The sequence below is a fragment of the Conger conger genome, chromosome 5 (genome assembly GCF_963514075.1).
Source record: "Conger conger chromosome 5, fConCon1.1, whole genome shotgun sequence".
In the NCBI taxonomy this organism is placed as follows: domain Eukaryota; kingdom Metazoa; phylum Chordata; class Actinopteri; order Anguilliformes; family Congridae; genus Conger; species Conger conger.
In genome coordinates, this window is record NC_083764.1 from 8214406 (window position 1) to 8358584 (window position 144179).

At 48.9% G+C, this 144179-nt stretch overlaps 4 protein-coding genes across 6 annotated transcripts in view; 1 reads left to right on the plus strand and 3 right to left on the minus strand.

Moving 5' to 3' along the window:
- Window positions 1-10605: 10605 nt before the first annotated feature.
- Window positions 10606-71662, minus strand: foxo3b (forkhead box O3b). Its single transcript, XM_061241495.1, has 3 exons — window positions 69995-71662; window positions 15815-17295; window positions 10606-11788 (listed from the first exon to the last, which is right to left on the minus strand). Exons 1-2 carry the CDS (start codon window positions 70559-70561, stop codon window positions 15859-15861), a joined length of 2004 nt encoding a protein of 667 aa, XP_061097479.1. The 5' UTR covers window positions 70562-71662; the 3' UTR covers window positions 10606-11788; window positions 15815-15858.
- Window positions 71663-80931: 9269 nt separating this feature from the next.
- afg1lb (AFG1 like ATPase b) lies at window positions 80932-120045 on the minus strand. 3 transcript variants are annotated; one of them, XM_061242552.1, is made up of 13 exons: window positions 119928-120045; window positions 117896-118185; window positions 115151-115202; window positions 113901-114002; window positions 113147-113277; window positions 106474-106573; window positions 102198-102256; window positions 91092-91174; window positions 88485-88555; window positions 88092-88192; window positions 82707-82847; window positions 81732-81845; window positions 80932-81104 (listed from the first exon to the last, which is right to left on the minus strand). In XM_061242552.1, exons 1-13 carry the CDS (start codon window positions 120037-120039, stop codon window positions 80976-80978), a joined length of 1485 nt encoding a protein of 494 aa, XP_061098536.1. In that variant the 5' UTR covers window positions 120040-120045; the 3' UTR covers window positions 80932-80975. The 3 variants fall into 3 exon arrangements, with proteins under 3 accessions (XP_061098536.1, XP_061098538.1, XP_061098537.1); XM_061242554.1 differs by lacking the exon at window positions 119928-120045 and adding an exon at window positions 116836-116997 and having other exon boundaries at window positions 117896-118012; XM_061242553.1 differs by having other exon boundaries at window positions 80989-81169.
- Window positions 120046-120444: 399 nt separating this feature from the next.
- On the plus strand, window positions 120445-140073 carry snx3 (sorting nexin 3). The gene is made up of 4 exons (XM_061242109.1): window positions 120445-120696; window positions 136056-136151; window positions 136484-136608; window positions 139245-140073. Exons 1-4 carry the CDS (start codon window positions 120535-120537, stop codon window positions 139348-139350), a joined length of 489 nt encoding a protein of 162 aa, XP_061098093.1. The 5' UTR covers window positions 120445-120534; the 3' UTR covers window positions 139351-140073.
- A 2531-nt stretch (window positions 140074-142604) lies between these two features.
- nr2e1 (nuclear receptor subfamily 2, group E, member 1) overlaps window positions 142605-144179 on the minus strand; it is an 8736-nt gene continuing 7161 nt past the window's right edge. The window contains exons 8-9 of the mRNA XM_061243614.1: window positions 144007-144112; window positions 142605-143705 (exon numbers count right to left, since the gene is read on the minus strand). Of these exons, the coding sequence (XP_061099598.1) occupies window positions 143543-143705; window positions 144007-144112 (269 nt within the window). The 3' untranslated portion in view covers window positions 142605-143542. The remainder of the gene's footprint in view (window positions 143706-144006; window positions 144113-144179) is intronic.

Below are 144179 nucleotides of genomic sequence, written 5' to 3' on the forward strand. Positions count from 1 at the left end.
ATTGGAAGCTGCAGTGACTGGCCTGTAGCCACTCCACGTTTCTCAGAGCGTTCCTGCACACGTCCCAGCGCAGAAAGTCTTTTAAAACAACCACTTCCTGGGAAGAGTTAACACAACTTTAACATTCTGCCTGTTACCCTTTGATTTGGTTGGGTTTTGTTTGTCCTGCGAACAATTTGCATTCATTATAGACAACACGGCGTTACCGCAATCGGAACAACATGAGCAAACAAAGGAGGGATTCTGCCAAGGATTGTTCCCCCCACCACCACTTCACATGTGACAGCAGCACAAAGCCTGCTTCCACTTACCAAAAAGCAGAAATAGTTTCATTTTGACATCTTCAAATATGATATCTACAAGATGATATTTATTTTAATGTCAAAACATGTCGCCATTCTTAGTCTCTTACGAAACATGTCCATCGGGGTAATGTTGATTAATGTGATTTACGGTGAATATTCCATCCATCCATCCATTATCTGAACCCGCTTATCCTGATCAGGGTCGCAGGGGGGCTGGAGCCTATCCCAGCATACATTGGGCGAAAGGCAGGAATACACCCTGGACAGGTCGCCAGTCCATCGCAGGGCACACACACCATTCACTCACACACTCATGCCTACGGGCAATTTAGATTCTCCAATCAGCCTAACCTGCATGTCTTTGGACTGTGGGAGGAAACCGGAGTACCCGGAGGAAACCCACGCAGACACGGGGAGAACATGCAAACTCCGCACAGAGAGGCCCCGGCCGACAGGGATTCGAACCCAGGACCTCCTTGCTGTGAGGCGGCAGTGCTACCCACTGCACCATCCGTGCCACCACGGTGAATATTGCGGACTGTCGTTTTTTCATTAAGTTATGAAATGTTTCAGAGATATGAAAGCGGCAACCGAGATATGAAGGTTGGTTTTAAATTAAAAAATAAATAAATAAATTAAAATAAATTAATACATCCCCTGCATTATTTGCATATGGATCTTTTTTCTCATAAAGGTAATATGTGTATGTGTGCATATGGACCACAGGATAAAGAATGTCAAGTGGGGGGGGTGTCTCGGTGGCGCAGCCTGTAGAGCACTGACCGCATGCTCATTGCGAGCCGCGACGTCGGCAGGTTCGAATCCGACCGTCCGACATTTGTCGCATGTCTTCCCCTCTCTCTCGCTCCCATTCTTCCTGTCTCTCTATACTATATATACTGTCCAATAAAGCTGAAAAAGGCCTAAAAAATATCTTTAAAAAAAGAATGTCAAGTGGAATAAAGGTTAACTTGGCAGTGTAACAGCACCCGAGTGAATGGAGTCATAGACTCAGAGTAAAATCAAAACATGGCAGAGTACATTTAACTCTGCTGGTGTTGAATTACCAATTAAGATTTTCTTATGCAGGTCAGGAGTCGAAGACGGTGAAACGCCTCCATGACTGAGCTCACTGCATTGTAACATGCCGACACAACAACCGAGGAACTACAAGCCGAGGTTCACTTGCATTCGTTTACACATGAGAATTGTGTAGGATCGCAGATCAGCGCGTGTATACCCTGCGCTGGCCCACTAAATAGCATTTCTGCTGTCCCTCAGAAGGTCAAAAATAACCAGGGCGCATCGCAGAAACCGAAGCGGAAACCAAACCGGAGGATCGTGTCGCTGAGTGGGAGACATCATTGACTGCATGGGAAATGTGACTCCGTTTATTGGTTTAAATGTTTTAAAGCACACGGCGAAACTCTCACCTTGGAGTAGGAGACACGAAAGCGTAGAGAAGTACAGGAACCTCGTGAAGGACACCTATATCGACGATTTAACTGTACTGCACTGAAAAATATTCAATACGCAAATATGTAATCAGTCAATCATGTGGTAGCAACTAAATGCATAAAAGCATGCAGACATCGTCAAGAGGTTCCGCTATTTTTCGGGCCAAATGTCAGAATGGGGAAGCAATCTGATCTAAGATACTTGTTTCTGCCATCCTGGGTGGTTTTAATATCTCAGAAATTGCTGATGACCCGGGATTTTCATGCACAATAGTCTCAAGAGTTTGCAGAATATGGTGTGAAAAACTAAAAAAACATTCACAAGTTCTGAAGACAAAAATGTGTTGTTAATAAGAGAGGTCTGTGGAGAAGGACCAGACCGGTCAAAGCTGACAGGAAGGAGACAGTGACACAAATAACCACACATTACAACAGTGGTATGCAGATGAGCGTCTCTGAACACAGAACACGAGGCCTTTTCTTTAAAGCTTAAAAAAAAAGGGCACGTGTGAGAGTAGCTTCTGACGGATTTACGGCAACGGGTACGTGACGTGTCATTTCCTGCCCCCGAGCACAGATCACACTCTCCGTCCTAACAGAGCGGATGTTGGCGGATGTTGGGAAGCAGGTGGGCAGTAAGGTTTATTGACGTCCACAGTCACCTGCCACCACAGTGAAGGTGACCTGCATTGAGATAGTGTGCTGATGCTGTTTGTTAATCAATGTGTAATGTTTTTTTTTGGGTACATTTCACGTGGAGAGCCTGCATGAGTGGCTGTGTTTCAGGGCTTCTTGGGGTGATGACATCACTGTTCCTGCATACAGAGGGGGTGTCTGTTATGGTCTTCCAAGCCCTCGAGCTTTGCAGAACAGATCCTGTCTAGTGGTAGCACTTTCGTGGGAAATGGCGTTAAGTGTGACGTCGTCTGAGACGGGACCAGACTTCGCGGCTTGCGCTGAATTTTGAAAAAGATGCAAAAAGGGCAGCCATCTTCAACAACCCAAGCACAAATCTATCTTTTTTACCCCCCAATGCACTGACGACATAGAGGCTCCAGCCCAACGGCTGCACTTGTTTTCACGTGGTACGCCTGTAGATGGAGGAATTTACTGTAACCTGTGATTATGGCTAATGTTGTGACAAGAAGGGCCGTCAGGACACGGCAATCAAGAAATTCCGCGGAAATTACAGCGTCCGGGCGAGGCCGAAAAAGCCAACGGGAACGACAGACTAACGGGAATGACAGACTAATGGGAATGACAGACTAACGGGAACGACAGACTAACGGGAATGACAGACTAACGGGAATGACACACTTCCTTTTTCACGGAAAAATCACAATCGAGTTTCCGCTGTGTTCCTAGGTCACAGAAACCAAAAATAAACAATGCAGGCCATGACAATCACTTCCTCTCTTCACCCATCAGTCGAGCCGCACGCTGGAAAGTCCCGCAACCCCAAAGGTAAGTGACCGGGGGCCAAAGGGTCTGTCCAGACACGGCTGACCTTTTAATGAGCTGAGGCTGGGTCTGGGGCTCGGGGCCCCGGGCCCCCGGGGGACCACTGATGCGGGAGCCGGGGGCTGACCTCTCCCGACCCACAATCCCCTCTGATACAATCCCCACCGCTGGGCTCTGGGCCAGCTCGATAAACGCACTCGAGATTGGGAAGCAGCCTCGTAGCAAAGGCCCTGCCTTGCTTTGACCACACCACTGCTTCGGGGGGAAAGTACAATCAAAGCAAGCAGGAAGGGGGAGACTGGACCCAGAGAACCAAAGGAGCCAAACCTGGAGCGACTTTGACTTCGACACTGACTGTCACAGATAAATGTGGCATTAACTAGACTTGATAAATACTGTGTGTGTTTTTTGCATACGTGTGCAAGCGTATGTGGGCATGTATGTGCATGTGTATGTGCATGTGTATGTGCGTGTGTCGGCATATGTGTGCCTGTGTATGCATGTGAATGTGTGCATGTGCGTGTGATCACTCTTTGCTCTCTCTTGCTCAGGTCTGGGGGTTTGTGATTGGCTATGTGATGTACGCACCCCAGGCCTTGTTTTGCCTTTCACACACATTTCTCAGCGAATGAAAGCCCTTTCCTCCCGAGGTCTTAGTGTTCTCAGTCTGATAGGGCCACAGACCTGCGTTTCACTCGCAGGGTAAACAAACACTACAGCCCTCTGGGAACATCCCCACACAGCCGGGGAGACCCAGCACTGCAGAATAGCACTGCCTCTGTGTGTGTGTGTGTGTGTGTGTTTCTGTTTCTGTGTGTGTGTGTGTGTGTGTGTCTGTGTGTCTGTGTGTGTGACAGGGGAGCACGGAGATGTACCCATGTAGAGCATCCAATCAGCAGCTAGCTAAATGTGTGTCAGAGTGGGCTTTGACTCCGGGGCCAGTGAAGAGAGAGGGAGAGAGGAGAGAGAGGGAGATGGGGGGGAGGAGGGAAGGAGAGAGAGAGGGAGAGGGAGAGGGAGAGAGCCAGCACATCACATACTGTACAGTAACAGGGCAGAAATAAGTTGGACTGACTGTAGTCGCTGTGCTTAATTTCTGATGCTGTGCAAATGAGTGCGCTCAGCTGTGACTGAGGTGTACAGCGAGGAGAGATAACATGTGCGAGCATGCAGACAGACACACAGGTGCAAACACACGCATACGCACCAGTGCAACCATGCAGACAGACACACAGGTGCATACACGCACGCACACACACAAACACAAGTGACTCACACACATGCACGCATATGCGTACGCACACACGGGCACACAAACAGGTGCACACACATGCACACGCCCACACTAGGTGCATGCATTTTAACCGCTGAACACTGCCACCATTTTATCCAAGGAAGTCACAATATTAGGTCTGTTGTCTATTCCTCTCACTTTTAAGACGGCAACAGCAGCAGAGTCTGTGTCAGTGCCTGTGTATTTTGTAGTGTAATTTTTTTTTATTCCGTGCCTGGTCAAAACAATCACAGATGAATTGTGGTGACGCACGCCCCTGGTTTGTCTTTGCTTTCATTGCAATGTGTGGAGCATGTGGCCCCATGTGTCAGTCTTTCTACACTGCGAATGACTCACCAGTACCCAGAAGATATTTTGATCGAGTGTGTGTGTGTGTGTGTGTGTGTGTGTGTGTGTGTTGTGTGTGTGTCAGCGTCTGGGTGTGTTTGTGTGTGAGTTTGTGGGTGTGTCTGTGTGCATGTGTGTGTCTACTTTTGCATGTGTTTGCGTGTGTGTGTGTGTGTGTGTGTATGAATGCGCGTCTCCCTTCATTGTGGTGAATTAGGCCCATATTTCTCGGCAAGGCCGAGCTGTCCGTCTTCATAAGCAGAGGCGCGAGCCGTGAGGTCATCAGCTGGGGCTCAGCGATGCGTAGGGGATCCATGCCGCGTAAGACCTACGGAGTTATCGGTAAAGAGCTTTAGAGCGGATTATTCTCCTCACCGGGAGACCGCATAGTCGGGAACAGTGCCGTTTAATGCTACGGCTATTTAAACACGCGCTATTTAAACACACGCCGTTTAAACGCGCAGGGCTGCAGTACGGGTTAACCGCTCGGCGAAGTCGGGAGCAGCGGGAGAGAAACGCGTTCGGTATCCGACGCGCTGGATCAGCTGCAGGGTCGCGCTAGGACATCCAACAGAAAACCGCCCGGAGGAGAGCGCCTCGGCTTAGCGCACTGGACCACTGAATCTGGGGCAACGCTGAAGCTCTCTCGTCTACGCTGCGTTTCCCAGCAATGTTGTTTTCGCAACCAGAGCGCTCGAAAGCGGTCAAATACCCCCTGACATCTACATTCGGATTTCAGATCTCACGTTTTTCATAATTCATATTCCCTTTTGTCTTGTTGCTTTAAGGTTTTACATTTATTAGGAAAAGTCAGTCAGTTTATTCAGAGGATTTGAAAAGACGAGGCCAGAAAGAATGTTCTGTGACCTGTTCGGAGGCCATTACAATAGTTTGACTTTCATTATTATATACATGTATTATTATATGTATTATATACAAAAGCCTTTGACTTTGACGACACAAGTAGCTCACTGAAAATGTGACTGCACAGATTAATCCGTAAAGTCTTCATAATCCGATGACACGCAGTAAAAAGAGGAACAGAGAGGAGAGATTGTGAGTAGATTAGCTTGTGTCAGGTGTCTCTTGAGGTGAGTGACTCATTTCCAGACTTACCAACGACGTTAAAAAGTCCCACTTGTCAAACAAACAGTAACTTGTTAGTAGCAAACAAATATTTTCTGCTTGAAATAAACAAGATATTAAGTCTCGTTACAAGCCGAAAACATTGCTAAAACAGTGTTTTTTTGTTTTTTTTAGCAGTGTACTTTCCTCTTTTTTTCTTTTTTTTTTTTGCATTGTCAGCACGTTTAGACCTCAGAAAAGCGTCATTAACCCTTAACCAAGTTGGCCAACCTGTTACAACATCACTTCAAGCTTCTTCAAGATCATATTCATTCTGCTCCTGAAAAGATTATTATTTTTTAGTAACTCACTTTTTAAATAAACTTCCATCAACTTTAGTTTCACTTCATCCTTCACCAATACCAAGGCAGGACAGGATGGGATGGAATCCAATGAAAAAAAATTGGATATAAAAGAATATTGGATATAAAAGAATATTGGATATAAAAGCCTTAAAATATGTATATTATAGCTAGGCATTACAAATCACATTACATAATAAGTTATATTTATTTAAGTGACTTCATACAGCAAGAATATTTTAGCATAGCACAGCAACAGATTCATTATAGGTAAATGGGGTTTGCTGTTTGTCACTCCCGTAGAAATTATTTTGATGTCTGTGTTTATTCCTGACTGACTGCAAACAGCCGCCGCAGAGGGTGCTGGGTAAATAGCCTGCCCTAACGGCGAGACATTTTGAAAGCGCTTAACGGAAGATCTAGCTCAGGAGATGTACGTGGACGTGGCGAGCGAATTATTGTCCAATTGCAGCGCATCATACACACCTCTCTGTTCCTGCTCTGGGGGATGACCCGCTACTGTGTGTGCGACGCTGTTTATAAACGAAGGTAAAGGTCACAGTGAACTTTGTGCGGTTCAAAACATTGCAGCGAGTAAATAAAGTATTGGGTACACGATCGTGATGACCGAGGCTGACCCTGTCAATTCTGTTCAGCTCGCTAACGATCTCCCATGCCCGGCTATCTTTAGTATCGCAAACAACACACGCGTTAATGATCGGTAACTAGAAAACTTTCGTCTTTTTTCCAGCTTGCCTCCGTTTCCAAGGAATATGTTATTGGCTTCGAGGGAAAAGGGCCAGCACTGGTTTTTAAGATAAGATAATTTAGACACTCTTGCTCAAGCTTGCATGTACCCACGGTATTGAACTTGTTCGTGGATGGTTTTTTAGCATTACCTAACACACTCGACCTTTATAGCAGTCACGGTCAGGGTGGAGATTGGACTGAATGGCAGACGTGACTGGAAGCAGCTACTGTTTTGATTGCAGGAGGAAACGTTTGGGCTGCTAGTAGGGTCAGGACCAGCCCAAAGAGAACCACCTCAAGGCGTGGGACAGGAACGTGGCCCCTTAATAGACATGAGATGTACTGCAATTTAATGTACATATGAGCACGTCTTATATTTCAATTTGTTGAAATGAAGCCACAAAGTCATCCAATGGTTTAACTGTCCAAACATTTAAAAAAAGGGTCACATTTTACAATAAGGTATGTGAATTGGCATTACCTAATGTTGTTGCTAGCGAGTTAGTTGATGTACAAATGCATTCATTTGGCATGAACTTTTCTATGGTTAATGTATTTAACAACTAACGAATGTATTAATTAAATTAATATGTATACATTAGCAAACTATAAGATAAACGTATTAGTTAACCATTAACAAATACATGAACAGTTTTTTTCCATTCCAGTATGAACTGGCATGAACTAATGTAGTTCCTAACATGATGCAAGTGACCTTATTGTAAAGTGTTACCAAAGCAAATATTATTCGATATAACTATACATTGACCAGAAAACAAAGTAAAAACGTAGAGAAGAACTGAGGCAGAGTCTGACAGTAGAGCTTCACTGAGCTTTATGTACATGCTCACCAGTTCTTATACAAACTAGATTACAATTCATAGTGGAGTACACAGGAAAGTACATACTAACATTGAGTAGAGAAGCAAGTACTACAGGAGATTAAAGAGAGTGGGGGGGGTGGGGTTGGGGTGGGCTGGGCTAGGGTTTTAGATCTAAAGTTCAACAGACAGTCCCTTTATTAAGGTAGTAGCATATTCTTTGATTTTCGTGCGAGTGCGTGACGTCTGGTAGCACCACCGGGCAATGACTTTTAAACCCGTAATGTACAGTAACGAGTGGTTCGGCTGTTGAGCACCAGGGTCGAGGCGTAGTTTTGCACCCAGAGCTCCGATTCTGAGCGGCGAACGTACGACTACAGGGGGGCGGGTCTGAATCAATCCGGCCGTGTGATTGACGCGTAAACGGCCCAATGGGAAGCTTCCGATAAGACTGGCCCCGCCTCCTTTCAGCAAGACGCTTTCTTTTTTTTTTTTTTTTGTTGGTTAAGATATCTGGCTTCTGCGAGTTGCAGTATGACACCCACACACACACACACACACACACACACACAAGTGGCTAGACCGCTTGCCCACACTTTCTGTTTGTACCTCAGATACGTTTATCGCGCCGCAATAAGAATCTGAAGATGTTTATCGTTTTTTTCCCTGTGATCGATTCTGCATCGACGGGGGCCCACGATTGAAGAGCCAGGGCTTTCCAGGGGCATCAGCGGAATCAATGGCACTTCACAGAGGGGCTCTGGAGACGCTTTAACTCGGCCATTAAAGAAAAAAGAACGGAAGAGGGAGATGTTCTCTGACGATTACGTGACGCGAGTTATGTCGCCGGCCTCTTCTGTGAACTGAAAAAGAGAAAGGAGGGTAGAGAGAGAGAGAGAGTGAGAGAGAGAGAAAGGGAGAGAGAGAGCTAGAGAAAGGAGGAGAAAGCCGTGTATGGCGCTGTGCCTGCTGAATGCAGTCTTGTAGTGCGCTTATCAGGCAGCGGTCCAGGGATGCTGCTCCCTCACTGGCCAGATTCGGGGGCGCTGTCCTGGGGCGGGCGGGGCGGGAGAGGGGGGGGGGGGGTTGTATTTCACTCCTGGCCTGTGCCAAATCGAATCGCCCCTCTCTGCGCCTGCTTTGAGGCTGCCCAGAAAACTTTCATTTCGGACAATAAATAAGAGCTTGCATCACCCCCCCCCCCCCGCCCCCTGCAACCATAGTTTCCCCTTCAGCGCCGATTCAGCAGTAATTTAAGGAGGCACCGCGCAATGTCAAAGCGTTTCTCAGTCATTCCCAGTTTCCCCAGTGTCTGTACAAGAGGAATTTCTGTATAGTACTACCTTAATAAGAGACGAGGACCAAAAAAAAAAAAAAAAGGGAAAAAGGTATTCACCATTGTAATGCCTTAAACAGTTGAAATGCTATTATTTCTACCCACACACTTTTCACAAAGAGAAACACATTCAGTCAGTGAATGGCATTCTGAGAACGGGGAGAAATAGCATTGGTTTGAGAGTTTGAGGTGGTGAGGGGCAGGGTGGGAACTTGCACTTAAAAGTAGAACAGGTGGTCAAGGTTACAACAGCTCTCTACGGAAGATCTGACACACTTGTATATGCTGCTCCAAAGCTGTTGACTCCGGGGTGTGGACAAAGTGTGTGTGTGTGTGTGTGTGTGTGTGTGTGGCCAGACTGCAGAAGGATCATGCATTGAGCTTCAGGTCGCACTGCTGGATGCATTAAACCTACCAGCCATGCATAATAACGTCTTCCTCCGCTCCATGTTAAAAGTACACAATGCATCGCACTATCTTACAAAACGGGAAAACCTCCACTATCTTCGCCCCCCAGAGGAAAACTCGAGTTGAAACTGCTCAGATTACAGATACAGCCGTTCTTACGGCCGAAGAGGCTAAGCAGCCAGTTTGAATCGGCTTTCCCAGTCCTCAGCTTTCCCACTGTAGTCTTTAGTTACTGCGCAGTGCCGTCATCACAGATGAAGGATAAGCACTATATGAATGCACAAGGAAGGACGTGTGTGTGTGTGTGTGTGTGAGTATATATACATATATATATTCAAGCAATGCATTGGCTTGTATGCATAAATGCATGTATACGTACAGTACAGGAACATGTAGGTGCTACGGAGAACGACAGTCGATATTAACGTACGTACATTTGGAGAGAAAAACATGAGGAGGAGCATCGGGCTTAGCGCTTCTGCGCGTGCTAACGAGATCGGCGGTCAAAAACGCCCAAGGTAAAAGCAAAAAAAAAAAAAAAAAACTCATAAAAATCACAAAAAGCCGATTCATGTACTCTTCTCCTCAAAGACCGCGGCTGAGTTAACACCAGTGTCTTACAGGTACAAAATAAAAAACGCCAGGTTTGTGAAATATAATCCACCTCTGATGTCACGCGGGGCCTTCTCGAACCCTGAACAGTGGTCAGTTGCATATATGAAATTCCCTCATTTCCAGCCACTGCAAACAGCCTGAGCTAAGCTAATTTCCCTGTTTACGTTGTACGTTTTTTGTTTTCTTTTCTTTCTTTTTTTTTTTGGCTGCCAGCATCTCTCACATGTTCAAGTAGTTTGGCAATGTACAAGATAGCTTATTGTTTTCTCAATAAAATGGCGTTCAGGTGGGCAACCCACCTGGAGTCCTGCCATATCTCCGTTACTGTACTATTAATGTTATTTATTTTTTTAAATCACAAACTACTTTTCTCTGTTAACTGGAAAACGCAAGAAGCCTGCAAAGACAGACCGAACACTGTTTAATTAGCACCCGTTATGGCGTAGAAGTGTACACAACGCTAAAACATATTTTGGCTACATATACTTTAGTCCTCATAAACCTTTGCCACGGGGACCGTTCCTCAGCACTTCATGTTTACCACATAGAGCCTTGACAGATGTTTATTATTTTTTCTTCTTTTTTTTTTCTTCCATTTTACAGTTACGTAATACACAAACAGTTACAAGCTCTCCTATAATTGTAGATTGGATTATGCTTCTTTTTTTTGTGGGGTGGGGGGGGTGGGGGGCAATAATACGATTTTAAAATTGGATGTGGGGGGTAAAAGCAAGAAATTGAAAAAAAAAAAAAAAAAAAGTATGTAAGGCTATGGAAAAGAGCTAACAACAAACAGAAGTGCACCAAATTACATACAATTTATACCCCTGGCCTTGGGTTCCAGCCTAGAGACTGGAGAAGCGGTATCTCACTGGTTACTCCGAACCGAGGCTATTCTGCTTTCTCTACTCTCATCCGGCTGCTGGCAAGAAACAACAAAACTGTGGCAGCAGGATGGTAGTGGGGCCGGGGGCAGGGGCAGGGGCAGGGCCGGGCGGGGGGGTAAGTAATAAGTTCAAAGGTCAAAGGTTAAACAGTGACAACTTACAGGAACATTAAAACATTAAAAGCGTGGAGGAAAAAAGAGGAAGATATTCGAATGAAAACATCCCAGAAAGCACTGAATGAGAGAAGACCACATCACTTCTTACAGAAACTACTGCACTGTAAAAGGCTACACTATACTCACAAGCTCTTTTTTTTTTTTTTCCTCTTATTTTTTTTTTTTTTAAAGAACACTATATCTTTCTATGCATGGTTTATTACATGTTATTTCTCGGAAAACAAGATTGCATAATTTTACTTTTTTTTTTTTTTTTAAAACAAGTTCATCCTTTCTCTTGTCTTTTTTATTTGTTTATTTTTTTTTAAATGTTTTGTTTTGCTGCTGCTGTTGTAGGGAACTCCACGAAAAAAGCTGAAGCGACTGTTCTTGAATCTGTGCCGGTTGGGGTTTTTTGTGTGCGGCGTGGTGGGTGGTTTTCCGGGAGGATTCCTGCTGTAAACGGGGCCTTTCGTCCGCCCGTCATGCTGCTCGCTGGTTTGGCAAAAGGGTGGTTGTGGTGGGTCTTGCATCACGGTCGGGATCTGTAAAGTCGAGAAGAAAAGACATAACAAATCTATTCGGAGACGCTTTCAAAAACGTTTTCCAGATCCGCCGTGGGACTAGGTCCAGAGTCGGCTGAAGAGATGTGCTGTCTGTGTTCCTGCCTGGTCGGACTGCTGCTCCCGTAACAGGATTCAAACAATTTTCGGTTTATGAACAATTGAGGGCAATTTCAACCTAAGGTACAGACAGTCTACCATCTTCCTTAACACTGCTGTGTGTATGTGTATGAATGTATGTATGTATGTATGTATGTATGTATGTATGTATATATAAATATATGAGAATATTCAAATAGGTGTGTATATGTAGGTATAAATAAATTATATATAGCTATCATAATATATAGTAAGCATACAGCGCATTTGGAATTGATTATTGAAATTATGATTAATGAAATAAGGGGGTAGGAGTAAATAAGTCTTTACTTCTTCCTACTCCTTTTTGGACACAGGGGATGAGAAATGATCGCACTTTTATTTATTTTGTTTTTTTTATTTTTTATTTTTCATTAAATATAGTTTGTGGCCTTCATTATGTTTTATTTTGTTTTAATATATGTAAGTTCAAAATAAAGATTATCAAATCAAATTAAAAAAAAACACTGCTATGCCTCTGATAAAATTGAGCTGGTCAAGCTGGTCATATGCTGGTGTAGCTGGGTATGAGCTGGTCAACCAGCATGTCTAAGCTGGTCATGAAGCTGGTCTGAACTGGTCAACCAGTTACCAGCTAGTCAAACCTAACTTGAGCTGTTTTCTTTTTTTTCTTTTCAGCAGGGGTATGACCACAAATATGTGATTACAATGTTCTGGACTGAACATTCTAATGCTGATGTCACAATCACTACCGGTGACTGAAAGCAATGGAGTTCCAGAACACTGACTTGGAATTTTGAAAAAGCATTCCAAAAAAGGGTTTAAAGAAGCATCATCTTTGATTCTGCTAGGCATGCAGGTACAAGGCAAAACCTGAGAGTGGGAGTCTAATCTTCACGCACGGCTCTAACTAATTTGCGGGTGTTATAATTGGGCGTGTTCATGCCGACAGGAGACGTGACCCAACGCCCTTTCCACGCAGCTGTTCACACATCCGGTGTTGTCACGCTAACACAATCGGACAGGTGTGGCGTACATTCAGGATTTATTAAGGATATTCAACCCCCCCCCCCCATACGAAAGGTCACCTTCCTGCTTTTCTCAGCCACTGCGGGTGTTTGTGTCTAAAGGTGGGCTCGCACGAAGGCGCCATACCTCAAGCACAGTGTGCCCGTCTTCAGACCTGTGTTCATAAAGGCCAATGAGGGTCATTAACCCTCTAAGGTGTGAGATGACAAATCTGTGCTGCTTAGAATGTTCTTGAATGAACATTCTACTGCTGATGTCACAATGACGACTGGTGACTGAATGGAGCAATGGAGTTTGAAAAACATTCCAAAAAAGATCTACTCTTCAAAGGGTTAAAGCACGGCTCACGTCCTATAAAACCTGCTCTGAAGACACAACTGCCAGTGCTCCGCCAAATGATAGCGTGTCGTGGCATCGGAATGCATGTAAATTGCGTGTAAAAGAGGACCTGAATCATGGTAATGACATGCAAATGGCGACTAAGCTCCGTCGGACCCTATAACTGCAATGCTCAGTCCGGGTTCAGTTTCCCAGGAGACATCCAATAAGGTTCAGCAAAAAAACAAAAAAGGGGGGAAAATGGCGATTCGTTTATAACTGTAAAAACTACACACTTTACCTGACGATATCAAATACAACTCAGATATATTCAGCAATGGTCCTTAACTTTGAATAAATGAAGTCAGGGTATGGAATGTCAGTTTTGGGGGCTTGCTGAACTCAAACTCCTTGCTGTAAATAAATAAATACATGAAAAGGTTGCTTTTTAAAATGTGACTCCAGTACACAAATAATTAGTACTGGTACTAATGATAACAGTAATAAGTAATAAAAGTACTCGTGATAATAATAATAATAATAATAATAATAATAATAATGTCAGCACTGTGAGTGTTCACCCTTCAGCTCATTGACCTCTGACCTCAGGAAGTAGATGTGTTTGCATTGTGGGTTGGGTGAGCTGTCACTGCCTCGGCCCCCTCAGTCACCCGCTGCCCGCGGCCCGCGTCGGCGGTTGTTGACAAAACTCCGCCAACTTTGTCAAAGCTTCCTGAGGCTTCCCACTCTGCACCGGTACCAGGTTAAATGAAAATGAGTGTACACTGTGTGTGTGTGTGTGTGTGTGTGTGTGTGTGTGTCTTTACTCCCTCTATCTGAGTTGAGAGTGATGAGGCACACTGGCAGCTTCGCCAGCACTTAGCAATGCTGCACAGCTTAGTCGGTAGGTTAAGCACAGGCAACTAATATTACAGGTATATAAGATGTCCAGAAAACACAATTGATAAATACATACGAAACATTTTAGTCTGACGTCATATATTCATACGTAGGTAAGACATAATTATGCGATGAATCTTTTCATTCATATCTCTTTAAAGTAACAATTTTCATTTGTCGTCCACCTGAATGACGTGAATTTGGATGTTTATATAAGCATCGGTGGCTTATGAAGACAAAAACGCGTTTGAAACTTTCCAGCGCCTCAGCATTTAAATTTGAGGTGTTCTGCGGATGATCTTATGGGCAGCAGGTTACAGAGTTTGCATGTCCCTGTTTTGCATACAATCCATTTATAGAGCAGGATATTTTACTGAGCCCATTCGGATTGAGGACCTGTGCTCGAGGGCACAACGGCGGGCCCCACCTGGGACCCGAAACTACGAGTTACGAGCTATTACCCAACTGCCTGAAGTTCAACTCATCTTCTATGCTAACGCCCTATACGTATTCTCTTTATCTGTAGCCCCTCTGTGATGGTGCTTCCTTAGCATTGCCCTAGCTCACCGGTGTCAAACTCCAGTCCTGGAGGGCTGCAGTGTCCGCTGGTTTTCGTTGTTACTCTGCACTTAACTATAATCAACTGCTCTAATTGATTAATTAACTCACGTCATCTGATTACCGGGGTCTCAACAGGGTGCTGATTTTAAGATGAAAACCAAAAACCAGCAGACCCAGTAGCTCTCCAGGACCAGGGCTGGAGACCCTTGGGCTAAAGTATCCACATACCTTGTTCTCAAGGCCTTCATTGACAGCTGACTGGAAGGAAACCCCAAAAAGCCCCCTGGGAATTCAATTTGACACCCCCCTGCCCTAGTTCATACTGTGTGCTTTGCGGGTTGCGTAAGATAAACTTCATTCAATTTTGTCCTTTTTGCAATTGACCGATCCTAGTTACTTAGGAGCTGTAGGGGGCCACAGTGCGGAGCCCAGGGTCCAACTGCAGGTCTGAGGCCAGTGCCTCGGTCAAGGGCAGCGTCAGGACAGGTGTATACCTCACCTGGCGTGCGTGTCTTTTGTGTTCAGCCAGGCTGCTGCGCTTGACCTGGGCCGCTAACCCCTGGCATTTAAAAAAGGCCCGGTCCAAACACCCGGCTGTGTGGGTGAGCGGTGGCCATAGCAACGAGCTCTAGAGGTCAACATTTACCTGCAGGTCTTATAGACTGGATACCGTGCCAAAGGTGTCTTTGCCTGAGGCCAAATGGCATTCCTTAGGCCCGGTTAAAAATTAATTTACACATGACACAGAGACCCCCCCCCAAAACACACACATACAAAGTGTGCTGGTTTACCTTGCAGAGTGTATGATAGTGCTATTTTTTTGTTCAGGCTTGCTCTTTACACACGCACGCACGCCCGTAGAATAAGAAACGCGGATGAAAAAATCGGTACATAAATGTTGTATTATCTTACAATATGCGAGACTCTTGCTAGCAAGCGTGAAATGACCACAGTGCTTTTGACGCAGTACCTATGCAGTATTCTTCATTAAAACTCTTGAGCTTTAAGACCTGGAACACTCCCAGGCTCCTGTCCTTGAATCGCATGCAAATGAGTTTTCCGTTTTTAGAAGAACCGCTGTGAAAGGTGCTCGAGCCTCACCTGCCTCGCCCCTCCCGCTCCGTGCGCCCCCTCCCCGTCCCCGCTCAGCCGGGCACCCAGCTCTGGGAGGCCTGCTTGGCGCTGGCGAAGCTGCCCACGTTGAGGTTGACCACGTTCTGCGCGGAGACGAGGGAGTCGAAGTTGAAGTCCAGCCCGTCGGCGTCCATGAGCTCGTTGCGTATGATGGAGTCCATGTCGCATTCCAGGCTCCCGTTGAACATGTCCAGGTCCAGGTCGGCGGGGAACCGGTCCTGGCTCCCGTTGAGGCCCGGGTACAGCGAGGAGTCCGAGGAGCTGACCTGCATGCCCGAGTTCCCGCCGGTCGAGTGCAGCTGGCTCTTGACGGAGACCAGGTTGTTGGTGTCGTTGGCCAGGCCCACGGCCCCGTTGATGGACGTCGAGAGTCCGGTCCTCCCCCCGGACAGCAGGGAGTTCTGGGACTGCGCCAGGAGCAGGCTCCCGTGGCCGGGGCTGCCCTGGTTGGACTGGGCGGCGGTGAAGGACATCATGGGGTCGTTGCGGAGGATGAGGTTCCGCCGGGAGTTCTGGGACGAGACGGAGGCGCTGGCCTGCGACATGAGTGGGTCCGACTGCGTCATCATGACGTCGGCGTGGCTGGGCGCCTCCGAGTTGAGCAGGTCCTGCAGGGTCTGGTTGCCGAAGTGGGAGATGCAGGAGAAGGTGGCCTGCTTGTTCTCCTGGATGGTCTGCATGGGCGACTGGCGCATGCCGGTCAGCGACGGCGGCCCGAAGATGGAGTTACTGTAGCTGCTGGAGTTGGAGCCCAGCCCCCCGGACTTGGAGCCGAAAGTGAAGCTGGAGCTCCTCTGCATGGGGCCCCCGGCCGCCCCGGCCGCGGCCCCGGCCCCGGCCCCGGCGCCCCCCCCAGGGGACGGTTGCGGGGGGGACGGCGTCAGGTTGATGTTGTCGAGCAGGTCGTCCATGAGGTTGTCAGAGAGCCCGTCGTTGAGGTTCATGGTGCCGGCGAGGTCGGCCAGGCGGGGCAGCTCGGGGGGGCAGGGCTTGCCCCCCGAGGGCGACAGGCTGTTGGGGCTGGAGTAGAGCATGGGGGAGAGGGGCGGCTCGTCGTCCGGCACCTCGTCCAGCTCCGGGTTGGCCAGGATGGGCGAGAGGCGGCTGCTGATGGTGCTGGCGTTGGAGTTGGTGCGCGAGCGGAAGTCGGTCCAGGCGTCGAGCTCGTCGCTGCTGCGGGACGTGGGGCTCCCGGGCCACTTCGACAGGCCCGACGGGCTCTCCGCGCCCCCCTCCTGGGCGGCCTGCAGGGCGGCCTTCTTCTTGGCCGCCCGGCCCCGGCTCTTGGCGTACTTGTTGCTGTTGTCCATGGAGACGGCCCGTCGCCGAGGGGCCTTCCCGCCCTTACCGCCGTCGGGGTTGATCATCCACCAGGAGCTCTTCCCCGTTCCCTCGTTCTGCACGCGGATGAACCGGCTGTGGAGGGAGAGGTTGTGCCGGATGGAGTTCTGCAAAAAGACAGAAAGGAGAAAAAGAGGTGTTACATCTCGCGTATACATTTCCCACCGGTCGGAGGAGGATGTACAGCAGCTGCTACACTCAATCAGTGACATCGTCTAACTGTATACACTGGCGGAATAATTTTTTGGTCTCGCACGTCCTTTTCTGAAGCGTTTACGTAACCAGGGGAGGTGCGCCGAGAACACGGACGCCCTGGGAGAAATGCCAGAGAGGACAGTCGCAAGTGGGGAGAGCGAGGGAGTTAAAACCCTGGAGTGCTTCTTCCTTTTTTTCCATTTAGGGACCCCGACTTCATTTCTCCTGACGCAGTTCAACGCCCGAATGTGCCGGCGGGGCTCCAACCAGCGACGCCCACTGCCGCCAGTCAAGCAACATCCCGCGAGGCTAACCTTGCCTTCCCCTCTCGATCCCTTCACAAACGCCCACATCCCCCGTGAAATTCGATGCGTTCGTGTTTTCACCCACTTCGAGCCAAGATGGCTGACATGCAGGGAGGGAGGCGGACTTTGGTTACATTACAACGAGCCCCTTGTTACCAAGGTTACCCAGCAGAGTTATTACGGTTCGTATAAAAACTAATGTCATAATGGAGCGTATTAATGATGGGAAATGAAAAGTGAACACCCTGCGCCGGGTTACATAACTCTGACAATGGGGAATCCTTTTTTTCAATTGGTGTCACGGAAACGAGGTGGGTTTCCGTGTCTCCAGATAAATATCACCCATTGTTTATACAAGTACCGGTGAAGAGCTCCATACGTTATGAACAAAAAAAATAATAGGTCTATGAAAGTTGGAAACACACGCTGTCTCCAACCAACCTCTTTTCTGTTACTAGGTTCAAAACGGCATGATATGGAATCCACAGTTCCGTATGTAATCATCTGATGTGATCCTTTAGCAATACCAGTGCCTATCTACAAATGGCAAATACTTTAGCTGGTCCAGATATCGTACATTCACAAGAAAGCAAAGTACTTTTAATTCACTATCTGGAATACAGATCTTATTGCTAGGTCTAGCCAGGGTTTGAGCAGTGCTAACCAACCCTGTTCCAGGAGGTTTTCACTCCAACCCTAACAATGCGCACCTCATTCAACATATAGAGATCTCCTTGATTAGTAGAGTCAAATTTGGGTTGAAATGAAAACCTGCAGAATGGTAGACCTGCAGGATCAGGGCTGGTTACCACTGGTCTGGCAGCAATAACTGTCCTTTCCAATTATTATTTGTCATCAAAAAGCATTAAAACATGAATTATTTTGATGACTTGATGTGAAAGTGCTGATATGACCAGGGGAGGCCCCTTCTCATCCATGCACGGACTCATTTCTCTGAACAGCCATTGTTTATTAGTGATCATTTTGCTGAGAGATCAGAATATTTATGACGACTGCCTGCTGGAACTATAGCCATTGGACATCCATCTTGTAGCGTGTTTAAGTAAAAAAAAAGAAGGTTTTAGAGCCTTTAAATTACCGGCAGAGCGTTGGGAAAACACAACGTACGCCCCCCTTGCGGGTGTGAAAAAGTTAAAATAATAATAGCAGAGGGAACATTTCTTGGACAGTGCGGTGGATTTTAGAGGAGCGGGAGCTGTTGAATCGAGTGTTTTTTTTTTTTTTTTACGAGCGGAGCGCTAGGGTGATCCGTGCGCTAACGGCACTGCTGAAGCTAACGCCAAGGTCTGATTCAGACCGACCACTTCGGCCCACTGCGAGAGTCGCGTGACAGTGGAGTAGAGGCCTGTTTGTTGCTGAGGTCATTCTTGAATGTTGATTAAGTGAAGGGGGGGGGGGGGGTAAAAACCAAACAAACCAGATCAAGAAGCCAGAAACTGTTCCTTTTCTTTTCTAAGAATCAAGTCTTTTTATTTTTTTATTTCATTTTAACTGAACTGAATATCTCATTTCCTGTTAAATGAAAACAAATGAGTAAAATGTTCACACCTAACTGCACATAAACACATTACATCCATTTTTTTATTATAGAATTGATGAGCTGTTAATCTTGGCACATTTGGCCGCAGCTGTTGACCAGAGAACTCATCTCCGTCACAACAGGACTCCCCCATGATGTCAAACGAGTCCTTGCTTATGCTTACTGTAACACATTTTATCCGTGGACCTGTTATCAGTCATTCACCTCTCCTTAGCTGCTATGCTAACTCATTTGGGGATGAAGCCACTGGGACAAGGAAACAAACTAGCCACAGTGGCTGAAGCATCCTAAATTCACCAGCCAGTTTCACCGTTCTACCAGAACGGGACCTCCCAGTGACGGGGGCTGGAACACTAGATAACATTTTCCAGCCTTTGGTTAGTGGCTGATGTTAATTTCCCACCCTAGAAAACCGTGAAAATCAGCTTCCAGGTCTTTGTGTAACGTTGTATAAGCCGCGCAGCCCGTGGCAGAAAGGAACACTGCGCCGAACGGGGGCTATTGAATCATCCCGTTATGTGGGACGAAGCATTAGAATATTGCGGCCCACAGTTTTACCGCCATTAATTACAGCCGCTCGTCTCCCGACAGGAATGACATCATCATGCGCGCACGCCGCGCGCACGGCCATCTGCAGGCTCGAGACTCAGCACTCAGACGGTCCCGTTAGCATCGTCCTAGTTACGGGACGGGACGGGACGGGACGGGGGGGGGGATCCGGCGTGCCAGAAACAGAGCCGGCTGATTCAGATTAAAGACCAGAGCAATAAAAGCAATATTAAAACCGTAGCGGTTCAAGACGAGGGCGGGTTCCCGACGCTCGCGTGGGCCCTGGCTTTGTGAACGCACCCGGGACGGTCCTTTTAGGCTCAAACTGGTGCGGTATCCTCTGTGAGGTTTTTTTTCGGGAACCCCACCCCCAACCCCCCCCTCCTCATTTTGGCCTGAAATTGCTTCGAGGTTCCTCTGCATTGGGGTTGCCTTTGAAGGAAAACTCTTTAAGACGGAGGGCTTTAGACGGCATTTTCCAACGGGACGCACATTTCTTCCCGCCCACATCACATCTTCATAAACAAAAGAAACAAGGGGGAAAAAAACGAAGCATTCTTCGATTTCGAGCATGAACACATTCTCACCCATTCATTTATTACCTGTCTCACCCATTAATTTATTACCCCCAGCCCCCCCCCGCCCCCCCCCCCCCCCCCTCCCTTCCAGCGATCGACGTCGAGCCGAGCAGCCGGCGTTTAGCGCTTCTGTGCGGACCGCACGCGCGTGTCCTGAACACTTTGTACAGAACGTCTACTGTACACGCGTTTTCTCGAACACAGTGGTTTTTCTGCTGCGCGGGGAGAGGAGGAGTGAGTCACGGCACGGCAAGCCAGCGCCGAACGCCCTCGCGGGCGGAAAGTTAATGGCTCTCCAGTAAGAACAGAACAGAACATAACGTTTAAGAAAAAAAAACAAACAAACCACACAACAGAAGAGCCGAAGGAAGGAACAGCGCTTCCCGTCCTTTGCGTCCCGGTTGTAGTGTACACACAGGGGGCACGAGACCGGACCCAGGCCTGAAAAAAGGGCCCATATCATCAAGGGCCCTGACATCTGTGCGGAGTAGGAGGTAGAGCGGGTGTTGCGGCAGAATTGGGGTCATGACCCCCATGTGGGGGTCACCTGATTTACAGATGTGGTTTGAGGTTCATTTGAGGGGATTTTTTTTTTTTTTAAGTTTCAGTTTTTAAAAAATCAGTTTGGATTTTAAAAACATTGTCTCTCCATATCACGTGACTATATCGAACATTTGCATATGATGTGTAACTGCGTTGCAATGTTTCTGGGTTTATGCTCACATGCTATCGCATCGCTATATCAAACATTTGCATACAGTATCTGACTATGTTGCAGTGTTTCGGGGGTTTGCAGTATGTTCCAAGTTCCTCCGTTAAACTGCATCCAGAGGAGAGTATGTGCTTCTGTAACGCGTGCCTGAATGTGGCCGAATATACGTGCAGGAAGTAGGCAGTCCAGTCCACCCATGCCTTCAGTGCATTGTGTTTATCTCTGGTTTGTGCACATGAGTATGACAGGGGTGGTTTGCCACAAAAGTGTGAGGACCCCTGAGGTAGAGGTACAAGTGTGGCCCTTTGCACAGAACAATGGCCCAGTTTCATTCCTGATATTGCATCATCAAAATATGTCCAGCTTCATTAAAATGTAAAATCAACTATGGTACATTGAGTACATTTTACTTCATTGAGTACATTCCCCTCAGAAGCTCTGTCAGCCTTAAAATAACACAAGGTTTGTACTGTGTACACACTGGAACAATACACACAACTGTCTCTTTTGATTTACTGCGCCGTTCAACCAGTGACATTTCTAGTTGTTCTTGTTTTCTTTTTCTTTTTTTCTCCCCAAAAACACTGTGTTCTGTTCAATCGCCACCTAAATGTTCCGCTGTTTTCAGACAAGAGGGCCGGACCGGAGAAACGCGACACCGTTTCGAAGAAGGAGGAGGAGGTGGAGGAGGAGGGGGAGGCGGGCTCCTGCGGTCGCTAACGCGGACGCCAGCCCCCCGGGACACCTCCTGTGACCTCCCGTGACCTCCGGCGCACGTGTACCGCACGTTCCGCACGATAGCGGAGCGCGACGTCGAGGGGAACCGCCGTTTACACGAGCGGGCGTCTCTCGAGGAATGACGTCGGGCATTTTATGGACGACTGTGACAAACACCGCTCGAAAAAACACACTTAAGTGTTCCCAGCTGCCGCTGTTGTTTTTTCCCGAAAAATAAACAACGCCGCTAATGCTACGGGCCTGCGTCCAGTTTATCGGCGCGCTCTAAGGCACAAGTGCAGGGCAGACTGATGTGTTCGCGAAAACGGTTGAAAACACTCGAGCAGACGACGAATATCGTATCAGCAGGGCCTGAAGCCTCCCTCCAACGGCCGTGATGAATTGCGCACCTGTGCACTAGCGTACGTGTGAAAAACGCCTGCGCGTACGTGAAAAAAAGCCCCAGCATGCAGCGCGGGGTATATTTACTGTGCTGGCTCCTCTCCTGCATATTCTCCAGCCCATTAAGAAAAAAAAACCCAGCAGGCCTGAGCCAGGAGCTCTGATTCATAAACCCTGCATTTCTCCGTACAGCTACCGCCCCATCCCCCTCCTGCCCTGGGATCGCAAAATCGTTATTCCTCTTCCCCTGGCCAGCAGCTGATGTGCTAACTGACAGGCCTTTCACTGCGCTTGCCTATTTAGTCTTTTTCTTTTTACTTTGCGTGCTATTGACTCTGCTCGTGTATCAAGACACCAAAACACTTTTTTAACCTCAGTCTCTCTCTCTCTCTCTCTGCTCTCTCTCTACCTCTCTCTTTCTCTGCTCTCTCGCTCTCTCTCTCCCTGCTCTCTCTCTCTCACCATTAGGCAGGAACACCAGCTGCAAACGGCCTACACAAGAATACAGAGCTCTTTCTGTCTGACAGCAACATGTGGTAACAATTAATCACTGTCAGCTACGCTAGCAGGAATCCACTGGCTTTCTTTTCCTTTCCTTTTTTTGGGATGGGGGGGTGAGGGGTGGGAAGGCAGGGGGGCAGGGGGGTGGGGGGTGGCGGAGGTGAGGGGCGGGGGGGGGCAGAGTTGTGTAACTGGACGCTACATTGCGGCCCTCGGACGGCTCTTGGATTTGGCAGGACAGGCAGCAGCTGCCTCTCTCAGCCAACATCCTCCACCAAAAAAACCCCCCCCTCAAAAAAACCAACTTTGAAAGAATCGGCTCTTCCTTTCAGAAAGCCCACTCCTCCCACCAGCACCCAGAGGACCAATCAGCTGAAAAGGAGGCCCCCCCCCCCCCCCAACACTCTACCAGGCAGCTTCAGGGACCTCCGCAGTGCCAGAACGGCCTTCTGCCCACAGTGAGCCACTCACACCTGTCAAAAACCTCCTTCCGATTCCACTCCTTTATTGCCTCTGTAGTCGCAGATCAAGGCCTCCGTATTCCCGGTCCGGAGCGCACGGATCGATATTTGGCGGCGTCGGTATTGCGTTGACGTGCGAGTTCAGCGGAGGGTCAGAACTCATATCTTCCTTCGCATTAAAAATGGAGAGAAAGGAGCCCACGACCCGCCACCAGGGGGTGGCCTAGCCCGTCCACGGCGCCCCCCCGCCCGGCGCCCTGCCCTCTGCGCTGCACCTGTGCGAAGCGGCCCGGACTCTGGGGGCATTCCTGAGGCCCTAAAAGCGGCCCACCGGTTATGCAACCGTAAACACGGAGCCCTCCCCCCTCACGCCGGGGGAAGGGCGGGGCGGGGGTGAGGAGGGCGTGAGGGGGGTAGGGGATTCGGGGTGGGTGGCGGAACGACGGGTCAAAACAAGCCTCGGGTCGTTTGTCTTCCTCTCTCTCTCACTCTCTCTCTCTCTCTCAGACTGGTTGAGAAAAGGGTGTCACTTTCACCCCCCACCACCCCCCCCGGGGGAAGCTCCACTGGCTGAATTCTCTCGCTCCGCAGTCAAAATGGCCGCCAGTTGCACCTGCATGGGGAGCTAAATCTGGAGTAGGGAGAATCCGCCATAATCCCAGACCTCGTATTATGATGCTTCCACTCTATTTCGTCGACTACAGGTTGAGACTGTTTCAATGTTTTCATTTATTTTCCCAGAATGCACATGGGGCCCTCACCTGCCAGAGAGAAGGGACCCCTAAGCTACAGCATAAAATCGATATGGCCGCTTTATCTACAAAGTTCCCCTCCTGCTCCCTGCACAAAAATCACATTTCTGCAGCTCGCCGAATGCAAACATTTCATTACATAACATCAATCCTCCATAACCTGTGTGTAAAATATCAATATTTACTGCTTGCAGGGAAGCACGTCTCCTGATTTCCTTTTCAACTAAATGTCTAAATATAAACCCAATCTTGTTCTCAGTAAATAAGACAGAAGAGTAAACAGGAGCTCACCAAACAGACTTCTAGAGATACAGTACAGTTCATGGACTGGATCCTGGTTGTTTAAGTATCATTCTTTGCTTAATTGATTCAATAACTTCCAGTATATCAGGGATTTGCTTTTGTACTTTTTTTACTGTAACAGCTGAAGAATATTTTGGAGACTTCTGCAGTTGCAGTAAATGTATGCGCTAATTAATTGACTCAACTAATTAAAGGGAACAGAGAAAAACAGGGAATTGTTTGAACAATTTAATTCGCTAATTGGCACACACAGAGAAACACACGCACCTGCAGACACACACACACACACACACACACACACACACAAATGTTTTACACCTGCATAGCAGATTCTGAATTTGAGTGCCTATCAAGAGCTGAGAGGCGGGGCTGGATTGTTTGTTGCCAAGTGACACCAACAAAGCATTACATCATGCTGCTTGAGTGACATCACAGAGGCAGACACGCCAACACCCCCCCCCCCCCACCACCACCCTCACCACCCCAATCCAAACCAGCCCCCTGGCTTCCTACAATGGCCTTCAACAGACACAGAGAGCCACAGATCCACTTCTTCGACTCGGGATAAAAAAACGCTAGCTAGCTTCGCTGGGGTCCAGTAGAACCAGCAGCTGCCCTCCCTCCCGTCTCCATTAGCTACGGCTCAGCGGTGCTAACCGCCCGTTAGCCGCGCACCGCGCCGTCTTACGCAGATGGAAAAGTACAGGTCTCTGTGCGGCCGAGACAGCCCCGCGGGAGCAGACACGGGGAGATTCCTCTCGTCGCCGTCGAGAAAACAGGCCTATTTACAAACAGGGCCGCTCCGTGTAGCGAGAGCAGGAGGGCAAACGAAAGAGGGAAGCGGCACGCCGGCTCGTCTGCGAGCGTTTAAAGACCGTGTGCGCGCACGCCACCAAAGGCCTTGGTTTAGAGAGAGAGAGAGAGAGAGAGAGAGAGAGAGGGAGAGATAGAGAGAGAGAGAGAGAGAGCGAAAAGAGGAAGTTATGACCGCAGTAAACTGAAAAAGCCTTTTCTGGAACTTTTTAAGGAATGGTTTCTGTGCGTGAAGTTCGTCAGGCAGGCCCCAGTGAGGAAAAAGGAGGGGGGGGGGAAACTAAATCTGATGACGGGAAGCAGTCTCGAGCTTTAATCGGACCAGGGTTTTTTTGTTATTTTTTTACAAGCGAAAGGAGCCAACGTTCACCTCGCAGGGCTGGATGCGGCTCAACCTGACGTACGGTCCGTACCTGTGCGCAGGGCCCCGGACGCGGGGGGGTATAGATATTTAAAGAAACGCTTTGGGACACAGAGCAGGCCGCCCCGGCGTGACGCGGGGTGTATAAATAGCCGCGGAGGGAGGCGGCGGGGGCGAGGGGGCGGCGCGAGGGGGCGAGGTTATTTTTACGCCCGCCCGGCGCTCCCTCCTCATTCCCAGCTGTTGCGACTTTTGGAGCGGCGGAGAGAACATTCCATTCCCTGCAACCGAAATGCGCCTTTCCGGCCGAGGGCCGGGCGTCAGTCCGCCATTCCCGCGCGGGGACCGGGGAGGAGGGGAGGGGAATTGGGCACTCTTGGCCATGGCCTTCTCCCAGGAATCCACCACAACCCCCCCCCCAGCTGACCCACACGTGGGAATGTTACTCTCTGCTGCATTCCACTGCTGTGCTTGTTGACAAACACAGACACACACAAACACACACGCGCTCAGACATAGACAGACAGACACACTCACTCACTCACACACATACAGACACACACTCACTCACTCACTCACACACTAACTCACACACGCACACACACACACACACACAGAGGCACACAGACAGACAGACACACTCACTCACTCACTCACACACATACAGACACACACACACTCACACACTCACTCACTCACACACACACACACACACAGACACACACACACACACACAGACAGAGGCACACAGACAGACACACACACACACACACAGACAGAGGCACACAGACAGACACACACACACAGACATACACACACACAGCCAGAGACACACACACACAGGCCTGGAGATCCAGTAAACCAGCCCCAGACGCAGGCACTGACAGCAGTAAGCCCTCCTCGTTGATGCTAATGCCCCCCGTGGAGAAAGTAGAGAGCAGTTATCCCGCGCTGTCCTCACCGCTAACGTGGAAAAACCTTTCACCGCTCTCAACGCCCTCACACTTTCGCTCCCCACCTTACGGGAAACGCTCCGGCTCGTAATCCAACACACACACACACACACACACGCGTGTGCAGTTATTTACCCAACGCCTGACACCTGTTTATCTCCTGGACTTGGCGCGGGGCAGTGCAGAAACGCGGCGGGGAGTGGCGAAACGCCACGCAGCCAGCCGTGGGCGAGAGGAACACGCCGTACGGGACGGCTTAATCCCGCTGCTCCGGGCCGGAATGTCCGCGCTCCGCCTGACGCCAACCGACGCTCCCCGCCCCGAAACTAAACCCAACGCTCACTTTCATTTTAAAGGAAAAAAAGCTTGTTTTTTGGTCAAACGAGAACTATAATGGTTTTGGCACATCCATTTATAGCCTTAGACTGACATTATGAGAACTCCTGGTGACTGGTCAGCATTTATATAGCGCCTTTATCCAAAGCGCTGTACAATTCACCCATTCATACACACTGACACCAACAGCAGTTGGCTGCCATGCAAGGCACCAACCAGCTCGTCAGGAGCTTTTGGTGGTTAAGAGACTTGCTCAGGGACACTTCGACACACCCAGGGCAGAATCAAACCTGCAACCCTCTGACTGCCAGATGACTGCTCTTACCGCCTGAGCCAATGTCACCCCCAAACTATTTTCATAAATATTCCCTGTGTCATTGTGTAGCCACACAACCCCTCAAAGACCCAGCATATTTAATATGGAGGCCCTAGATATTATCTTACACACGGGAAAACACAGCCTTCACGCTAAGACAGCCGAGGAAGGTTCTCCAGTGTGTGTGTGTGTGTGTGTGTGTAGAGCAGGGCCTTGGCCTGTGTGTCCTGGCCCACAATGCACTGCTTTACGCCTTGCTCTGCCCACGTTTCACTCATAAATCTACAGCAAACATTTCAGCCTTCAGTCCGGCTGCATGACAAAGAGTTCTCTCTCATAGTGGGGGATTCCACTCTCAGCTACAGGAGGGGGGCGGCAGGGCCCACATCACTGCCATGCAGCATATTTCACACATCTTACTGATGTACATTATTATTATTAATGTTATAATTATTATGAATAGTAGCATTAGTATCCATTCATATCCTCAGCACACTGTATCCCCAGTAAGCATAAATAAGCTACCATGGACAGAAAGTACACAGGCATATGCATTATTATTATTATTATTATGAATTGTACTTTTAGGATCAATTTGTATCCTCAGCACACAGTATTCACAGTAAGCAGAAATAAGCTGCTATGGACAATAAGTACACCAACATATACATTATTATTATTAATAATAATAATACCACTACTACTACTACTACTATTACTACTACTACTACTACTACTACTACTACTACTACTACTACTACTAATAATAATAATAATAATAATAATAATAACCACATTAACGTTGTCAGTGTTTGCTGGCGATAACAGCTCATTTCTGCGCTGTGGAATAATGTCATGCACACAGCTTAAGTCTCTCCCTCGCTCTGCGCCGCAGAGAGTAAAAAACGCAAAAACAACGGCGGTGACCTACATTCCATCACATCAAATATTAATTTCGCACTCGCGGGTGGGTTTGTCAGACCTTTCCCCCACGCGCGTTAGGAGCCGCGGGCAGGCTGCGAGAGTGCGCGCGCTCCGTCAGACGCGTTTCAATAGACGCGCTAGCATAGACGCGCTCCGACGCACGCGTTCGGTTACGCGCACAGAACAGAACAACTTATACGGGTACTTTCTCCCAACGTCGCGATCCTGGGGGCAGCACGAAAACTGGCCATATGTGCAATAAAACAAATGCATATCTAATATGAAGCTGACCCTGAAAGTAAATTTGTATTCGATTTCATTCCTGCTTTATTTACCTTTTTACATTAGACTATTACTCAGAGAATATTAACTGTAACAGTAAAAACTTACTATCACAGGACAGGATATTGCTAAAAACCCACCCACACAATGCAGCACAGAGAATACATTTCACATTTTCCAGAGTGGGCTTCCTGTATACGGTAACTAGTGAATGATTATTTAGGGTGTTTTTCACACTCGTAAAATTACTCATCCTTCAGATAGTGTAAACTGCAGCGTTATTTTAATTTCTCTTGTGAGTATGAAGCAGATAGCGTATGGTAAACACATTTTTTAAATGTAACAGAAAAAAGTTACTTGTACTGCTGGTTACTTGCTACGGCGTTTATTACATTTGATTCTCCCCCTGCTCCTCCAAAACAAACATCACATTACAGTTATTTAGCTGACGCTTTTATCCAAAGAGACTTACAGTTGATTAGACTAAGCAGGGGGGGCAATCCCTCCTGAAGCAATGTGGGGTCAAGGGTCCAAAGGCTGTGCAGATCTTATTGTGGCTACAGCGGGGATCAAACCACCGACCTTGCTTGGTCCCAGTCATGTACCGTAACCGCTACGCTACAGGCCGCCGGTTTATCAGAACAGATCTGAATACCATAAGACTGTTCGAACCCTTCACACTGATAGAGCACTCGACCGCGAGACCCGCACCGCCTTCTGGAGCGAAGCTTAAATTGCGCTTTAAAACACGAGACGCCGCCGCACGGATCTTATCGCGGCCCCGCCGGGGGCTTGAACCACCGATGTCACGGCTCCCAATCGCGCACGTTAGCCACGAGGCTACGTGCTGCCCCCCCCCCCCCCCCCCCCAACTGAAGGAAGTCCTGCAGCAGCACGGCGCGGTCCGTAAACCTGTCCCCCAGAACGAAAGCCGAAAGCCTGGGCCTCAGCTCCAGGAAGGGGAGACGTCAGACGAATCTGCTGACTCAGCCGGACGCGTCAGCTGCAGGAACATCGGCGTTCCGTGGAACTTTTTCTATAAGCAGGGTGGCGGAGACATGGGGGGTAGGGGTGCTGAGTAAGGCTGGGACATTTTCCTCTCTGAAGCAGCGTTTTCCACGGCCGGCAGCGCACCTCCGCCGGCCCTTTCTGATGTGTCACCGGCCTGAGAAGTCATGCAGGTCCCCAACTGCGCTAAATATACCAGTCTCTGGATATGCTTATCTCTGGATATCTTGTTATTGTTGCAACTTAGGGGGAAATGTTGCACATGCACACACACTTATAAACACACACACTCACACACACACACAAACTCTCTCTCTCACACACACACTCTCACACACACACACACTCACACACACACACACACACACACAAACTCTCTCACACACACACTCTCACACACACACACACTCTCTCTCACACACACACACACACACACTCTCTCTCTCACACACACACTTAGACTCGCTCTCTCTCACACACACACACACACTCACTCTCTCTCTCACACACACACTCAGACTCGCTCACTCTCACACACACACACACACACACACACACACACACACACACTCACTCTCTCACACACACACACACACACACACACTCACTCTCTCTCACACACACACACACACACACACACACTCACTCTCTCTCACACACACACACACACACACTCTCTCTCACACACACACACACACACACACTCTCTCTCTCTCACACACACACACACACACACACACACACTCTCTCTCTCTCTCACACACTCACACACACACACACACACACACACACACAGCAGCACAATGACCCTTGTCTGGCTCTCCGCAGTGCGGCAGTACCAGCCGACGTGGGCTGTGGAATTTGACTGGGATCCTGACAGTAGCGGCGCTCTGTGCAGAGAGAGTACGCGCCCACGCCGGGTCGCGACCCCTGACCCCCGCTGCTGTCCAGCCCCCCACATTGACGCCTCCGCTCCGACATCGCCCGACGGTGGGCGTGGGGAGAAAAACTAAAGTTGCTCTTTGTCCGCCTAGCGGAACTCTTTCGGAGGGGGGTGTGTGTCTGTGTGTCTGTGTATCTAGAGTTCAAGTCAAGTTTAATCCCAGATAAAAAGACGCCTATGAACACCCAGCTCGCGTCGACGCCAATACACACCCTGCTAATGCCCGCGGAACTTCGCCGGAGCGGAGAACGTGTTTGTTAAAAAGAGCGCAGAAGTCGTTCGTTCCCTCGCGCGACGCGGGCAGGACTGGGCGAGTGATTAAAACGCGCGGCGGCTGTCTGGAGCGCGTCAGCTCGTTCAGACGGCCGTCTCCCCCGGGAAACTGCAGGTGACACAGCGCAGTCCCTACCCTCAGGTTCAGTACACGGCTTTTTTGCATTTCTGTTTTTTATTGGACCGTTTCCCAGTCGCTGTTGTGGTCCTCGCGGCTTTGAGGGTAACGGCACACGCAACACCGGCGGTTTCACTCTCCGTAACAAACATTAATTACACTGCGATATATTTTAATTGGTTTAGATATTTGTTGAAAAAGTAATGGTCGTGTCCTTTGCTGTTTTTCCTATTCGGAGAGAAAGATAAATAGATAAATATATAGACTTTCAAGGGATTAAAATAAATGACTAGATTATCTGCAATTATTAACACAATGGCATCTATAATGCTAATACTTGGGACTTCTGTAAGCTGCTATTTTCACATTACAGGCTTATCTATTTATAGTTACCAGCTTCGGTTTTTGGGGTAAGGAGTTTCAGTAGCCACGGTATCCCACAATTCCCCCGGCGGGACAGGGGTGGCTGTGAATCTGGGCGTTCCTCTCGTCTTCACAAGATTAACGATCCCGCAACTGCACATCTGGCTTCTAATGCTAGCGTGCGTAAGAAAGGGGCAGCGTTTTAGGAACGGTTTAGGAGGTACCGGGGGGGAGTTTTACTACCCCGCCCATGCGCCTTCAAAGCTTTCCGACTTCTGAAAACACCCCTTTTTCAGAAAGCACCCAAGTCTCACTTTTTTTTTGCACTTGTGTGGGTTTTTCCCTTCACAAAACACCTCCCAACCCCCTCTCTCCCACCCCTGCTGCCCTCCCCTCCTCCTCCCCCCCCTCCCCCCCTAGCCTTTCCCACCCTGCCCCCCCACAGAGCCCCACCGGGGACGTGTGGATTTACGAGCGGGGGCCTGACGTTCGTCCCTGGCCTTGGCCGTGGCCCCCCCCCCCACGCCAGCCGGCGCATACCTCTGGGTCCCGGGGCGTGAAACCTGGGGCCCCCCCGGGGCCCTCCCCCCACGCCTCGCCACGCCGGGGGGCTCTGCCAGCGCAGGGGATCCAGGCCGCAAAGCCCTCGCACAAAAGACGCATTCAGCACATAATGCCCAGGCCCTGGGTGGGCACTCCCCAGGAGAGAGAGAGAGAGAGACGAGGGGGCAGAGGAAAGGAGGGATGAAAGGATGAACAGATCCCTCTTTCTCACAGGGCCTTCCAGCCTTTTCTCTCTCTCTTTTCTTTTCTGAAATGTTATTTCTCCTTGAACTCGCCGTACGAACCGCGGTGAGACGCGGTTGACGCCTACTTGCGCTTTCCTTCGTTTTAAATCTTTACGTCGCTCGCTTAGTGCCGTCGTTCCAGCTCAGACCCGCGGACGTATGGAAGCCCGGTGAGGGCAACGGAGCGGATTCCTGACGGCCGGGGGAGTTCTCGGAAAAGCTTTAAAATGGAGGCTAATAATATGAGCATCTTTATAACTCGCGCACCACCCTCAGCCCGCCCTCCACCCTCCGCCCGCCCTCCACCTCCCCAAGATTCAGGGGATTTTTTAATTTCAGTTTTTAATTGGCGTCTCCAATCCCACCCAATTTCGGAATTTCCAATTGGTGATCCGTGTACAAGCGTGCTAATGTGCACGCCCTGCTGCCAGCTCGGGAGAGTTAAGACAGCTTGCCCGTCTCCTCCAGGACACACACTGCCCGCCAGCCGCTGCTTTGCACACCGTGTGGTGGTGGAGGAGGCCCGGTCATACACGCACACAGGAAGCACGTCACGGATGCCCAATCAGCCAACGGGGGTAGCTCCACCAATGAACACCGCCTCCTGAACGCCTCACATATATCACATATACATGGGGGCGACATGGCTCAGGCAGTAAGAGCGGTCGTCTGGCAGTCGGAGGGTTGCCGGTTCGATCCCCCGCCCGGGCTGTGTCGAAGTGTCCCTGAGCAAGACGCCGAACCCCCGAATGCTCCTGACGAGCCGGTCGGCGCCTTGCATGGCAGCCAATCGCCATTGGTGTGAGTGTGTGAGTGTGTGAGTGTGTGAGTGTGTGAGTGTGTGAGTGAGTGAGTGAGTGTGTGTGTGTGTGAATGGGTGAATGAGAAGCATCAATTGTACAGCGCTTTGGATAAAGGCGCTATATAAATGCCAACCATTTACCATTCATCCCTTGGGCGATGCGCTGCCAATTCTGTGCCACTCCTGAAGGTCCCCGTTGGCACTGGCACGGGCCGGATTCCATCGCCACGGCGTTCACCCGTACCGTGTGCGCCACCCAGCAGCCCCAGACCCCGAGGAATTCAGTTAAGATCATAAATAATGAACGGAATCGCAGCGGGAGGCGATGCCCGGAATGCGCTGAAGGGTTCGTTGACCTTTCCCCGTCCCTGTCGGAACACTCGCCCGTTGTGATGTCATAAGCGCAGCGAGGCGTCGGCGGAAAAAAAGGCGCGGTCTCTAATCCGCCGTTTCCACAACACGCGCTCCTCGGCGCTCCTCCGCCCGAGAGCCTCCCGGAGCGCACCTGCAGACGGAGGTGATTAGCGCTACGTCAGCTCAGCACAGAGCGGGCACAGCGGGCGCTGGCGTGATGCCGCTCAGCAGCGCTAGCGTAGCATTTCACACGCGGGGCGTTTGCACTCGCTGTGGCTCAGGTGCTACCGCGCTGTGGTCTTCTGTTGCAAAACTTCAGAACAGGAACATCATGTCAAAACCACTCTTTTTAAGCTGCGTAGAAATTAGACAATATATCCAGGCAGACAAGTTTCCATGTATGTGGCAGCCTGTAGCCTCCTGGCTAAAGTGCATGACTGGGAAAGTTGGTGGTCCAAGCCCTGGTGTAGCCACGATAAGGTCCGCACAGCTGTGGGTCAGCACAGCTCAAGGCCCCTAACCCTGCATTGCTCCAGGGTGGATTGTACCCTGCTTAGTCTAATCAACTGCAAGTCACCATTAATGAAGTACCCAACTGACTAACATTCTTTTCTTTTTTTTTCGGCCAGTAACAGGCGGAACGCTCCTTTGTAGCAAAATGACCCGTCATACATACCGTGGCCATTCACAACGACTGGAAAGTTTGCTAACTGCTGCTACCATTCCTTTCTACAAGTGTCACGGCAGATGCTAGCACCTGACGTATCTCTAATCGGCGGCCTGTAGCGTAGCGGTTAAGGTAAATGACTGGGACGGTGGTTCTAATCCCGGTGCGGCCACAATAAGATCCGCACAGCCGCTGGGCCCTTGAGCGAGGCCCTTAACCCTGCACTGCTCCGTGGGAGGATCGTCTCCCGCTTAGTCTAATCAACCGTACGTGGCTCTGGAGAAGAGCGTCTGCCAAAATGCCATTAATGTAATGTAATGTAATGGAAGTGTGAGCCAAGCGGCCCAGCAGTGCGTAAACTCTGCGGCGCTCAGACAACTTTCTGTTCTGCCGGGGGGGGTGGGGGGGGCTCCAGACGAGGCCAGGAACCGCTCGCCCACGAGGCGCTTCAGAGCACCATACCGCCGCCCCTCGCTGGCACGCGGCCAGCAGACGGTTTCGGTATCAGCGCTGATAACGCCCGCACCTTTCCGCCGTTGGACAGCGCTAGGCGGCGTTATCTTCGCCATCGAGTCGAAAGGCTTTCTCTGGTCAAGCGCCCCCCCCCCCCCCCCTTCGCCCTCCTCTCCGACTCCCGGCTAATCTCACCGTGACATCTGCGCGTTGGCAGGAGCCGGTTCCTCCCTTTACACAACAACGGGCGGCTAGATTTCTGCCTTTTTCTTTTTTTTTTGGCGAGCTCGCGAGGCGAACCGGGCAGAATTACTGTCAGGAACGCCCTGCCGCTGCCAACCGCACAGAGACAAATTGATCAATCTTCCAATAAGGGTCCTCGGTCGGGTGAGTATCGCCGGAATGGAAACGGCGGGGCAGAAAGCGCACGGAACGAGAGGGCGGTAATGGAACAGGTGGAGGCAGGGCGGTGCTGAGTGGGTGCGACAGAAAAGCCAAAAAAGACAGAAATGGAGAACGCTGAGGAACGCTCGGAACACTGCGGTTCCACTAAACCCAGGGTTCTACACAGTCGCTGTGGACACCGTTCCACACAGACACAGAGTTCCACACAGTCACTTTGGACACAGAGTTCCACAAAATCAGTCTGAACAGAGTTCCACACAAGTCACTATGGACACAGAGTTCCACACAAGTCACTATGGACACAGAGTTCCACACAAGTCACTATGGACACAGAGTTCCACAAAATCGGTCTGAACAGAGTTCCACACTATCAGTGCTCACGCAGGCTCTTGGCTGTGACACTGTATCCGTCCAATCGGCTGAACAATACAGCCCTACATCCCCCCTCTAGTCAAAACAACAGCTGAACGGCCCGGACAAGTGATTAATGTAATCACCCCAATGCTGATTTCACACTATTCTCATACAGGCCTGCTGATTCCAGCACTTTATCTGTATTGTGTGAGAGAGCATGGAACAGATCCACAATCTTGGTTAAAACAATGTGCGCCCACACACTCATACGCACACACTCACACACACATACTCTTACCCACACACACTCACATATACACTCGTGCACACACACGCACAAGCTCTCTCCCTCATACACACACTCACACACACACATACTCTTACCCACACACACTCACATATACACTCATGCACACACACGCACAAGCTCTCTCTCTCATACACACACTCACACACACACATACTCTTACCCACACACACTCACATATGCACTCATGCACACACACGCACACGCTCTCTCTCTCATATACACACTCACACACACACACACACACATGAACTTGCATGCACACGCACTCACATATACACTCGTACGCACACTGACACACACACACACACACACACACACACACACACAGTTCCATCCCCTTCTTCCCCGCACGTTTACAGTGCGTCAGACTAAAATCTCCCAGACTGCCTGAAGGCCTCAGGCTTCAGCCCAGGCTGTGGGGAGAGAGACCGCTGACGGTAAGAGGCAGGACTCAGCTCCCAGCAGGACACCCTCCACACATCATTCCGGGAGGGGGGGGTGGGACCGCCTGAACGGGACATCTGCCACTCAGACACGGACACACGTACGGAGAGGCGTTTCAGGAGAGGAGAAAACGCCGTGGATAAGAGCCTAACACACAACCGCGACCTCTTTTTGCACTCTTTCTGTTTTTAAACTGACCGAACGGCACGTTCCCGGAGCCTGACACGCGAGACACTGCGGCCGTGTTAGTTTAACCGTGACAGAGCTTAGACACAGGTTCACCAGGGATCAAAATGCACTCCGCCAAAAGAGTTCATTTAACACTAAGCAGCACATGTGCTTTCGGTGGTGGGGGTTTTCTAGGAAAAGCGGGAGTTCAGGAAAGGGCACCACTTTCCAGAAACTTCTCCAGGCTACAGGCTACAGAAAGAGGAAAAAAAAGGAGGGGGAAAAAAAAAACGTTTCCTCTCAAGACGTGGCAGCGGCCGTGGAATTCGAGCGGCCCTGGGTTGTGTAAAAATCGGAGGGGGCCCCCTGACCGCGTTCTCGTGCCGCGGATTTGGGCGTCCCCGCCCCTCGTGGGAGCACGTCTAGTGAAGCGTGTCTGACGGAGCGCGCGCACTCTCGCGGCCTGTAGCGTAGCGGTTAAGGTAAACGACCGGGACCCGCAAGGTCGGTGGTTCTAATCCCGGTTGTAGCCGCAATAAGATCCGCACAGCCGTCGGGCCCTTGAGCGAGGCCCTTAACCCTGCATCGCTCCAGGGGAGGATTGTCTCCTGCTTAGTCTAATCAACTGCACGTCGCTCTGGATGAGAGCGTCTGCCAAATGCCAATAAAGTAAAGTAAAAAGCCTGCCCGCGGCTCCTAACGCGCATGGGGGAAAGGTCTGACGTACGCTGGGGCGCGGGCGGTACGTACTCGGGGGCTCAGGCGGTACGTACGCGGGGGATACGTACGCGCGGGCGCTAGCGCTAGCTCCCTCACATTCCGGCCGGCCGCGGCCCACATCTGGGACGGATTAGAGACGGGGGCCCTTCATAGAACATTTCTGCATTTACGGCTTTAAAAATAAACTGCCAGCGAGAGTTCTTTGGTGTAAGGGTGGGGGTTTGGGGGGGGGGTGGGGGTGGGGGTGGGGGGGCGGACTCTGAAAGCCTAATCCTGACTGCCGGAACGGAATAAAAACAGTGGACGTCTTAAGAAGTTTCTTCGACAGTTCTTGGAGATTAGGGGCTGGCGCGGGGGGTGAAAGGGGTATTTGATTTGACGTGTTTTCTGTCCGCGTACAGAGGCGGTTGCGTGCGCGACTCCAGCGCTGGAAACGGGGCCCTGGGAGCCAGGAGGCCGACCCGGTCTCGACCGTTCCGTGGCACGGACCAGCGACCGTGCTCGCCAGAACCGTTCATTACAGGAAATGGTTGAAATACAAACCGTGCAAAAGAAATCAGCTTCTTATTGTCCACAGAGGCCTCTCTCTCTCTCTCTCTCTCTCTCTCTCTCTCGCCACTTAAAGACACCAATGGCGTGCATGAAAACATCTTGAGAACATATTAACGGAAAGAAGGGCTGCACGATATATTGTATATTTATCGGCGATTTTTCTTTGTTTATTCAGTGGGCATGGGCTATGTTAGCAGTGCACCTAAAGCAGACAGACATCAGAACTGTGCACATTTCGATATCGTCGTGGCAATATTCAACGTTATCGAAAATATCACATACTTTCCTCATATGGCACAGCCCTGACGGAAAGATCAACAAGAAGAACTGAAAACGTGGCCTGCAGAATTAAGGCAGAGGCCCAGAGAGACTCCTAAATCCAGCAGATCAAGGAGGAGCCAATCAGGAATCAGCCAGGACCAATCGGAATTCAGCCAGGACCAATCAAAACGTCGCATATGGTCACAGCCCTTTAAGGGGACTGGGCGAGTCAGTAATCTGACTTCCCCTTGAACGCTCCGGCTGCAGGTTAGGATCCGGCCGAGTAGTATTCTAGCACAGACTCCCTCTCACTGAGCGGGGGAAGAGGGAGGTGTGTAGTGCAACATTAAAGAATAAGAGTAACAGAGGGACCCCAAAAGAGAGGGGGGAGAACTGGTCCTCAAAATGGTAGAGGTAACGATGAATCACTCTTTAAAGAAAACAAATAAAGATGGAGCTCAGAAGAAGGGTGGTGGGCGTTGTGGGAAGGGGGGGGGGGGTATGTTTGGGGAAGTTTGCCAGCATCCCGGCCAGCTGCATGCGACCCCCCCCCACGCTCCTCTGCGATCAGGAAGCAGGGTTCAGCAGCCCCTCCCACCCGGGCTGAAAATCATACTGTCTTTTTTGATAATGTAACAGCTGTGCCTCGTTGTTTCCCGCACCGGTCTTCCGGTGCGGAGAGGAAGCGCACGCGTCGGAAAGGAGAGAGAGAAAGCAGGGCTGTCACACTGTTTACCCTTTCACCTGGGGGGGGGGGGGGCCCTCGGGGAAACAAACTGGGGGCCGCTACTCTGCAAATGGTAAATTGTTAATGGTTGGCATTTATATAGCGCCTTCATCCACAGCGCTGTACAATTGATGCTTCTCATTCACCCAGTCATACACACACTCACACACCGACGGCGATTGGCTGCCATGCAAGGCACCGACCAGCTCGTCAGGAGCATTTGGGTGTTAGGTGTCTTGCTCAGGGACACTTCGACACAGCCCGGGCGGGGGATCGAACCGGCAACCTCTCCTGCTGCCAGACGACGGCTCTTACCGCCCGAGCCAAACGGTGTAAACTCACGTGACCCAACATCAGGTGTAGCGTGCTAACGCTAGCGCCTGATGATCTTAGATGGGGGACTGCAGATAAGGTAAACTCCAAAAGGGAGGTGTGTGTTGTTCACACAGAGGTGTGTTGTTCACACAAGCGTGTTCCTCTGCTAACAGACTGTGGCACGTCTCGGACAGGCTGTGCTCTGCAGCTGCACACAGTAAAAAAATAACGAAAACAGACTTTATCCCCACTTTAGAGAAGCGTGGCATTATCTGTCTGAGCTAACTTTATAGCGGTGTAATCGCTGATAGAGCGGGCGTCCGTGCGGAGGACAGGGAAGCGTTTATCGAGAGCGATGTACGTTTTACGAGCGCTCCGTTTATACGGAATGTACTGATGTGGCAAGTCGAAGTTGCGTAACTTCGGAAGAGACAACAGGTGCACCCAGGTCTCAAACCTGCAACTTGTAGCGTTTCCAAAATGAGGGTCGCGATCCCACGAGGGGGTCGGCTGATTTGAGGATGGGGTCAAAGTGTCATTTTTTTTATATCTGAATGTAGGAGACTACATGTTGAACACCGCAACTACCACAACTAATTATAATTCAGCAGTGTGATTAATATAGTCACGGCTATAGGCCCAAGTTGTGTATGAGCGTGGGGTTTTGAGGTCACATAATTTGGGTCACATAATCAGAATAAGGTTTGGGAACCACTGCTCCGGTGAGTCTGGTCTCCTGAGCGTCAGTCACTCTGCGCCCACACGGCTTCCCCTGCGTAGAGGGCCGGTGTCTTTATCTACGGGGCGGCCTGTAGCATAGCGGTTAAGGTAAAGGACTGGCACACGCAAGGTCGGTGGTTCTAATCCCGGTGTAGCCGCAATAAGATCCGCACACCCTGCATTGCTCCAGGGGAGGATTGTCTCCTGCTTCGTCTAATCAACTGTACGTCACGCTGGATAAGAGCGTCTGCCAAATGCCAATAATGTAATGTAATGTAATCTGTCGATGCCCCACCCTCTGTCTAGCTGGAGTGGAGCACGGCGGCTCTGGAGGCGAAGGCCGCCGGCGACGGGAAGGAAATGTCACTCGTTTTTGAGGCTTTCTCCTCGATGCCGGATTTCGAAACAAAAGTCGCAGCGTGCGTCAAAAACCCGCAGCTAACCGTTTCACCGCGACTAACGCCGGCTCTCGTCTCTCAGAGAGGTGAACCCGCCGACCCCACAATGCGCGGCTCGGTTCAGTGTTCCGAGAAAGGCAGATTGTTTTTACTACTTTTAGACGACGGAGCCCTCCTCGTTTTGAGAATGAGGACCCGTTAGAGTGAGTAACCGGAGAGGGAGAGAGAGAGAGAGAGAGAGAGAGAGAGAGGGAGGGAGAGGGAGAGAGAGAGAGAGAGAGAGAGAGAGAGAGTGTGGTTTCAGAAGTGTTCTAAATGTGAGGGTCAGCCCTGACTTTACTGGCTACTGGGAAACGCTCCAATCGAACGGAGAGGAGCCGCTCACACCCTTCCCAGAGGGCCGAGCGTGTGGTCCTTCCCGCCGGTAGGTGTGGGTGGGGGCGGGGCCACGGGCGGGGCTCAGGGGTCATTCTCGGGCCGGGGGGGGAGGGGGGAGGAGGGGGGCCGGTGGTGGGGGAAACTGGCTCTCTGGAGTGTGTGACCCGTAAAACCCCCCCCCACCCCGCCCGGTACGAGCGAGCGGGCAGTTCCAGGAACCCGGCCGCCTGGAAGTCCCCGTGTGCCGTCCCCGGAGCGCCGACCGCCCACTCTCCCTCTCTCACCGCCGTATTTATACTCCGGCTCTTTACATGCCGCCGCCGCCTTGTGACCTGGCATCTGCTGCCTGCTCCGTCCACGGCGGACATCTTAGAGCCGCGCCAGACACCCGGAGGGCTGAGGCCCAGCAGCTAGGATTACACCTCCACCTCCCCACCCAAAATGGTGATTACACCCCCCCCCCCGCCCGAATAAAGGTGTTCAGGTCGGCTTTCCACCTTCTCACCGAAGCGACTTCTCATACAAAGTATGACACACCAAAATGCATTTATACACCACTTTTCAGTCGTTGTCAGCCTTATTCAATATTTGGATATTTAATACTTCGGTTATTTCCCCATCCTGTGCCATGGACCAAGTTTCAGCAACAGGAAATGGCCAAGGACTACTGCTACACTCCCAGTTAAATTACCAGTTAAGTCCCATCGCTGTAAAAACAGGTTGGGTGACCGTGGATGTTCGCTTCCTCTGATTGGCTAAGCCGGGCAGTACGGACGCACACACCTCACCGTCAACACAACTGGTTTCACAAGCATCGACCAGCCAGCCGCTGCCCAAACGCCATTCGCACCTTCCGTAGCCACCCGACTTCCTCATTGGCTGTTGCTAGTCACGTGACGTGCCCTTTGCCACAGTGACCCTGCGGGTTTTTCGGCAGCGCCCTGAAAACACTCGGCCGTCCGCTCCCCGGCGACTCGGACGCGTTTCAGGAAGCCGGCCCCGAGACGGCAGGGGGGAGAAGTCCCCGGCTCTGCCTGCTGAGCTCAGCGATTTCACCTCCCTGCCCTCCCCTGGCCCTGAAACCAGGCGGCAGAACAAGGTTTTGTTTCTAATTTTAAACCCCTGTGTTCGCGAGCGTGACTGTGCGCAGACGTTCGGAGGTTTTTTTTTGTTTTTTTTTTAAACCCCCGGCTACCGCTAGCCCAACACAGTCATTTGTGCAAACCTCAGTTTTCTAAAACAACTTTGGTTTGCAGAAAAGAGAGGCGAGTCACTCTCAGCCCCAGCTGAGCTGAGGAAGTGGCGTTTCTGCCTTCCACCTTAAACACGGGTCAGGCCTAATCTCTAGGACTTTCTGTGGAAGTTGGAACGCCGTTCCATCGCGTAGATGCGCTCGCCGAGATAAGACAATGCGTCTGCGTAGTTCAAAGCTCAATTCTTCTCTTTTTTTTCATAAAGCGTGCATTCCTCCGTTGTTTTCGTGACCTATTTTTCCACAGCTGAGAGATCTGTAGGGTTCCCCAGAGATCTCCCCAACCATACAACCCCTTTACAAATTTAACCCTTTGCAGTGTGGGGTCACGAATAAATGTGGTTGAGACTGTTCTCAACAGAACCTTCTCACGCCGATGTAACAGTCACTACCGGTAATTGAAAAGCAATGTTTTCAAATTACCAGTTAAGTTCTAGAACACTGACGTATAAGGTTTGAATGTTGAAAATACAGTCAGACAATAAACACTCTTCAAAGGCGTAAGAGCTTCTACAAGTCTTTAGCAAGTCTTCGACAGAAAGCTGAGCTGCGAGGCACGATCTTGCGTTTAATTCAAACCACTCCGCGGTGAGAGAATGCCCACTACAACAGCCCCCCTTGAACGTGTGTCATTGGTAGTAGACGCATGCTTTTGTCATACTCTAAGGACAGGGGAGTTTTGCAGGACACGTGTGTTTCCATGGCTATTTCGCCAATTTTTTTGATCCAGTGAAAATTTGTGAATGTGGAAACAATTTAGGTGGCAGTTATGTAGCATTTATAAAGCCTATATATGCATTAATATGCATTATCTGAGGGGTCGAAGTAATTTTCAGATGCAAATGTCCACATCGACGCAAGTTGTACTTGTGCTTATGAACAAACCCAAGGACACAGTTTACACCTCCAGAATACAAAACCAGTCTTCAGTTTTGAGTGTAAATGTAATTTCGTTGAGAGAAAAAAACAGTCTGGTCTGTCCAGTAAGCTATGATATTGAAGTCACATCTTATGGATGGACAGGACACATTTAAAAAATATCTAATAAATTCACATTCTTCAAAGTAATCTGTCTGCAGTCGCAGTCGTAGAAGTCGACGGCAACAACAATAACGAAAAACAAATGTCATTTCGCACGCCCACGTGCGCCGAAAGCAACCGCTCGCGCACTAACGATTTAAGACGGAGGGTGCCAGCTTCTGTTTGCACACGACACTCGTTCCCCGTTCCTCGGCCTTTGAAACGCGGTCTGAGAGTGGCTCGGGACTCGACTAAAACCCAACGCCTTGAGACCGTTAATCACGTCCGTATGACACCAGACAAGGTGAGGCGGGGGCCTGCGTCGCGCTAAGTCAGCTTATTTCTGCTACGCCGCGGTACGGGGGGCCCTAACCCCGCCGAGAATCCACCGCCGGGCTTCAATCAAAACAACAGCCCGACCGGCTAGCGTCGAACGGCTCCGTTCGCACGTCCGAGGCGTTTCCCGATTTACGCTGGCGGTAAACTGCCGAGACGCATTCGCTCAAGTTGATGCGAATGAAAAGGCGTACGGCGGAGGCATATTTCCGTGAGACGACGGGGCCCTGTTTGCGCCGCGGCGCTGCGTAGGTACAGCGTGTCGGGGTGAGGAACGGCTGTGAAAGACGATGTGTACACGCAGAAGGGTTTTTTGTGCCGTGTGCTCATCCTTGAGAAATGATTACATTTTTCACCTTGGTCCTCGGTGGCTGTACCAGCGGGCTTTCCGTGCCCGTTATAGCTTGTTCCTGTTACTCTGGCAGGGGCAAACAACCATCATTTATTTTGGGGAAGGGAGGGGGGGGGGGGGGGCGAAGAGGCGCTTGTTTTACTCCTCTGAGTGCTGGTGCTGTGTAATATTTTGAAACCTTGGCTTCACTGCAATTCATTTTGTTGCTGCTACCATTGAATAGGGTACCTGATAGCCCATTCCAGACTGAGCGTGTACACACACACACACACACACACAAGCGCACACACAGACACACACACACCTCCACACACCCCCACAGGCACACACCCCTCCACGCACATACACATACACACACCCACCCACACACACGCCCACACCTCCACACACCCCTACAGGCACACGCTCCCCTACGCATACACACGCCCCACACACACACACAAAGCCTCACACGCACACACGGACTGAAGACTCCCTCCGCGTGAACAAATGGCGTCTGCGGAGGTGTTATCTTTGGCATTCTTCCGGCCCTCCGCGTCTCCATCAGACGCTAATCTCCACTTGTCACCGTGCTTTCAGAAGGAGCAGGGCAGCGTTCAGCCGAGTGGAGAGGCCCAGGAGCGGGAGTGGGAGTGCAGGGGGGGGCAGCAGACACATTCAGGCATCACCAGGACTGAGGCCCCCCCCCCCCCCCCCGAACAATCCACACCCACACAAAATGGCCACCGGGGCCCATACTGGTCTTAAGAGCTCCAGAACCTTATGGCCAACAGGCAGAAACTGACCCCGCATCAGGGCCTGGGTTTCTGAGGCAAGGGCTGTCACACAAAACTCACAGGGGGCCCCAGCGTCTGCAGGGTTTTTTTGGGGGGGGGGGGGGGTTTTGGTTCCTCTTTCAGTCAGCTGCCAGTCGAGGCATTGAGAAGTGTGGTTTCGTTGGCCAGTCAACGACTCCAATCCCTGTTCCTGAAATCACGGCCCTCAAGCACAGGTCCTCAGACTGCTGGTTCTCCACCCTCCCTTTACCTGGGAGTCAGGTGTGCCCACCCTCCCTTTACCTGGGAGTCAGGTGTGTTCACCCTCCCTTTACCTGGGAGTCAGGTGTGTCCACCCTCCCTTTACCTGGGAGTCAGGTGTGTTCACCCTCCCTTTACCTGGGAGTCAGGTGTGTTCACCCTCCCTTTACCTGGGAGTCAGGTGTGTTCACCCTCCCGTTACCTGGGAGTCAGGTGTGTCCACCCTCCCTTTACCTGGGAGTCAGGTGTGTCCACCCTCCCTTTACCTGGGAGTCAGGTGTGTTCACCCTCCCTTTACCTGGGAGTCAGGTGTGTCCACCCTCCCTTTACCTGGGAGGCAGGTGTGTCCACCCTCCCTTTACCTGGGAGTCAGGTGTGTCCACCCTCCCTTTACCTGGGAGGCAGGTGTGAAGACAGTCTGGCCAATTGGTTGCACTAGGTGTTCAGTTAACTACCTGGGAGAAAAGAAAACCAGGACTGGATTTGGATTTGAGTTCAACGAACCACCCAGAGAAGCAGCTGCGGCCCTCCAGGACCGGAGTCTGACCCCTGTGGCCGGAAGGTTCTCGGAAACCAGGACTACCGCTCGAGGACGAAGTGTCCACTTCCCCTGTCCTTATCCTTTACGTGCAATAAAGCAAAACCGATCTTAACATCAGCACTCCTTATCCTGAGATCCCTTCTGAGAACGGGCCCGGATCCCCCCCCCACCTCCCCCCTCCTGTAGCTGCCGTGATAAATCGGGAGCGTTTGATAAAAGTGTGTCACCGTTTCATCTGGGACAGCCCCGCAGCCCCGGGCCGAGGAGAACCTGCGCGATTAGCCAGCGCTGGCTCATCCGCACGGGACGTCCCGGCCGCCTCGCTGACTCAGACCCCAGCCGTGGCAGCGACCCCGGGCAGCCAGTAAATCAATCAGGGCCCCGTGAGTCTCCATTACATCACGGCGGCCAATCGCAAGCGGCCGGAGCAGGACACTACAAACAAACAAACAAACAAACAAACAACAACAACAACAACAACCGAAATAGCTAATCACATGCGAGACGTTTTCCGCCGGAGCTGCCAAGGACCTGGGTGCTCTCGGGCTACCGCGAGTGCCGAACACGGGAGGGGGGGGGGGGCGTCTTAAGACAACGGCTCCATTCAAGTCACCGGGACGTGATCCCGTTTGAACCCCCCTGTCGCAACGCCGTTGAAAACCTCCGGTAAACACCTTGAGGTAAAGACCGCGTGTGTGTGTGTGTGTGTGTGTGTGTGTGTGTGGAGTGTGGGAACGCAGAACGAGGTCGACCCGGCACAGCGAGGCCGGGTCAGATGCTGCGTTCGCTCTCTCATGTGACGCGGTGACGCCCTCTCGGCCTTCGTGCGGCTCCGTTTCGTGGAAACCGCGGGGAGGGAGAGGGGCCGGGCCGCGGCCGGTGCCGACCCTGCAGGTACCCAGGCCCTAACCTCTCAGGCGCGCCTCCTGAAAGCGGCCATTTTATTTACGTTTAGTCTCTCTAACAACGGGATGAATGTGAGCTGGCCAAGGGGCGGCCGGTTGCCTCGTGGTTAAGGCGCACGACCAGAACCTGGACGGCTGGAAGGTGGTTCAGGCACCAGTGTAGCCACGATAAGATCTGCACTGCTGTTGGGCCCCTGAACAAGGCCCTTAACCCTGCATTGTTCTCGAGCGGGGATCGTCCCCCCTACTCAGTCTAATCAACTGTCCCTTCGGATGAGCTAATTAACAAATTATTACAGACGTTCTCCGAGTCTCTATCTCGCTCTCTGTGTTTTTCAGAGTTTGTTGTTTTCCGCCGTACCTCTGAGCCCTCTTTAGCGGAACGGCTCACGTAGCGACGCTCGCCGCTAAGGCTAAGCCGCTAACTGGACTTACCCGGGGCGGAATTACCCATCAGCCCCTGCGGGGCGAGTGGAGCGACCGGCTGACTGTACCGGGTCGCCGGGACCGGCGCGGTGACATCACAAGCCTTCCAGTCACCTCTTGTCTCGAGCCCATTACGGGATTAAAACCACAGGCTTATTTCCGCGGGCCCTGGAACACGCCCCGCTCCGCTCTGAACTTGGCTAAGACCTTCGGGACGGGACGCGCGGCTGTTTTTCATTCCCATCGGATCGGATTGCAGCGGAGGCGAGATTGATTGGACCGGAATTTGTTACGGCTCCCCGCCCAGCCAATGGGATTAGTTTCAGGTCGGAGGACAACCAATCACAGAAGCTGCGGAGGAGGAATGGTGTTCATGTGCTGTTGGGTTGTATGCGTGGATGTATTCGTGGGCGCTCGAAAAGCAAGACAGTGTTTTATGTGCATTTTGATATTTTCGTCTTGGAACATGCACATTTAAGTTTATAATCAAAAAGTCTTTTTATTCCTGTACAGCTGTCCATAATTGGACATTTGATTGACAACTAACTACACAGCATGCAAGAGCCAGCAAAGAAAATGACCCACTTTGAATATTTTTCTGACAATTAAGCAATAAATGTCACATCTACCATTTGTCATTATGTAGACATGAGAGTCTTTAGACTTTCCTTTCTACAAACAAGCTGCATCGAACTCCATCCTAAAGACTATGGTGTGTTTTTAATTATTAAGCCATTCCAGAACCAAAAGGTTTTAAATATTTTGGTAGCTAGCTCCCTGTCGGCTGTTGCCACAGGTCGATATATTCTCAACAAACGTTATTTTCGCTTGGCAGCGACGTTATCCGCAGGCGTTCGGGCTAATCCCCCAGCGTGGCCTACATTACCGTAAACTCCCAATGAACTTCTGTTCTGTGTACACTTTTCATGTTGCGACACGATCTCCGCACGAGTGCGGCAGCAACGTTCAGTTCGGCAGCGAAATGACACAGCGAATACGAGGAAATATTCACGCGTATGAAAGAGAGCCCCACAACAAGTCTGACTGAACATGAGAGCGTAATGTTCGGGGTGGAGGTGGAGGTGGGGGGGGGATAATCCATAATCATTATGTAAATGTGAAATAACTCACTGCAGAAATCATTCACTACTGCCTTCTCAACTACCACCTCCACCCCCCATCCCTCCCTCCTGCCTCCTCCCCCCCCCCCCCCCCCCCCCCCCCCCCCCCCCACCACCTTTTGAAAGGTCTTTTCTCTGTGAGATCATATAACAAAGCCTGGCAGTATATTGTGCAAGTGCTGTTGGCCGCCTGCCAGCCCAGCTCACTGTTCACAGGGTTAGTGCAGCTCTGACAATGCAGAGCCTATCCCTGCCCACTGCTGCCCCCCCAGCCCCCCGCCCCACAGCGCGAGTGGGGCTGTCCCGCACGGACCCCCCCCCCACACCCGCCCCCCCGGCAAACAATGGGACCCAGAAATCATTTATAAATCTCCACGACACCTGCAAGGCAGGAAATAAATAAAGAGAGCGAGCGCAGAGAAATTTACTGTGAACGGAGCGTCCACCACCCACTCCTCACACCCCCTCCTACACACGCGCTGTTATCGACCTGATGCCACACGCCCGCACACACACACACACAGCCACACACGCACACAGCCATGCACGCACACACACACACACACACAGCCACACACAGCTACATACACACGCACACAGCCATGCACGCACACACACACACACACACAGCCACTCACACACCGCACACAGCCATGCACGCACACACACACAGCCATGCACGCACATACACACAGCCACGCACACACACACGACACACAGCCACACGCGCACACAGCCATGCACGCACGCACACACACACACACACGCACACACACACAACACACACAGCCACACACAGCTACACACACACGCACACAGCCATGCACGCACACACACACAGCCACACACGCACACAGCCATGCACGCACATACACACAGCCACGCACACACACACACACCACAGCCACACACGCACACAGCATGCACGCACATACACACACACACAGCCACACAGCCATGCACACACATACACACAGCCATGCACGCACATACACACAGCCACGCACACACAACACACAGCCACACACGCACACAGCTATGCACGCACATACACACAGCCACGCACACACACACGCCCGCACACACACACACAGCCATGCACGCACATACACAGCGACACACACAAACAGCCACACACAGCTACACACCCACAGCCACACACGCACACAGCTCCATGCACACAGCCACACACAGCTACACACACACACACACACAGCCTTCATGTACACTGCTGAGCACATATAAACAAAGGCGCTGTTTAGTCTGACTGGCGTGAGTAAGATTTGCAGTGTAAGTTGTGCACACATAGCTACTGTAAATCTGTTTCCCCTCTGACGTGTAACACTATCACACGACATCACACCCCTCGAACCCTCTAACGACCAACCCCTGGGTCCCTGCAGGCCCCAGTGTCAAATTTCCAGCATGTCAGAACACCGAAGGGCCCCCCCCCGACAGTACGGTTCTGATTCACGGAGCGCAAACGGTCCGGTCCGACAGAACCGTGGCGCTGCGGGTCATGTAGCGTAACCGCCAAATAGACGGACGCGGTCTGGAGGAGAGGCCTTGGGCTGTCTTCCTGACTCCCGGCTAATGAATCGCAACAACGGGCTTCTGCCACGGCACTGAGTTTCACAGAAAACACGCACAGTACATCGCTCATGGCCGCTGACCTGAAACGTCTATATCCGCTTGGATGGGACAAAGAACACCGCTAACATGTAAAACTATAAAATGCACCCTGCTGAAAAATTCAGCTATGTCAGCTTGACCAGCTTGAAAACCGAGCTGGTCAAGCTAGTTGTAAACTGGTCTAGCTGGGTATGAGCTGGTCAACCAGCATGGCCAAGTTGGTCATAAAGCTGGTCTAGCTGGGTATGAGCGTATGAGCTGGTCAACCAGCATGGCCAAGCTGGTCCTTAAAGCTGGTCTAGCTGGTTATGAGCTGGTTAACCAGCATGGTCAAGTTAGTCATAAAGCTGGTCTAGCTGGGTATGAGCTGGTCAACCAGTGCTGGTAGCTGAGCAGTTTCAAAACATAGCTTCAGCTGTTCCATTTCAGCAATCATTTTGATCTGAGCGCTTCGTGTTTTTTTTAGCGGGTTCATTGAAAAGACGAGAGTCTTCAGGGGTGGCGTGTGGACGACTAGACTGCGTACAAAAACGGCCCGCTGACACGCTGAAGTGCTTTTCGGAAGCCCGAGGGGTTTCGCGCTTCCATGCCAAACCCCGGACCAGCCAAACCGGTGCTGCAGCTGTGTCTGTCGAAGCGTTTTTTTTTAAACGAGCAACGTCCCGAGTTTCAACAGCCCGCATTACCGCGCCGGCGCCACTCCCCCAGCCACGGAAGATGACATCTGCGTCCTCCGGCTGAGAACAGGGGCCGAGAAGAATGTGTGCGCGACGCAGGCACGTCGTTTTTTAAATGCCAGCTCATATCAGAGGTTTACAGCAGTGCGGTGTGTGTGTGTGCGTGTGTGTGCGCGTTTATGTATGTGCCTGTGTGCGTGTGTATGTGTGTGCATGGATGTATGAGTGCATGTAAATGGTCGGTGTTTATATAGCGCCTTTATCCAAAGCGCTGTACAATTGATGCTTCTCGTTCACCCGTTCATACACACACTCACACACCAACGGCGATTGGCTGCCATGCAAGGGGGGAGGATTTGGGGGTTAGGTGTCTTGCTCAGGGACACCTCGACACAGCCCAGGCGGGGGATCGAACCGGCAACCCTCCGACTGCCAGACGACTGTTCTTACTGCCTGAGCCATGTCGCCCCCATTCACTGTAATGGAGGATATGAGTTCACATGCACATGTGTGTTCATGTGTGTGTGTGAGTATATGTGTGTGCGTATATGTATGCGTATGTATGTGCATGTGTGCGTGTGTATGTGTGTGTGTATGTGTGAATGCGTGCGTGTGCAGGGGCATCGTAGTGGGGGGTAATAGTGGAACTGCCTACCCAGGACCCAGCCAGGGAGGGGGGTGGACTGAAAAAAATCTGGACTGAAAAGCAGAAGGAGCCCACAGAGACGGCATTTGCACAAGGCCCAGAATTTCACACTGCACCCATGTGTGTGTGTGTGTGTGTGTGTGTGTGTGTGTGTGTGTGTGAGAGAGAGTGTGTGTGTGTGTACACTTGTGAGGGATATGGGAATCCCTGACATGGAATTCCACAACCACAATCAACCACACACGTATTCATTAACACTGGACTTACTTTTTTTCTTTTCTTTTTTGTTTAAAAAAACAAGAAACACACTGACACACGAAATCCAACAAGTCTGTCAGCCGTACGCTGGGTCGCCAAGCTGAGTTAAACCACTGGGCAGCCATAAACACTCGAATTCAAAGGCTCAACGGTTTTTTCCCCCCGACGTTCAGGTATAAAGAGAAGACTTAACAGCCCTTCGCCGCGCTGAGACTGGGTATTGACACAGCCCCTGCAAATTCAAAGACTCCTGTTTATTCAGTAATCTGTATTCTCCACCGTTCCGCTCGCTCGCAAAATGTCAGAATTCTTACAGGAACGGGGAGTTTCCCTAGAGACCAGCCGGTCCACTTCTATCCGTGTGCGTCTTTATCTCAGCGCACGAACAAAGTAGCCTAGCTGGCGAGAAAAAAAAAAAATGAACACCCCTCACATTTTTTTGTGAATAATGATCGATTTGGGAAGTGTCTGCCAAACCCCCCACCCCAACTCGACCCAGTGACGAACAAATAGCACAATTAATACAAAGCCCGAAAATATGTAACATATGACTTTCCGAGAAACGATCCTTCATTTCCTACGTCACGTTCTTTATCCTCCCCCTCTGAAAAGAAAACATTGAAACTCATGACAAGAGACGGAACATTTAGAGAAAAAGAAAGAGGGGTCGGTGCGGGGGGGGGGGGTGATTGCAGCTGTCAGCCAATCGGGAGCCGTCATGACAGCTATAAAGTAACTGGCTTTGGGGGGGAGGACAGAGGTTATCGGGACAATATGATATAATTTTTAACTGCAGGCAGCGAGTCTTTAATTTGCAAGGAAATCGCGCACCAGGGGAACGCAACTTGGGAGTCAGACAGAAGACGTTAACCCCTCCCCCCGTCTCCATTCCCCAGCAACGCCGCTCACTCGCTCGCCCGCGTTCTCTCTCTCTCTCTCTCTCTCGCTTTCCGAGCAGTTAACAGTGACTGGAAATCTGCCAATTTACACAACGCCGGTTCAGAGAGTGAGAGAGCAGCGAGCCCGCTTTCACATTGCTACACACTGACCTACATACGCTCGCAGTCAGCTGATTGATTCCTCTGCCGCGGCTGGCGGCCAATCGGGTGCGGGGGTGGAGTGCGAGGCAGCCAATGGCAGCAGCCGCCGTCGGACCGAAGCGCACAGTTTCCATACAGTTTTCAATAATCGCCAGGAACCGCACAGTCAAATGAGCTCAAGAGCCGTATAGCTTAGCCAGGGGAGGGGAGGGGAGGGGAGGGGAGGGGGGATCGGGTAAGCTAAATTGATAGTTCCTTTCCTGGTGAAAAAAGGACACATACCGCTGGAAAAGGATGGTTAAATATTGCCTGCAATCAGCTGCATTAAACAGCTAGTTTTGCTGCTGCCGTTTCTCAGCCATTGCAGTGGCTGTGCTTTTGTGTGTACACACACACACACACACACACACACACATTCTAGCCTGTCCCACGGCAGCTTGGCTCATGCAAATGGTAGTAACTGTCTACAAATTTTTCAGGCAGCATTTAAAAGTGCCCTGATTGCCTAGTTCTGTTTGATAAAAAAAAGAAAAGAAAAAAAAAATTATTCATTTTAATTTCAGTTCTCAGGACAGACTGGAGGTAAAGTTACTGAGGATAATTTGTCTCGTTTGCCTTGAATATTGGCCTCAAGGATAACCATTAGACTCTACACTACCTATACACAGGCTTGGTGAGTTGAGAAAAAAACAAAACACTATTTTTCCATAAAGGCTCTGCCAACCTTTCCACAGCCATTGTCCAATTCCAGTCTGCACCTTACTGTGTGTCATGGTCACAGCCATTATGACATTTATCCTGAGCTGTTGGATTAGGTACACTTCACCTCTGACTCACTCCTGCACCGTCAAAGACACACCACCCCTGACGACACACCTACACGACAGCTGTCAATACCACATCAGAGCATCTGCAAGGTTTTCTGCATTTACTGCGTGTCTGTAGCCTACTTAGAGTGGCAGTGTAGCAACTATCAGCCCCTTAATGTAAGGAAACAAAATGGCGGCTCGAACCCTGTGAGGAACAACCTTCCCTTGATCACGAGAGAATTTCAATTCAATGTCTTTGGCTGGTTTTTTTTGTCATCAAGACGCTTTGCAGAAGTAGCAGAAGGACATTTGTCAGATCAGCAGAGAATGCTTAGCACCTCTACAACACAGTCTCCAATTAAACCTCACATTTATTGTTTCCTTTCTAATCCAACGTGCTGCGCTACAGAGCCAGGAGAACAGAAGTTCGCGTCAACCGTCCAAATACATACGGACTGCACTGCGCGCTTAATTACAGTCTACCGTGCATTGCACCAGTAAGGCCAAAACAACAAACAGAGAGCAGTTTTAAGGCTTTTAATTGAACGCGCTTGTTTATACCTGGAACTGCGCGCTTCCTTTCGGTAAAATAAAATAACAGGCAATTTTCGGCTTTTCTTTTTCTCGGGCAGCTCCGGGCCAATGAAAACAGGCCGAGCCTCGGTTTCACATCGCAGCGGGCGCAGCTCCTACGGTCAGGCCCAGCCGGGGTCGTGTGAGGATGGCGTGCAGAGGGAGCCCGGAGAACGCGGCCTCAAAACCCCCCCCCGGTCCAAACGGCGGTTCCCAAACGGCGGTGCGGACGAACCCGCGCGAGCGTAAACACGCCCTTCGGCCAGCGGGCCCTCCCCTCCCGCCAGAACGAAAAGAGCTAAACTCCCGTTTTTACAAAGCATTCCGATTAGCCCCGGAAAAAATTCCCGCGTCGGGGCTAACGCGGAGGGAAATTCGAAACCCCCCCCGGACCGGCCCGCTCCGGTTCTGGCGGGCCGTTACGGAGGGGGGGCGCCGCCAAAGGCCCGGCGGAATGTCCGCCGTGAGGCGCCTTCCGCGTAATTTTCGGGAGCGGCGGTCGAGGAGAGAGAGAGAGAGAGAGAGAGAGAGTCGGGCCGAACGCAGTCAAAGCCGAGGCCGAGACAAAAGGAGGAGAATGAGGGAGGGACGGACTGCTGTTACCCCCCCTGGAGGGGGGTGGGGATTGCCCGCGGTCAGCCGGCCCTGACCGAGAGTCCCTCTCCCTCTGGAGCTACACCGCTTCTGACACCCTGTGCGCCGCTGGCTCTTAAGCTCCTTAATGTCGGGACACAAATTAGAAATGTACCAGCTTCCAGAGACCTGTGGAACAGCCGTACTAGCAGGGCCGTCACCGGTGGGGTGAAAGGTGGTGCTGATTCGACGGGACCTCAGCTTTGGGGGGCCCACAGCAGGAGAGGACCAGAGTTTTATTTCTCCAGGGGAGGCCTAGAACTCCACGCTACGCTAACGCTTCTGTATGCTAGCGTAGCCTAGTGGACTATGACACCCCCCCATTTTGGGTCCCAACCCGTAGTTTAAGAAACACTCTTACACACACACACAGACACACGCAGACACACACACACACACACACACACACACACACACAGTCCCAGCCAAACGGCACAGGAAGCAGCACGGCCTCTCCGATCTGAAACCTGTCCCCTGACCTTCCTGTCCCCTTGTCTCTGCTCGCATCTGCTCTAGCTCTCGTCGGGTTTTTTAATTTTAGTTTTTAACAGACGTGCCTCGCGTAGCGTTCGCGAGGGCCGGCACAGCCGAGCCGGGAAGACGAATCCCAGCATGCTCAGCGGATGAAATGGCTGACAAGGACAAAGGCTGGTGAAGCGAAAATCTGTTCCTTGACCACCCCCTTCCCCCCCCCCCCACGCCACACCCCACCCCGCCCCGCCCCGCCCCAGAGCCCCCCCCCACCCCCCCCCCCTCGCGTTATCGACGCGACGGGTACCAGCATATTCAGAAATGTCTGAATTATGCATGACACCCATTTGGTAAATAAAATATTAACTGCCGTGTGATTAAATTGATTCATGGAGGTGTCATTACTTATGGCGGTCACCAGTAGGAAATCTGAGGTATGGGCAGCAAGTTTCCACACACACACGCGCATACGCACATGCACACGCACACGCACTCACACACACACACTCACACACACACGCAGACACACACGCACACACACACACACCAAATCAAAGTACCCCAGATAAGGACTGAAAAATTATGACGGAGTGCCCACCACAGCCCACTCCATACCTCATTACGGGTGAATATAACAATAAAAATATTAACAGCGTTTTTTTATGTAGCTCAGCACATTTCAGACCATTAACGCAGAAAAAGGTTACCTACGGGTCACGTTAGCGCAGACTGTGGTCAATCAATGGCCTTACTGCTGACCCACACAGCCCTGTTTCTGCGCAGATAAAACGAACAAAGAGTTCCCTAATGGCTCTCTCTTTCCCTGTGTATCTCTCTCTATCTCTCTCAGTCTCTCTCTCAGTCTCTCTCTATCTCTCGCACTCGCTCTCAATTCAATGTGCTTTACTGGCATGAAAGACATGCAGTAAATATTGCCAAAGCATTACATATAAACCACATACAAATACAGCAATTCCAAATAGAAGGGGTATATGTGTGTATATATATATATATATGAAAAATCTCTATCTCTCTCTCTCTCTCTCTCCCTCTCTCTCCCTCCTCAGACGTGATAGGTGTCAGGAGCCACCATTACCCCGAGGACAAAGGCAGCGGTGAAACGGGCGTTCGCCCAAAGCCGTGCGAAGCCGCACATGAAACCGGATTCCGGGGCGAGAACGTTCAGTTTTGAGCGCGCCTTAATAGTGTGAAACGGATCCCCCCCCCCCCCCCCCCCCCGTAAACAAACCGGACCGGCCCGGTTCTCTCTGCGGAGAACGTGCAGTACAGCAATGTGCGGCTGAAGCCAACCCAGCCAGAACATTATACTTTTTTATTTTTTTATTTATTTAATCTATTCTCAGCGATGTTTTCTGTTGGTCAAAGGACATTAAAATATAGACTTTTATATAGGCTAGTAATATACGCTCACAACTAAGGCCTAATTCCCAAACTGAAGCATTAGTGAGTCCACATTAGCTCAGAGGATGAAAGGAAATACAACACTCAAATCTCTGGCACACACACACACACACACACACACACACACACAGGCTAGTGTCTGTATGCATTATGAAATAAGGAACTCAACTGGAGAGTCACAGCCATGCAGGGAACAGAGCCGTGCTTAAGAGAGAAAATATGTTAAAGAAAAGACACGAAATAAGCCAAGATAGAAAGTCCACTCAGGCTTAACACAGACTATTCCCCCACCAGACCCATTACAATGTAACAGAACCAGACCCGATACAGAGCAATAGAACCAGACTAATCCAGAACCAGGCCGATTACAGTGCAACAGAACCAGACTATTCCAGCTGCAGAACCATTAGTGGAATATAACCAGACTATTCCACCCCCAGACCCATTAGTGTAATATAACCATGTACTTGAACCAGCACTGAAATCAACTCCCTAAAGGGCAGTATTCTGGTAGTAAAGAAAACATCACCCTCCCCCCCCCTACTCTACTCCAAGGAATGAAATCAATTCATTCAGGCACACTTGACAACAAACGATAAAAAAGGCCACGTGTATCTCCAGAAACGGCGTAAATGTATTGGTGGAAATACATATGTGCGTTTATGAAAACAACAGTGTTGTTCTGCAGGACTGCTCCTTACTGTATCATCACTATACATAGGGGCCTCCCGATGCCGAACACACATTCGTAGCTGTTTCTCACACGATGAAGAAGACACTGAAGTTGTCCTCCATGACCAAAAAAGAAGATCTTATATTTGAACAGCAGCAGAATTTCTTTGGGGGGAAAAAACGCTGAATTCAGCAGCAGCCTGGTGTGACTTTTCGTTGGAGGAAACAGCACACCGCACCATTTTCTAGCGGACGTGAACTTGAATTTTCACACCCGCGATTCTCGATTCGGGGACAGGACAGCGAGCCGCAGAGAGAGGGCTGTGTGGGACACGCAAAGAGAGCAACGCTCGCTGTTTATTTTCAGAGAGCCACAACTCCCCACCGTAGATTAATCAGGCTAAAAGCCTTTCTGTGTTTCTGTGATGTCACCACTGAGAAATAATCAACAATCTGGCCCCACTGGGACCAATGATATGATGGCACTTTGCAGGGCGGACCAGTGGCAGGCTAAAACCTTTCTGGGGGGGGGGGGTGGAGGGGGGGGGGGGGGGGGGGGTTAGAGAGAAGGAAGGCCCCCCATGAATTATGTATTGTTTTACTAAAGTGCTTGCATGACAATTATGTCGGACCATTACTGACCTATCCGCTCCAGAATATCACTTATGCTAAGTAGCTCCTTAGAATAGACGAAAATCATCACATTACCACCGAAAAAAAAAAAAAAAGGTTAAAGTATAAAGTATCGTAATTTTCTTGTCAAAACGGATGATTAATCACAAGAGTCTGCTTGTCGGTGGAGGCAGAGAGGGCAGGAGGCAGAGAGGGCAGGAGGCAGAGAGGCTGCTTCAGTCGTGGCGTGACTGTAACGGACCTCGAATGTGACAACGTGCGTTTAAACATGCTTTTCATTCACACGGCCTGAAGCACACGCGGCACACAGCTACACGAGCAAAGCTTCATTTCCCAGCGCTCAATCCTGCCTTCTGCCAGGAAAATAACAGCATAACTTAACCCCCCCCCTTCACAACAGCCAAAGATACACTCACACACGCACACACACACCGCGCACACACGCACACGCACACACACACGCACACACACACGGCGCACACACGTACACACACACACACACACACGCACACATACGCTTGGCTCTTGCTCTTGAAGAGTGACACAGACAAACTTTCTTGTTTGTTTTTTTTGATAATATCAGAGCAACTGGAGTTCCGGGTCGGACCGAGCCTTCAGAACCAGCTCCAAAGCGGTGCCACGTCCGGGGTGAACAGCCCAGCGGCATGCTGGGAAACGGCGCCGAGGGCCCGTCTGGTAACCAGGGCGGCGTCGCCGACGACGACGACATGCAAACGAAGACGGGTCCCTCAAACAAACGTGCAAACAACCAGCGAGACCGGCAGGCGTCTTGTGACACAGATATATCCCTAGAAAGCCTCCCTACAAAATAAACAAACAAGGAAACACAGAGAAATTATCTCCGCTCTGCCCGCGTCTAGAGGGAGCGGACGTAATGCATTCAGGACTGTCGTTAACGTACAGCGTTGTCCCGCTGTAACCTGCATTTACATACTGGTTTGACGCACAAAGCGTGTTCCTAAAGCCGCCACAACCCTTCCCGTTTCGTCATCTCCCCCCTCCCCCCCCCCCTTTTACGAGAGGGGGGCCCCCACCACTGTCAGCTCGTGTCACTGGGAGCTCTGTCTTCAGACGGGGAGAAAGAAAGAGAGAGAGAGAGAGAGAGAGAGAGAGGGGGGAGAGAGAGAGTGAGAGAGGGAGAGAGAGAGAGAGAGGGACAGAGGGAGAGCGAGAGAGGGACAGAGAGAGAGAGGGAGAGAGAGAGAGGGGCAGAGAGAGAGAGGGAGAGAGAGAGAGAGAGTGAGAGGGACAGAGAGAGAGAGAGAGGGGGAGAGAGAGAGAGGGACAGAGAGAGGAGGGAATCTGCGGTGGCCGCCTACCCTACTCCCGTTCCACACTCCCCACTGTCTGAAGCGTGTCGCTGTGCGGTGGGGAGGGCCCGCCCCGCCCCGGCCCCTGGCCCCCGGTCCCCGGCCCCCGGCCCAAGCCGACCGCAGCTCCACCATGTGTGCGTCAGATGGGCCCTCATTCACGGCCGAAAAAACAAAACCCGACACAAAACTCTCCGAGCCAGGGGCCCCCTCCGCCCCCACAACACGGGGGCGAGTTAGCGCCAAGAATGAGGTGAAACCTTACCTCTCTCCGCGTGCGTGTGTGTGTGTGTGTGTGAGCGGACAAAACCCTTTACTTCAGGCCCAGGTCACACGAACGGGAGGCTACGCTGGGGGCTCCTCGGGGCTCAATGGGTCCCACAAAAAAAATGCAGTAGATTAGCCGCTTTTTCATCCGCCTCTGAATACAAGTAATTTTAGCACCACAACAGCGCTAAAAACCGCCATTATGTACCTATCATTACAGATTCAGTAACTAATCCCTTTTTTTTTCCCGTCCACCCAATGATCGCTGGAGTTCACATGGTTTTACACGGTTTGTCGAGCAAGTGAAAAACAGATTCGGGCGAGTCATTCGAAATGTTTTAATTATATTCCCCCCCATTAGGGGGCGGGAGCAGCGGTCTGAGAATGTTAAAATGAGCCGCGCAGTGCGGGAGGTCCGGAGCGACTCGTGAGCGCTACGGTATCGCCATTTATCAATCTTATGAGCCTTCTGCCCGCTCGTTTTGCTGAGGTGAAGCTCTGCGATTAAGGCCGTGTATCTTCCGTGGTGCCTGTAGCTGTGATATTGGGGTCTGGTAACCCCCACGCACCCCCCCCCACGGGGCGAGCCGCGAGGTTGATCTGACCTTTCGTCGCCGCGGACACCCTGGGAGCCGCTGGCCCTGTCCAAACACGTTTAAACTGGACTTTCGCCGGGAGCCAATCGGCAGCCAAGGACCTTGGTGGGCAGAACGGGGGTCTTTAAAAGGCTTGTGTGTGTGTGTGTGTGTGTGTGTGCGTGCCTCTGTGTATGTGTGTGTGTGTGTGTGTGTGTGTGTGTGTGTGAGAGAGTGTGTACTGTATGGGCTTGTGAGTGTGTGTGTGAGTGTGTGTGTGTGTGTGTGTGAGTGTGTGTATGTGTGTGTGTGTGTGTGGGTGTGTGTGCATGTGTGTGTGTGTGGGTGTGTGTGTGTGTGTGTGTGTGTGTGTGTGTGTGAGAGAGTGTGTACTGTATGGGCTTGTGAGTGTGTGTGTGTGTGTGTGTGTGTGTGCGTGTGTGTGTGTGAGAGAGTGTGTACTGTATGGGCTTGTGAGTGTGTGTGTGTGTGTGTGTCTGTGAGTATGTGCGCGTGTGTGTGCGTGTGTGTGTGCGTGTGTGTGAGTGTGTGTGTGTGTGTGTGAGTGTGTGTGTGTGTGTGTGAGTGTGTGTGAGGGGAGGGGGATACGGCGGGGGGTGAGAAACTCCACCGAGCGTCGCGTTACAAAACACGCCTCTCAATTTCATCAGCTGAACTCCTCGCTCATACCGCCTCCCCCCGAACATCCCCGCCTCCCCCCCTCCCCCCCGAACATCCCCGCCTCCCCCCCTCCCCCCCCCGCTTCCCCTGCTACAGAGGAGGGCTGCTGATTTGGAAGGACGAGGTTGAACAGTGCAGATAAAAAGGGACGCCTGTGATTGGTCAGAGCAGCCTGCTGTCGGGGGAGTCTACACCAATCAGGAGACTCCGTTCGGTCCCCAGGTCTCCTGGCGACCGTGTTGGACTTCGGCAATGCAGGCTGTCTTTGCAGAGCAAATGATATCGAAACCCGGTATTCCACAGAATAACACAGAGGTACACACTCCTAGAATAAGGGTATAAAAAGTGGCTAGAAAGGTACAAATGCTTGTAGCTGGGGTTGTACCCCAATAGATAGATGAAATCGTAGCTCTAGCCAGCAATAATTCATTTGTACCATTTTTGTGTCTAAAGCATACTCATTTGGACCCAAAGAGAACATCACTGTACTTCCAGGGTACATTTGGGAAATTTGATCCTAGAAGAACGAAAATATACCTCCACTGTCACTTCATTTCTGAGAGTGTACCTCACCCCCCCCCCAACCCCCTACGAAAACAACACAACACCCTACACCAGCCCCCCCCTTCGTTCCATCGTCCCAACCAAAGAAAGAACGCGGCACAATGCATCTTGTGTGGAGGCTAATTTCATTTAGGCACAAACAGCTTTACGAGGGCCGCTCTGCGTTGCGTGGGACCGCTCGGCGAACAATCGGACCTTTCTGCCGGCGCCGGCGTAGACGCTGCGCGAGCTGTGGACGTCGGGTCCCTGCTGCGGCCGCTGCGCTGGGGGCCGGCACAGCCCAACACCGCCTCACGCCCCGCGCTCAGACTTCTCAACCGGAGACAGAGACTGAGCCAGGGGCCGCAACCCCCAGGACGGTGAGACGGGCCTCAGAAACAGGCCTTAGAAACTGGCCTCAGAAACAGGCCTCAGAAACAGGCCTCAGAAACAGGCCTTAGAGGCTGGCCTCAGAAACAGGGCGATGAGGCTGGCCTCAGAAACAGGCCTCAGAAACAGGCCTCAGAAACAGGGCGATGAGGCTGGCCTCAGAAACAGGCCTCAGAAACAGGCCTTAGAAACAGGTCTTAGAGACTGGCCTCAGAAACAGGGAGATGAGGTTGGCCTCAGAAACAGGCCTCAGAAACAGGCCTTAGAGACTGGCCTCAGAAACAGGCCTCAGAAACAGGCCTTAGAGACTGGCCTTAGAAACAGGTCTTAGAGACTGGCCTCAGAAACAGGGCGATGAGGTTGGCCTCAGAAACAGGCCTCAGAAACAGGCCTCAGAAACAGGCCTTAGAGACTGGCCTCAGAAACAGGCCTTAGAGACTGGCCTCAGAAACAGGCCTCAGAAACAGGCCTCAGAAACAGGCCTTAGAGACTGGCCTCAGAAACAGGCCTTAGAGACTGGCCTCAGAAACAGGCCTTAGAGACTGGCCTCAGAAACAGGCCTCAGAAACAGGCCTCAGAAACAGGCCTTAGAGGCTGGCCTTAGAAACAGGGCGATGAGGCTGGCCTTAGAAACAGGGCAGAGGCTGGCTCAGGCAGACAGAGCACACGCTGGGTTTGGGGGTACGGAGCGCAGTGCAGTGGAGCAGGATGCCTCAGTGCACTGGAGCGATTTCATGCCCTCATAAGCACCGCACACACACACCGCACACACACACGCACACACACCGCACACACACCGCACACACACAGCACACACGCGCGCACACACACTCTCTCACACACACACACACACACACACACACACACACACACACTCACACTCACACAAACACACACACTCACACACTCACACAAACACACACACTCACCCACACACTCACAAGCCCATACAGTACACACACTCTCACACACACACACACACACGCACACACACATACAGTACCCACTCACACACATACATACAGTGCCAAGTGTGCAAACACTGGTACCACACCAGGAGGTATATGCAACCCCTCCCATCCATTACACAGGTAACGTTGCGCAGGTGTAGAAGCTGATAGTACCTTTCACAGATACCGTAGCTTGTAATAATACAATGACGCATGCCAATGTCTTAAGCTTGCGAAGCCTATTTATTTCTTAATTAAAGACTCACTGTTTCTACAGTGTGTGCAGGTCAGACCTAGCACAGAACGTGCGGGCCGCCGAGGTACCTGTAGCTCAAGGTGAGAGACAGGCACGTCATTATAATCTGGCCGACCCCTCCCGTGGCGTAAAGAGCGGTGCCACGGGAGACCTACTGCGAGCTGGCAACCCTCCCGATACCCTGGGCAGCTTTTCAACTCTATAAAGAGAACGGATTACCAATGAAAGCCACTGCTGTATCTCTCCCCCTCTCTCTCTCTCTCTCTCTCTCTCACTCTCCCTCGCCCTCTCACCTGTCCTGAGCCAATGAGCTCCACCGGGGGCCACTCAATCCACTCCCAGCCCGGGGCCCTTCTCGGCAGAAACCAGCCCGCTCTCATTTGCCGAAAGTTAGCAGTTAGCCCAAAAGTTGAAAGGGACCCGGCGGGGGCCTCCCCTCTGTCCCGGCGTTACCTGGCTGCCGGCCTTACGGGCGGCGCACCTGGACTTCGATTGGCGTTGGACCCCGTGGGCCTGTTTAGTTTTTCCGCTCCTGGAGGCAGGTTGGCCGGTCTCTTGAAGCGCGGTCCACACAACGTCTACATTTCAGTTCATTAGAGAGAACCGCAGTCTGTAGGGCTTGCACCAACGTTAGCAGTGCTGACGCTATCAGCACGCTTAAGTCTGTTATTCTCGTTGAATGGTTTTCAGAGAGAACTCCTATTAAGTACAGTGGAATGGCAGCAACCGTGTGCTGTGTGAACTATGCTGTGCTCATTGAAATTGCTGGTAAATCTTTTAAAAATTTTCCTGGCTGGGGTTTCTGTAGAGGAACATCTGTGACCACAGTGACCCGGGGACTGTTTTCATTAATAAAGAAAGGAAGTGAATGTATTCCTTCCTGTATTACCGTTAAAAATGAGTCATAACGATGTAAAACCAAACAGTAACTGAATAATGATCCACTTTTACTTTTGCGCGCAAGGACATTTTCCGTGAAGGTGTCTATTTTTTCCCCCCTGAATCGCTACAGTGCCTCGTCATCTTGAATCATCGCTACGTCCCGTATCCAGCATTCTGACACGGAAAGCTAGCTTTATTTTAGTCAATTAAAATTTAATCAAGGGCGATTTAGCTAGAGAGCCGTGCAAGACTGCCTGGCATAACTGGAAGAGACAACTTTTCGGGAAGGGGAAAAATAAAAAAATAAAAAAATAATTAAAGGTTTTAAAAAGGCAGGTCAAAATGGCGGCTGACCTGGCGGCGTCAGGGCCTAGCCTCCCCTCCCGCGGCGCGCGGCGGCCGTGTCTTCGGCCGGGCGTGCGGACGTGCGCGATGGGGCCCGGGTGAACCGCGAGGGCGTTTATCAGGCGACGCCCAGCGCCCGCGCCCGTTATCTGAGCCCCGGGACTCCCCGGCAGAAGGGGGCGGCGCTTTTATCCGGCCCGGCGTTTTTATCAGGCCGCTTCCACCCGCCGCCAGCCCCCGTCTGCTCATCAAACGGGGGACCCTCCGCTGCCTCGACCTTTCATTCTTACTCTCCAGGTTCGTCTGAGCGCGTGTGCTCTTTTACAGCAACACCCCGTTTACGGGTCTATGTTTGCGTGATGATAATTCTGTCTTTATTTTACTCTCGATGCCTCTAAATGAAGGAAAATGCTAAAATGCTAAGTAGGCTAAAATGCTAAGTAGCCTAACATGCACGTCTGTGGATTGTAAAACCAGGCCAGCGCTGTGTCTTCGCCTTAACCAACCCCCCCCCCCCCCCAAAATTGATCTGTAGACTGTGGGAGGACACCGGTGTGGGCGCAGGGAGAGAAGACCACGCAGACTCCACACAGAGAGGCCGGCGGCTGGGATTGAGACCGGGGGGGGGCGTTCTTGCCGCGTGGCGACGGCGCCGTCCAGTCCACCCCCCCGCGTCTTCGCCCTGTCCTCCCCCCCGGCCCCCCGGCCCCCCGGCCCCCCACCCCTCAGACGCCAGACGCCCCCCCGCTCGTGGCCGGGGTGGCAGGACCACCTCACCGCCGCGTGACACCGGCCCGGGAGCCGCTCCGTCCGTCCCCGTGACAACGCCGCGGTCGGCTCTATCGCCGTGGCGCCACAGGCGATGACTCATCGGTCGGAGCAGAGCTGGTACAGTGGCTCCGGGGACCACAGACAAGGCCTCGCGAAAAGGCCAGGGGTGGCTGGGAAGGTTGTAATTTGGGGGCAATTAGGGGAGGGTTATCAAAATAGCCACTTCCTGTATGTATGTAAACACATACCACGTGCCCAACCCCCCCCACCCCCCCACTTACCCATTTACACATAATTATTTTCCTCTCTGTGCGGCTGGAATTCTTTTCTTTTCTTTTTATGTTTGATGAATTCTTCTTCTTCAAACATGCATGTTTCCAACATGCGAGGCGCTGAACTGGAAATTAGCATGGGACTAGTTACACTGGTGTGACCCGACTTGCTCGCCAGCTCCAAAAAAACTAAAAAAGGAAAAGCCCCTCCATACAAAACTCAGTTTACTCCAGGACTAAGATTAACCGGCGGCCCATAGTCGGTAAAAATAAAGGAATGAGAACACCACTTTTTTTTGTGTGTACTTTTTTTTTTTAAGTTTGTCTTTCTGCCCCTCAGAACGTACGCTGGAAACACGCCGCAGCCTGTGAAGATACTCCCGTCCGCTGCGGAAAAAAGACGGAGAACGCCCAAGGCTAGCTGTCATCTTGCTTAGGACATTTTGTATGTCAGAGAGCTGAGAGACAGCAGCGGAGGAAGGGAGAGATCTGGCAGGGCGCTCAGAGCGCAGGCTTTTTTTTTGCCACCAGCAGTCTCTTAAAAATTAATCGAAGGAGCCGAATTAATACCGAAAGCGCTGAATAATTTAAAAAGTCCGTTGAACGCAGCGACGGAGAGATGAGAGTACGGACCGGGGGAGAGGTGCCGGGAGCGACAGGAGCCCGGTATGAATAAAGCAACTGACCTTCACATCAGCCAACCCAGCAGGACCGTTCCACACTTAGATATAACTCAGATATAACTCAACACCTCCGACCTTTGCGCCGGTCCGTTCTCACATCGAGAATGTTCCGGAGATACAAACGAGCCGTTCCTAACGAGCTCCTGTCTCGGCGGTTCTGGTCCAGTGACGGGTCCTGCTTCGCATTCCCTCTTGCGTCACGACACCCCAAACGCCGGCAAACCCTGGTCCCTACCCGCGGCGACCCTCTCTGTAGATAACGCGTTGGCTTCGACACATCGCGCGGTCAGCCATGTTAGAGAACAAAGCGCTTCGTAACCGCCATTTTCCCACCGATACGCCGTGACCTTTCCCTGACGGAAACCATCTATCCGCGCTGCCGTTAACTCTTCCTCCTGCCATTTTCGATGTCTATCCACCCAGGATGTTTCCGTGCGCTGCGTCACAAGATTGTAGGATCTTTTACCGGTCAAGATCCTCCATTGTCTCCGCAGTACTGCAGACCCTACGGGGCTACATTCGGCGGGCAGGTTCAAAGGTCGTTATGGCCAGGAACGTTTTGGCCAAGAAGAGGGTAGAGAAACAGCAATCGGTCCCGGAATAATCACATCAATCAAGATCAGACGTCATTATGCTGAATGTTCAAGAAAATACAATCGAGTGAGTAGATCGAGTGAAAACAGCACTGCTTTGATGGATCAGCACAGGGTTGAAATTCAGCTTAAAAAAGATGTGCTCACAATAAACAACAAGTAGGCCAAGGAGACAGGTGTGTAAACGTTATCTTTTTTTGCATTTGTGGTTTGGTGCCCTTTAAGGGTGTTTTGAAGCTCTTGACTCCAAGGAGCCAGTTGCTGACAGCTGGCAAAGCGGTCTCTTATGAGGGTACATTTGAAGCTTTATTGCTTCATAAATAGCTATTTTTTTTCCATGGCCCGTAATGCACTGTGAGTTTAGGCATGTCCCACATCTTTCTCCAGAGTTTCTCCACTGGCCCCATCACACCAGGCACTCTCCGGCCGCTGTCCTCCAGGTCCTTTACAGGGGCTATAACACAGGGGACTGAAGCCGGGCTGTTTATTCGACGCTTTTATATCGTGCTTCCGTGCTGGAAGGACAGACCCCTCGCTGTTCCCCCCTGCCATTCCCCGCCGGGGGGGAGGGGACGCCCAGGACCCGGGCCCGCTCGGCCGTCGACGACTTCAGAGATCACTCGTAAAAGCCTCGCTGCTTCCAGCGGTGCCGATTTCGAGGGGGGATGGGAGTCGGGGGATGGGGTACGAGGCGTTGCCGGAGAACCCTCCATAATCGGTCAGGTGTGAAAGCAGCCCATGAAATAACCCCGGCGCGGTGGTGTGTGCGCGTGCGCTTCGGAGCGTGATGTCGCTGCGGTCGGGTACAACAAGACGGCCACCCGGCTGCCCTGCAGGCTCGGCGATGAGGAGGAAGGGCGAAGACCTTTTGTCCGTTACCACCGCCGGGCGCTAGACTCACTCTACCGATGCTCCCCGCTCGAGGTGCCCGGAAACGGGCTGTCCAAGAGAGGGGGGTTAACCCGTGGCCGGGAATACTCCTGGCCAAATTGAGGTTTTTCCAGACAATTCCTCGGGGGAATGTTGAGAAATCGGAAATGAGTGGATGCAACAGACTACCACACTGTGCCAATGAATAGAAAGCTAGGCAATTATAGTTAACCCTTTTAGAGTGGGGTTTGTTTTTTTTTGGGGGGGGGTTTTTTGGAATTCCATTTCAAAATTGTAAGTCGGTGTTCTAGAACTGCTTTCAATCACCAGCATCAGACTGTTCAGTTAAGAACATCACATATTTAATCGCATATTTGTGGGTTTTATACCTTACAGGGTTAAGGGAAAGCTTCCCGCATGGGAGGTAGCATTCTAAAAGGGGAGTTGATCCCCACAATAACGACATTTTTCACCAATCCTAATCTCCCGCAGTCTGGCCCTAGGTTTCCAGCACAATAACAGATCCGAAAACAAATAGCTCTCAGAGTTATAACATGTTATATAAATATAACATTACAACATGTTCCTGACACACACCCAAAGTGCTGTACCCAAACCTAGGCATGTTCAACCAATTACAAGATATACTGTATATGGTTTTTTTTTTTTAAGTACATTTTACACTTCAAAGGTCAAATATCTCCTATCAGTTTTGGCTGTGTATCCACTGGTGAAACATTGGCACCTTGCTTCCTTGTTGGACATTGACCTTTGACCCCTGTGTCAACAGTGCAGGTGTGTCATCCATGCAGTGCCTGTGGCAAAGTCATTTCCTACAGAGAATCAAATGGCGTGAATGGGGGGATGGTGGGTAAAAACTAAACTGATCTGTCAAGAGTGAATTATAGACGTTCATATAGAAATGGGTGCAGATGACATAGGTTTTTTTGTTTTTTTATGTAACTTCAAAGAATTGTGTCGCCGAACTGACAAAGGCATTAGCATTCAACAAGTTGGCTTACTGGCTAGTAAGCAATAAGACAAAATGTTGCACACGTTTTTTTGTTGTTTTTGTTTGCTGGCTAGCTTTTTAGCCTCCGTGCACTCTTGTTCAGAGTCCTCAGCCATGTATTAGATGTTTGATTTTTATTGTGCAAGCACAAACACTAAAAATCCAGTAGACTGTATCAGAGCATCTATTATTCATGTTTTTTTTTGTTGTTGGGGTGAAAGTGGTGTGCTATCTAATGACCTCGCTCCTTCAAATCGTTTGTCAAAAAACACAGCGCTGGCAAAATGTTTGCAGGGTGTACCTGGAAGATACACGCAGTGCGCCGGCAATATGAGGAAGTAATTTGTTTGGATTCGGTCCATAATCCCATCAAGTGTGAGTTTCAAATGGAACTGAATCTAAATTATTACATGAGCAATTTAAAAGATGTCATGTAAGCAGCAGCAATTCTGCTAAGTGGATTATCCTCTGGAGTTACTTTCATATTGTGCCCATAGCTATTCTAGAACAGGGGCTATATTTAAAAGCCATCTGTTGACTACATGTTCCAGAATATATATAAACTAATAATATATAAGTGTCTTCTTACTCTACTCTTTTCCAGGAGCAACCTGCCGTGGTGTAGAGCAATTGAACACTTTTGAGTCACCAAGGCTACGCTGCATTTCAAAATAACGACTTTTAGAATCATATCGGAGAGCAAAACCAAACACATCCGATTTACTTAGCAACTCTGAGTCTCAACATTTGTTGAGCAGTTGAATATTCTTCAACCACAGGGACAGAATATTGTTTGTTTTGTTTTCGTGGTCCTTAATATTAACGAAAATGGACAATGGACAATTTAAGTAGGCCTTTCATTCAACCCATGAGACATTCTTTCTCTTATGCTGCAGGGGGGGGTCATGGTCGATGTACATTGTTCATTTAAAGGTACAATAGGTCATTTTGGATTTCTAATGGTCAAGAGAGGAATTGCGGCAACAAACACACTCAAACCACAACACTGTTTATCCCTCCCCCTTCTCTGTGAATGCGCTGATGTTGATGTTCCATGTTCAAGGGTACAACTGCAGCACCCCAACCGGGACTCACAGCCGTAGAGTACCAAGCCCAATTCTCTAAGTATTACACTACACTGCCACCTGTCACGGCACAGTTTCCATTGTGCTCATGCTAGCAGGCTCCGTTGTACTTTAGCATAACAATGCTAGCTAGCGTGACGGTGGCTATATGCAGACCATTCTTAATGTGGCAAAAAAAAAAAACTATCTTCCAGTGGTTGTTTGTGTGAACAGCTTTTCATCCTCCCAAAAAGATTAGACCTACTAGTTATTACTTCATGTGCACGCACTTCCTGCTTCCTCCAAATAAAAACCCCATACAATTGATTAGCCCACCATTGTTCCATTTCAATGGGGCTTTGCTTGATTCCCAAGGACCTGGGAGGTTGTAAAGACAAAGTGGACTTAAAAACAGTGAAGCGAATGAAATCCAGACACCCCCAAGTTTGACCATCTAATCGGCTTCGATCGTCTCAGGGATGACATACAGGTTTGGTTTTAAACAGCCGTGGTATGTTGGGCGCTATCGTTTTACAAAGCACGTGTGATTCAAACCCACCGGGGAACGCCGGGAGGCAGAGAGAAATAACGCTTAATGTGGCAGCGCATTTATTGAACGCTGGGCGCGGAGTGACCGCAGATAATCACTCGCTGACATAACCCGATATAGTGCCCGGCGTTTCCCCCGGAGCTGCCTGCCGTTTCCCCCGGAGCTGCCTGCCGTTTAGCCGCTGCAGAGGGCGGCAATCCGTGCAAAGTTACGCAGGGTTAAGTAACTGCAGGAGGTCCAAAGTTCACTGGAACAAGTCCAGGCAGGTTTTCAGCACTGTAAAATACACTACAAAGAATGTCCCTCAGAGGTAAACGTCTTCCTTTCCGCCGTTCCTTGCAGCATATCGCTAGCACACCAGGAACCTACCAGGCCTGTGCCAGCCAGCTGTGGCGAAACCAGGAAATGTTTGATGACGGTCTATTTTTAATCTCGTTGAGCTGCTGCATTTAGCACAGGCTGCCGTTTCGCCACGTAGTTCAGATGGGATTTTCCTCCCCTATCGACTGGAGCTGCGGTTTCTGTAAAATGGGCCTCCAGAATAAAACACCCCGTCAGAATGCTCAGTGGATAAATTGCATGTGATGAAGTAGGTTTTGTCCGATCAGCCTCCCTGCCCTCCATAAAATATACAGATGACGTCACACAAAGATAAGCTCCCACCATAAAATATACAGATGACGTCATAGACAGATAAATGAGCCTATAATGAATCTAGATGAAGTTACCGCACAAACTGGGCTGGTTGGTAGTAGCATAGCATACAGCGATTGTTTTTTTTTTTTTTTATTGGGTTTTTCTTTTTACAAATCGCCTAACCAGCTCGTGGACGCCGCAGCATTTTGAGGTCTGTGCAGCCTTCAGCATCTAGCTAAATGCGTAACGAAAACACAAGCTCGTGTACAAGGGCTATATTTAGAGAGATGTGATAGCAGCGTGTTGTCGCGGCCCGTAGAAGCTTAACCAGCCGCTGAAACCTAATCTTTCATACGTTGCATTCCTTGGGCGTCGGAGTAGTGCCGAAGTATGGTCTAATATACTCTGCATAGACGTCAGAATGGATTAGGCTACTCTCCTAGCTTGACAGCTTTCTGCCGTTTACACCAACGTACACAGGGCTCCACGTTTGGTCCTTTACAATTTCCGTCTTCAGACAGGGCTTCTAAGATCCACTTCTGAGTAAAAGCAGAAAGCTGTGGTTTTAACTCTGATGATAATTCTGCCGTCCTCAACCCGCGCCTGCATAATGCAGGGTGCATTTAAGCCATTATGTAATCTCAATAGGCTACCCAGGTTTATCAACACAGTCGCACACTATCAGCTATCGCGCTGAACTTTTACATAAGCCACTGGCAACATGACAATGTAAGCTGTCATTTTGCCAGTGCCTTTAAAGACCTTGAACAGGTAGTGCTGCAAACGCAAACAATTAGCCTATTTACATTTCGGATTTGTTTTATTAGCTAGTGATGAAGGCTCAGTGGACCTATAGTACACCTTTAGCCAAATACCATCTTGTAAAAATAACAAAAAACTAATAAATTGAATAAATTGAGTCACCAATCTCGATCATTAAAAGCAGCTGTCAAGCCTGGAAAATTTTCAAGTTAACGGTCGCCCTTAAAAGAAATACGCTTTGCTTGCATTTTTTTTTTTATTTTTTTTTTTTTAACAGCTTCAGTTTGAACCACAGCCACTTGCAATCCACGGAAACGAGCGTGCGAGCTCCAGACAGCTACATGTGTTTCTTGTTATTGTTTTGATGGGCGACGCAAAAGCGCGTGCTTGGCTTACCTTCCATCCAGCCGAGCTGTTGCTGTCGCCTTTGTCCTTGAAGTAAGGTACACATCTCACCATCCAGTCGTAGATTTGGGACAGGGTCAGTCTTTTGTCGGGCGTGCTCTGTATGGCTTTGGTTATGAGGTCTGCATACGAGAGGTTCCCCCAAGCGTTCCTGCGCGACGAGGACTTCCTCGGTTGCTGACCCAGACCATTGCTGCTCGCCCCGCTACCAGCGGCGGCTGCGGACTGGGAGGAAAGGGGGGAACCCGCGTTGTCCTGGCCGAGGGACGATGAATTTATGTCCGCGGCTACGCCACTAGGACTGTTTTGGTCTTCCCCCGCGATGCTGGTGTTGCTCAGTGTGCCGCTGGCGTTGATGGTCATCGAGCTGGCCGTTTCTTCTTCATCGTCCTCTTCCTCCGGGATGATGTCCGCGTCAGTGGGTTCGGGTTTCCCTGCATTGGACTCGGGTCGGGGTAAAGGCCAGGTGCACGATCTCGGCCTCTTTTGTGGTTCAAACTCTGGGTCAATCTCAATGTCTAGTGGAGACAATGGGTCAGGGGGTAGCACCTCTGCCATCTTTACGCAAGGTCTTCGTCCCTTCTACACACTAGTCAGTCAACAAACAAGTAGCAAATAGCTGTCAAAGTCGCATTCCATCAATGCGTTTTTCAATTTGTTGATATCCAGTCCAGTGCTAAATTATGCTGAACGCGGTTTAGTCTGTGCAATATTTTTTTCTTCCTTTTCAAATGGCGCTTTCCAGCTATAATAAAATAGCAATTTCCATTAGCTGCTTGTATTCCAGGAACACGTAGCTTCTCTTCAACACCATGTCCTCACCAAATGATCTCTAGCTACCTAGCTAACGGGTTAGCTAGCGTTATAGAAGGTAACTAGTATACGGATGCATCACTAAATATTTTTGGTCGTTTGTTTATCTTGCTTGATGTTTATTAATATTAACAGGTAGGTCACAAATCGATCACTTAATCAACGGCATTGACAACAAATGCGTGAATGAAGTTCTGCGTAGGGTTAATCCAACGGTGCACTGATGCAATGTAAGTAGCTTGCTAAGAGGCTACTAATATTGAGAGTCGGCTACCTCAGCAACCAGAAGAAAGCTGCACTGACGTTGTAAATTATGAAAAAAAAAAAAAAAATGTGTGTGTGTCCAGCTCGAGTAGCCTTCCACTCGGTCGGAATATTCCTGCAGGCTGATCAGCTTTTCAAAATAGCTTCGAGGAATAAAATAATGATGATAATAATAATAAAAAATACAAAGCACCAACAATAACAACAGCAGCAGCAGCAGAAACTTCAGCTAGCTAGCTCCAGAAGAAACGATTAATGTCCGCAAATTCATATTCCTCTCGCCGCTGCCATCTTGACAGTGTTCCCTTCACTCGCGGGTCCTTTTAATAACTGGACAGGGGAACGGACGCCAGTCAGCCCTTACGTGTAAAAAACAAAACAAAAAAGAAACAAGCAAAAATGATACCCCAGCCTGGGCTTTTTTGTGCCCGCTTTCTTTCTTTTCTTTTTTTTTTGTAGAAAAATCGTAAAGCAATTTGCACAAAAAAAAGTAAAACGTAAAAGGAACAAACGCGAATTAACTCTGACAGTACCTTGCACAACCTAGCTAATGCATTATCCTAGTCCACATTCCGACTCCTGTCAGCGAGCAGCAAGCACAAACTTATACAGTACTGTATTTTCAGACTCAGCCTAACCCCAGTTAGGACCTGCCCCCTGGATTCCACATACGGGATCGCCTTTTAAAGAGACACTATCCGAATATACAGTACTGGGCTATTACAGGACATGTTGAGACAAGTGTCTTCTTGGTAATAGCCCTACGGTCAAATCACTATGTAGCGGCGTCCAGATTTAAATACATGCAATCGACATAAGACTCGGAAGCTTGGAAATAAGCCACCTTAATGCTTGCCTTATAGTCGTTTCAAGAGGGACACGTGAAATTAATGTTTTGACTTGTCGTGTGGTACTTTCCCTGTAAGTCATCTGTACTTATGAGAGTTTCGATACACACCTTGTGAGTTTCTAGTCTGTCCGTCCGTTTCTTTTTTCATTTATATATTTCTGTCGAAATATTTGGAAATGAAATCACACATTTTATAGGCTACTACGTGTTTGTTTACACGGACACACCACCGACATAAGTGTATAGACAACGACTAGGTAAATTAATATATTACTGTTGTTGTCAGTGTTTTGCAGTAGGCCATCTGCTTTAAAATGTCCAATAACGTTTGCCCAGTAATTTCTGTAAGGCCTGTCTGTCAAAATCGTCAGAACAGAGAGAGCACGCCCACTTCAAGCTAGTTCGACTCCCTCAAACACATGACGTCATTTCATTTATAATCAAGAAGAGACGGGAGGAATCGACTCGGTGCTCCATCCTGTAAGTGATGCATCAGTCCACCCCACCCCCACCTTATTTTCTTACTGTACCGAGACGGCAGTGCCTTTGTTTCCCAAGACAGATATTCTCCTTTCGGGGATGAAACGAGAGTCCGATCCGCTCCGATTTATGTAACGGAATGCGGGGCTGCATTGATGCTGATCAATAGCTAATTTTGCTCAGCGCGATCTTAACGACAAAAATGTATCATTCGACGTGAATGAGGAAGTATAGGCTAAAGGGTGTTTAAAAAACAAAAAACAAAAAAAACAAAAAAACAAAACAAAACACGTCACACAGAATATATTATATTTGACCGAACTGCATTCACCCTAGGTAGTAGTCTGAATAGGCTACACTGCAGAATATTTAATTAGGTTAAATAGCGTGTTGAATGTTGCCAAAGCATTACATCATTTTGCACAGTTCTATTTATATTTCATGCACCCTGTCTCCTTAGGAAATAGCAGCTATATGGTAGACATTTTGTGCAATATATTGTGATATAGCTGTATCCTGTTTCATCAGCAGGAGGCCAGTCTCATTGGCATAGGCAAATGGATGCATTTTTTATATTTCTGCCAGTGCTTTTAATACGGTGCTTTACAATGGAACATATCCTTCAACTGCAGGTATGGGCTAAGAAAAGATCTCCTCTCACTTCTCGGTTTCTGACATGAATTTGGCTCAATCACTTCTAGTTCCCTCTGCCAGTCCCCCCCCCCCCCCCCCCCCACACACACCCACACACCCACCTCCACACACACCCACGCACACACACACTCCTCCTCCCCATCTCTGTGGAAGGATGCTTAGATCAGCATTCTCCCATCGCTAGCTTCTGCAGCTCGAGACAAAGGAGAAGGGGCTCGCTGTTCTCTGCTCCCTGGAGTGATTCACCTGGAGGGTGTCTGCAGGCTGGCTGCTGTCCAAGAACCCCCAAATCCTGGGTGTTAGGGGGAGATGGGGGGGGGGTCCTTGGAGTCTGCCCCCACGGGGGGCCTGCATCACTGGCTGCAGGAGACCCGTTGGCCCCCCCAGCTCCAGTGTGGATGTTTTAGGACAGGCATCTCAATCTGAGGTCCATGACAGGGTCCCAATATAATGTAAAAAAAAACACCTTTCCTGTTAATATAGTGCTTATTAAAATCATGTTGCATATTTCACAATTGACATATTTTCAACTTTGTAATAATCCTTAATAAATACTGTAATTAGCGCATACTCATATTGTGCTAAATATCTAAACCTACGGTGAGCCTGTAGGCCTATAAATAGCAGAATAGGACGCCATGATTTAGATGTGCTTCCTTATACTGGTGCACCACATTATCACTGGGCCATGGCCTGTGGTGGGTGTTGGGTAAAAAGTGCCCGATTTGAACCATTTCACTGAGCTAGAGGGCCTCAGCCACTGGAGGAGTGAAACACACGCACAGCCGAATAAAAAACACAGGTGCGCTGCAGAGGTAACCCGAAAACTGGGAATAAGCCCTGCACTGCATACTTGCTTAAGGTCAGTGTGTCCCTTGCACTGGGCCCACAGACAGAGGCTGTGTTCGAAAACCGCATACCTGGCCTACTAATCACGGTACATTTCAGTGACAATCAGCCTGAATTTTAGTACTAGTAGTAGTAGTAGTTGTACGCTAGTATGCGATTTCGAGCACAGCCAAACTTTTAGTTTTTAGTCTGATTTAAGAACAGGTAACTTGTATGGCAGCCAATCGACATTGGTGTATTACATTACATTATTGGCATTTGGCAGACGCTCTTATCCAGAGCGACGTACAGTTGATTAGACTAAGCAGGAGACAATCCTCCCCTGGAGCAGTGCAGGGTTAAGGGCCTTGCTCAAGGGCCCAACGGCTGTGCAGATCTTATTGTGGCTACACCACCTACCTGGATTAGAACCACCTACCTTGTGTGTCCCAGCCATTTACCTTAACCACTACGCTACAGGCCGCCCCATATGTATGAATGGGTGAATGGGTGAATGAGAAGCATCAATTTGTCCAGCGATTTGGATAAAGGCGCTATATAAATGCCAGCCATTTACCAAAACTGCAGGCACTCCTGCGACTTGCCTGCCTCCCCCTGCGTGGGGCTGACATCATCACCTGCGCATCAGGACCCCCCCCATGTCTGCGCATCAGGACCCCCCCCATGTCTGCGCATCAGGACCCCCCCCATGTCTGCGCATCAGGACCCCCCCCATGTCTGCGCATCAGGACCCCCCCCATGTCTGCGCAGCCGGACTCAACCCATGTCTGCGCATCAGGACCCCCCCCATGTCTGCGCAGCCGGACTCAACCCATGTCTGCGCATCAGGACCCCCCCCATGTCTGCGCAGCTGAGCTCAACCCATGTCTGCGCATCAGGACCCCCCCCATGTCTGCGCATCAGGACCCCCCCCATGTCTGCGCAGCTGGACTCAAGCCCACAGCCATCTTGAGCTCTGAAGCCTGCCTGCTCTGTAGTTCTAACAACCCTCAGTGTGCACTTACTGTATGTAGCCTTGGATAAAAGTGCTAAATGAATGTAATGTTGGGGCAGCGTGTAGCCTAGCATAGGCTAAGGTACATGACTGGGACGCGGAATGTCGCTGGTTCAAGCCCAGTTGTGTGGCCATGGTAAGGTCTGCACAGCCGTTGGGCCCCTTGAGCAAGGCCCTTAACACCACATTGCTCCAGGCGGGGACTGTCCCCTGCTTAGTCGAATCAACCGCAAGTCACTTTGGAGAAAAGCGTCAGCTAAATAAGAAATTATATTATTCCGATGTGGCGCTCTGCGCAGACAGACTGCAGGGTCAGCAGTAGGCCGTCTGGGCGCAGTCGAGGACTCGACAGGGCCTCAGACGATCCCGAAAGGCTGCGTGTCAGCTCATCTGTTTCCCTTTTATTGCTCTCCGCCGTTCGCCGCTCTATATTTATCCCGCCGTCCTGCGACCGCATTTCTGACGCCAGACGCCCGACCCTCTCGCCTCGCCGACCGGCGTCCGTCGTTACGGCGACCGTAACCGCGGCGCGGGATTTTCCCGGGGCGTCGGCGGAATTACGCCACGGAGAAAACGTCTGGCTAATCGGTCCCGGGTGTATTAGCGACGCGTTTCAACCCCGGGGACCGTCTGCGGAGGGTGACGTGGTCGGAGAAGATCACTCTTTTCCGTTAGGGAGCTGGGATGGTCTGTCTGAGAATTTGGGAGACAGCCGGGGGTGTGGTCGGACATGTTCCCTGAACTTTTCCAGGTGTCCCGCACCGAACCACTGGATGCCAGCCTCTTCCTCACTGCCAGACAGCAGTGACTCCCTGCCTCCTCCCCCCCTTCTGAAATTAGACACGGCGGATGAAGTCTGTCAGCCTTGACTGTGACCCGGCAGATGAAGACGGTAATACTGCGGTAATCCTGTGCCCTCAACACAGCCACGGAGGCCGGCGTGCGGCCGAGCTACCAGCGCGGTGTAGTTCTTCACCCGGCTTTCCGGCGCAGAGGAGCTCACTGGCGCCATCTTTCTGCGGGGCTGGGAGGTGCGGGAGAGGAGTGTTAAGACGAGAGGTCACCCACCGCGCGTCGCCCCTTTCGGAGAAAAGGAGGCAGGAAGCCTTCCGTTTCCCCCCCGAGACGTCCGAGCGCGCTCATTAGCCCCGGGGCTGTCTGTCAGCAGAACCCCTCCCTGCTTCCTCTGCCGAGGGGCACGGGACTCCGGAGCGCTCCTCCTGTTTTCACAAGGCCTCTGACAGGAGCTTACCCCGAGAACGAGGCGCGAACCTCCCCCCCCCCTCTCCTGCACCCCAAAACTACCACCCCCCCCCCCCTCCGTCCACAAAACATCTCCGATGACTGTGAAAACAGCTGAGGAATGCCCAGGAAAAACAGAAAGTGTAGCTGCCTGGTCCGGGTGGGGCCCACAGACAGTGGCCCATTCAGAGGGCCTGCCTATGGCTGGGAGGAGGACCTTCCTGTACACCGTACGTCTGCACAAAAACAAACCTCCGCCAAATCTGGCGGAATGGGACTGCAAGACCGGCCGAGCCTGGTCAACACACCCTCCCGGAATCACCTCACCCAGCAAGTATGGGGGCGACGTTGGCTCATACTTGGAGAATCCTTTATTTGGAAGACGACGTGGTGTGGACCAGGGGAGGTAATTCTGAAAACGCTGGCGGTTCTGACCGGTTCTGTCCATTTTCGGCCCTTCCTTCAGCTGCTTGACTGATCGTGGCTCCCCGGTGTCTGTCTGCCTCTCCATGAGAAAATCTGTCTCCAGCACCAGATCTCTGGTTGATCAATCACTTTCTGAGCACAGGAGTTTTTGTATAACACCAAGGGAGGAAAAGTTTCCCCCCAGGAAGAAGAAAACGGAGTGTGTTTCACAAGCAGAGAGCTTGTGGACAATGTGTGTGTGTGTGTGTGTGTGTGTGTCTGTGTGTGTGTGTGTGTGTGTGTGAGAGAGAGTGTGTGTGCGTGTGAGTGTGTGTTGTATGTGTGTGTGCGTGTGTGTGAGAGTGTGTGCGCGTGTGAGTGTGTGTTGTATGTGTGTGTGTGTGTGTGTGTGTGTGTGTGTGTGTGGAGAATGCGGCATGCACTAATTGACCAATCAGCCGGCACTACTGTATGTTAATGTTCTTTCCCCCCCAGCCCCTCACCGCACCGCTTCCTTTCAAAATAAAAGCCCTTTGATGTGAGAACACCTTGTTGAAGATGTCGCCGGCGAACCGCAGCAGACCCCCCCCCCCCGGGGGAACGCGCGTCCCAAGTGGCCGGTCCTCGGGGGAACACGTGCAGGTGCGTGACCTTCACGCCGCACACGCGTGTGTTACGACCGTGTGCACGCGTGTTCTCCGCCGTTGTGTGTGGCCGCGCTGTTATGGCCACAAGCAGCCCAGCACAGCCCAGACAGGCTGCAAAACATCAGATTTACCAGCGGGGGGAACACGCAAACACAAAACTATGAGGCCAGCCTACCAGTGCTACCAGAACATATTTGCACTCGCTTTTCAATCCTGTCTGAATTTAGGGGGCAGTTTGTAATTTATTGTATTGTGCCAGACTCGTAGTTTGACGTGCCATATTTACTGACCAGGCCTACGTGTACCAGACTGGATGTCCATGGCTGTAGGCAGCTGATACTGTTATGTGAATTGTACCGCATCCAACTTGTTCTGTTGTTGTTCTAATGACCTCCGGTACGCATTCGTCGTACATCACTCTGGGATAAAAGTGTCACAACAAATGAAACATAACGTAATGTTCATTTGACATTTGCACATTCGCAGCCCGGGCGGCGTTGCGCGGTCCTGTGCCGGTACACGCCGTGCTTTTCCGGCTAAGGGGGGCTTTCGCACAATGCCTCTTCAGAGGAGCGAAAGCGGGATGTTTTGTGTCCGTCCTGCGGGCCTTGTTGCCCGGGGTTAGCGCGCGGCCGGTCGAGTGACGCTAGCTCTCCGCTCGCGCTAATGGCTCCCTGGGGCTACCTGTCCTTCTCACGTGTCCCCGCGCTGGAACACAGGGGAGAACAAAAAAACCCTCCCCGACCCCGCCGACCCCCCCGCTCACAAAGGGGAACAGAGGGGTATTCACGGGAGCGGGGGCACGCACTCCGAGGCGCTGACCTATTTGGCCGGTCGGTTGCCGACGACAACTCCAGCAGGAGACGGCGGTCGCGGGCAGCCGACGGGACTCCTAGCCCGGGGCACAGAGTGTACCGGCGAGCCGGCGCGGCGTCTATTCACAACGGCGAGCGCTCGCTAACCCCTGAAAAAAAACAACAAAAAGAAAAACACCAGAGATAAGGAGCGGAGCTTTAAAAAGTGCAGGCCCTGAACCTGCTGACAGGGTTATTCGGGATGTGTTATTGCGGTACGAACGACAGAACGTTCCTGCTGTGGGTCACCGGGGAGAGGATGGGCCCCGTCCTTTACTGTGTGGTGTGTTAACCCGTTAACGTCCGGGTGAAGTTGCGATAACTGATGGTAGACAAGTGAAAAAAACTAAACGAATGAAACACCTAACCAAAAAAGGAAAGAGAATATTTAACAACACGTATATGACCGGGAACATAAACACTAGGCCTTGTGGTGGGCCCTTCAAAGTTTGGCCCTTGCATTAGTTTCACTTCCTGGTGCAGTTTCAAAATAATTCTGATTAATTTATTTCTAAAGAATGAGACTCAGCAATCTGCCCCTCGGATATATATATAAATAAATAAAACAGGCCTTCCACAAAACTGAATTATGCCGAACCCAAAGTGCCTCTATCGCCCTGAGTCACTGTTCTCTTCAGTGGCATTTTCACCCTCCTGAAAGTGGAGATAATGCCGCAGCGGAAGGAGGGAGCCGTTCGGCGCCCTGCGCCGTTCCCCGCTGAATCACCCCTTTAATGATCAACATCGCGAGCCACTGGGAGCGAGAGTCCTTTTCAGCGAAGCAGCGTAAATTATCCAATTAATGCGCACAAAGAGGGAGCCAACTTTCCTCGCCTCCTCCGGCATTGTTTGGTAACTGCCTTTTAATTGGATTAGGAAAAAACAAAAATATAGAAGTGATTGATTTCCGTAATTGCGTAAAAGTCTGAGCGCGGCCGCAAATCGGCGCGCCGTCGCGCATTTCGGAAACGTACAGTAGTCTAAATGCTAGGCGCGTAATGGACAGAGCGCCCTTTGCTTGGGTGTGACCATTCGCCCGCGAAACCCCCGTGCAGGAGGGAGATGGCGCAGTTCGTCGAGTCTCTCCGAGCGCTTAATAATGCATAGCGTCTCTACGGTCAGTCTCTAGACACACAGCCCTGCTGATCCGCTTGCACTGACGTCACCTTGTCCAGAGCACTCAGCGGGCCGCATTACCTCATCTTTCAGTGCGCCACAGCCGTGCGGCCAGAGGCCCTGGACACTGCAGGAGTTCGCTGCTGCCATCTTGTGGAAACTCTGAGAACTACATCCTCTCGCGTTGCCGTAATTTCACTGTATTTGTCAGTGACAGGCTGACAGCTGCTTGGGTTGAAGTGGATTTTTTATTTTCTTGGTACAACCCTCCTTTTGAAATTGTCAAGCAAACACCCTCCCATTGTTGATTCAAACAAATATGGGAAATACCAAATAAACCTTTAAGTATCGGATAGATGGGCTTTGGGGCCATCTTCTTCGGTATGTATTGGAAAATAACCGATACCAATCAGTCCAAGGTGCCTGAAAGAATGTCCACACTGCCCCTGAATCCACGCAAGGCACAGTGCAACTCGCTGAAAGGGAAATGGGCCCGTATTTGCTTTCAACTACACTTGCAGTTACCGCACACACACCACTAGATGGAGCTCCATGCCTTTCACAACTGTAGTCCCAGATTTGGCCCGACATGAAAAAGATTGGACAGGTGAACGACCGATACATTGCGCTATTTTATCCAGCAATACATTTGCAATATGCACAGTTCCAACAGGTACATATTTAAGTGTCATTTCCCAGACATGAAACAAATGTATTTTAGAAGACATGGAGCAATGAGTCTCAGTCCAGCAACGGCAACAACCCTGACGAGGGACGTGGTAGTTCCTGAAAGGCGCCAGCAGAGGGAGCTGTAATATTGTATGGGCATGTCCACATTTTGTTGTTTTTTTACAATAAGAAATAAACACAACCGGTTAAGGAATATGTTAAAACATGGAAAAAAAAAAAAAATATATATATATATATATATATATATATGAAAAGAAACAACAACAAAAAAAGTTTGATATGATCTAAACTTTATTTTTTAAGAAAAAATAATTACTTACTGTACATTTAAATGCATGTTATACTACTCTGAACTTGTACTCAGCTGAATTTCTTCAATGTGAGAAATATATATTATTGTTATTATTATTAAATTTTTATTATAAGTGGTAGCTTTCTATTACAATAAATTGATAAATCGATATGTACAAATGTCAACATGGAAGTTGACAGTAAATATACACTCTGTTATGCTGTGAATACACACAGCTACACGTAGCTACACACAGCTACACACAGCTACACGCAGCTACACACAGCTACACGTAGCTACACACAGCTATACACAGCTACACACAGCTACACGTAGCTACACACAGCTACACGCAGCTACACGCAGCTACACACAGCTACACACAGCTACACGCAGCTACACGCAGCTACACGTAGCTACACACAGCTACACGCAGCTACACACAGCTACACGCAGCCACACGTAGCTACACACAGCTACACGCAGCTACACGTAGCTACACACAGCTATACACAGCTACACACAGCTACACGTAGCTACACACAGCTACACGCAGCTACACGCAGCTACACACAGCTACACACAGCTACACGCAGCTACACGCAGCTACACGTAGCTACACACAGCTACACACAGCTACACACAGCTACACGCAGCTACACACAGCTACACGCAGCCACACGTAGCTACACACAGCTACACGCAGCCACACGTAGCTACACGCAGCTACACGTAGCTACACGTAGCTACACAGCTACACACAGCTATACGTAGCTACACAGCTACACGCAGCTACACGTAGCTACACACAGCTACACGTCGCTACGCGGCGCTCCTGTCCCCCGCCGCCCAGTACTGTGCCGTCTGCATCTCCGCCAGGCGGGACACGGTCCTCCGGAAGGCGAAGATCTCCTCCTCGGCCGTGAACAGGGAGAACTGCCTCCACGCGTCCTGCCCACAGACACACACACACACAATCACCATGGCAACGCCTCCATTTTGTGTCCCCTGCGGCCCTGTGTGTTCAGCAGGTCAGCGCGGCCGTCCGATCGGTCGGCCAAGGCCGAGAATGAGGTGGAAAGAGAGACGGAGAGAGAGAGAGAGAGATGGATGGAAAGAGGTGAAGCCGAACGAGTGAAACACAAATTATGTGCACCTGGACACTGCTGGAGCCACTTAAATGACGGACAAGGTCGGTGGGTCAATCCCCGGTGTAGCCACAGTAAGATCTGCATAGCCATTGGGCCCTTGAGCAAAGGCCCTTAACCCTGCATTGCTCCAGAGGGGATTGTCCCCTGCTTGGTCTAATCGACCCTAAGTCGCTTTGCATAAAAGCCAAAGCTAAAATAACAAAAATAGTCCCCTTTCCTAATTTAGGGGAAAACACGGATGTAGGCCAAGTCCCCTTTCCCCTCTAGGGGAAGATACTAACGTAGACTTAAGTCCTCTCTCCACCTCTAGGGGAAAACACGGATGTAGTCTACGTCCTCTCTCCACCTCTAGGGGGAGATACTCGGACAGACTGCCTCAGTGGGAGGCCTGTTCCCTCAGTGGGATGTGAGCCCTCCTCGTTCTCACCTTGCCCAGCCCCAGGTCGTCCATGAGCAGCCTGTGGCCCTGGTCCTCCTGGCTCTGCTGGGCGTGCAGGAACAGCCTGTGGGGCGGGGCTTGAGCCAGAATGACCACGCGCACCTGCAGCGGGCGAGAGGGTCACCGCCTGGTTACTGCCAGCCGTAGCAGAGAGGATGCTGGGATTTGGAGTCCCATCAACTACAGCGCTATCATAGTGTATGTAGGGTCTCGCTGCGGCCTGGAACTCAACCTCCGGATGAGGTAGTCACTGTTACAATTGAAATTCACGGCCAACACATTTTCCCTTAAATTTTAGTTAAAATTACACACAAGTGATTATTTATTTTGTTAGTTAGTTTCACAGGCACTGAGGGTATGAACTAGTCAGATGAGGACAAGCAATGAAATGCTACTGCCAAGTTTGACAGTTCAACCTGCCCTCAACCTGACGTCTTACTCAGGTATAGTAGCTCATGTTTGTCTTTAAGTTTAGCAAACAAAATAAAAGTCTGCCAAACCATGTTCGTGGAAGAAATAAAAGAACACCTGCCTTTATATGCTTTTAATTTAAATGTAATGATCAATATTGATTGCATCTGGGCCTAAAACCGACAGGAGAGTGCAGGGACCATCAAACCACAGCAAGGTCGGAGAACCGCTGGTTCTCCACCCACCCTTTACCTGGGAGTCAGGTGTGTTCACCCTCCCTTTACCTGGGAGTCAGGTGTGTTCACCCTCCCTTTACCTGGGAGTCAGGTGTGTCCACCCTCCCTTTACCTGGGAGTCAGGTGTGTTCACCCTCCCTTTACCTGGGAGTCAGGTGTGTTCACCCTCCCTTTACCTGGGAGTCAGGTGTGTTCATCCTCCCTTTACCAGGATTAAACCTGTCCTGGTCACGGCTCTCTTCGGACATCCTGTGCCAGTGACCACTCAGGGTCGCCCGGGTAACGCCGGCGCCGGCGAAAAGGGGCAGGGCTTCACCTTGTTGTCGTAGAGCGTGTCGATGAGGTTGATCAGCCGCCGGGCCTGGTTGACCTCCTTGAGCGTGAGCTGGGGAACGTCTCGAATGAAGACGGTGTCAAACTGCAGCGCCATCTCCAGGTAGTCTGCGGAACCTACCGGCTGCGTGCGAAGAACACACATTTCATCTCATCACTCACCATTATTACATTTACATTTAATATGCTCTGCTAGACACACTCCAAGTAAGACTCACAATCTCATCATTATTTACATCTTAAAGGGGCAGTTCACCCAAAAATGTAATGAAAGTATGTCTCCACTTAATGAGAGTACTGTCTACATTACATTACAGGTCTTTAGCTGACGCTTTTATCCAAAGCAGCTTAGAGTACAGTTGCTTAGAGGGGCCAATCCCCCCTGGAGCAATACAGGGTTAAGGACCTTGCTCAAGGGCCCAGCAGCTGCACTGATCTTACTGTGGCTACACCCTTCCAGGGCTCAGTCCCAGCACCTTCGCCACTAGGCTATAGACTGACCCTATCCTACAGGGTGCCCTTATCCATCCAGAGTCCAGATACTTTCACTGAGATGTGATGCATTTTCATTTAATTTAATATATTTGCATACTTTAACACATACTTTAATGCTTTATTTGCCGTATTTAGCACTGTGCCCTCAAATCAATTGGCTACTGAAAGCACAATATCTTCATCTGGCACCCGCTAAGACACTTAACACGACGCCGCTATGTGTGTGTGTGTGTGTGTGTGTGTGTGTGTGTGAGTGAGTTGTCAGTCGTGAGGCTGATAATTAGCCGTTGTCTCCGAGTCTCCCCTCCGGTGTGCTCTTTCCCGTGTCCCCCGGGATGAGAGCGTCTGCCGAACGTCCAAGTGTAATGAACATGACAGGGAAACAAATACTAATGCGCACACTGACAAACTCGCCATTATCAGGGGTGCTGTACCAGAATGATTCTAGCCTGCGCTAATTTACAACGCGCCGGCCCCGCTAAAGTGGCCTTTCAGGAGAACGAGAAGAAAACTGAAGAGAAAGAAAGAAAGAGAGGGAAGGAGGTAAATACTGGACTGAAAGTTGGGAGGCTCTCTCGCTCGACAGCAACTCTGAGCGTGTAGGCAGGTAGGCTAGCCACGATTAATGCGAAGAGCAAGGCTCTATGCTTCGCTAACTGTTGGCAGCCTGTAGCCTAGTGGTTAATGTGCTTGACTGGGACCCAGAAGGTTGGTGGTTCAAGCCCAGGGGGAATTGTCCCCTGCTTAGTCTAATCAACTGTAAGTCGGTTTGGATAAAAGCATGACCTAAATAGCACACTGTTTTTTTCAAAGAGAACACATGCGTGCCCAAGTTGAACATTTTGGTGCACACTAATGCATATGAATTTGGAAGGTGTGCTCCGAAGTTATTTTTATTCCTGAAGTTCCTAAAATGGGAGCATCGTCGAGCCCTGCTGAGTGCCATAAGAGGAGGACTGCACTGTGATAATAATAATACTAAACTTTATTTATAAAGCACATTTAAAACAACCATGGTTGACCAAAGTGCTGTACAAAACCAGGCAATAAAATGAGATAAAATGAAATACATGTACATTATCTTGATTTCCCATTTATGTCTGACATAAAGGCCTCACTAAAAAGGTGGGTTTTTAATAAGGATTTAAAAACATCTATGTTTTGGGCAGATTTAATATGTGGCGGTAGGCTGTTCCACAACTTGGGGCCAGCTACCTCAAAGGCCCGGTCACCCCTCCTAGCTCTCCTCGACATAGGGACATCCAAAAGTTGCTGATTGCATGATCTAAGTGATTTAGCTGGGGTATACATATTGAGGAGTTCAGACAAGTACGTAGGTGCTAGACCATTCATTGCCTTAAAAACAAATAATAAAATTTTAAAATTTATAAAATTTATACGGACAGGAAGCCAATGTAGGGATGACAGTGCTGGTGTAATATGCTCCCGTTTCTTTTTGCCAGTCAGAAGGCGGGCAGCAGCGTTCTGCACTAGCTGCAGACGGCAGAGAGAGGACTGGTCTAAGCCTATATATAGAGAATTGCAGCAGTCCAGCCGAGATGTTATAAAAGCATGGACCACTGGTGGTCCGTGACAGTGACAGTGGTGGGCTGAAATTCAGCAGCCGTAAACAGAATAGGTCTTCACTGTTCCTCTTTCCTCTTAACTGTCCCAGCGTTGGGGGGGGGGGGGGGGGGGGCAGGTCAGAGAGAGAGGGAGGAAGGGAGAGAGGGATAGAGGGATGGAGAGGGAGATGGAGATGGAGAAAGGGAAGGAGAGATGGAGAGAGGGAGAGCGGGAGAGAGAGAGGGAGGGAGCGAGGCAGTAAGAGAGGGATGGAGAGGGAGATGGAGAAAGGGAGGGAGAGAGGGATGGAGAGGGAGATGGAGAAAGGGAGGGAGAGATGGAGAGTGGGAGAGAGAGAGGGAGGGAGCGAGGCAGTAAGAGAGGGATGAAGAGGGAGATGAGAAAGGGAGGGAGAGAGGGATGGAGAGGGAGATGGAGAACGGGAGGGAGAGATGGAGAGAGGGAGAGCGGGAGAGAGAGAGAGGGAGGGAGCGGGGCAGTAAGAGAGGGATGAAGAGGGAGATGGAGAAAGGGAGGGAGGGAGAGAGGGATGGAGAGGGAGATGGAGAAAGGGAGGGAGGGAGAGAGGGATGGAGAGGGAGATGGAGAACGGGAGGGAGAGATGGAGAGAGGGAGAGCGGGAGAGAGAGGGAGGGAGCGGGGCAGTAAGAGAGGGATGGAGAGGGAGATGGAGAAAGGGAGGGAGGGAGAGAGAGGGAGATGGAGAAAGGGAGGGAGAGATGGAGAGAGGGAGAGCGGAAGAGAGAGAGAGGGTGGGAGCGGGGCAGTAAGAGAGGGATGGAGAGGGAGATGGAGAAAGGGAGGGAGGGAGAGAGGGATGCATTAAAGCTTGTTGTGTGATGCTGAGGTTTCACACCGCGCCTGTCCCCGGTTGCAGACACCATTACTGAAAGGCGGGGGGACGGGCTGAGGGCCCTTCACAGGGCGTCTGTGGACGTGCGGCGTGCTGCAGCACACGCTGGCAGCCTCCCCTGAATGTCAGCGACAGATGTTGGCATTACGTGCGCTAAAGTGCTGTTCTTACCCCGCCGCCGCGGTGAGAAGAAGAAGGACCCGGGAGATGAGGAGGGGGGGGGGCTAATGGCACAGTGCAGCTGAGTGTAAGAGTGTGGGGGTGGGGGGGGGGCGTTGAGGGTTTGTGTAAAAGATGACTTCACCTCCCCCCCCCTTCTCAGATTTCACCCAGGATACGTGTAGGATGGCGCTGTTGTAGTCCCTCTCCCTTCGGGAAATTGGAAATTGGACTGGATGCAGAAACCCAAACTTATGCCGGTTCAGAAAATAAAAACAACAAAAATGAATTTCAAGATTTGAACAATGGGGTTAGAAGTTTACTCCATGTTCATTACATTACATTATTGGCATTTTGGCAGACGCTCTTATCCAGAGAGCAACATACAGTTGATTAGACTAAGCAGGAGACAATCCCTGGAGCAATGCAGGGTTAAGGGCCTTGCTCAAGGGCCCAGCGGCTGTGTGGATCTTATTGTGGCTACACCGGGATTAGAACCACCGACCTTGCGTGTCCCAGTCATTTACCTTAACCACTACGCTACAGGCCGCCCCTTATCACTCGTCAAGTGACAAGAGAAAATGGTCCCTGCATTAAGAGGTTTCTGTCTCCTGCTATGCTGTGCTTATCCATACAGTAACTCCTGAATTTTAACATTTCTGTCGGGCTACAACCAGGATTGGGAATGTAGAGGGTGACGTAACCTATGGTACAGCGTTTAATAATTAACCTGGTGAAACATTCCTCCACAGTGCCTCACACACAACCACTATCCTGCTTCATTCACCCTTCCAGGTGTGAGATCACAACACATGATTAGAATGCTCTCTAGAACTGAACAATCTAATGCTGATGTCACAATCGCTACTGGAAGGTGATCGCAGTGGAGTTCTAGAACACTGCTGAAAACACATTCCAGGAAACCAAAAAAAAGAAGAAGAAAACCTTTAAAAAAAAAGCTCATTTTCATTGTAGGTGCATCCCATTCCGGCAATGTACCCCTCAATTCAGGATGGACTACATCCCTCTGACATGTCTGTGGTCAGCTGACCGCTTATTCTGACACTGCCCATTGGCCAGCTGAGGTTCTCCCGCTACTGGTCAGAAGGACTATGCTGATGACTGGAGTGACATCATAGACAGATTTGAAAAAAGGTAAAGGTTTCCGTGCCAACGGACTGGCCGATTCCGCCTCACCCCAGTGCTCCAGAGACAAGTCAGGGTAAAGCAAGAAGAGGGGCTATAACCAGCAGGGAGACTCATGCACTTCAATTACAACTAATTTAAGCATTTCTCAAACTCGTAACAATGTTACATTCAAGTTCACTATTCAGATTTGAGGAGAAACGTTCCGTTTTCACAGTAAAACCGTTACTTAATTGACATATTCTGTATTGTGCAAATGGTCACAGTTGATGTCCAAAAAAAAACCATACACACCATTTCCAAAAATAAACATCACTGGTTACTGTCGCTGGAGATGGTGAACGGTTTGTTTTTGAAAGACGAGACAAAACATGCCAGACTACGTTGGATACGTCAAGGACCTGACTGTCTTATGAGGTCATCGCAACGTGAATGCAAGCTCTTCAGCAGGCTCGAACTAAAACTGGTCTGTTTGTTTCATACAGGCATCTGAAAGTTTTAATGCATGTACTGAGTATTTGTATATACAGACTCAATTCTACCGCCCCCCCCCCCCCCCCCCCCTCCCCACCCCAAATGAATGTTGGAAATTGTTTTAATTTCAAGTGCTAGGCTGGATATATATATAATTCTGCAGAGGTGACCATCTAAATGGCACAGTTCAATCTTTTGTGTGAGTGGCACAAATCATGATAATAACCGCCACTTCAGCCGCGTATTCAGTTTTCGATTGCAGCACCCCATTCACCGCCGCGGCTCGGCGTTATTAAATGTCAATTTATAGATAATCGTTTCTCAGCGCGGGGCAGCGGTACGAGCAGCAATAGAGCGGACAGGAGCCGCGAAAAGGTCACGGCTGTGTAAGCTGCCTTATGACGCTGCGAGGGACGGGGAAAATAAAAGTATTGTTTTTTTAACATCGCCGCCTGTCTCGGTGTTTATGCGGTTACGCGGCCGCCCCGGCTGCGGATTTTAAAAAAAAATCGTTTAATAATTCCTCCGTAACAATGACAACAGTGGCGACAACAACAAAACGACCTTCTAGACTGAAAAAAGGCAGTTCTGAAGGCAGAAAATGTTGATGGCAACATTTTTTTTCCCCTTTTTCTTCATGGATTTTTCACTCACTCGCTCGCAAAGCTCCTCGAAGGCGCAGTCGGCTAGGGTCCCGCAGGTTTTGCTCAAATGCAGCTTTCTGCCCTGCACTCGGAGAATCCTTGGTCGAGTAACTATGGGAACACGGAACAAAGCATGTTTCTTGCCTGGGTAATTACAACAGCGTACAAAAAAAAATAAAAAAAAGAGCCTCATCCCTCCCTAGCTAGGAAATGCATAGCCGGATAAATAATAGCGAATGATTCAACACAGAAATCAGACAAAATACTGATACAATGGCAGCCACTTGAGTCTGCAACCCCTCCACCCAGCATCACCAGTGGAACTTATTAATTGGTCAGCGGAGATTGGGGCTCCATTGTCCTCCCAAATGTATTCTCTTTCAAGAGAAATTAACTTACGTACTAGCGTTTTGTTTCCGCGCCAGCTCATCAAACAGCTTTTCCATGTGTGCCTGTGCATCAGCCTCGCTTGTGCTACAGTGAAAAGGACAATAGAATATGAAATTAATAACACTTGAAGGCAAGATCAAACAGCTGTTGGGTCCCGCTTAGCTTTTCGCCCGTCACAAAAGAACAGGATGTTACACTCTAAATACAAACATTGGATTTTCCAATGCACATGAAAAGCGGGGGAATATTAACTCTCGGCGAAGATGATTCGCCGCTTATTTGCATACACTGAAAGAACGGCCCACACTCGAAAGCCGAAGCCAGTAATGAGGCGATAGAAGGAAAGCAAATCCATTAATGCTGTGGGCACACAACGGGAATAAAGGCCGCTGCCTTTCCCTCGAGCGGAGCCAAATAACGGGCAACAGGCAGAACAGTCAAGCGGCCGGTGCGTGCGAGCGAGCGTGCGCGCGCGCGTGTTTGTGTGTGTGCTCGAGGGTGCATGCACGAGTGTTTCGGTGTTTGAGTGTGCATGTGCTTCAGAGAGGGCGTGAGTGTGTTTGTGAGTGTGTGAGCTTGAGTGTGCATGCAGGAGTGTTTCTGTGAGTGTGTGTGTGTGCGTGAGTGTGTGTGTGCGTGAGTGTGTGTGTGTGTGTGTGTGTGTGGGTGTGTGAGTGCGTGAGTGTGTGTGAGAGTGTGTGTGTGTGTGTGTGGGTGTGTGAGTGCGTGAGTGTGTGTGAGAGTGTGTGTGTGTGAGTGTGTGTGTGTGTGTGTGAGTGTGTGTGTGTGTGTGTGTGTGTGTGTGTGCGTGTGTGAGTGTGTGTGTGTGTGAGTGTGTGTGTGTGGGTGTGAGTGTGTGTGCGTGTGTGAGTGTGTGTGTGTGTGTGTGTGTGTGCGTGAGTGTGTGTGTGTGTGAGTGTGTGTGTGTGTGTGAGAGTGTGTGTGTGTGTGTGTGTGTGAGTGTGTGCGTGCGTGTGTGGGTGTGTGAGTGTGTGTGTGAGAGTGTGTGTGTGTGTGTGTGTATGTGTGAGTGCGCCTGTCTGCCTTCATCGTGGCTTTGAAGGAGGCACCCTTCCACTCTCATAGTTGTGTTTCCATCAGTGGACATGTGCAGATATTATGTCAATAATATATGCCAACATACACTACATAGCTAAATAATTAACGCATACGTAAGTATATGATTATGATTATGACTGCTGCACAACAGATGAAAGAAAAGTTAAAAATATGTATAGATATGGAAAAATATTGTCAAAACTTTCCCAAAGCAAAAAAGGGCTGAAATGTCTCTACATTTGTATTAAAAAAAACGGAAAAGAGCAGGAAAAGTCCCCTCTCCCCCGGCGTTCCCGGCGTTCCCGGGACGCGGAACAGGAAGTGGGCGGGGCAGGGCGGGAGCGGGGCGGCGGGGCGGGGGGTCAGCCGGGCGGTTTCGTGGGCGCCATGAGAACCTCTCGTGTTCAAAGCGCGGCCCTCCAGCGCGGAGTGACCCCGCGGGGGCGCTGGGGGGGTGGAGGGGGGGAGGGGGGGGCGCACCGGTGACCCGCCCGAGCGGGTCTACGTCTGCGGGCTTAACGCAGCCAGGGAGCGGCTCAATGGCTTAAGAGAAGCCTCTATTGAGGAGCGGAGGCCCTGCCGCACTACCCCACACAGAGCTGCGTTAAAGATGGCCGGGGGGACGGAGACAATACGCACGGGTGTTATCTGAGGGCCCCGGGACAAGGGCCCCGCGAGGGGGGGGGCTGGGGGCTGGGGGCCGGTCCGTCACATCATTAAAACAGAAAACAGTGTGTGTGTGTGTGTGTGTGTGTGTTACACATGGTAACTCTTGTTGCACTTTATGTCGGGGGGGTGGAGTAAGCCAGGAAAACAGTGTGTAAGTTGTCTTTGGCCGTGATTGGTTTGTTTGGACACTGCACATGCAATCGGTGGAAACATTTATGTCACTCTGTTGTAGACCACTGGATGAAAGCAGATTGGGAAACAGGTTCTTTGAAGGCACATATTATGTAGCTATATACTAACGCCTTCATAAGTAATACATACATTCATAAGCACTACATGAGCATTGATAAGCACTCATGCCAATGACCAACATCTTCGCTTGGCATGTTATGGTCATGGTAATTTCACTTGCTGTATCAGTGTTGACATACTGTAACACACCATATACCTATTTGCGATTATTGACATATGTGCTTATGGATGATTGTGTAGTGCTTATGAATGTGCTATGTAGTGCTTATGAAGGAGTTATGTAGAGCCTTCAAATATAGTGCTTCTCAATGTGCTTTCAGCCGGTAGTGTTCCACAGAGTGACATTATGACCAGACCAGGGTAGTATTTCAAATAGTATTTGTTTTGGATTCAATTACTTTTCTGTGCTCTATTGATCTTGCCTGGTACATATGAGCCTGCAAGGAGGAGCAGATGGGCGGGGTTTACACTTCTGGGATCATTTCATTTGTTTCAAAACACCAGGCAAGCTTAGTCAAATGCAGAAAAGTTTTGAATCCAAAAGAAATACTATTTGAACCCAGGTCTGATGGTGAGTGATTCTGTGATTTTTGTTGTTTTCAGCTGTTAGTATGGCATGAATAGGCACAGGTTCTCTTACAGGTAGTAAAGCTTTCCAGCTGCTGGCATGTCCCTATGGCGATAGTCTATTCCGGTATCCAGGGAAACGGTTTGGCAGTATTCCTGCAAAACACAGGACACAGGGAGAAACTGTTGGACACGTGACTTTACATCCCAGCAAGACGAACTACTGACTGCAATTGCATCACCGTCATTCTGTAAAACAATAAATAAAATGCAGTGAGTAGCTACTAACAGGCAGTTCAAACTGCTGCAAAATAATACTTTTCTTTATTTTTTTTTTACAAACAAATGAGTTTGCAGGAGAACACTTGTCAGTATGCATGTGAAATACTCAAAATATTACTCAGGAGGTAGGAGCAGTTGCCTGGCAGTTGGAAGGTTGCTGGTTCAATCCCTGGCTGTGTCAAAGTGTCCCTGAGCAAGACGCCTAACCCCCAATTGCTCCCGATGAGCTGATTGGTGCCTTGCATGGCAGCCAGTCACTGTTGCTGTACGTGTGTGTGTGTGTGTATGTGTGTGAGTGTGAGAGTGTGTGTGTGTGTGTGAATGGATGAATGAGAAGCATCAATTGTAAAGCGCTTTGGATAAAAGCACTACATTCAGTAAATGCTGTCCATTTACCATTTACCTGCAGCGACAAAATTGCGAGTTGTGTCTCTCTTCACGAGTATAGCCCTACATTACTCACACACCAACAGCTATTGGCTGCCATGCAGGTCACCAGCACGTCAGGAGCAATTGGGGGTTAGGCGTCTTGCACTTCGACACACCCAGGGTGGGATCGAACCGGCAACCCTCTAGACTGCCAGACGGCTGCTCGTACCTCCTCAGCCAATGTCACCCCTGGTCTGTCCTCTTCAGAAGAGGTTCCATCCATGCCACACCACACACTCCCAGCAGCAGAAGTACGGATTTCAGCGCTTCCACAGTTGTCCAATTTACACTTTGGTTTCACCGACCGAGCCATACACGTCCCGTCAATAGACAAATCATAGTGTCAGGGAAATAAACCCTCGACCTACAGAATACAGCAGATGATACTGTAGTGTCACTTTACCGCCATAACAAAAGCCTTTTCTCCCAGGTGAAAAGTGAAAATGCGGCCTCGTACCAATGGCTAATTTGTCTTTAACCCCTTAAGTATCACCCCTTTTCTTGACACAAGCTTGAAAATGACATAGCCAAAATAAAATGGTTACTATTCTTGAATACTTTTGACTACAGGCATAATCCTGGTGTCTTCTGAAAGTTAACCCTTTGGGGGTTCTTTTCCAAGAGTCATAATTACTAATTACTAATTTAGTAAAACATAAGTGTTACTAAAACCAAGTTACAGAAGCTCACAGTGGAAGTGGAAGATTATTTTTCTGACTGAGAAGATTTTCAGTTGTTCAGTGGATAGAGAGTATTGTGGAGGTGCCTGGTGTGCTTAGAAATATAATGAGGCCACAGCCAAAACACTGGACAAATCCCCTGTCAAATTTTATGACAATATCTCCAAAGGTTCTGCATAGTGTTTTCTAATATATGTCTGGGCAGTGTTCCAAAATGGACATTTCAAGACTCCAAAAAGACACATGGAAACTAAATAATATTATTATGTGTAAATACTCACTGGTGTAAAATGGGGACAAGTTAGTGGAGCAAAAGATGTTTTCACGGTCTTTCTCAGAAATATTCACTCGAGAATTCTCGAGAGGCTAAAGACCAGAGATTCCTTGGAAGTCCTTCAAAGAAAGTCCTATATTTAGACGTAGGCGTCGCGAAATACATTTGTTGTTGTAAAACGTCAACCGTTTGGCCATGAAATCTCAAGAACGGTTCTTGCCAAAGCATAACAGTCACATTGTACAAAATAAGGAACTGTTGTCGCTAAAGCAATGGCATCTTAAAATAGGTTACGCAGATAGACGCGTGAGTTTTAACGCTTTCAAACGGTATATGTCCTTATTAAAGGAATTAAAGCAAAAAAAAAACCCTCAAAAGACCCAGGGCTGGGCCGGTGAGACTTAAGGGGTTAAAATACAGATATCTTTTATTCTTTATTTTATTTCCCCTTAAGTTCTGGAAAACGTCCCGGTTTCGTGAGCGGTGATTGTGCGCCCGGGGCCAGCTGCACATTCGCGTCGGGGAGACAGACAGGGCGGGCGGGCAGACAGGCAGGCAGGCCCTGGAGCCTCCGCCAGCCCCCTCTTTTGAGCTCGTCTCTCCTGTGAAAGACGTGAAAGAAAATAAAGATGGCCGCTGAATTCAGCCAGCGTTTTTCAAAGCTCCGCTGCGGGCCCGGGGGACACAATGGGCAAGGCCACCGCGCGCATTCTCCCCGCGGTGCTCAAACCCCCGCCACCGCGCAGTCAGGACTCTTAACCTTTAGCTGCCCGGCGCACAATCCGCGCACATTAAGTGTCCTTTCTTCTCCGCTGAAAGTAAAGTGCATTGTCTCCGTGAAGGTTTTAATTGAAAACATATTGCATTTACCTCATTGCGAGTCGCCCCTGAATTTTTCAAGTCACCGGCGAATTCTGTAGACACCCCTCTCACGCCGCACAAAGAGGCTCTTTCATTGTACATCTGAATTCAGGTTTTGCTTCTTCCACTCGAGACCAATTTGAACTTCACAGTAAATATTGTGAGGAGAATACGGGCATGGCCAATGCAATAATACGCACATCTTTGGAGTTTGAAAAGAAATAATTATAGAGAGAGCAATAGTACTTTGGGAACAACTTTTGATCCTTTATTTTGCACTTTTCTCCACATTTCTGGATTGGCCAATGGCCACCATCCTGGGAGGAGCCAATTCCTGTGGTCGGCCAATCAGGATCCTGCTCATAGCCAGTGTTAGAGTGGCCAGGGGCCTCATTCCAATCCCTTATTTTTCTCCATTTTATTTCCTTTCCTTCCGCCTCACCCAGAAATCGCTCGAGGTCCACCATCTTTAAGGACATTCCAACCCCTTAAATGTTTCTTCTAGGAGCTAGAAGTAGAAGTTTGGAACTCCCAATCTTTCCTTTGTGCAACAAAACATCAGCGCATCCTTTGCGGAAGTATTGGTCAGGAAAGCCCGACGTATAAACGGTCGACCTGTGGATCCACCTCTCCCCATCGGCCACGTCTGTAACTGACGTGGCTTCAAACTCACCTTCCAAGGATATTCCATTGGGCCTAATTCACGTTTTCTCGATTTACGTTCTTTTCTTTCATCTTTTCCTAACCTCTCCCGATGGGGGGAGCGAGGGGGGCAAGAAAAGGAAAAAGAGGAGAAAAGTAAGGGGTAGGAATGAGCCCTGTGACTCGATTCCAGCCCAAAGCTGGAAGATTAGCTGCATACTCTACAGAAATAGCTCGAATGGTACTTATTTGAACAAGCTGTTCACTTTTTAACTCTATTTTGCTTCATTTTAATATTTCAGTGCAGTTAAAATGTATATAATTGTGTCTTGCTTTCATTGGCCCGGTTGCAAATATGCATAGCATTTCCACTGTCATAGCCACCACCAGCACTATATAGTTGAATGTGATTGAGAAGAAAGGTTTTACTGGTCCTCAGATATGAAGAAGAAGAGGTGTAAACCAAGCTAACACAAAAATGTTCTCAGTGTGTTACTGGAACGTTTTGTCAATGTTATAACATGGTAACAACATTGGGAGAACGTTTTTGTGTTCGCTGGGAACCTAGTTCCAGCCCCTCCTGACCTGAGCTTGCTCATAAGCCCCTGCTGGTATAAGCTCGCCTTTGCACCCTCTAGTGAAGTGCACATAACGAGGGGTGATTTCAGAGGATTTCTCTCATTTCTGAAGTTACGTTCATTTTTATCACATGGGAGAGGACTCCTCAATCCCCATCAGTCAATTTTTGAAGCAAAGGGGGAGCGATGATAGTGTCACAGATTCTGTAGAACCACCACATAGTCAGCTCTGCATCATTAACAGCGAATGTTCTCATCTATCTCTCCCAACCTTTGAAAGCAAAACTTTCCAATTCGACTCATCTTCTAAAGGAGGGTGATCAAGATGAATCGCGTGACAATGGATGCAGCTCAAGAAACTGCAGTTACCAACCAGTACCTGCTGCAGTTAAAACCTTTTGAAGAGAAAAGTAGTTTTTTTTTTCCAGAATGTTCATTATTACACCGTTTAAGTAGTGTTCAACCTTGTGTGTTAGAAAAGTTCTGCCACATTCCCACTTCTCACCAACCCTATTTAGTTCCCTTGTCAGCTGAAAAGAGAAATCCTATATAATGTGTGGACAAGGCTAATGTAATGTTTTGACTGATCCAAGTGTAAAAAAAAAAGTTTAGTCTTGACACATTTTACTGGTCAAACCATACATTTCCCAAAGACCCCCCCTATTAGCCAGTGTAACGTTAACAAGACACATGTCAAGCATAATCTAATCTAGCTCATTCTTCACATTAGAAGGGGGGTGGGGGTGGGGGGGGGGTGAGGAGAAAAAAAGTGTGGCATCGCGTCGCAGAACTAATGGATTTGAATCAGCGTTGGATGACGGCTCCGGCAGATGATTAAATCAGTGAGTTTCCGCCGCCGTTCCTCCTTGAACCGGGAATAATTAGCAATCACCACAAAGCTAGCGGACTGAAATATTCCATTCTTCCGTGCTGTCAACTTTTATCTGGGTGCCCGCGCGGGCGAGCAGAGTTCCCGCCGCGCCCAGGCGGCGGGCTGAATCAGGCGTAATAACAACCTGACACGTCCTCCGTCGCGGCACAAAGAGATGTGTCATTTCATCAGCCGGCCGTGACCCGGCGCCGCGCCGGGATGTAAATAGTCTGAACGCCCAGTCAGGGTATCGAATCGCATACGCTCTCCCTTTGTCTCGCGCGCAGGTTTGACACCTAATGGGTTATTTCACGGATCATTTGGGTGGGGGGGAGGTGGGGGTGGGGGGAAGGAGGAATGGGGGGGGGGGGGGGGGGTGATGGTATAAAAAAAAAAAAAAAAGAAAGACAATCAGCTATAATTCCATTGGATATTTATAATCAGATGGGCTCTTCTAGGGGCTTCAGGGATCATTACATAATTATATTCCAGACGGGTTCATTAAAACTTTGCACTCCTCACGGATTGCTCCCGGCGCTCTCCGCCGTGACCCGGCGACACCGCGGGCGGCCGCTGGCCCACAATCCCCTGCTTCCCCGCCACGGGGGGGAAGCGTACAGCGCCGCGATGTTCCACGGCGGAGATTAACGCAAGAGTGCGAGAGGGCTAGTGTGAAATAACATCGGCGATCGTCCAGGTGTATGACTTACATCACCTATGCGAAACGCTAACCGGCTTGTTTATTTCAATATAACAAATAAATACAGACATATGAATCCAATGGAAATACAACCTTAAGAGGCAAACAAGTCAAGATTAAAGTGGAGAAGCATTTTGATGTGTATATCTGGGCTACACTCAGTGGTGACTGTATTTGGTAGACCTGTCTCCCCCAGCGTGTTAATATTTAATCAGCCAATCACGTGGCAGCAACTAACTGCATAAACGCATGCAGATGTGGTCAAGAGGTTCAGCTGTTTTTCAGACCAAATGTTAGAAGCGCGTTGTTAATGAGAGAGGTCAGAGGAGATACAGACGGGTGAATCACCCCCCTGGGTCAGTATTTCTCACCCCAAAATAAACATGCCCACCGCGGGACCCTTCAGCCCCAGTTACCCCACGGCCCATCATGCACTGCGCCGGCCCCTCCGGAGGGAGAGAGAACGCGAGGCGCAGAAACCCAAATCCCACCGAAAACCTGATGAGCTGATCGCTATGGAAATTAAGCCAATCATTCTAATGGCTGCAGCACAGGTTCAAGCTAATTTCGAGCCGGGACAAAATCATTTCGGAATCGCCCGCAAAAATACTAAACGACAAAAGCCTACAAAGTCAGCATAACCCATAACTCCCCCCCCCCCCACTCTTTACCCCCGATTGTCCGAGTTTTTCCGAAGCCTCAATTTAGCATAAAAAACGAGTGGCTTTTTTCTACTAAAAGTTGCTTTTGGGGTTTTTTTTCAAAGAGAGGCAGCCATTGAGCTCCAACAAAGGCGAAGGATAGCTAACTCTTTCCCTGTGATGAGCTCCCCTGCCTCATTACCACCAGCAGAAAACATCTGATGCTTTTTTTGTGCGGGAGAGAATTGTCCGGTCTGAAAGAACGCGGGGGTGGGAAACTGTAAAGGAGGAGGGGGGGGGGGGGGGGGGGGGTTGTCGTTCATTCAAGAGTTTATGTCCTACAGCCTCTGTGCAGGGGAGAGAAAGACAGGGGGGGGGGGGGTAGGGTAGGGGGGCCAAAGAAAGGCTAAAACACTGCCTTTATGCTGCCAATCCAGGACAGCTCCTCTCACATCAAAGTGTTTTCACTCCTGGGTCCTTTCTGGGAGAAATTTATTCAGGCCGCGGCTCCGGGGACCGGGGGGGAACAATGCGCGCGCACTAATTATGCCTAATTATCTATTCCCTTTAAGTGTGACCAGCTCCGGCCAGCGCTGACTGGTACATGAGTTTCTCACAGCCCCACCCCGGCCTGGTCGCCCCGTGTCCGGCGCCCTCACAGAAACTCACAGAGTGCCGGCGCTGCCTCTCCGCTCAGCCCCGACGCCCCCCCCCCCCCCCCACCACCCCCCGTCGTGTTCTACCGTGTGCCCCCTGACCCCCCCCAAAACGCCCCCCCCACTCCACAGCGCCCCCCTCCAGGGGGGGGCAGGCTTCACCTGTGCTGAACCGCTGGGCTCCGGCATTGTGCGTCGCGACAGAGACGCTTATCAAACGGAGGCACTTCCTTGTTAATTTGGCGAGGCCCCCGCAGCACCGTGGCCGGGGCTTCTGGGAGGTAGTGATGGTTTGGGGGTGGGGGGGGGGGGGGGGGGGTCTGTGTGTAGGGGGTGTGGGGGGGGGGGGTGGTCCCGCCTGCCCCTGTCCCCTTGCTTTCCTTTCATGATCTAAATGAGATGTTTATTGGATTAGGGTTCTTCTCCGCGCCGCTCCACTGTGGCCCAGGACAAAAAGCCGGCAAAGTAACTGCCCGCGCTAATTGTCTGGAGATTCGGAGGCAAAAAAACCACAAAAAAACACAAAACTAAAAGAAAAATTTTCGCCATTACCTCACGGGGGCATTCAATCGGGGGGGACGGCCAATCGAGTACAAAGCTCGGGTTCCCTCAAACGAAAACAATAATTTGCGCCCCCCTAATCCGTCGCTATTTAGTGAAGAAGAACAAGAAGCCAGAGGATGGGTGTAAAGAAGAAGTGGAGGAGGAGGAGGAGGAGGAGGAGCAGGATGAAGAAACAAAAACATGACCGTTAAACTGGAAGCCAGCGCGCCATTGCGCGTCGTCGGTTAACCGAAATGTGACCGCTGAAACCGCAGCCCCACCTTCGGTTCGTCGTCTCTATTTGAATTTCTTTTAAAGGTACAATCGGTAAGATTATTGCGTTAAAACGCTGTCATTGTCCTATCATTGAAAAAGGCTCACTGACATGTTGACTCGCCCTCTGTCTGTGTTTATAGTCCTTAAATTCGGGTCTCAAAATATGCAGTTGACGGACCGACACTCTACAATTGTATTGCCGTAAAATAATTCGACCTCATTGGTTGAAAATTGGTTCTAAGTGCCACAGCCAATGGCGTGGGGGTGGGGGGGGAGGGGGGGGGGTCAACGTCAGCGTGTTCACAGAGAAGGAGGAGGGATAAACAGTGTTGTGGTTTGAGGGCGTTCGCTCAATTCCTCTCTTGACCGTTCAAAGTCCGAAATGACCTATTGTACCTTTAAATTTCAGTCACGCACCCCCCACTCCATCCCGGGGAGGCCTTCTCAGATCGCATGGATTTCTTCACGTTTTTCACACTTTCACAGTAAACGGTCGCATTGTCAGGTCCTCGTTTCTTTTCATTTTTTTAAGCTGGTCTTTGGCGGTAATTATTCGGCACAAAAGGGGAGAAAAGAGCAGACAGAGACGGAGGTGTAGTGAAAGTCAAAGAGGCGCTCGGGCTAAATTAAGGTTATCATGTTTCCCCTCACAGTACTGTAAACCCCGCCCGTCGGCTTGAAGGACTAAAGAAGTCAGTGGCCGCTCCTTAAGTTTTGACACTCAAACCCGTGAACCAATCAAACGGGATGAACAGGGGTCAAAGAAAAGGAGAATGGCAATGGGATTCAATGAGCAACAAACCAAAACAGTACCTGTACTTTATGTACTTCCAACAGACCAGTCCCTGTCCACTCCACAGATCTTACTTGGCCTGTCTTGTCCATGGATGCTAAATGCACCAAAGAGCAACATACGTAAAATTTAAAACATTAAATCTTTGCGTTGTAGGTCTTCCCTCAACACCCCTTCGAGGATTAAAGTGAACCCGCAAGCCAATAGTTTTATTTTTACGTTTGTATTACCTTTCACCTGCACAACCTCCTTTTTATGTCAGTCGACAGCCTCGACACCATCCATGTCCATGACATCACTACAAGGAGCCCAACGTCTATACCCTATACTATACCTATATACCCTGAAGACTTGACAAGACGAGCCACTTGTGTTCAAGCCAGGCTTCCCAGCAGCCTCTCTGCCACTCCTGCTAACCGCTAACCGTTTCCCGCTGCGCTCCCTCTCTGCGGCCCTGAGGTCTGTCAGGGCCCTCCTCCTGGGGCCCCTCTCCAGGGCCCCTCCGGAGAGGGGAAGCGGCGGGAATCCCGCTAATAAGAAGTCAGTCGATAAGTTAAGACATCAGCGGGGGATTAACCCCGCCATTTCGGCTCAGGTGACCGATGAGGGGAGGTCAGACGAGAGGTCTGGCACTGACCCCCCAAACCAACCCCCCTGCCCCCGCTCAACCACCCCGACCCAAAATACACCCCCCCTCCCTCCTTGACCCCCCAGGGCCCTGGCCCACACCCATTCACATGGGGCCTCCGCAACATTCAGCAGGAGCAGGGCCTGACAGCTTTAACTTCATCAATTAAAGTCCGCTGGCGGGAAGGGGGGGGTGGGGTGGGGGGGGGGTTCCTGGTGTGGGGAGGGGGGGCAGATGGCACCACAATGGGGACACGGAGGGGCAGGGGTAAGGGTTGCGAAGGACAGGGGCATTAACACTCCCAAATCAGCCCGGATTAACGGCCGCTTCAGAAAGATGACTTTTCAGGAGACTGGGGTTTGCGTGAAGGACCGCCCGCCCTCCCACCCCCCACCCCCCACCCCCTTCTTCAACGCACCCTGGAGAAAACAGAACAGAACAACAAGGAAGTCAATGTCCAACCCCCCCCCCCCCCCTCTGTCACACACCCCCCAGTTCTCCATAAAGAGAAAAAACCCAAACTTAATCTCTTAATGGGAATTCCGCGAAGGAGTAAAATGGAGTCACCGCGGCGGAAGAGGTTTCGGCTCTCCGCCCCCCTCCTGCGATTTTTAACCTTCTCGCCCGTTCTCCGACTTCCACCAGCGAACAAAATGGAGTGAATCGCTTAAAAACAGCTTCAAATTACTCAAATCTCTCAGTGTTATCGGTCATAACTCGTCAGTGAAGGTACAAACATCTAGATCTAAGTCCAGGTGTGGCTTTCTGACCAGTAATTTCAGTAATTTGAGAAAAAGCAGGTTTCACGGAGGTGGATAATGAGAGATCAAGCTGAAATCAAGATACTCTCCTCCATTTTACTTTATAAACCAATGCTTTAAGAAAATTTGAGAGTATTATCACATTACATTACTGGCATTTAGCAGATGCCCTTGTCTAGAATGACTTACACAGATATACACTCCCTGAGCACTTTATTGGGTAGAGCTGTACACCAGCATGTGGCAGCAACTAAATGTATACAAGCATGGTCAAGAGGTTCACCTGTTTGTCAGACCAAATGTCAGAATGGGGAAGAAATGTGATCTAAGTGACTTTGACCGTGGAATGATTGTTGTTGCCAGACAGGGCAGTTTGAGTATCTCAGAAACTGCTGATCTCCTGGGATTTTGCAGAGAGCGGTACGAATGGCCTGCCATCAATGAGAGAGAAGCCTTGAAATGGTAAACGTCAGCATTTATATAGCGCCTTCATCCAAAGCACGGTACAATTGATGCATCAACTCACCAATGGCAATCGGCTGCCGTGCAAGGCACCAACCAGCTCGTCAGGAGCATTTGGGGGTTAGGTGTCTTGTTCAGGGACACTTTGTCACACCCAGGGTGGGATCAAACCGGCAACCCTCCCGACTGCCAGACGACTGCTCTTACTGCTCTAACACCCCCATGTCTTCCTACTGGGGCTAGCTGCCCGTGTAGCGCTGTGTGGCCTGTGCCATGTAAGATGCTCACTGGCTTGTGTAGACATGCATATGGATGTGTGTATGTATGGATGTGTGTGTGTGTGTGGGGGGGGGGGGGCTGGGTATCTGTCAAAAGTTAGAAAATTAATGAATACATATATTTTTAAAAGACCAAATCAAAGAAGTAGCACGTGCCTTCCAACATGAAAACCGGTATTGACCGGACCGTGCCGTAGTTCAAAGCCGCGGGAGTGACTGGGCGATTGGCTCGTTTTGAACCGGGGCGTCTGGGCGCCGCCGCCCTTTCTATGGGCTCCGTTTGATGCTCGGGGCCACATTTTAAATGTGCGGCCCTTTGTTTAAAAATAGGGCTCCTAAAAACAAGACAGGAACACAGTCCAGTCGATTTATTTTTGCGTTTTAATTTCCCTGCGTATTTAAATACCTATTAATTGTGTAAGAATTTCCCCCCTCTCACAAAATGCACGAATATAATTCTCCCGTTTATTGTTTTCGCCCGATTGCCTTTGTAATTGCGAAAGGCGTAAAAAAATTAATACAAAAAAACCTGTATAATGCCAATACCTGCTTACAATAATGCAATTAAATTGCAAAGTAGTCCAGTGCATCAGTGGCTTCCATTCGCGTTTACTTTGAAATGCAATCAGGGCTTCATAATTCCCCCGGCCTGGGCTGCTCATTATGCAGCGTCCAGTTCCTTTTGTAACGGTTCGCGGAAAAACACGCTCCCCTTTCCGCGGTCCAGGTATGATCAAAGTCCCCCTGTACACCGACGCTCCCGTCACGACGAAAAACACATTTTAAACCAAAAAAAAAAAAAAAAAGTGTCAGTTGGTCGTTACCTTCAGCAGGGTGATGAAGGGGGTGAACGAGGTCCTCTGCAGTCCGTTCTTATACAGTTCTGAAAGAGAAAATTGGTATTAGCTCTCCTGTTTAGCCCTAATAATGTCCCTTTCCCTCCCTGATTGGCAAATAAAGCCTGCATTGACGGGGTAAATAGGACGACACAAAGGCGATGCGCGAGAAGAGGAATTGATTTCTCCGCCGGCGGCGCGCGAACATTCGTTACGTTTTCTCAAACAATGAGCGCAGGCGGGAATAAAAAAAAAAAATGGGGCTTGTTTTTCCGAAAGCAGACAATATCTACGGCCGGAATGAAAAGAGATTTCAATTAGCTCCGCGGAGCAGATTTCATCTGAAGCGGCGCAGGCGAACACAAAGGCGCGGTCAAGCTGCTGGCCGATGGCGCCTTTTCACGCCGAGCGCGGGGGAGAGGAGAAGGCGACGACCGTTCGATCAGACAGCCGTTAGTCTGGAGCGACACGGCTGATATTCAGTCGACACAGACTCTGTCTTTAAATGTTCTCTTCAGCGATTTATGCCACTTATTCTTGACCGGTGTAGATACTGTATACACGATGTCGTTCGTCGTATAGCATTCACACAGAAATGTGTGTATTAATGAAATGTTCCACTGGAGAGGCAGATAACCTCTTAGCCATTTTGTGCTGGGAGAACTTGTAATTGTGGATAGAATTGTGGCACTCTGATACGCTATATTCTTCTTCCCTTGGTCACGTCTATAAGGGATCTAATGTCTGACATCACTCTCACTGCAGCTGGGGGGAGGTACCCCATAGCAGTGAAGCTGTCTGAGATGGGACAAGCAATGAAACTGACTATAAGGTACAGTATAGGGAATCAATCATCAAATCTGGACCTCAAATCCAAATCCAGCCCTCGTTTTTCTTTTCTTCCAGGTATTTAGCTGAACAATTAGTGCTACTGACTGGCCAGACTGTCTTCACACCTGACTCCCAGGTAAAGGGAGGGTGGAAAACCAGCAGTTCTCGGGTATATCCCTGGTATAGGGCGGCCTGTGGCGTAGTGGTTAAGGTAAATGACTGGGACACCCAAGGTCGGTGGTTCTAATCCCGGTGTAGCCACAAAAAGATCCGCACAGCCGTTGGGCCCTTGAGCAAGGCCCTTAACCCTGCGTTTCTTAGTCTAATCAACTGTACGTCACTCTGGATAAGAGCGTCTGCCAAATGCCTGTCATGTAATGTATAGGGTTTGATAGCCACCTTGTTCAAGTAAAAGCCATCCATCCCTTATCTGACCCGCTTATTCCTGGTCAGGGTCAGGGGGTGCTGGAGTCTATCCCAGCATGCATTGGGACAAGAACATACCCAGGTCAGAAATTCATTTTAATTTATGTACCACATTAAAGTTTTGGTACAGCATTGGTGCATTGGCAAGGAATAGTATAAGCTAGGACAGGACAGGACAGCACAATACACTATGACAACAGTGTTGCTATAAAAACAGAATAGGCTAGGGCAGAGCTGCCCACCCCTGTTCCTGGAGTCCTACTGTCCAGTAGGTTTTGATTTCAACCCTGATTTGGCTCACCTCATTCTACCTTGGTAGCAGCTAGCTGCACAGAGAGGTATCCAGCTGTTGAATGAGGTGTGCTTTGTTAGGGTTGGAGTGAAAACCTACAGGATGGTAGATCTCTAGGAACAGGGTTGGGCAGCCCTGCTCTAGCTGTTGAATGAGGTGTGCTTTGTTAGGGTTGGAGTGAAAACCTACTGGACGGTAGATCTCTAGGAACAGGGTTGGGCAGCCCTGTTCTAGCTGTTGAATGAGGTGTGCTTTGTTAGGGTTGGAGTGAAAACCTACAGGACGGTAGATCTCCAGGAACAGGGTTGGGCAGCACTGGGCTAGGAAGACTATGCAAACCTTCTTGTGAGTCACAAGAGCACAAGAAATGTTGGATACCTTCTGCACATGACCCTTCTCTCAGTCAACAGTACACGCTTCCTGTTCCTACAAAGGTGGGCTAGACCCACAGAACTTATGTGCCTCAGCCCAACTAGAAGGAGAGAATGTGTAGGTCTGGTTCTATGTGACTGTGGCCTCCAAAACACGCCAAACACGTACGGTGTCACACAAGTAACGTGGGTTAAGCGACTTGCGACTTAAGGAAAACATGCAACCAACGTGTAACCATGGCCTGAAATTATGTGGCCTTTTCCGAATAGCCGGAAAAATGATGCTCGGCACAAGAGGAACGTTTCATAATTCCCAGTTCAAACGCGTGAGCCACTCGTGGCTTGGCACCGACACCATCTTGAGAATAAGAGTTTGGGGCTGGAATTTGTGCGCCTTTCATGTTGCGTGTCCGTTCCTACAAAGCGATTATGCGTCTTCCATTAACCCTCTAATTAAAATGAAAAGGCTCATAATTAAGAGCTCCTGCTTTTTTCTGTTCTTTTTTTTTCTCTCTCTCCCCCCACAACGATGGATCAAAATCAGCGAAGCTGGCCTGCACAACAGTGCTCAAAACATCAATGACGGACCACTTGAATAACAGGATATTAGCATTCTCCGAGAAGACATGGGAACGTCAATCTACCTTCCCTCTTTTACATATGCATGGCGGTGGCAAAAACACGCTATGGTAATTAACCACGTCCAGGTTCCAGAGACATAAACCGGGGGGTTTGAGGGGCGGGGGAGGGGGGGGTTCAGGGCCAGTGACTATATGCACCAAGACTACTTTCCTGTGTAAGGAAATCATCAGCGATACTGACCTGGATTACGCAAACAGGAGCAGGAAGGAGAAAGAAAGCAGAAAGAAAATGGCGGTGTCACGACGTGCGCGTTTCTCCTCGAAATACATTAAATACATTCCGCCCTCAAAAGGAAGGTTCGGTGGGACCGTGGAGTCGTTATGCATTCAGGACCGGAAAGGGAATGCAAACCATTTACGGTCGCACTTAAATCGTGACACCACCCCCCCCCCCCCCACCCCCGGCACTCTGCCACTCTGCCGCCCGTTCCCCTCCGCATGGTAAATACTCAAATTAAAAAAGCGGTGATTAAGAATAAAGAAAGCTTTTAAAAAGCTGGGGCCTGGCTCACATTCTTCCCCCCTCCACCCTTCCTGGAGTATCTTGAGAGGGCACTGTGGGTGAACGCGGGCCTAGGTGTATCGCTTTCTAAAGAGCGCACGGCGCTGCTTATCAAAGGCCCTCTCCCTGACAGAAAAGATCAAATCGCCTCTCTCCATTAGCATAATGGCGCTGTGATCTACAAACGATACACCTCGATTCAGAATTAACAGGAGCCGGCGGGCGACAAGCGGTACACCGCCGCACCCGGAAAAAACCCGGCCGAGAAAAACGAAGCGCTCGGCGAGATGAATGTGAAGCAGAAGCTAGACTTTGAGGACGTATCAATCGATCATATCAGTCAATCAACCCGACGGTCGAGCCATCCAAACATCGGTTAGCGCAACGACGATGTTGGTAGAGAGGCGGTCTGTTCCACCTTCGTTGTGCTTAGCAGGAGCGTATCTACAGACATGAGGACATTCAGCAGTATTTTTTCACACAGAGAGGGGTTACTGTGTGGAATAGCTTGCCAGGTCATGTAGTGGAGGCAGAAACGCTGGAGGTTTTGAACACCAGGCTTGATTTTAGGCAAACTAAGCAGTAGGTACACAAAAGGCGAGCATTGCTGGGCAGTTCAGCATTGCCTGCTCTTGTCATTATGTTATTTATGTGTTTATCCTTGTCTATTTTCACAATTTACCTTGCTGAGTAAAATCCACAAAGCAGGATTACTGATTTAGCTGGATGACTGGATACTGATTTAGCAGTTGTGCACCTCAAACTTTGTGGAACAACCCTCGGGATTACTGAGTTAGCTGGATAAATTCACAAAGTAAAACATGGAACTTCAGTCCATGTTCCATATTTGGGAGGCTTTCCGGGTTTCACTCAGTGCAGTTATGCAGTTAACTCAGTAATCCTGCTTTGTCACACAGGCCCCTGATATACAAGCACTGGAAGAAAAAATGAATAAATAAAAGAAACCGTTGAGGATAAAGTTTACTGTGGTCAGATTAAACCCTTGTCATGCTCATGGTGGCCAGTGTAGTGGATTTCGTACAAAATGTATGGATTGGAGAGACAAAAGTGGAAGAGTGCGGTCGGGGTAAAGACATATGGGACTCGACTGAACGGGGGGGATTGTGAGAAATATTCCTGGCTATCTGGCAGCACTGGTTCCTGTTCCACCGTGGACTGTGAAGCCCGTTAATGGCCTTACCTTCTGGGGGTCTGTTGGAGGTTGCCACCACCACCACCCCCCTCAGAAAGAGGTTTTCGAACAGCCGCTTCAGGATCATGGCGTCGGCTACGTCAGTGACCTGCGGGGAGAACGGCAGGACGTTAAATCTCCTTTCTGCCGTCTTCTTCTGTGGTGAGAGAGTGAGAGGGAGGGAGGGAGGGAGGGAGAGAGAGCGCTAGCAAGAGGGAGAGAAAGATAGAGAGCTGTTCCTGCTCTTTAATTATCATTAGTGCCCGAAAAAAACGACAGTGGGCAGTAATCAAGCGAAGCACCGTCTTTTTGCACTTGTCACTTTCCCTTCTTCAACAGAACCTGTCATTTCCTCGAGCGACTCCATCTTAACTTCCTCCACTCAGCTGAGGCAGCAATGGAGCTGAATGCTGGGCACTCCACGGTCGCCTTCAGCTAATTAATGAGATCCAGTGTGAATACCAGGCGCTTTACATTACTGTTCACCTGTTCTCCCCCCTTCTCTGTCTGTCTCTTTCTCCATCACTCTCTCTCCTTCTCCCTTCATCTCTCTCTGTCTCTCTCTGTCTGTCTCTCGCTTTCCCCCCTCTGTCTCTCTCTCTCCATCTCTCTCTCCTTCTCTCTACATCTCCCCCTCCTCTCTCCTTCTCCGTCTCTCTCCCTCTCTGTCTCTGTTTCTTTCCGTCTCTCTCCACCTGTCTCTCTCTCCATCTCTCTATCTCTCTTTCCATCTCCTTCTGCCTCCATCCCTCTCCCTCTCTATCTCTCCATCTCTCTGTCTCTTTCTCCATCTCTCTCTTTCTCTGTCTCCCTCCCTCCCTCTCTCTCTCTCTCCCTCTCTCTCTCCATCCCTCTCCCTCTCTCTATCTCTCCATCTCTCTGTCTCTTTCTCCATCTCCCTCCCTCCCTCCCTCCCTCCCTCCCTCTCTCTCTCTCTCTCTCTCTCTCTCTCTCTCTCTCTCGGTGGACCATCACGCAGTGGCGGTGGCTGTCTGTGGAAATGAGGATGCGCGGCCGGTGTTTGGAGGCTGAGCTAATCAGGCGCGGTGGGGGAAACGGGGCGATATGAAACAGAAACCACATCACAATGGCAGACAAAGCAACTCCACAGATGGCCCGCCACAAAAAAAATAAGCAGGTTCATTGAGATTTAAGAGCCCACGGTCACCGGCCCCATGAATAATGCTGCGAAGAGCCATTTTCTCTGTCGCCAGTTTTTTAAAATCTTACCTCCTGTGTACGCCACACACTGAATGCACTGAACCTGCCCGTGCTGACCAACACCCTGAACACAAGGAGATGCTACTGTACTGTGGACACTGCGGACGCTGTGGACAACACGGTTCGATGTGTCGGCTGAGTGTAGCCCCATGTCAAACAACAGCGAGAGCAACTCTAAAGCATAGACGGCAGGTTGCACAGACAGAGATTAAGCTTAGTCCCGGACTAAATGGAGTTTTGTCTGGGACTATGTTTAATCGACTACTTATTCCTTTCAAGGTGTCATTTTCAATCACTATGGTAACAGGATATACCCTTTGAAAGTGTTAAAACTCACAGTTCTATCTCTATAACCTATTTTAAGATGCCATTGTTCTACACCATCCCACTGTGCCCCTCTCCACGAGCTGTGGGTCCCATACTACACCCATCCCACTCTGCTGTCTCATACTACACCCATCCCACTGTGGGTCCCATACTACACCCATCCCACTGTGGGTCTCATACTACACCCATCCCACTGTGGGTCTCATACTACACCCGTCCCACTGTGGGTCCCATACTACACCCATCCCACTGTGGGTCCCATACTACACCCATCCCACTGTGGGTCCCATACTACACCCATCCCACTGCGGGTCTCATACTACACCCATCCCACTGTGGGTCCCATACTACACCCATCCCTTTGTGGGTCTCATACTACACCCATCCCACTGTGGGTCTCATACTACACCCATCCCACTGTGGGTCCCATACTACACCCATCCCACTGTGGGTCCCATACTACACCCATCCCACTGTGGGTCCCATACTACACCCGTCCCACTCTGCTGTCTCATACTACACCCATCCCACTGTGGGTCCCATACTACACCCATCCCACTGTGCCGTCTCATACTACACCCGTCCCACTCTGCTGTCTCATACTACACCCATCCCACTGTGCTGTCTCATACTACTCCCATCCCACTGTGGGTCTCGTACTACACCCATCCCACTGTGCTGTCTCATACTACACCCATCCCACTGTGGGTCCCATACTACACCCATCCCACTGTGGGTCCCATACTACACCCATCCCACTGTGGGTCCCATACTACACCCATCCCACTGTGGGTCCCATACTACACCCGTCCCACTCTGCTGTCTCATACTACACCCATCCCACTGTGGGTCCCATACTACACCCATCCCACTGTGCCGTCTCATACTACACCCATCCCACTCTGCTGTCTCATACTACACCCATCCCACTGTGGGTCCCATACTACACCCATCCCACTGTGGGTCCCATACTACACCCATCCCACTGTGGGTCCCATACTACACCCATCCCACTGTGGGTCCCATACTACACCCATCCCACTCTGCTGTCTCATACTACACCCATCCCACTCTGCTGTCTCATACTACACCCATCCCACTGTGGGTCCCATACTACACCCATCCCACTGTGCTGTCTCATACTACACCCATCCCACTGTGCCGTCTCATACTACACCCATCCCTCTGTGCTGTCTCATACTACACCCATCCCACTGTGGGTCCCATACTACACCCATCCCACTGTGGGTCTCGTACTACACCCATCCCACTGTGCTGTCTCATACTACACCCATCCCACTGTGCTGTCTCATACTACACCCATCCCACTGTGGGTCCCATACTACACCCATCCCACTGTGGGTCTCATACTACACCCATCCCACTGTGGGTCCCATACTACACCCATCCCACTGTGGGTCCCATACTACACCCGTCCCACTGTGGGTCCCATACTACACCCATCCCACTGTGGGTCCCATACTACACCCATCCCACTGTGCCGTCTCATACTACACCCATCCCACTGTGCTGTCTCATACTACACCCATCCCACTGTGCTGTCTCATACTACACCCATCCCACTCTGCTGTCTCATACTACACCCGTCCCACTCTGCTGTCTCATACTACACCCATCCCACTGTGCTGTCTCATACTACACCCATCCCACTGTGGGTCCCATACTACACCCATCCCACTGTGGGTCTCGTACTACACCCATCCCACTGTGCTGTCTCATACTACACCCATCCCACTGTGCTGTCTCATACTACACCCATCCCACTGTGGGTCCCATACTACACCCGTCCCACTGTGGGTCCCATACTACACCCATCCCACTGTGGGTCCCATACTACACCCATCCCACTGTGGGTCCCATACTACACCCATCCCACTGTGGGTCTCATACTACACCCATCCCACTGTGGGTCTCATACTACACCCATCCCACTGTGGGTCTCATACTACACCCATCCCTCTGTGCTGTCTCATACTACACCCATCCCACTGTGGGTCCCATACTACACCCATCCCACTGTGGGTCTCGTACTACACCCATCCCACTGTGCTGTCTCATACTACACCCATCCCACTGTGCTGTCTCATACTACACCCATCCCACTGTGGGTCCCATACTACACCCATCCCACTGTGGGTCCCATACTACACCCATCCCACTGTGGGTCTCATACTACACCCGTCCCTCTCCGCAGGGAGACGAGGCGAGACGAGTTGGCACAAAAGGCCGGCGCGGCTCCGTCGGGCTCTCCAGATGAGAGACGCGTGGCGCTGAATAGACTCATATTCTCCCCCGCCTTCTCCAAAAGAGCAATTACGACCTTTTATTTAATCTCTATTTGTTTTGCATATACACCGTATTGATTGCAATATTACAAGAACCTTTCACGGGGTGGGGGGGGGTGGGGTGGAGGACACTACAGGCGGCACTTTTACAAAACAACATGCTAATATTCAAATGAGCATCCAATTACAACAGCAAGAGTCACTTTTGTCTGCCGCATGCGGGTGCCAAATTAAGATCTTTTGATCTTGCACCCTTACTTACACAACTCCACAGATGAGTCATTTTACAGTCTGACTAGGGGCCAAGACAATAGCGCCAGCGTTTGGTCCCGCTCGGGCCTTTCAGGACCGCGCATTCATTACGCAGCGCCACAAAGGACATGGCTACAAATTACTGATAATGGCCGTGCGCTAATGAAGAGAATGCAGAAATTTCATTAGCATTTAAGAGAAAAGATTTATATGACCTACAGTCGCTTTCCATCGCGGCTCACTTAAGGAAGAAAGGGGGGGACAGAAATCTAACGCTTCATTTACATGTGTGAGGGTCGCGGCGCGGCGATTGGTCGGCCTCCGCCGCTTGTTATGCGACCGAGACGCGAGTGCGTCTTCTTCGCCCGGACTGCATCAAGTACTTCGTCGCCCGGACTGCCCATGACAAGAGAAAATAAATAAATAAATACAAATAACGTGTCTGCACGGTTTGGACTTGCAAATTCAGTCCAACGGTCGCATACAGGCCCACAAAGCATTGGGTTGTGTATATAATATTTTAAACTAAAACTTTTTTATTTTTTAAAATTATTTTATATATGTTATTAGCGTTACTATTAAATAACATTACATTACATTGAAAGAATTTAGCGGACGCCCTTTAACGACGTACAGTGAAGTGCGAATCAAACCCATGGACAAGTACGTCCAGGACCCCAGAGGAAAGTACAGTTCCGAGTCCTAGAGTGATCACATAGATAAATAAAGTGATTAGATATTATTCGGAGTAGCCTATGTGTGAAAGAAGCCGCTTTCTTATTGAGAGGTCACGTTTCCTGAGGACATACAGACTTATATGCGGACTGAAGTGGCCCTAATGTCAGCGAATGGGAACATGTGAAGTACAGTACCCTGACATTAAACTTCAAACTCACTTCTTTGGGGAAATGGAAGGTAGAGGGGTAAGAAAGGCAAAAAAAAAAAAAGCACAACAGCAGAGGCCAGTTTATGAAGCACGACCCGACGGGAGATGTTTCTGCAGCGTTTTCTCACATTTTCCATCACATTCACGTTAGTGTTCAATAACCAGGGCCCGGCCGCCTCGTGTGTCGTGGCAGTACCAAGATCGGCCACTAGATGACACTGCACAGTTTGCTGGGTAACCGGACCCTCGGAACAGGGAAAGAGGGCGGGAGAGAAGAGTATTAACTCTGCAGTGAACGCATGGTTTCCCAAACCAAAGCTCACTGACAATTAATGTGGAAATCAATACGATCTCGCAATGAACTGAGCTCACAGAGGCTTTTAAAGTGGCCATTCGAATCCTATCTTTTTAAGCCCATTTAGAATTTTTCTTTTTCTTTTAAAAAAATATACAGTCAAGCTGTCCAAGCTCAAGTGTTGTGACCAGATGAACTGAGGAAAACAATCCACCTGGCTTAAAAAAAAAAAACTCTATTATTTAAATTATACATACACAAGCCAAACGATTTCTGAACAAAGGGAACAAGGTTATGCTGCTCTTGCTATTTGTAGGAATGTTTTTGAAGGACGTTCTTGTGGTATAAGATAAGGGTTTCTTTGATAACCATGATGTTAAGTGCTGTGTACATGCTTGTGTTGGACTCATTGTGGTCCGGCAGGTTGCACTGTAAAGTGTTCCGTTCTTGCCGTTTGATGGTACTGTCCCCTTTTCTCTCTGCCTTCCTGCCTTTAATCTCAGTCCTGATATCTGGGCCTGTGTTCTGTCAGCAATCGTCCTAAACTTTGACTTAAAAGTGAACACAGGTGTCACACGTTTTTCTTCAAGAATTCAGTTGGGCGAGACATATTCAGTGATTTACTGAATTTGGCAAACGTTGACTGAACTGTAGCCCTCGTCTCTGCATCTCTATACCTGTCCGCCCACCTCTTCTGCTCTCGATTGAGGAAGGGCGCTATGGCTAACGGCTACATTCATTCATTCATTCATCCATTATCCTAACCCACTTATCCTGAACAGGGTCGCAGGGGGGGCTGGAGCCTATCCCAGCATACATTGGGCGAAAGGCAGGAATACACCCCGGACAGGTCGCCAGTCCATCGCAGGGCACACACACCATTCACTCACACACTCATACCTACGGGCAATTTAAACTCTCCAATCAGCCTAACCTGCATGTCTTTGGACTGTGGGAGGAAACCGGAGTACCCGGAGGAAACCCACGCAAGCACGGGGAGAACATGCAAGCTCCGCACAGAGAGGCCCCGGCTGACGGGGATTCAAACCCAGGACCTCCTTGCTGTGAGGCGGCAGTGCTACCCACTGCGCCATCCGTGCCGTCCGCTAATGGCTACAGGCCACTCTAAACTGAGAAAGAGAGCTAAGGGTAATGGCTAATGGAAGCCCAGCTATGGCAGATACGGATGCAGCTCGCAGAAGGAGTTTCATTACATTACGTTACAGTCATTTAGCAGACGCTGCGATCCAGAGCGACATACAATAAAGTGCAAATCAGAACCAGGGACAAGTGCGTCGAAGGCCCTCGAGGAAAGTACAGTCCCAAGTCCTAGAGGATGAGACAAAGAGAAAACGTTACCCCCTCCGTATGGGAACGAACGCGTTCGGAGCTCACCTGAAACTCGTCGAAACACAGCAGACAGGCCTCCTCGCTGATCTGCAGAGCGACGGGCGCGATCGGGTCGTAGACCTGGGACGTGTTCCCCAACGTCCGCCTCGGCTGGCTCTGTCTCACCCGGTGGATCCCTGTTACAGGACGGGACGGTAACGGCGTTCAACAGCTGGCGGAGGTTGTTAGTGTTAAACTATATGTGTTTAGGTTGTAGCTACTGATACACAGAAATACATAACTTTGCAGACAAATATGGGACAGATCATACGACTCTATCTTATGACCTTAGTGGTGGAGCCACATCGGCTTCCCTACTGCACAGTTTTTGGATCCAAATCCCAGGTAAACTAGAGCTCCGCATTGTCAAAAAAACGCTTTTCACCAGCCCAGTGGGAGACATAGCTGGCACTTGGTCCATATTTCTTTTCTACAGTCTATGATTACAAAGCAATACACACTTAAACACACAATGAGTGTGTTTAAGTGTGTATTAAACACGAAAGCTTGTAACAATCACTACTGGTAACATTGGTAAACACACTCATTGTAACTGCTGTGGTGCCACCGTAGTGTAATCCGATTTATTTTCATTAATTAACCCTTATTCTCGTGACAAGCGGGAAATAGAGAAAGAAGCTAAAAGGCCACGTCAAAGTGAAATATATTTTGAGAATGTATGTCCAAATATTTTTCATATGTTCAGTGTGAAATATCCACCTATCCATTCAGTCCAAAGAGAGAGAGAGCTTGAACTTACTTTTATGTATATCTAACATGAAGCCATTAAAATGGACCCTCTTTTTCCTGGAAATCTTCACATGCGAGTAAAACAGGTCCATGACCATCGTTTTCCCCGTGCCTGCAAAAGAAACATTGCACAAGGACATGCACACGTATACAACAAACAATACAACAACATACATGAAAACTGTGTTATCGAAAGGAGGAGAGTCTCATCACGTTAATAATGATGCCATTGTGACCTGACCCCGAGATGAACCTTTCGTAATTACAGCCAAACAACAACAGTGCACGCTCTGCTTTTTGCATTGTTTTATTGTGCCACAAAAGCTTGATAAACCTGTGGCCTGAAAGGCATTCCTCAGCTCATTTGTATGACCATTATTAACTTCAAGGTGTGAGATCACACACGTGATTAAAATTTTTCTTTTCTCAACCATCTAACGCTGATGTAACTGTCACTACTGGTAAGTGAAAGCAATGGAGTTAAAAAAAAAAAACATTCCAAAAGGGTTAAACATGTACAAAATAAACTGCCACCAAAACATGTTGAACTCTTGCATACATGATCAATACGCAGCAAACTCGTGACCTTGGAATTATAAGGTTCAATCTGTGCTCTGAGTATTTTCGAGATATCGATCTTCAAAAGCTTTCACATCCTAACACAGCAAATCTTAAATGTAGGGCAGTTCATCATGGATCAACATGAGAGATACCCGAAAAGTATCAGGATGTACCACATCAGACCCCTATCAAATTGCCCTATGAACAACATATTCATGACCATTTTTGTCAAAAAATGTCAGTTAGAACCTTATAATTAAACAAAATAACTGCCAGATCCAACATGGCCGCCGCTTCCATTATTGGCCTTTTAATTCCTCTCTCTCTCTCGCTTCCTCCGCGCAATCCGTTACTTTAGATAATTTTGAGCCTCGTATTAGCTTTGATTTGGTGCCTATTTATGACTCTCTCCAAGCCAAACAGTGTGGGAGAACGGCGGGCTCGATCAATAGCCATTTTACACCACCCCCCTCCCCTCTTCTTCAGTCCTCCACAATTTCGGGAGAGAAAAAAAGATGACGAGGCCTAAGTGGTCTTCAGCAGGAGGATAAATTGGGGAGCCATTTGCCTCCGCGAAACAGAAAGAGGACTCAATTGTTTGCGGCTGAAATAAGTATATAGGCTAATCCCTCTGTGAAGGTAAAAATGTGAAAATGGGTGTTATGCAACTTGATATAATGATTAAGGAGAGTCGCTCACCCACATGGCCGTGAATGTACAGGCCTTCAGGAGCCTGGTGCCGGATGAAGAGCTGAGAAGAGAGAGACGGAAAGAGGGGCACAAACAACAGAAATGAATCGATCCAGCACATCTTTTTTCCTTCCCCCGTCCCAAAAGCCTGTGAGCATGACTCAGTTTCCAGTGTCTCTGAAATCAATCAGGCCCGGGTTTTTAAGCAGCCATTGAGCACCACAATATTAAAATACTCTACTGCTTTTTTGTGAGATTAATATAGGATTCTGAATAGTTTCCACTTCAGGAAGTTCAACACAACGGTGAGCCGTTGTTATAAAGGCACTTTAATTTCTCCCCTCTGTGTGTTTCCTACAGTAATGGTAAGAGAAGAGAGAGCCACGGAGGCATTTGTATCTCAGTATCAGCCCTCATGAAAAAAAATCACCTGTTCAAAAACACATGAGTACACATGAGATGAGAGCAGAAAAGGGTAACCTATGCCATTCCAAGTAACATTTTTGTTTTCAAATGTGAAAATTGCAGTTTCACATTCGCATTTGAGAAAGTGAAGACGCAAATTTCATCTGACCTATTTTATTTTCAGAAGTGGAAAACTGGAATTCACACGCGGAAAATATCCAATCACATGTGAAAATATGACATTTCCTTTTCACGTGAGAATATTTTTAATTTTCAAATGTCCCATGATTGTTTTCGCAGGGGCGCGAGTGGTCAAGTTCAGTAAGGTAGGAGACACACTGGTGCAGAAAGGAGCTGAGCTAGCTGCCACTGGCGGCCTGTGACTCTGAATGACTTCTCAGGCTCTCTGTGGCTCACGATTGTTCCCGGTGGCGGCCAGTCGGTCACGGAAGAGCGGGAAAACACAGGGCCGGACTCTTTAGGGCCGGCGGGTGGAGGGGGCGGGGCCTACTTTCAGCCAGTTCAAACTGCAGCTTCAGAGAGCAGACATAGCACGTGACAGAGAAAAAGGATAACACCGCCGACCGACCATAATCAAAACTGCTTTTATTCACAGGCTGGAAAACAATACTAATAAAGCTGTTATTAGTTCCGACCAAAACCAGTTCATACCTAAAACAACGACAATAGCAACAATAACAGCCACAACATTAACAACAATCGGGTGAAGATTTGAATCAGATTCTACTCTCCATAACCCAGTTTCTATAACCAGGGGGGACACAGGCCACGTTGCGGTAATGGCGGACACACACATTGATATCAAGGCATCATGGGCCAATTCAAACCGCCGTAATTGCAAAGGGGCTCCACTCGAAATACATTGTTCCAAAGTATCGTGCAGAATTAAAAGCAATGTCTGGACAATAGAGCCCTCATTACTGCAGGGAGAGAACAGAGGCCAAGAAACCCCCCAGCGCGGGGTGGGGTGGGGGTGGTCGGGGGTGTCCTAAAATACAAACACCCCCCCCCCCCCCCAGCCCTTGTGTCCGCACCAGGCTCTGATGATGACGGCTCCCACACAATACTGTACTGTACTATATTGTACGGACATACAGTGCAGTGCATATGTTTTTGGACAGTTGGTACGATTCCTGCTCTTTGGGCTCCCCTTTAATTTCAGGGTATTTACATCCAGATCGGTCACGTGTGAAGGAATCACACCCTTTTTATACATAGTCCACCCACATTTTAGGGGACCAAAAGTAATTGGACGGTTGGCTTCTCACCTGCTTCTGAATAGCCAATCGCTTCCTTGGTGCAGGTAAAAGAAAGCTTTCAGCATCTAGTCTTGAGTCTCTGTTGTCGATTGCCTCTGGAGTCTGTTATTGGCATTTGTCAACGTGAGGCCCAGAGTTGTGCCAGTGGCAGTCACGGATGCCATTAGGAGGCTGAGAAATACGAAAATGTTGCCATGGTGTCAACTATAAAGAACAATCTGCGGGGCTGTCAAATGTGCCATTTCACTGTCGCACTACGTGGCAAGCAAAGATTTTGCATGTACGGTGAAGGGACTGGACAGTGTATGCCTTAACTCTGTGATCTCCGATGCACTTAGTATCTGCCAGCAGGTAATATATTACCATGTAGAGTGCGTCCCTCTATGTGCTGTTTTGTCAAACATTTGTAAGGTAAAGATATTTTCATTCACCTTTCAAAGAATGAAAAAGGAAGAGAGTTTCTCTTCACTTCCTGTACAGGCTGCAAATGGGGGGATTGGGATGGGGAGGGGCGAAGCTTACGTCCCATTGGCTGAGCGAGGGCACGGGAGCGTGCTGATAACAATGTGATCTCAAAGTGGTAACATTGTGATAAGACAACTTGAGCACGGTCACATGGCCTACCCCCACCCTCACAGGGTTACAGCAATTAAAAATGTATGTATGCCTGGTTGACGGTGCGAAATGTATCGAATAACCATAATGTAGATACACAGTCAACTCACCTCAACTGGTTACCTGGGTCTCAACAGGGCACTGATTTTAAGGTGAAAACAAAAACCAGCAGACCCGGTAGCTCTCCAGGACCAACGTTGGAGGCCACTGCTAAATATTAATCTCGGGCCAGTTTCACAGACTCAGGTGAAGCTTAGTCCTGGACCACATTGAGTTTTGTACGGAGAATTGCTGAACGTGGTCTAGACATCGGCTCAATCTGTGCCTGTCAAACTGGCACAATAGAGTTCCCGGGCCCATTCCGACAATCCCTTCCAAGAATTCCAGGTCAGATTTATAGCTCACACACAACCATTGTACTCGCATTGCGTGCGAGCACAGCCTTTTCACCAACCTGATGCTCAGTCTCCCCAGACTTCTGGCCAGCGTCTGTTGGCTTGGAGCCTTGTGAGTCACTAACGGTCGCCCCCCTTGACCGAAAGGACAGAAGCCTGTTGCAGTATCCTGTCACTGAATTTCGCAGCTCGTCTAGCCGCTTGACCACATCCCTCTGCCGCTTGTCTTCGTTCAGTGCTCCTTCATGGACAAGGCTGTCGTAGTGCTCAAGGGGTCCATCGAAGCCGCTATCGTTGGACTTAGTTCGTGTTCCAGTGGTTTTAGTGGTTGGTGGGATCGCTGTGTAGCCTGATTGGACAAGATGTGCGCACCACATAGCATTAGGGAGTGAAAAATAAATAGTCATGTTATTCACGTTACACGTTTTAAACCATCCCATCTCGCGGTCAAACGCTAGCAATTCTACCAGGTTAGCTTGTTTGCCTTTGACGCCGTTTGTCAGCCAGCGTACTTTTTGTAAAAATCACTGATTGACCGCATACGTGTTCTTCAGATGATGAATATCCGGGTTCAGAAATTAAAAGACCCGCTGAGTATTTTGTTCCAATGATTTCATTACCACAATTCTTCAGCCAGGAGACAACAATTAGACAAAATCAACTGGGTGGAACATGGGTGGGACAAACACAAGGACTTTAACTTTCTGACCCCTGGACCTTCCACGTCTGCTGTTCTTAGACTAACACTAGGTCGCCTATGTACCAGAAAGAAAGAATGTGGGGCATTTATAAGGAACAAAATTACTCTAGTCGCTAACAAGTGTCAGGTTGGTTTTAATAGGAAAACCCCTAATGTCCTCCATCAAGGCAATTGTTGATAATTAAGCCAGTTTGCCAGAAAAAGACAAAAATTGGGCAGCAAGGTTACTACACTCACTGAGCACTTTATTAGGAACACTATACTGATACTGGGTAGGGCCTCCCTTTGCTCTCAAAATAGTCTCAATTCTTTGTGGCATGGATTCCACAAGATGTTGAAAACATTCCTTTGAGATTTTGTTGCATGTTGACATCATTGCATCACACAATTTCTGCAGATTTGTCAGCTGCACATTCATGCTGCGAATCTCCCGTTCTACCATATCCCAAAGATGTTCTATTGGAATCAGATCATTGTCATGTTCATGAAACCAGTTTGAGATTACTTTTATGACATGGTGCATTATCATGCTGGAAATAGCCATGAGAAGCTGGGTATATTGTGGCCATGAAGAGATGCACATGGTCATCGACAATACTCAAATAGGGTGCGGCATTCAAGCAATGATGGATTGTTATTAAAGGGCCCAAAGTGTGCCAAGAATGCTTTCCCCACACCATTTCACCACCGCCACCTGCCTGGACTGTTAACATAAGACAGGTTGGGTCCATGGATTCATGCTGTTGACACCACATTCTGACTCTACCATCTGTATGCCTCAGCAGAAATAGGGATTAATCAAACCAGGCTAGTCTTCAACTGTCCAGTTTTGGTGAGCCAGTGCACACTGCAGCCTTCAGTTTTCTGTTCTTGGCTGACAGAAGTGGAAACCGACGTGGTCTTCTGCTTTTGCAGCCCATCCACCTTTCTGTCAGCTTGAACCAGTCTGGCCATTTCCGTTGACCTCTCTCATCAACAAGGCTGATAAGATAATCGCATGAATAAGTAGGTGTACTAATAAAGTGTTCAGTGAGTGTAGATCACATGGACATCAAATAGTTTTAAAAGTGATGCGCACTTCGCAGATAACCAAGCTAGCATAGACATACAACTTAGCCTATATCAAATGTATTTACAATTTAGTGGATAGCGTATATTTTAGCCTACTAGCATAGCCGACTATTATATTCATATAATAAATAGATTCCATGTTGACAAAGATATTCTTCGACATTGTGCAAAACCGTTATTCATGAAAGCGAATGTTGCTAACGTAAACAGTGCATTGAAACGGTGCTAATTTTGTTAGCAAGCCACTCATTCGGTTCATTCAGTCACAGTGTCTTCCGAGTTCATTTTACCAAAATATATCTAGTACTACAATACCTCACCTCTTCTAATACAATATGTTGTATAGCTTAGGTTCATTTGGGGTAAAACAACCTCTTTAGTAAATAGACGAATTAAATGCCTTGTCCCTAAAGCGGGCATGCACGCCGCCATTTTATTTCAAACTGGTGAAACTTTATTAGATATTTGTACATGTTTGTCACAAGGGCATGATATGCAATACATTTGTTTACACACTGAAACCATTGGCTAATAGGCTAATCAGCAGTAGGCTAATCAACAAAATATCCAACCTACACGAACATACTACTTGCCTATTACAACTATTATGGACAGTAGTGTTTATAAACACTAGCTAGCCTACGGGTATAGCAAATCAATAAAGTAGCCTAACCAGGCCAGGGCACAAATGCCATGTCATATTCCGCGAAACAAACTCGCTTATAATGTTTAATTACTAAAAACTGCGCATTAGAGTCAATTTCGCCGAATATACGTGTGCATTTTGCTTAACCCTGACATAAACGAAACAGTACAGTTTTGGTTGCAAAGAAAATACGTCAGTTCCAAGTGTCAGCTGCAACTCAGCTGATCGGAAGTGGCAATGTAGAGTTGAAACAACAGGAGCTTTCGTGAGGGAGAATAGACATGGCCGAGACTATAGCCGATACACGGAGGTTGCTCTCCAAGCCACAGACTCTAAATGACGCATATGGACCGCCAAGTAATTTTTTAGAGATTGACGTGAGCAACCCAGAGACGGTCGGCGTTGGCAGGGGCAGATTCACTACCTATGAGATTAGACTGAAGGTGAGCAACATTTTAACAGCACTAGCCTACAGAATTGCGGCCAATGAACTTACATGGCCTCTGTTCATACTGGGGTGGGTGGACGTTAATGTTTTCTTGCTAACTTGCACAGATAACCACGCTTTATCTTTTTCTGGGAAACATAACCGTACACATTTCGCTAGCTGGCCCGTTACAAGCTTGCTGATAATGCTTAAATAGCTTAGCCAATGATAACTTGAAGCTAATATCGTTGCTAACTAGCTAGCTCGGCTAGCTCCCTGTAGCATACTGTATTTTTCACCTGGGGCCACGTTGTAGCGGTTAATGCTTTTCTAACTGCTGTACTTTGTTATATTGCTAGTATTAGACCAGTAGACTAGTCGGAAAGCCGAGATGAAACGTGAGACGTTTAAAACGTAGCTAGCTAGCTAGCTAACTTTCAGTCCACATATAGGCTACCTGCGGTAAGTATGTTAGTAATGTGCTGTGGGTTATCTAAAAATGATGACCTTGCAACAAAGTAGCTACTACGGACACGTGATACAATATTCCCGAGCAGTTTCGCTGGCATAGCCATAATTAAGTTGCCTCCGTATGGTAAATGTTCGACCACACCCCACAAAAGGCCTGTTTTTTCACCCTAGCTTAATTTGATTTTCATAATTATAGTCCAACTGTACAGGCCACCCGTAAAAAGGAATCGCAGGATAAAAATGGATTAAATCCCCATGCAAAAAAACTAACCACATAGGCTAGACATACGATTTATGGCATGCCTGTATCAGCAGATGAATAGCTTAATAACTATCGATTGATAGGAGAGTAGGGTACATGGCTGAGGTTAACAGCTTGTTTGCCCATGCCTGTCAGCTTAGATCATAGCATTCGAAAGATCACAGAGACACCGTGTGTATGACAGTGCAAATGTGTCTAATGGATAAACTACACTAGGGGAGACCGGGGTTGGTTGGCACATCTATTTTCTGGGGTTTTGAATGTCATAGACACGGAAATGTCACATCAAAATGTTTGTTTTCTTGAACTGCACTTGTTTATTATGTAAACTTTTTTTTTTGTGAGGTAAATATTCACACTAAACCTAAATGATTCAACTCTTTAAGACAGAGATCTTGAAATGCCTTACTCCTAGTTAGTGGAGAGATACATCTTCTACATTTTGATATAGCATTTGAAAGTCTGGGATGGGTGATGTTAGCTGGGTAACATCTTATTATCACAGAGGCGGGTATCCCTGTGAGTGGAGCTGGTTGGCACACTGATAATATGATTTATTCATATATTATACATGATAAAACATACATCTATACACATCCACATGCTGGTGTATGTGAGTGGGGCTCCGAGCACAATGTTGTGGTTACAGTCCCATACACACATTGATGTGGCACACACACTCCAGAGAACTGTGACACAAAAGGGCTCACACATACTGTAATGCTCACAAATCAAAGCTTAAAATGTTTTGGCCGTACCAAGCCTTCGTCAGAACAAGAAGGGGCGGCCTATAGCGTAGTGCTTAAGGTAAATGACTGGGACACGCAAGGTCAGTGGTTCTAATCCCGGTGTAGCCACAATAAGATCCGCACAGCCGTTGGGCCCTTGAGCAAGGCCCTTGACCCCGCATTGCTCCAGGGGAGGATTGTCTCCTGCTTAGTCTAATCAACTGTACGTCGCTCTGGATAAGAGTGTCTGCCAAATGCCAATAATGTAATGTAATGTAAAAGAAGCTGATCCACATGCACAGCTACAGACAGGTTTACACACACACACACACACACACACACACACACACACACACACACACACACACACACACACACACACACACACAAATAAATACACAAACACTGGCAGAAAGAGATAGAAAGGAGAGAACAGCAGACCTATGTAGGTATGGCATTGCTCCTGATAAACTGGTTAAAAATAGGCCTACTGTTATGCTGGTTTCAACTTTATATTACATCATATTTATTATACATTTTATATTGTTTATGTTTATCCAAGTGAGTATTTGTGTTCTCTGGTTATTATTTGAATTAAATATTGAAGATAATTTATATTGTTTGCTTCATTCTTTGTAACTATAGCATTGTAACATTGTGCCAGCCAGCCCTGTAACGTGTGCCAATCAACCCTGTGTTGGGGCTGGTTGACACAAGAACTTGAATTATTAGTCACCTTGTTTTACAAAATATTTGTGGATCTTAATGTAGCCTGTATTTATTTATAGCGGAGACCTTATCCTTTAATTTTCTACTGGTTATTTTCTATGGTAATATTCTAACACGCATTGAGCCAGAGAAATACGGAAAAGTGTGCCGACTGTTCCCGGCCGACCCTACTGCATAGCCGATTCATATCCTTCCTGTGCTGAGGAAGCGGAGGAAATGAGGGGACTGTGGATCATCTCATGCCGGCTGATTTCGGGGCCAATTTGAACAGATTGGTATCCCGCCGTCAGCGCACTCGAGCGGGCGAAACGGCCGCTCACGCAGGTTAACCGTAGTTCCTGTCACAGCGAGGGGAGACATCGGCCTGCGGCGCCACCGCGCTCTCTGCTCCGCGTGAGGCGCGTTAAGATGACTCTTGTTAAGATGCAGATGAAATTTGTTTGTGATGTGCGCCGAATGTGCACTTCCTATGACTGCGCTTCTTAAATCTGACCGGACTAATTATAAAAGTGTAATTGGCTTGGAATTAATTGCTATTAGGGTGTCTTAATTTCAACGTAATTGTATACAAAGTTCTCTATGATGGTTCATTATGGGGCGTTATGAGATGCTGAAAGAGGTTGATTGGACATGTTGAGCATTCTTCTCAACGATACATATTTTCGTGGAAGCAGAAGCGTAGCTCTTTCATGTTGACGAGAGATGTTAAACGTGTGCAGAGATGAGTAAATCATTGGGCAGATAATTTTTTAAACGTTTAAACTATTTAACGATAACAATGAAGTTCCAGTCCTTACTAAACACAGGCACAGCATTGAGCTAGCTACGTTAGTCGCTAATGCGCTGTTGAGCGGGAAAAAAGGCAGTAGGCTATAATTGGCATACTTCATGAAGTGAAGGAATAAAACGCCTATAACATTTAAATGTCAATTAATGTATTTAAAGAAGGAACTTATGGGTGGTTTTCCAGACATTCTGAAATCAGTAGCATTACAAATACTGCAAGATTGTAATAGCAATAAAAAAAAAAGGAGGAATTCTAAGGGGAGTTTTAACTTTTATGCTTTAACAGTAAACCATTAACACAGCCGTGCCTCTGGCCAATGCAGATATTCCCTGTGGCACATTAACCTTACACTGTAAATATAAATAAGGCGGGCGGGCAATCCCCCCTGGGGCAATATGACTTGCGTCCTTGCTCAAGGGGCCAACAGCTGTGTGGATCTTATCGTGGCTACACCGGGGCTTTGAACCGCCAGAAGGCAGGGTTTGCCGTTTTTGAAATTATTTATTTGGCTCCCATACACCAGACAAGCTCTGTAAATCAGATAAATATTTGAACCCAAAACAATTACGTATTTTAACCCAGCTCTGAAATGCAGTCGTATGCGCCATTCATTGGTATACATTCTCAAAGGCATTTTGTGTGTGCAACAAGTAGGCCTATAATTGACGAAAGCAGGTAAATGTATCTTGCTTTCACATTATCGTAAGGATTGAGGCAATATGATTATGTGGAAAGGAGACCAATCTTATTTTCAGGAGAAAATACATTATCGAAGTATAAATTACACATACATAATTAAGGTCAATCTCTGTTGCTCTGTCAACTCTTGTGTTATTTGAAAAGTAGTTGTTATGTTTTGTTATGTTACAAAAATGTCCAGTGTTTCAACTCTTACCAGAGTCCATTTTGAACTTACTCTGAAAGAGTTGATTTGACGCTGACCGTTTTACTGTGCATGTAGTGTAAATGCATTCAACACCGTCAAATAATCCTAAAACCGTAAAAGTGTTTAGTCATTTGACCATTCACAAAGTATGCGAGAACAGTTTTTATTTTGAACCCTATGGGTCGGTTTCACAGACACAGGTTATGCTTAGTCCTGGACTAAATTTTGTTTTGTATGGAGAATCGCCATTCAACATTGAATTTAGTCTAGGACTAGGCTTAATCTGTGTCTGTGAAACTGGCCCTACTTTTAATAGCAGTTCATTGCAGTAGTCGGGTTTTGATAAAACCGTTATCCCACATGAATAATTAACCCACATAATTTCAGAATGGCCAATTATTTAGCTTACACTTTTATCCAAAAAGACAGTTGATTAGACTAAGCAGAGGACAATTCCCCTTAGAGCAATGTGGGGTTTAGGGTCTTGCTCAAGGGCCCAACGGCTGTGTGGATCTTATCAAACCACCGACCTTCCGGCTCCCAGTCTTGAACTTAGCCACTAGACTACAGGATTGGCTGCCCCTGTTGTTGCATCACATTTAAAAGCCGCCAACCCCTGTATGATGCCAGTATACAGTAAGTGACGTCATGGACAGTCATTTTCGTGTCTTTCCATACGGGTTTGTTTTGGTGCCCGTGGGACCGCTCGCAGACCGCTTTAGCAGACTGAGCCGCATTCTCTCACGAGTACGGAGCGCGATCGAGCCAGACGTGCCTGGCCTGACGTTTTTTATGCGAGGGTTTGGGCGGGGGGGGGGGGGGGGGGGGGTAAAGCGATGCTCGTGTTTGTTGTCTCCGGCCGCTCGCGGTTCGGTCCGCAGTCCCTAACGGGGGCGTAGATTACGCCCGGAGCTCGCCTCTTTCTCCTCTCTTTTTTAACCCTGCGAAAACGCGGGTGCTCTGCGTACCGAATCGGCCCCGCGGCGGCAGAATACGGTGGGCGAACATTTAGCTACTGTACCGATCCGCGTTGCGATAATTAGCATATGCGTGTAATCAGCATTATTGTGTAGACTGAAGCCCTGAGTGACCCTGCTTTACATATGACTACAGGGAAGGGAGCATCTCTTGCAAGTGCCGTTCTCCCCTCCCCCCTCATCTCCGCGTGGCCTGAATGGAGGCTGGTGTCAGAGAGGGAGCCCGTCTCCTTCCAGACAAATCTACAGTAACCCCTGGGCAGGAGTACAGGCGGAGGACCCTGTGTTTATGTTTATTTGGTAACAGAATTTTTTGCGCTGGGAAAACTTTGTGAACTCTTCTCCCTCCTCCACCTCCCCCCTGCCCCTCATGCAGCCATTGCCTCTGGACTAAAAGAGCCACGTTAATCCTCTCATTGAGAGAGGAGAGGAGTAAACGAGGGGGAGGATATCCCCTCTCCTGTGGGGCCACAAAGAGCACCTCCTAACTTCACTTCAGGCTCCTCAGCTGTTCCGCCGTGCAGCCAGCGTGCCCAGTGAGAGAGGGAGAGGGAGGGAGGGAGAGATGGAGAGAGACAGGGAGGGAGGGAGGGAGGCAAGAAGCAGTAGAGGGCGAGAGGTGAGCGAGAGGGAGAAGGGAGCGAGAGAGGGGAGGCAAGATAGAGTAAGAGACGGGGAAGAGAGAGGGAGGGAGGTGAGAGAGGGAGGGAGAGAGGATGGTGAGAGAGGGAGTGAGATGGAGGGAGAGTGGTGAGGCTAGGGAGAGTAAGAGACAAGGGAGAAGGGAGCGTGAGGGATGGATAGAAAGAGGGGGTCTGAGGGATGGAAGAGAAAGAAAGAGAGGAGAGTGGGAGAGAGAGAGAGGATGTGTGAGAGATGTCCTGTTGTCTGTGCTACATGAGCACAGTGTGTATCTGCATGCTATTATACCGCCTCAAAAAAAATATTTAGTGAAATGTTTTTGGCCTAAAAACTTTTGTAAACCTTTGACATTCTCCAAATGAATTCAGTCTCTCCAAATTGAATTTGTTCACAAACACTATTTGGCAGGTGAAGATCAAGGCGAAAGCTTACATTTATTTGCTCGACAAAGTTGAGGAGAAAAGACGATTGAATCTGGGCCTCGGGGAGAAATGATTGCGTTTCTGTCTCACTGTGTATGAAATGATGTAGTGGCAGTCTAGCCTCTTAAATAGTTGGATCCATCTTTGTATGGGTGGTTTGCGTCTTTTTGGGTAGAGACAGTCAGTCCCCTGAATTACAACCATTCACTGTGTTAATATTGCTGCAGATTAAAGTCCTCATAAATATAGTGTTCCTAAATATAGGCCTACGTATTTTTTCAGTGTATATGGGAAATAATTTTTAATGTTTTGCGGCCAGTCGTTGCATATATTATCTTGTCAGCATACGTCATGGCACGGAGTGACTTTATCCCCCTCCCTGTCGACATGGGAACCCTCGGCTCGAAGCTAATGTCACGGTATGCATAACCTTTTAGCTTTTTTTATTTGAGATTAATCCCCTGACCGTGCTAAATTGAAGAAAAGCGCTGGTTTGGTGAGCCCTGTTTAGGCCGCTAACTGCAGCCGAACAGCCATCTGCAGGTCTTGGGCGAATGCACTTGCGGCTTCCAACTTCCAACTTCCAAAAGTCTGGCGCTAACAGGTGAAAAAGTTTCATCAACTGCTTAAAAAAAAAATATATATCTTTTTCTTTTTTTAACCTCTGTTCAATGCATTTTCCATTAATTTTATTTTTGTGAAGGCTTACTCTAATTTTGTCATCCACAAATGAAAATGTAAAAAAAACTTAAATAATAATATTAAATAATAAATGCACTACAGAAACAAAGTCAGGAAAAACCTAAAAAGGTACAAATGTTTGTCTCTGGGGTGCTGCCCTGCAGGTACATAAAATTATGCCCCCAGCCAGCTTTACAGAACTCATTTGTAAATCTTTTGACTTGTAAAAGGTACGTGTTAGTAACCAAAACATTGCTGAACTTCACGGGCGTACGTGTGGGAAATTCGTTTCAGAGGTGAAACGAACGAAACGAAAATGTTTCAGACGTGGTAGACCTGGGTAAAGCCAAACTCTGTATTAGTTTGTTTTCAAGCGCGGTTTCCTGCCGGTCCCCGTTCTTTGTGCCTGGAAAGGCGCTCGTTGCTGAAGAGGAGACCCACTTTAGCGGCCATTGATGTGGGATCACAGGCGATGGGAGCCACAGCATATGTTGGCTAAGTTACCGTTTCCTGTTATGGAAATTGGCTTCGCCACTCCGAATCTGTGGGACCCGTTTGACGGGAACGCTAGTTGTTTATGAGGCATGTGTCTGCGCACGGTCGCCTGCTTTCCGGCCGCCTTTCGGGGGCAGGTGGCGTGTCCCGGCCCCAAACGGGGGATCCCACAGCTCCCAGAGGAACAGAGAAATTAAGAAAAAGTCATGATTTGCAGGTTTCGCTACTCTGACCTGTTTTACCTTTATATTGTTGTTGGCTAGCGAGATGAAGTTAGGTACATTAGCTCAACTACATTACATTACATTACAACTAGAATGAGGGGGAAAAAAACATAATTATCTTGCTATCTAAGTAGCTATGCTAGATATTTAGTTTAGCTAAATAACTGTTGGATAGCTTTCATGGCTAACAGATTTTTTTTTTTTTCTTCCATTTGAAATTGTGTCCAGCAATTTTTCCAGCTAATTGGTTGGCCATTAAAAATTAATTGGTTGATCCATAAATCAGACCTTTGTTCTCGTAGCCCAAATTAAAAGCAAGTTATTTCCCTGTGTCAAGATAACATGATTCGTGCCAAGTGTTCGCACAGCAGCCGGAGCGCAGATCATGAATTAATTCATTCGTTTCCACAATGACAAAAATGCACACTGCGCACCCGGGAATTTTTCCTGGGCCGCGTGGCGCTATGGAAATGCGTATCGCGCCGTACCATGCACAGAACTCCGCATCCTGAAAAAATGCCCATTAGCATTTTGTTTACAAACTGTAATTGATATGCGCCCGGGTTTTACACTTGCCTTGGGGTGCTGTTAATTGTAATTATATTGTCGGTAATTGTAATTAATAACTTGGTGTAATATGCTACATGTATCATACCAAGCTCCTCGTACTCAGTTCGTACACGTACAGACATTTGTTCCTGTCTCATGTCACATAAGTGGATTTGCTTTATTCCTAGCATCAATGCCAACTTTGTGTTCACATTTCACACAAAGAAATCACATTATTCCAACTGAGACTATTTAACATTTTGAGGCATGTTTTCAGTTTCATTGGCCCCAGAGTTGATTTTCTGAATTTATGTTGCTATTTTTATTTCTAATTTCCGTGTGCAGACGTTTGGTACAGGGCCTTCGGTTCCCAAGAGAATAAAAATGAAGAGTATCTGGCTCTGTAATGGGCTCCACACACTCAGGTTTACGGCTTTATTTACTAATACAATTTAACTTTTTTTATATCTTTATAAACAAACCGCTTATACCTTATGCTGTAGTCGTAATCCATCAAAACATCAACATGAACAAAACCGCATAAATGGAAGCAAACTTTGGGATCTTACTTTGTTGTTCATGAACAGAAACATATACCCTACTTACAGCCCCCCCCCTCTCTCTCTCTCTCTGTCTTTTACCCCCCTCCCCCCTCACTCCCCCCCGTTTCTGTCTCTCTCTCGCTCTCTTTTTTTTGAAACCTTTAGTCATTAATAAAAATGGGTAGCCTGTCAACCACAGTCAAGTGTAATCCAAACTATACAGCATCCTTTCAGACAACTATTTTAATGGAAATGTGGCTCATATTGTATCACAGCTACCATATCCTACTTGAAATGACAGTATCAAAAGTAGAAGTTGATACTATGGTAACAAAGCAGCTTTCTGCCGGCGAATCGAACACTGTCGGTCCCAGAGAGAGAGAGAGAGTGAGAGAGCGCAATAGAGTGCACTGAGAGCCTCAGTCTTTCCCCCCCTCCTCTCTCTCTCTCTCTCTCTCTCTCTCCTCTCTCTCTCTCTCTCTCTCTCTCTCTCTCTCTCTCTCTCTCTCCCTCTCCCCTCTCCTCTCCCATTGTCCGCGTCTTTGGAATATGATGCGATGGGATCGCATTGTGTTGCACCTGGATTCCATTTTTTTAATACTTTTATTTAGAGGGGACTCTTTAACTTGACTTGATCCATCCTGCTAAAAGCTAATGCATAGCTGGCCTTGGACCCTCGCGCGGATGAGAGCGGGGACCTCTGTTTTTTAATGAGCCGCACCATTGTCTCTCAACATGCATGTGTTTTTGGATTGTGGCGATGGGGGGGGGGGGGGGGGTTTAGGGGGGGTGGAGAGGGAGGGTGTAAGCCTTGTGGAAGCTTTTAACAGATCAGTAGAGGCTAGACATTGAAGAAGCTCACTTAGTACATCTTTGGACAATGGCTTTTCTATCTTTTTTTTCTTTTTTTCCCCCCTATGTCCCGTGTATCTGAAAACCAGTACTCTCCGTCTTTATTAAATTTCATTGTTTGGTGTGTCACTTGGATCCTTTAATAACAGATGCATAATCGTGTAATGCACAGAGCTGTTGTTGACAATCCTAACAACTTTTTTTTGTTGTTATTGATGGAGTAAGAGGGAGGGGGAATGACGCAATTTAGATTGTTATTAATCCTGTATGTTTCCGTTTCTTGTCCTGGTTCCGTGGTTTTGAATTGTTGCGGAGTACATGAGTGTAGCTAGGCCTGCTTGGTTTACTTTTTTTTTTTTTACCCTTGTTGTGTGTCTTTGTCGTTCTGGCAGAATGGTGTTGCAACGGATTCATTCATTCATTCCTTCTGTTTCAAGTGTAGTTTGTTTTATTTGACATCCAGGCTGTTTGTGTCCCTAGGTTCCTGAATAGTGGCTAGGGGTCAGGCTAATGCCTAGTGTCAGTGTCACCTCTTGTGTTGAGCATTGTACAATAATATCTGTCTATATGTCATGTCTTATTAGCTGGTATTTCCCATGGGAGCAATTCCACGTTACATAGAGCAAAGGCCTCTAGCCAGAGGTAAACCAGTTTAGTGGTCTATTACATTAATTTCCAATGTAATAAGAGTGCAATATAGAATAGACGTGTTGGCTGACTAACGCTGATTTGTTTTCCTCCGGCATCTGGCTGTTTAGCCGGTCTCACCGAGGTAGCGATTTGTAGTCGCGTCTGTTTCCCGAAGCCAGAAAAGATCGCGCATTGAATGGAGAACGCTTCCCTGTAGCTGAATAGAGACGTTATTAGCCCATGTGCGAGCGCTAGCTAGCCTCGCGTTTTATCAGACAGCGCATCCTTCCGCCGACGCGTCGAGTCCCTCCAGACGTGGCAAGTGGTGGAAACGGAGCTGATTTGCCTCCTCTGTGCGAACGAACCATCTGCGGTGTCACATTCTCCCCCAGGCAGTTAGTTTGATCCGGCGTACATTAGCGAATAGCCCCATTTCACTTGGGTTAGAAAAATAATGGGATGTAGCCAAAATTCCTAATTGTTAAAGTCCTAAAAATCTGTTTATGCAAAGCAGCTTTGGGACAGTGTCTCAGTAAGAAACAGTACGCGCATACATTTGAATAGACTTTAGGTTTTGTTATGAAATTATATTTTTAACTCTATTTTGGGTGGTTGTGCTATAGGCTACAACATGGTAATAACAAGGGGGTAGAAACATGAATGCTTCCACATTTTTATCATAATTAATTATTTCTGTTATTTAATTATAAGTTTAGGATTTTTTTGTAATTTCAAGCATCTATTTAGCCTCCAGTGAATGTGCCCGTCACTGGTACTTATGTAGTTATGTAGAGTGTTGAATAAGAGTCAAGTGAGGAACATTGCTGTAGGAGGCGGGTTTGAAAACATCTGTGAAAAATGCACAGCCCTGGCCTCTCGCTCTGTCTCCGTGAGACACGGAATGGAGGATCCTTGCAGTTCACGTCTTTATTCTGTTTTTCCGCTAAAAGGCCTCTCGCAGGGCGGTGGGCGGGGGGGGGGGGTTTATGACAGCAGTGCTCCTCTGATTTGTAACCCGCCGTTCGCGGAGTCGCGCAGCCTTGCGCGGGATTGGAACTGTCGGCGTCTCTGCGTTCGCGGAGACGGCGGCCCCCCGGATCCGAAGATGTGCGAGAGTGGCTCACCTCCACAATGGCGCTGCGCTTTTGTCAAGCGCTGCCTGGCCTTGTCCCTGTAAACACACGCACGTACACGCATATACACACACACATGCACACACACATACACACACATATACACACATATACACACATATACACACACATATGCACACACATACACACACATATATACACACACACACACATATAACCACACACATACACACACACATATACACACATATATACACACATATACACACACATACACACACATACACACACATACACACACATACACACACATACACACACATATACACACACACATATGCACACACACATATAACCACACACATACACACACACATATACACACATATACACGCACATACACACACATATACACACACATATAACCACATACACGCACACATATATACACACACATGCACACACGCATACACAGACATATATACACACACATATAACCACACACATACACACACACACACACACATATGCGCACACATATATACACACAGACACACACATACACATATATACACACACAGACTCACACATACACATACACACACACAGACACACACACATATAAACATACACACACGCCCACATACACGCACACATGTACACATACATATACACACACCACACACATACACACACCCGCACATACACGCCCACACACACACATACGCACACACACAGATATACACACGCACACCACACATATACACACACACACACACACACACACAAACACTCACATACCTACATACACACACACTCACACGCATATGCTCACACACATACACACACCCGCCCCCCCCCAACTCCCAAAAGTGACTGTTTTGCTTCATGAGGCTAAAATGTGAAAACCGCCCTCTTATTAAAAAAGAATAGATGGTCACTGGTCTCATGCTGGTCTGCAATTGGATAATTCTTGTGCTAATAGGACAGTTTCCGTGAAGAACTGAATCATCATCCCTTTGCTGAAACACGCAGGTATTGGTGTCCCCTCTGTTCCTTTCTTTAGATGCCTTTTTTTAGTTCCATTTTTGTAATTTGACATTTCATACGATAATTACACTTTTAACAATTGAATTTGTAATTGAGAGAGATGTTCTTGGACACCTTGTCGAGGCGGGACTGCTACATCTAAGCCGACATTTCCAATGGTGTATTTTTGTAACGTTTTTTTATGAAACATGAGTTACATAATCAGCACCTGGACGTGACTCATCAGAACAGGCCAGAGGTGAAGACTGTGTTGTTTTCCCCTGCTCCTGGGGTTAGAAGGACATATTACATTTGAAATGCTACAGCACATATATTTCCTGTATCTCTCTATTTCTCTCTCTCTGTCTCTCTCGTTGGAAAGAGTCCTCCTTCATAATGTACTACTCGGTTAGTGTTAAAGTGCTAATTTTTCAATTCTGCTATTTCTCGGCACTGAGGAGTACCCAGCATTCAAAGCCTGTGTGCCAACTGACTTCTCTCTCCAGAACATTCTGCCTGTTAAGTAGATTTTTTTGGGAATGTTTTTCAGATCATTCTAATTACATTACATTACATTATTGGCATTTGGCAGACGCTCTTATCCAGAGCGACGTACAACAAAGTGCATATCCATAACCAGGGATAAGTTCGCTGAAAGACCCTAGAGGGAAGTACAATTTGAACTGCTACCTGTACAACAAAGTTAAGGACGAGGGCCAATTTTCTTATTTTTATTATTTTTTTTTATTATTTATTTTATTATTATTTTTTTAAACAAGAAACAAACAGAGCAAAAGTGACCAAAGTTAACTATCAAAATACTGCTTACCTAGCCAACTAAAAAATACCGATACACAATGCAAGTCACAGAGACAACAATTAAGGTTCACAGGGAGGTAGGGAGTTGTGATCTCACACCATAAAGGGATAAGCAGGTACTTCCTGAACCTTTATGGCTCACTGCAGACCTGCTGGTGCCCGTGGTAGATCAGTGGGCTTGCAGACCGAAGCCCTTCCTGTGCCAGGTAAGCCGTGATAGGTCACTTACTGGTATTACGCTTAACCAATGAATCTGCATTGGTGGCCAAGTAAAAACGCTACAGGCTGGTTAGCTCATCGCGTTGAGACGTGCATGGAAGGACCAGATGATATGGGCTCGAGCCTGAACCAGAACAGCATCCCCTGTGGCGGTAAACGTGGCTACAAGGGCTTCTGTTGTCGCTCACTAGCGACCCCTGCTGGTCCGCCTCTTAAGCTGCACGTGCAGCGTCAATGTCCGCGTGAGCTCGTCTAATGAACAGGGGTTGCGCCAAGAAACAACGGCTGATGAGTGTCTTGGAGGAAAGCCCGTTAGGTCTCTCTCTGCTCTGTGTTCATTGCGGTGGTCATGGCTGAGGGAGGACTGTCCAGGGCGCGGCCTGTAGCGTAGTGGTTAAGGTACATGACTGGGACCCGCAGGGTCGGTGGTTCGATTCCCGCCGTAGCCGCAATAAGATCCGCACGGCCGTTGGGCCCTTGGGCGAGGCCCTTAACCCTGCATTGCTCCAGGGGTGGGTTGTCTCCAGCTTAGTCGAATCAACTGTAAGTCGCTTCGAATGAAAGCATCAGCCGAATGACATGTAATGTAATGTAATGGCGAGGAAAAGAACTGAAGAAGGTGATAAGTGATAGTGGATAAGTGCGACACCCGAACATGGCTCTACCTCGTTCGGTCTTTGACGACACAGTGTTCACCTGCCAGTGTTCGTGGTGATAGCCTGCGTGCCCCAACACCGCCACGCTTTTCACCGAAGTGTCTTCCAATCGCTCCTCCTCGCTCCGTGTCCTCAGGGGAAACGCTCTTCCCCCCTGGTCTGGGCCTGTTTGGGCCTCCCCCCCCCCCCCCCCCCCGCCCTTCCCCCGGGAGCGGGGGCTGAGAGGGGCGCGAGCGGGAGTAGCAGGCCCCGCCGGGCGGATTAGCGCCTCCTCAGCGGCCGATTACCTGTAACCGCGATCTGTTGTCGGGCGGATTAACTTCTCAGACTTCCGTGCTGAGAAGGTAACAGAACTCAGAAGGAAAGCCTTTCACTGAACTCCCCCCCACACCCATCCACCCACCCACCCACCACCACCTCCTCCTCCTCCTCGATCCCTTGCTCAACCCGCATAGCCGCTACCGCTAATCCCGTAACCGGAGAGGGTGCGGCGAGGAAACCGAACACACAGGACTCACCTGAGCAGGGGCGGGGGACAATGACAGATCGGTGCTGAACGTGCTCATTAGCACCGTTGTAGGGCGACAAAAGGCGCTGGGATATCCAGACCCTGGCGAGGTCAAACCGAGGTAAAAAGCTAATGGGTGAAATAAAGCGGTAATTCAAGGCCTCGAAATGTGGCCGTCTTTCACCGAGGGGGCGGGTTTGTGAGGGGGGGGGGTGTGGCAGTCAGGTCACTGTTCCAACCCCTCCCCTTCCAATCAGAAGGCTGCTCTTCTGGTTGGGGTTTCTATGGTCAGAAAGAGATCCCGTAAAGTTAGTTTGGTCTTGTTTCTCTCTCTCTCTCTCTCTCTCTCTCTCTCTCTCCCCCCCCCCCCCCCCCCCCCTCTCCTCCCCACCCTTTTGTCGGACTGACTTTTAAAAGGTTGGTCATTCAGGAGAAGACTATCTCAGAGAGAAGACCCCCCGCCCCCCTCGCCTCTACTCCCCACCCACCACCATGGCCAAGAATTTCTGCGCTCATTCTTGTGAAATCCATTTTAAATTGGGTTTTGGGAGAGAGTGCTCCACCGTCTTCTTCAAACTGAAAGAAAATGAGGCTGCCAAAGAAACACTCAAGGGCACCGCTCTGACTTATTATATTAGACAGAGGTATGAGCCCCGTAGATCTCTTGTAGGCCCACTTCAATTTGTCATATAGAGGACTTTTCCCATGCCGGGCCGTCTCCACATTAATTTTTATTTGCGGCCTTTTATACGCTTTTCAGTTTATGTACTTGTACATCAATTAATTGATTTGGCTCGAGAGGCACGCCGCTTGGTTCATTCCCGGAGACTTAATGGTTTCTGTTGTTGTGTTTCCTGTGAGTTCTGACCCGCGTTTCAGCCCTGTCCACGTTCTCTTTCCTCACAAGGACCGTGTAATGCTGTTTTAACTGCCGTACCTCCCGTCCTATGCTCTGGGCAGATGTTGGTTAGCAAGCGTCGGGTGGACCAGGAGGAATCCAACATGCCAAACGTACGTTCCGCTGTCCTTCGCGTATGTCCCCAGCTAGTGCGGTACATAGAATCCATCAGAAACATCGTGGCGTCTCTTCTGTGACTCTCCCACCCCGCCTTCCACCTTCCTCATGTGCCGGTGGTAACAGAAGGTGTGTTTTGTGTTCTTTTGCCCCCCTAGACCAACCTCCCCATTTTCAAGCTGAAGGAGTCGTGTGTGCGGAGGCGTTACAGTGACTTTGAGTGGCTCCGGAGCGAGCTGGAGAGGGAGAGCAAGGTAAGCTGGGAGAAAGGGGGGGGGGGGCATCCCGGCGTCCCGGCGTCCCTCACGGGTCAGTTCTCGGCCCCAATCTTGTTTTGAGACTGGTCTTCATTGTCCAGTTCTGCATTGTGCACAAACTACAGTGTGGGAGAAATTGCCTTGAACTACAAAAACACTGCAGTGCGCCTATGAATGCAAGGCAAAGTTACAGCCCTGTGGTTGCACACATTTATGCAGCTTTGGCTGTCATTATTTTTAAAAGTATGAATTGGCTGTTTTGAAAAGGGCAATGACAAAAGGCCAGAACTGTTTCATGTTTAGTTTTTTTTCTCCCGTTTTGTGTCCAGGTCGTTGTTCCGCCGCTCCCCGGAAAAGCTTTATTCCGGCAGCTGCCCTTCCGGGGAGACGATGGAATATTTGACGATTCCTTCATCGAGGAGCGGAGGGTGGGTCTGGAGCAGTTCCTCAACAAGTAAGTGTGAGGCCCCCGCAAGGCTGCCCCGCAGCTCGAAGCCGCCCCGTCCCGTTAAGAGTCACGTAGCCCTGCGCAGTTTAGCGGTCTTCTCCTGATGGATGCTGGGATAGCCTGGCCTCCTGCTCTCTCACCTGCGTCATGTAGAATGCCATGTACATCAACACCGGTCAGGTCTCTGTCAATTGATTATCAGCCTAATGGCCGTAAAGTAAAACGATTGCATGAAATGAGATTTGCTGTATATTTCATGACGAGCACGAAAACGATGCGGAAAATCCTTCGTGATTACAGCAAGGAAGTTTGAGGACAGAGTAAAAGAAATTTGTGGGGAAAAAAAAAAAAAAAACCTTCCAGAAACCCGAAATACATCTTCAGTTGTGTTTATTCTGGTTTTGCCTTGAGTTTAAAGACTAGCATTCCTGAGGGTATGTGCAGTCCTTGCACGACACAAGACTGACCGCATGAAAATAATTACCTCGGTTAATATGTTTGTCCGTATTCCTAAATTATTATTGATTTGGATTCATTCCAAAGCCCCAAGCAAAAAAAACGAAGTAATGAATTGTTGAAGCTTGGACCGATGTGGTTTCATAAGTGAATCCGGCTGCTAGTTAGCTAACGCTAGTTAACAAACAAATGCATATATCATTCCTGTCAGGTAGAATCTTTTTTTTTTTTTTTTTTTTCTTATAATTACCTTGAGAATGATTAAAATTGATGAAAGGCCGCAAGTGCATTCTACCTGAGTTTGTACATTTGTTTTATTTTAGATACGTAATTTATGCTAATTACAACTCAAATTACAGTACACATTTCTTTGAAGAATGTTGTGTGCACCCCTGGTTATTTTTGATCCGAGGTGCAGTTCCTCCTCTGCACGAACAATAAAAGTTATAGTGTAATTGTAATTATTTGCAGTGATTGCAGACGTTGCTATTATCTTTGTTTCATGTGCAAATGTGGCAAAGCTACCCATTTGAATTTTAATACACAAAACTTGATAAATTGGCTGAAAGAACAGGAGATATGTCAGTAATTAAGATTTAAATTTCAGAATTAAATGGTACTGTTGATCATGTAATTGTTCAGACTTAATAGCAGGTAAGTCTGCGACGCTCTGCGCCTGTTTGGTGTTCCAAAGGTGTGATTAAATATTTTGCAAAGGTATACCTGTGCATTGTCTCTCCTCCTCAGGCCAGCTGTTGTCAAGGAAGAATTCTCACTGCTTCTGAAGGTTCATTTTCCAACCATGATCAAAGTTTGTTGTTGCAAGAAAGAACAGAATTGAAACACTTAAGAGTAAAAATTTTTTTATTTTTTTTATTGTTTTTAATCCGGCAACAGTCCCAATAATTCTTTTTGCGTGCTGAATGATCAATCTGGAATATGACCTCTTCCTACTTTCTTCCTTTTTGGAAGAGTAGGTTTTCCAGAATGTTTTTTTTTCATTCCGAGTCTGTGCTCGTAGCGATTGTAGCTGGGTCCTGTCTTGCGGTGTTTATAATGGCCACAGTGCTACTTCTGCACGGGTAGGAACAGCGGGCAAAATGGCTGCCCCTTGTCATTTCCGTCCAGTGTCCTCTTTAAAAGCAGAGTGCCTCCCTGGTTTGGACATTCCATGACCAGGGCACTTATCCAACCTCCTTAAGTTTAGTAAACATTATTATTATTATTATTGGATGTATTTATTTTTGTAAGTCACTATGCAGAATGCAGATATGCTGGTGAAATGGTGAGCGAGGTCTGGGGACGCTGGCCGGTTTTCCGATTCGAGGCGGGCAGGTCACAGGGTAGGGTACAGGGTGAACTCCGGGGCTCGATCGCTGTCCCACGTCCTCTCCCGCCACCCACTCTGCATTTCCCAGAATCCCATTCTTCTAATCTGCACTTGAAATATTTGCCCTGAGATGAAACGTAGCTTTGGGTTCTGTTGGGTAATAACCCTCGCAAAAAGGGTTATATTCCCTGTCGATACACCCACCGCCTGACCTGTGACCTCATTTCTATGGGTAACTGGAAGGGTAATTTTCTTAATTGGTTCTTAATTGACAATGTGTGTTAACATAAAGACAATCACATGATTACAAATAACCTTTTAGTGATAATCCTTATTACTATTAGACCACTTTCTGAATTAAGTGCTTACTATGAGTCTTTCTCTGTCTCTCTCCCAGCAGACAGACAGCCTTTGACCTTAATGTCTCTGCTTCTCAGCTAGCACATTCTGGTCTCACAGCAAGGTCAACCAGGGGTATTCAGAAGACAAAATACTGATAAATGTTAGTGGCCAGCTTCTTGTCTTTTTGTTTTGGTAAAGCCCCCACTTCTGGAAAAGTGTGTATAAGAGTCTAACTGTGTCTGATGCTAATCAGAAAGCCGGTAAGCTTTCTCACTTTCTGTCATTTCTTTGCAAATAACTACGAAAGTTAACGAGAAGAATAGCTATCGTTGTGTTTTTTTACTGGGATCTGTTTCATCAGACGATGCTCACCTGTGAAATGTTAAAGAGGGCATTTTTCCCTAACAGTAACAGTTTGTGGCTGCTGTAGGGCTCTTGCCGCAGTGTTTTCCAGCAGTGGTCCTCCTCCGCCTCTGTCGAGTAATTTTGGGCGAATTCCTCCTTTCCCTTACAGGGTGGCGGGGCACCCCCTGGCCCAGAGCGAGCGGTGCCTCCACATCTTTTTACAGGACGAGTCCGTAGACAAAAATTACACGCCTTCCAAAGTCAGACAAGCCTAGACGCTTCAGGCCACTGCGAGAACCGAAGAGAACCCTGAATTTTCACCACCCAAAGTCCCGCGCGACGGCTTTTCAGCTTCGGACAAACACCTTATTAATCAGTGTTATTTTTAAGAAATCACTTTGTTTTTCTCTGTCTTGATTATGTTTTGTGGTGCTTTCTGAATCGCCTCTTAATTGAATCGAACACTGAAGCAACTGTGCATAGCTGTTAACAATGAATGATTTTTTTTTTTTTTTTCTTCTCGTGAAAGCACTAACGCAGTACTTTGTTAATTGCATTGCTCGATCATTTACAGTGTGAATATAAACATCAAATGATATGAATTTCAATAACACAGGACCCTCTGCATGCGTTTCTCACTGTTTCTCACTACTCTTCTCCCAGTCCTGCTCATTTGCCTCATGGTTTAATCACTGACATTTTATTATTATTTTTTTTCTCCATTTGGCATTGAGAAGATATGTCTCTGATTCCTTCCATGATCTGAAACGTTTGTGTGTGTGTGTGTGTGTGTGTGTGTGTGTGTGTGTGTGTGTGTGTCGCCACCAGCACCTCCTTGGAGCCTGTAAATGATTTTGTAATGGATCAAAACCGGGAGTAATGTCATTTATATGGTGTACATTTGAAATTTGTATAATTGTTATACCATTTTGTTTACTTGACATGTTCTCTCTCTCTCTCTTTTTTTTTTTTTCAATAAAACAGTTCAATCCCTCTCATTTCAATGGGCGACTTGTGTGTCCGTCCGTGTCTGTGTGATCGCACTTGTGTGTGTGTGCGTATCTGTGTGTGCATGTGTATGAGTGTGCGTGTTTGTGCGTGTGTGTGCTCTCCCAGGGGCACGGTGTGTGTGTGTGTGTCTCTGCTCTCCCAGGGGCACGGTGTGTGAGTGTGAGTGCTCTCCCAGGGGCACGGTGTGTGAGTGTGAGTGCTCTCCCAGGGGCACTGTGTGTGTGTGTCTCTGCTCTCCCAGGGGCATGGTGTGTGTGTGTGTCTCTGCTCTCCCAGGGGCATGGTGTGTGTGTGTGTGTCTCTGCTCTCCCAGGGGCACGGTGTGTGTGTGTGTGTGTGTGTCTCTGCTCTCCCAGGGGCACGGTGTGTGTGTGTGAGTGCTCTCCCAGGGGCATGGTGTGTGTGTGTCTCTGCTCTCCCAGGGGCACGGTGTGTGTGTGTGAGTGCTCTCCCAGGGGCACGGTGTGTGAGTGTGAGTGCTCTCTTAGGGGCATGATGTGTGTGTGTGTCTCTGCTCTCCCAGGGGCATGGTGTGTGTGTGTCTCTGCTCTCCCAGGGGCATGGTGTGTGTGTGTCTCTGCTCTCCCAGGGGCATGGTGTGTGTGTGTCTCTGCTCTCCCAGGGGCACGGTGTGTGTGTGTGTGAGTGTGAGTGCTCTCCCAGGGGCACGGTGTGTGTGTGTGCGAGTGTGAGTGCTCTCCCAGGGGCACGGTGTGTGAGTGTGAGTGCTCTCTTAGGGGCATGATGTGTGTGTGTGTGTGTGTGTCTCTGCTCTCCCAGGGGCATGGTGTGTGTGTGTGTGTGTGTGTGTGTGTCTCTGCTCTCCCAGGGGCACGGTGTGTGAGTGTGAGTGCTCTCTTAGGGGCATGATGTGTGTGTGTGTGTGTGTGTCTCTGCTCTCCCAGGGGCATGGTGTGTGTGTGTGTGTGTGTGTGTCTCTGCTCTCCCAGGGGCACGGTGTGTGAGTGTGAGTGCTCTCTTAGGGGCATGATGTGTGTGTGTGTGTGTGTGTGTCTCTGCTCTCCCAGGGACATGGTGTGTGTGTGTGTGTGTGTGTGTGTGTGTGTGTGTGTGTGTCTCTGCTCTCCCAGGGGCACGGTGTGTGAGTGCGAATGTGTGTGTGGGGAGCTGGGCACCAGGCAGATACTGCTTGGTGGTTTGCAGTGGATGTGCTCCTGGTCTCCTGTTCTTCTCGCCAGGTCTCTCTCAGCATACTGCTTCACCAGGGGCCGCTCACTGACTCAGGCTAGCCGAGGGGCCGGCTGGAGATTAGGAAAGTTGGTGCCAACGGCATTCAATTCGCTGGCCATTTTTACAGATGGCATTTAAATACCTTCCTTCCTCTGTACAATGCAATATTATATGATATTTAACACCAACCGGTATTGTGTTTGTGTTCAGTGTTGTATTTTCACTGCAAAAAAAAACAAAAGATAAGTCTGTCTTAAGTAGTTTACTCATATTGAAGGCAAATTGTATTTCTATTGCTTGTTTACTAAAAACAAATAGGTTGCCAATGAGGTGTGAGAGTTTTACGTATTTCCAGATTTGCTAATGGGCTAAGACAGTTTGACTTGTGAAGCAAAAAGTCATTTTAAGCAAAGTTAATAGTTTCTACAAAGAGAAGAAATACATTTTTCAGTAAAACACTTTTTTTCCAGTGATACGTGCTCTTCTGCCACGGTATCCAGACCTCGAATAGGAAAGTTCCTGTTTCGACCTTCATCTTTTTCCTTTTTTTTTCATTGATTCTGGTTGATTTTTCTCCTGGTTGTTGATTTCTTCTTTTACCATTTTTGGGGGGTACTTTAAAATATTAACAATTGGCCTTGTTAACTGAAGTTGTCTGGTCATTTTATCAGCTCAATTTATTAAATATCAGCGTTGTGTGTAAAGCGTTCATGGGCTTTGTTCTAATAACGTGAGACCCCTCCCTAAATGTGCCAAATCAGTATTTCCATTCGGTTGAAGAGACCTTAAAACGTTACTTCAAATTATGGCATCTGCCTCGTCACAGTTGAGTCTTGTCAAATAAGAGTGGCCTCTTGAATTTCTGCTTTGTGCTAATCTGCTCTCTGCCACTGCGGTCTATGGTGAACAGAAGTTTTGAAGACATAATATTAAAAAAAAATAAAAAAAACAACCGAAGGGCATCATACACTTAAATGATGTTTTCTACTGTGTCATTTCTATCGGAGATGAAAGTACGAAAAAAATGCAATTTGGTCTTGGTCCTTGATTTATGAAAACATACTTGAAACCCTCTGGAATACGTATTGTTCTGTGAGATTCCACAAGGTCTAGGCTGTCAGTGTGTTCTGTTCCGTTCCTCTCTGTCGATCCTCGAACCATTCTAACAATCATATTCCAGATTTATGGGACTCTGATTCCAAGCATAACACGCATCCAAGGATATCTGTAGCAAAAACACATTTAGATATCTACATAGACACACAAGCCAGTCCGGTACATAATTCAATAGTATTTATTCTAACAATATATATCAGTACAACTTTCACAAAATTAAAACCACTCTTTACAACAGGAGAAAATATTTACATGCTAAAAAAACAAACAAACAAACAAAAATAAACAAGTGCTCAACGTTTTCCAGTGTTAGTGTCTACTTTTCAAAGTAATCATTTCAACGCTGCCACACACACACACACACACACACACACACACACCCCTCACACGCACGCGTGCGCGCACAAAAATACGTAAAAGGCTACTTGTTTTACCGTTTAAGTTCAGTCAATATTTTGCCCAGTGCAGCCAAACGAGCCGCGTTTTTTTTTATACCTGTTTTCGTTTGAAATGCCAAGCAGTCGAAAGCTCTAAAAATCATCCCACTCGAGTGTTCGCTGCACACTTCATTACGCATGGAAATAGGACTTGGGGCCCAGTCATTTCTAAAGCGTGTTATGACGCCATGCCCTTTGGTTTCAGCACTATGTCAGGGACAGCGACCAGTTCCCTCTTCCATTACGTCACGTTTTTACGTCTGTTTTGGATTTTATTTATTTTATCGTATTTATTTATTTATTTATTTATTTTGGTTTCTTCTGCTTTCATTGGTCTTTGAGACACTTAGAAAACGTTTATCGCCATTAAACGACTAACAAATTACACACAACCTTTCACAAGTCGACCATTCTTGGTCAGTTTCTTTACATCTGAAGATATCCGTCGGATTTTACGCGAACTGGAACAAAGTGGCTTTTCACAAGCATATTTCATGATCTGTATATGGGTTAGAGGTAATTCCTGAAATCATGTCATTCAGGCTTTTGTCAATAATCCTATTTTACTCGACAAAAATCATGGTGGTGATTTTTTTAAATGTTCAGCACATGTACTAAGATTGCAATTCTTTGGGGTGCTCGACTTTGCACTCTTTCAAATGCGTGTGTCTCGCGTGAGCTGCGCGTGAGCTTTACCGCAGGCCGTACACATTCATATATCACTGGACTTGTACATGTCTGAAAGCAGCCTTGTGATCGGGACATTTCCAATGGTCTTCTTGAAAAAGACTTCTTCGATGGTAGACGGGCTCACCGACCGCAACGCCGGCAAAAGAAGCAGGAGCTTCCCGAAGCGGCAGGGCTGCGTTGGGTATCTTGAGATGACAAAACACAAATTAACTTTAAAGTACACGGTGCAAGTAGGATACAGGCAGTTACGAGTTGGTAAATCGTTTCCTTTGATCGGGTCTGATCACGTGACCACCGCTCTCACAGGTGCCATTGTAAAGAGTTTAAGGAATGTAAGCCTATTTCTTAACCCCTCGTGGAATAGCTACGTTTTTAGTAACTAACAACATGCAATTGCATTATGAAATCGGTAGTTCACGAGAAGGTCGTTGTTCCTTTACTGCTTTTACTATTACTGTTATTGATTTATTGGTAAAAGTCTCTTACCGTGTGTGTATGTAACTGTTAAGGGTGAGTTGCGCTTCGTCCTGCAGCGCTGCAATGGCTGTGGCGTTGCGGAAGTTTCTCAGCTCGGAGCCACTGTGAGTGGGGACTGCACACACACAGCGCAGAAACGCGTGTTTGCATTACACACTCGTAATGGAACAGAGACAACCACC

Bases quoted from the DNA above. Each gene is read 5' to 3' on its own strand.
- foxo3b (XM_061241495.1), bottom strand. From the start codon at position 70,561: ATGGCAGAGGTGCTACCCCCTGACCCATTGTCTCCACTAGACATTGAG. The intron at 17,296-69,994 runs GTAAGCCAAGCA...GTCTTTTTGCAG, and splicing joins ACAGCTCGGCTGGATGGAAG to AACTCCATCCGGCACAACCT.
- snx3 (XM_061242109.1), top strand. From the start codon at position 120,535: ATGGCCGAGACTATAGCCGATACACGGAGGTTGCTCTCCAAGCCACAG. The intron at 120,697-136,055 runs GTGAGCAACATT...TTGCCCCCCTAG, and splicing joins CCTATGAGATTAGACTGAAG to ACCAACCTCCCCATTTTCAA. The intron at 136,609-139,244 runs GTAAGTGTGAGG...TTTCCCTTACAG, and splicing joins CTGGAGCAGTTCCTCAACAA to GGTGGCGGGGCACCCCCTGG.
- afg1lb (XM_061242552.1), bottom strand. From the start codon at position 120,039: ATGGCGGCGTGCATGCCCGCTTTAGGGACAAGGCATTTAATTCGTCTA. The intron at 88,556-91,091 runs GTAAGAGAACCT...TTTTCACTGTAG, and splicing joins GCTGGAAAGCTTTACTACCT to CACAAGCGAGGCTGATGCAC. The intron at 81,846-82,706 runs GTGAAGCCCTGC...CGCCCGCTGCAG, and splicing joins ACACGCTCTACGACAACAAG to GTGCGCGTGGTCATTCTGGC.